General features: G+C 41.9%; 1 protein-coding gene across 6 annotated transcripts; it reads right to left on the reverse strand.

The window, feature by feature from the left end:
- Positions 1-1,625: 1,625 nt before the first annotated feature.
- On the reverse strand, positions 1,626-95,572 carry LOC115207540 (neural cell adhesion molecule L1-like protein). Of its 6 annotated transcripts, none has more exons than XM_029774696.1 (27): positions 95,263-95,572; positions 33,295-33,509; positions 32,753-32,770; positions 32,132-32,240; positions 31,657-31,847; positions 30,984-31,106; positions 30,635-30,805; positions 30,288-30,326; positions 29,984-30,095; positions 29,671-29,852; positions 29,223-29,354; positions 28,998-29,138; positions 27,994-28,105; positions 27,446-27,612; positions 27,097-27,262; positions 26,861-26,985; positions 25,552-25,653; positions 25,020-25,217; positions 24,746-24,816; positions 23,512-23,734; positions 22,691-22,806; positions 22,240-22,444; positions 21,971-22,093; positions 20,069-20,248; positions 4,992-5,123; positions 4,137-4,209; positions 1,626-2,857 (listed from the first exon to the last, which is right to left on the reverse strand). In XM_029774696.1, the coding sequence occupies exons 2-27, from the start codon at positions 33,401-33,403 to the stop codon at positions 2,650-2,652; spliced, it is 3,528 nt and encodes a 1,175-aa protein (XP_029630556.1). In that variant the 5' UTR covers positions 33,404-33,509; positions 95,263-95,572; the 3' UTR covers positions 1,626-2,649. The 6 variants fall into 6 exon arrangements, with proteins under 6 accessions (XP_029630556.1, XP_029630559.1, XP_029630558.1 ...); XM_029774699.1 differs by lacking the exon at positions 95,263-95,572 and adding an exon at positions 45,901-46,021; XM_029774698.1 differs by lacking the exon at positions 95,263-95,572 and adding an exon at positions 43,328-43,557.
- Positions 95,573-144,179: the final 48,607 nt, after the last annotated feature.

Below are 144,179 nucleotides of genomic sequence, written 5' to 3' on the forward strand. Positions count from 1 at the left end.
CCAATGTGCTTGAAGAGATATAATGAAACTGAAACAAAGTATAAAAAGTTACATAATGTTCTCAATTATTTCCACAAATTGGCCTCATAATGACAATGCCAGTATATCAGCAAAAACATTAGTCAGTTCCAACATTAAGGATTTAACGTGCTCTCCAAAGAGGTGATAATCACATCTATAGTACAGTTCCTCTGGAGGCTGCAACCTGGATATCTGAAACAACCTAGAACTGGTGACACAGGAAAGGATTTATATTGTGGGAGAGACCATTTTTCCTCTCTACTTAATCCAGCCATTTGTTCCTGTGCTGGGCCTTCTAGGCAAATGTTGACGTTGACCCGAGTTTTATTTATTACTTTCCTGGTGAATTAGATGAAACGATGTGGGAGGGCTTTGTTAGAATATGCTCTCTGGGGCTCTTAAAGGTCCAGCTTGTGCTCCGAGTCATTGGCCTCTCCTCTCCTGCATTCATTCCTCAGTAGCTTCAGCAACACTAGCACAGGGGCTCAGTCTTATTCCTGACAGTCAATTACATTACACTAGAGGTAAGGGAGCACAATGGAGTGGGTTATTCATGGCTAAAAACCTTTTAAAGTATACGGAACATCTGAGGGACCATACTTTTGACTGATATAGCTGTTCCTCAAAAGAAAATTGTCTGTTTCATCAACATTTGCCTGCTGAGTCCTAAAGAACACACGTGGTCATTCACACAGGAGGGAATGTGACTTGTAAAGCTCAGTCAAACAGAAACAGGCCAGTTCATTATGACCTGAGTAACTAGGGCCCTCTCTCTGCTATCTGCCTATCATCTGCTTATCTCATGTGATTATAGCCTTGTTCCTTTCTCCACTGGCTGAGCCCACCCCTTTGATTTCCCATGTTCATCTCCTGATGCACAAGTTGTTTTAAAAAACCTGTTAACAAACTTGGAGACAGAACTTGAAGTGACACCTTTTCAGATACAAATTTCCCCCCCACCAATCTACAGTTATTAGACAGCTAGATGCTTTTATTGTTTTGGGCAGCCCTCCTAACCCTCTGTTAGCTCCCTAAGGTTGACGTTCGTGCCCGCGCAGAAACGTAATTAGCATAATACATAAATCTGTCAGATTAAGCTAGAGATGTTTTTTTTTACATTGGATGTTTCTCAATCCACCGCACCCACCTATGTCGTCTCTATGACCTCCACAAGTGTCAGGAGACTCGTCTGAAGACGCTAGAGCCGATCTGCCAACTTCAGTCTGTAGCATCCGAACCGTTTGTATGGGCTAATAGCAGTAACACCAAAAATCTTTTTTCATCCAAACATTTTTTTATATATATTCTTGATACTTCAAGAGGTCTTAAAATTCTAAATCAAATAGCTAAATGATCCTTGGTATGACCTTCCATATAGCTTAGTATATGGTTTGCAACTTGAACTACTGTCTCCTTGTACTTCTAGTTAGATAGCTAGGAGTGGATTTGCTAATTTCACAATACGGCATGTTGTAATGACATTCCAAAGCTTTCTGCAGAAGCAGAGTTCCTTTCAAACCCCAAAGCATCAATCATGTATATTTATGTTGAAGTATTCTTTCTGTATGCAGTTTAAAGACGGACAGTCAGTCTATAGCCAATGGTAATGAAAAGTTTAACAATTTAATAACATCAAAACATCCACAAACATTCTTAAACATACAATAGCTATATTTGATGTATTTGTACAAAGATGCAATTGAAGGCGATCATCATGGTAACGTTTAGGTTGACTTTCAAACAGGCTTACTATGATTACTTTTTTGGAGTTGAATGGCATTGTCTACAATGACATGCAAGTTGTAATGAGCAAGGCTGTTCTAAGAACATGGGAACAACATTAATGCTTTAATTGGTATTTTGATGAGCTAGAATAGATCAAGTGGTAACTCGGTTGATAATTGTCTGCATGTTATAGCGAGCTGGCACATAAAACCATTGAATCATAACCTCACTGTGGAAACAACAGAAGTACTTTCCTGTTATCAACTGAGAGTTCTCAGAGCCATTGCCTTAGATCTTTTGGCATTTCATGTGATATAACTGAGGCATCCGTTTTGTATTGTTATTTTGTCATGTAACAAACCAGGAAATAAGTTGATGAACAGCCTTTGTACACATATGGAAATCATATTTAATGAATGCATTTCAAATTTCAAATGCCAATATTTGCTGCAACTGAAACAGGCTGACATCATCTGCTCACATACACGTGAGGTTTGCTAAATGATGACTGTGCATGAGAGATCTGGTAGTATAAGAAAAGGATCAATGTGGACTGGAGATTTCTTTTTCTTCCTTTTTACATTTGAATAGATTACAAACAGTTGTTGCATTTGACAAAAAAATGCAAAAAGCCTCAAAGGTTTTCACTGATTTGCAGTAATATAAAACACTCCCACATACAATAATATATACATTTGGAAATTATGCATTCTGTTAGAGTTTGATAAAACAAACAGCTTTATAAAATGAAGATGGCAGTGCAGCTGACAATGACACATTACATTTGACATTGGATTGTGATTGGTACAGATTATGTCATCTACTTCCTTTATGTCCCCTCCCCTCCACCAGTCTAATGAAAGTGTTGTCCTAAGGATGGATGATGGACCGTTTTCCTTGCTCTCACGCTGTGCTCTGATTGGTGGTTCCTTTGACTTCCATGGACACCTTCTTTTCTTTGCGACCTGCGTACTCGCCGATGAAGGAGCCATCTTCGTTGAACTGGATATCCTCATCCCCATAGTCCACCAGGCTGTCCCCACTGTCCTCTGCTTTGATCTGTCCGCTCAGAGAGTGCTGGCTGCCCTTCAGTGGCTTCTCATCATTGTCACTGTGTCACAACATGACGGCACAAAGACAGGGGATTTCAAAACCACCTAATTTCACTCATGGCTTAACTCTATGGGCTTTATTGGTAAGGACAGGGACACAGGCAGGTTTGAACCCAAAGAGCTTAAATGAAGAGCTTCGGTGATTGGCAGCAATGTTTACCTCTGACTGACAGACGGATGAAAAATGATCAGATATGTGGACTAGTAAAGGGCACTCCTGTCAAGTGTACTTAAACCCTACATGTACAGTATATCAATGTATGTGACGATGAATGGGATAATTAAAAGAAGATGGGGTATTGATTTGGCTGTCAGGCTGATGCAGATGTTGACCGTGCACATGCTGCAGTCACAAGGTGCATTGTAACCCTGTCTGTACGGGGACAGATGCTCAGGCTGTAGCTTTCATTGAATTATTCAACAAGAGAGTGATCACATAAAGGGTTCATTGTATAGACTAATGGTTTGGATTGGCATCATGATGCTCCTACATGGGAAATTATGGTGAAGTCAGGTGCTTCAGGGATCTGAGCATTTTTTGATTTTGGAGTAAAAATACAATAAATGTGCTTTCCCGTGGCCGACATTGGGGGCCATATATTTTAGGGACCAGACGCAACACTCTACTTCACAACTTTACTGTGACCACATGATGAAAGATGTCTAGGCTACTTCTGATTCATAACTTCAAGTTAGGTTCTGAGTGTGAGACTACTGATTGGAGTGAAGTGTGGGTCTCTGGGTTGCACTCTGTGAGTGTGTTCTGAATTGGACCAGTGAAAGATTAATGAATTGAGCACAGATTTTACTGCCCCGGAGATGAGCTGCATTCAATTACACAGATTGGTTTTAGCCTCCTGCTGGGTTGTGTTGTGGCCAGGCAGCCTTCCTTCATTGAGTTCCATTCAGAAACAAATAGTAACATCTGAACAATGAGGCTGTTACTGCTAATGACCTGAGCTCTACCACCACACATCTACCTAATAACAATGCACAATAAAGGGTGATACCACATCAACATCATTGATGTGTAAACAACAACGGGGGTATGTTGCTGTTTACCACATCACGTTTAGAATACATGTTACTCAGCCCATCACATGTCTTGAACAGGGATGTCTGTGAAGGTCTGTGTTAAGCTCATGCATGTAGGGTTTTCTTTTTAAATCAGGAGAAATGCAGAGATAGAATTATACAATGTGATACAATTCAAAACAAAGTTAATATATGAGCTGATATCTGAGTTATTGATACAATGGTGATTGGTGGAATGATTACCTGTATTCACAGAAGGTGTCATCATGGATACCCTGGGATTCTAGGTCTGGGTGAAGATCCTCTTTCTCCTTTACTGCTCGGAGAGAAAGATCAATGTTTAGGGTACCTTGAGTACAGTACAACATTCAATAAACAATTTTATACCATGTTAAAGACAAAGTAATGTTCTGCTAAAACGCCTTACAAGTTCTCACACATTCCTGAGTACAACATACTAAGTGTTTGATGTCAGCAACATTTCCAATATGAGTAACAACTGAATCCTAACTACCAGGGAAAGTGCAGGACGTAGTGTTTAATGAATGCAACATAGAACAAAGCCCTGGGATTTAGACTGTCTTTCTGATATGATAGACGATTAGCTGAGCTGAACCTGGCGCTCAATAAGTGTATAAAGATGAAAGGTACTGTAAATGACCCTCTATCCCCCACAGACAGGACTGACATTAAGATCCCCACCGCTGGCATGTGACCATAACATTTACATATCTTTTGTGTATTCTGTGCATTCTATGTTTTGTTATTCAAAATCTGCATATTTCAAATATGCTGTATTTATTTAAATGTTATAAATATAAATGCACATGCTCCCATTAATTTAAGTTCCCATTATACTGTAAATATCAGCATTGAAATATTGAACAGTGGTGTGATGTATATTTCTACTACTAATAATATATCAGCTTAAATATGTCTATAATGGTGTCCAGAGTGATCATTTCTATTTGGTAATAAATACTCTAAATGGGAATATAATTATGCCTAGTGCAGTGATTAGTTAGCATTCATAAGGTGCAATGTGTGTGTGTGTGTGTGTGTGTGTGTGTGTGTGTGTGTTTGCGTCTGAGTACCTACCGGAATATTTCCCTCCTTTATTTCTGTTGACAAAGCAGGCGATTAACACCATGAGTGTGAGGAGAGCCACGACACACATCAGTCCGATGAACCAGCCCTGGGTAGAGATTCCTCCATGGATGCTTGCCAGACCTGAGGAGAGGAGAAGAAACAACAACACTTTGACTTTGACTCTGCCTTTCATGAGGACACTTGATTGAATGTTTACATCGACAAAGTCTATTGGATGCAGAGGCAGCAGGTGACGTTGAAATGGAAATGTACCAATATTAATATTAAACAGCTAATCCCCTTGTCTAATTAATCAACTGAGGAGGCTGTTCTAATGGAATTCCTTTCACCAAGTCACTAAAAATATATAAAAAATCCTATTGACACAGAGAACCATACCTTGAGACATGTTCAAGGACATTGGTGCACCTGCATACTAAATACAACTTCAATTGGTTATGGTGATTATGTGTGTAGGGATTTGATTGGGGGGTGGGAGAGCTTTTTCTTCTTTTCCAATAGCATCCCTGCTCACTTTAGCCCTGGTCCTGATTACATATTAAAAAATACTAGTATTATCAACCCAGTTGTTAGTCATAAGGCGCACAGAGTACACAGTCCCAAGCTCCAGCCCCTCAATCACGTGGAAAGTCTTAGAGGAGTTAACTGCCTCAGAGATATTCCAGTTACCTTTACCTAGGTGCACAATCAGGGAGGGTTAGTACTCATGAGGGGGGAAGGGTTAAAGGGTTATTTACAGAGCGTTTGATGAAATAACACAGGACACAATTTCTAGCATGTAACGGTAGTACTGTATAGAGATGTCTCAGATGTTACCAATACATTCAAAATCACCTTAAAAGTATATCGCTATAAAATATACTGCAAATGGACAGAGAAGTAATGTGCTTACGGTTGTTCATATATGCAACATAAGACTCTGAATCCGTTTGTTCGTTTCCTGGAATTCAACTGATGTTTGCAATGTTGTCACTAACTGAGGAACTAATATTCAACACGGCTGGGACTGACAGACAGATGAGGGAGGAAGAGGGGAGAAATAGCAGAACAGGGTTAGTAAAGGATTAAGGATAGTACAGATCACATTCACACACAAAAAAACATGGATCTAAAGCTGGCCAGGTGTTGATGAAGTCAATCCATTTGCTGATGCACATACAGTGCAGTATATGTAGCCTAACATATGTGTCTCATGCTTAATACTACTGGAGGATATAGAGTGAATGCTTATCAATAACTGGCACATTTCCTGAATCATTTATAATGAAATTGACAAAGGAAAAGGAAAGCCAAGGAAAGCCAGCAAAGCTGAATGGAAATCTGAAGAGAGTATGTATCCATTGAAACGTGCAGACAAAATGAACAATGCAAAACTCTGCTTATTGACTTCGCGTGTTCCTTTTCTTAATACAACTGATTGCTATCGCTTTCAAATCACATAGATTGTGTCACATCCTGACCATGGTAAGCTGTTATTTTCTATGGTAGAGTAGGTCAGGGCGTGACAGGGGGGTTTATTCTATGTGTTCTATTTCTATGTTCTTAGGTTCTAGTTTTTGTATTTCTATGTTGGTTTGTTTGGGATGATCTCCAATTAGAGGCAGCTGGTCCTCGTTGTCTCTAATTGGAGATCATACTTAAGTAGGGGTTTTTCTTCCTGGGTTTTGTGGGTGATTATTTTTTGTGTAGTGTTTGTTTCTCCTCTGCGTCACGGTTTGTTGTTTTGTCATTACAGTTTATTTGTGTATTGCATAGTTTCACAGTGTTAATATGTGAATAAAAATGTGGAACGACACACACGCTGCACCTTGGTCCTCTTCTTCCTACGACAGCCGTGACAGATTGTGCTTCTCTCTACAACAGTATACATTTTGATGGAAATGTTAAATATCAGGGGTGAGCAGAAGTCCCTGTGCCTCACTGCAGCTTAACTCATGTACACAGCGGTGCTGCATACGTTAGACAATAACAGACTAATAAAGTCTCTGAAGACTGACACTCCAGGAAATCAAAGAACCACTGCAGCTGGAGGGAGGGTGAGAATAATGCACCACTTCAAATTGCAAGTTTGAAAAGAAAGGTTGCACAGCTTTAGTACGACCGGTCAACGGCAAACAATCCCCTTCATCTCCCTCAGGCAAACATGCAAATCTTCGACTGTGTCTCCTGCTCAGGTGTTTGCTCAGGTGATAATTCAGAACACAAGGACACCTGTGTCTGGGCTGCCCATCCCTGTGAGCACAAATGACACACCATGGGTAAAGCTGGTGTATGACTCTGTAACTATGGTAATTCCCATCATTTGCTTAGTATGATTATTCTAAGTGACAAAAAAATATCCCAGGGCTTGGCGTGTTTGTCATTGCACTGCTCAGCCTGGTATTAAAGGCTGCAGAAAGCATCTGTTACCACAGCAGGGAGCGCAGCCCTGGCCCTGCCACAACGCCTGCAAAATGGCTCTTCAAAGTCTGAGATTTTTTTTTAAAGCTGAGCCCAGTACACTTAAATATTCTGATCTACAGCTATCAACAGTTTCCACTTATCCACTTATCTCAGTTTCCCCTAAATATCACCCTCTCTGTAAGAGCTCACACCTCCTGCTCCTCCTCCTCACTCGGCCTGACTAGGCCTACATTTCCTCCAGCTCAAATGTTGCTACTGTATGGACATTTGCTTGTCCAACAGCACTACAGTTGTTTACTCAGTTGAAGGTTAAATGGAAATGTCAGGTGACTGTTTGGTCAATATTCTGCCGTGTAAAGGAGGACTGGGGCCCAACAAATCAATTAGACATATTTGTCCTGTTTGAACTACACTCACACCTTCAGGTATGGAATATATTATTTATTTAACTAGGCAAGTCAGTTAAGAACAAATTCTTATTTACAATGACTGCCTAGGAACAGCTCAGGGATTCAAACTAGCAACCTTTCAGTTACTGGCCCAATGCTCCAACCACTAGGCTACCTGCCGCCCCTTAAAAAACAGGACTGTCTCTTGATGAGTTTGTTGAGATGTTTGTGGGACTTTAACTCAACATCAATGCTTAAGCTAGTTTTTATTGATTTGAAGTTAAGCACAAAATAGAGGAGAGTATTTTTATCATATGGTATCAGTAGAGTTTAGTGTGTTCACCACCGGTGGCTGTTGGCACCTTAATTGGGGAGGACGGGCTCATAGTAATGGTAGGAATGGAATAATTGAATGGTATGGTTTCCATGTGCTTGATGCCATTCCATTCACTCCATTCCATCATTTATTATGAGCCATCATCCCCTCACCAGCCTCCTGTGGTTTTCACCTATGGCTATCATTGCCATATTGAACACAATTGGTTGTATGAATACCTATGTTGGAACGGGTGAACTTGGCTGTGAGGGGGAGGCAGACTGGCCTGAAAAGGAAGACACTTGGAGATTATTGGAAATGTTTTGAGTCGGGGAGCGGGAGCTACTGCCTACTGACTAATACAATTGTTAGTACGCTACAACTATGGGCATAGTGGACTGATATTAATTTATAGTCTACAGATATCTCATATAACAACTAGTCTGGGTGGTTACTACTACAGAGTAAATTAAATAAAATCAAGCTTTATTTATACCGCACATTTCAGACAAGGAAGGCAATGCAATGTATTTCACAGGAAAAAATGAATACAAAACAATAGAAACAAAGCTGAAATATTTACTACACAACAAACAAAAGAATGACAAAAACTGAATGACTAAAAAGCACTCTAAGGAAAAACAAACGTATGTGTTTTAAGATATATTTTAATGATGTAGCATTCTGATAGTGTCTAGAACTCACGAACAAAACGTCGCTGTTTGGATATAACGATGGATTATTTGGGACCAAACCTACATTTGTTATTGAAGTAAAAGTCCTGGCAGTGTATTCTGACGAAGAACAGGAAAGGTAAGAACATTTTTCTTATAGGAAATGTGATTTTGGTGAAGGCTGAACTGGGTGGGTGTCTAAATAGCTAGCCCGTGATGCCGGCCTATGTACTTAGAATCGCGCCACTGGATTGAAGTGGCTGTTACGTAGGTGGGACGAATTCGTCCCACATGCGCCAGAGAGGTTAAAAGCATGTCTGACTTATTGGGGTGCGCAATCGTGGCTTGAGCAATGAATACCATCAAACAACTAGCAAATAAGGTCTAACGTGTGGTTAGAGGTGATCATTGATAATGATTTATACTACAGGAAGGGACTTTTTCTCTGATGAAACAAGACGTCATCATTTGAACTTTTATTGACACTACAATATACAGCATATTGTCACGTCCTGACCAGCAGATGGAGCTGTTGTAGTAGTTTGGGGGTCAGGACGTGGCAGTCTTGTGTGTGTGTTTGATTGTTCTGTGTGTCTTGTGACTCCTGATCAGGAACAGCTGGGGATCGTTGTTCCTGATTGGGAGTCATATATGTAGGAGTATGTTTGTCACTGGGGTTTGTGGGTGGTTGTTTTGCACTGCGTTTTCTAGCCTGCAAACTGTTGCTGCTGTCGTGTTTATTGTTTCCTGTGGATGCTTTACTCCTTTTGTTGGGTAATTAAAGATGAGTATTCACATATCTGCTGCGCCTTGGTCCATTTATGAAGACAGCCGTTACAGAACCACCCACCTCACCAGGACCAAGCAGCAGAGGAACGAGGAGGAAGGATGGACGTGGGCAGAGCTAAGGAGGAGCGTTTCCAGGGCGATGGAAGAGTTGAGGAAACTCGAGAGGCCGCCCCAAGATTTTTTTTGGGGGGGGCACAACGGCGGTTTTGCGGTGCAAGAATGGAGCCCCAGGCCAGCTCCCCGCACTATCATGGAGGTACGTGTTCCCAGTCTGGTACGTCCAATACCAGCCCCACGCATCAAGAGTCTAGCGTGTCAGCCCAGCCTCGCCAGTCAACAGTCACCAGAGCTGCCCGCCAGTCAACAGTCACCAGAGCTGCCCGCCAGTCAACAGTCACCAGAGCTGCCCGCCAGTCAACAGTCACCAGAGCTGCCCGCCAGTCAACAGTCACCAGAGCTGCCTGCCAGTCAACAGTCACCAGAGCTGCCCTGAACTGCCGGAGTGGCCAGACTGCCCTGAACTGCCGGAGTGGCCAGACTGCCCTGAACTGCCGGAGTGGCCAGACTGCCCTGAACTGCCGGAGCGGCCAGACTGCCCTGAACTGCCGGAGCGGCCAGACTGCCCTGAACTGCCGGAGCGGCCAGACTGCCCTGAACTGCCGGAGCGGCCAGACTGCCCTGAACTGCCGGAGCGGCCAGACTGCCCAGACTGTCCCGAGCGGCCAGACTGCCCAGACTGTCCCGAGCGGCCAGACTGCCCAGACTGTCCCGAGCGGCCAGACTGCCCAGACTGTCCCGAGCTGCCAAACTGCCCAGACTGTCCCGAGCTGCCAGACTGCCCAGACTGTCCCGAGCTGCCAGACTGCCCAGACTGTCCCGAGCTGCCAGACTGCCCAGACTGTCCCGAGCTGCCAGACTGCCCAGACTGTCCCGAGCTGCCAGACTGCCCAGACTGTCCCGAGCTGCCAGACTGTCCCGAGCTGCCAGACTGCCCAGACTGTCCCGAGCTGCCAGACTGCCCAGACTGTCCCGAGCTGCCAGACTGCCCAGACTGTCCCGAGCTGCCAGACTGTCCCGAGCTGCCAGACTGCCCCGACTGTCCCGAGCTGCCAGACTGCCCAGACTGTCCCGAGCTGCCAGACTGCCCAGACTGTCCCGAGCTGCCAGACTGCCCAGACTGTCCCGAGCTGCCAGACCGCCCCGACAGCCTGGAACGGCCAGAACCGGAGCCACCTCCAGAGATAGGTGGGTTGGGGAGGGGGGGTGTAGCACAGTGCCGTCGGTGACGGCAGCCACCCTCCCTTCCCTCCCTTATTGTTTAAGGGTTAGTGTTTATGGGTTTTGTTGGGGATTTTGTTTGTTGGTGTTATTTTTTTTGTTAGGTGCATTCCGGGGTCTGCACCTTGAGGGGGGTACTGTCACGTCCTGACCAGCAGATGGAGCTGTTGTAGTAGTTTGGGGGTCAGGACGTGGCAGTCTTGTGTGTGTTTGATTGTTCTGTGTGTCTTGTGACTCCTGATCAGGAACAGCTGGGGATCGTTGTTCCTGATTGGGAGTCATATATGTAGGAGTATGTTTGTCACTGGGGTTTGTGGGTGGTTGCTTTGCACTGCGTTTTCTAGCCTGCAAACTGTTGCTGCTGTCGTGTTTATTGTTTCCTGTGGATGCTTTACTCCTTTTGTTGGGTAATTAAAGATGAGTATTCACATACCTGCTGCGCCTTGGTCCATTTATGAAGACAGCCGTTACACATATGCACGTCTGACAGCCTTCCTGTATGCTGTACCTAAAGCTTAATTTGATCCCTCTGTTTGTAATACGTGTGGCATTGAGCCTGATGTTGTTGGAACAAAAGTCAATATTAATTTACAGATTCACTAATGAGACTGGATTCATATGAATTTATAAACGGGATCCTCATTACCATTGTTACTGCAGAGAAAACCACAAACTGCAGAGTCTGTATTGGTCTACTAATGAACGGAGGCATCAGAGTGCTCAGTGCTGATGGCAAGGGCACGCAACAGAGAAGGGCAATTATTCACAGATGAGGGGAGTATCTGCATCATCTTAGTTCCTTATTTGTGTGAAATATTATGTGTCTTAATGGTTGCTGACATCAGACTTGTTTTCTAAACGCCTGCTTGACCTAGTCAACCATGCAGGCAACTGGGCTGCTGTCTCCAAGATTCACCTCCCACCTGTATATCAGCCCTTTATCCACATTTATGCACTCACAGCTAGTCTATGTTAAAGAAACAGCGAACAGTATAGCTTATAGAAATCATACTAACAGGTATATCAGAAGAATAGTCTTTGTCAGAAATGGAATGCGAGAGCTACAGTACTACTCAAGTATCCACCAAGGATATGATACAAATAATTAATGGGTGACTCATGCAGAAATAAATCAATGTAGTTATTTCGCAGAGAATTTACCTGCAGGCATGATTTACATCAGTGTTAGACTACAGAAGTTGCTTTGTACTGCACATAAACAGAAATCTACATACTGACAGTGGATATCGCTGTGGAAGCTGGTGAGGAGACGGAAAATAAAAAAGGAAAGCATTGCCAAGCAGATACATGTATGGAAAGTGGTTTTAGCTTCCACACCACACAGTGAATGTATCATTAAGAAGATGGATACCCACCTGACGGGCATACATTATTATCAATTGCATAAGTTAAAAGCCTTACGTACTTCAGCATAGCACAGCAAGAACATGTACTGACACCAACTACAATATAAGCATGACAAAGATGCAAAATGTTTCCCTACATAAATGTGATGGGAGATCCAATCATGTAAATGAAGTAGATTACAACTCTGGGCCATCTCCGTCTCCTGAGTTTACAGGGTATATATTCAAAACAATATTACATTACATTAGTCACTTTACCCCTATCTATACTGTATGTCCAGAATGTATTCACAGCCCTTGACATTTTCCACATTTTGTTGTGTTACATCCTGAATTTAAAAGGCATTAAAAATAACATTTTGTTACTGGCCTATACACCATACCCCATAACGTAAAAGTGGAAATACGTTTTTCTAAATGTTCAAAATGAATAAAAAATTAAATGCTGAAATGTCTTGAGTCAATAAGTATTCAAGAACCCCTTTATTATGCAAGCCTAAATAAGTTCAGGAGTAAAAATTTGCTTAACAAGTCAAATAATAAGGATGCTTTTGGGATAAGGGGCAGTATTTTCACGTCCGGATAAAAAACGTACCCGATTTAATCTGGTTACTACTCCTGCTCAGAAACTAGAATATGCACATAATTAGTAGATTTGGATAGAAAACACTCTACAGTTTCTAAAACTGTTTGAATGGTGTCTGTGAGTATAACAGAACTCATATGGCAGGCCAAAACCTGAGAAGATTCCATACAGGAATGCCCTGTCTGACAATTTGTTCTCCTTCTAGGGCATCTCTATCAAAAATACAGCATCTCTATCAAAAATAAAGCGGAATGACGTCTCTGCAGTCTCTGGGCGAAAAAAAGCAGGAGTTTTTGTGAGTGGTCAGGCAGGGGACAATGACACTGGAGTGCGCGTGCACGAGACGAGTCCATGTTTTTCTTTCAGTCTATGAATGAATATAACGTCGCCCGGTTGGAATATTATCGCTATTTTATGAAAAAAATAGCATAAAATTGATTTTAAACAGCGTTTGACATGCTTCGAAGTACGGTAATGGAATATTTTGACATTTTTTGTAAAGAAATGCGCCCGCGTGTGACCCTTCGGATACTGACCTGAACGCACGAACAAAACTGAGCTATTTGGATATAACTATGGATTATTTCGAACCAAAACAACATTTGTTGTTGAAGTAGAAGTCCTGGGAGTGCATTCTGATGAAGAATAGCAAAGGTAATCCAATTAGTAAATCTGAGTTTGGTGAGCACCAAACTTGGTGGGTGTCAAATTAGCTAGCCTGTGATGGCCGAGCTATCTACTCAGAATATTGCAAAATGTGCTTTCGCCGAAAAGCTATTTTAAAATCTGACACCGCGACTGCATAAAGGAGTTCTGTATATATAATTCTTAAAATAATTGTTATGTTTTTTGTAAACATTTATCGTGAGTAATTTAGTAAATCCACCGGAAGTTTGCGGTGGGTATGCTAGTTCTGAACATCACATGTTAATGTAAAAAGCAGTTTTTTGATATAAATATGAACTTGATTGAACAAAACATGCATGTATTGTATAACATAATGTCCTAGGAGTGTCATCTGATGAAGATCATCAAAGGTTAGTGCTGCATTTAGCTGTGGTTTTGGTTTTTGTGACATATATGCTTGCTTTGAAAATGGCGGTATGATTTATTTTTGGCAGGGTACTATCCTTACATAATCTAATCTTTTGCTTTCGCTGTAAAGCCTTTTTGAAATCGGACAATGTGGTTAGATTAACGAGAGTCTTTAAAATGGTGTAAAATAGTCATATGTTTGAGAAATTGAAGTTATAGCATTTTTAAGGTATTTGTATTTCGCGCCACTCTCTACCATTGGATATTGGTGAGGCGTTCCGCTAGCGGAACGTCTGTCCCAAAAGCAGACATTGAATATCCCTTTGAGCATGGTGAAGTTATTAATTACAATTTGGATGGTTTATCAATACACCCAGTCACCACAAAGATACAGACGTCCTTCCTAACTTAGTAGCCCGAAAGGAAGAAAAACACCCTCAGGGATTTCACTATGAGGCCAATCGCAACTTTGGAGCAGTTACAGAGTTTAATGTCTGTGATAGGAGAAAACTGAGGATGGATCAACGACAATTTAGTTACTCCACAATAATAACCTAATTGACAGAGTGAAAAGAAGGATGCCTGAATACAAAATGTTCATTTTGGGGCAAATTCAATACAAAACATTACTGAGTACTAGGGTTGAATGGCGGGAACCCGGGTATAGAGATTTTCCCTCCAAAAACCACTCTCTTTTCCCGGGATAACCGAGGAACCGGTAAAATATTATAAATGGTTTATATGAACAGCATGGGTTGAAATGGAACTATTAAATGATGTGCAAAGTCTAAATCTGGCTTCTCTGCAGACTCTGCATGATTTATCAACGCTCAGGGTGGGGACAGACAGCCCATGTCAGTATGGAGTGCAATTCACAATGCGTGTAGACCTATCATCTCATCATGGTAACTTTTTTTCTTGTGACAGGTAGGCCTACATTTGCTCCAGCATAGCCCATACTACAGTAATATAAAGACCGTATGCACTTACTGACCGAATGTAATTTACTGTACCCATAATCATCTGGCTTTAGGGGGTCACCTTGTTTTTTAATTGTTCATGTCACATCTGCTCCTGCCACACCCCCTAGTGGACATCCGGTGTCTCCTTGACCTGCAGCCACTTCTCCAGTACTTCTCCACTTCTCTCTCCCTCCCTTTCTGTTTGTTTGTGATTGTGTGGTTGGAGACAGGTGTGCTGGAGCCAGAGCGGATCCTCACCAGCTGCAATCCGTTCCATAATCAAGATCTCTACAAATACTCAGTCCTGCCACTTCCACTCTGCCAGATCGTAATCTCTGCTCAGTCAGTTTATGATTCTAGCTATTTATGATTATTCAAGACCCTGTTTCCCTGCCTGATGCTGTTTATCCTCTCACTGCAGTTTTGCAGCTCTGACTCTGGCTCCTGTCTCCTGTTCCACATCTCACCACCCTGCTACCCTGTTCTGGATTCACCACACCATCACTCCATTGGATTCCTCTCCGGACCTGTTTACCCTGTTCCAACCCAGCTCACTCCAACCTCAGCCTCCACATCTAGTTTCCTACCACTCATCCGAGCTTCCCTCCATATCTCCCTGTGTTACAATAAATACCTTGGTTCATTCATCCCTGTTTCTTGGTCTGAGTCTGCTCTTGGGTTCCCCTGTGCTGCTCCGCCTAACAGTAAAGTTTTGTCATTTTTTAATTTGCAGCTGCAGAATTTTATAATAGCCTATCACTTGAATATCATTGTTTTAAATCAGTGCACATGTGAGCACTCTCTCACAGTCTTCCTCTCTCTCCATTAACACCATTCAAATGGCATCCAAAATATATCAATCTAGAACAGGATTGTCTATAGCCTATATATAGATGTCCTAGCCTACCTCTTTCAGGTAATAAATTCTTTGCAGTATTAGCCTTATATTTAGCTAATTTATGATGGATCATGCATTATAAGCTTCTAACGTATAGCCTCTGTCTCTTGCACAATACCCAAGCACCTTAAACTGTCTGGGCTAGGGGGCAGTATTTTCACGGCCGGATGAAAAACATACCCAATTTAAACAGGTTACTACTCTGGCCCAGAAACGAGAATATGCATATTATTAGTAGATTTGGATAGAAAACACGTTGAAGTTTCTAAAACTGTTTGAATGGTGTCTGTGAGTATAACAGAACTCATATGGCAGGCAAAAACCTGAGAAAATTCCAAGCAGGAAGTGGAAAGTCTGAGAATTGTAATTCTTCTTTTGATTCTCTATCGAAGCTACAGTGTCTGTGGGGTGACGTTGCACTTCCTAAGGCTTCCATTGGCTGTCTAAAACCTTCAGAAAGTGGTTTGAGCATTTTCCTGTCACTGGGCAGATAATAGGAGCTCAGTTACTGAGTGGTCGGCCTGGCAACAAAGGGATTGGATATGCTAGGTCCCGCGAGCGCAACCCTCCTTCTTTTTCTTCTTGAATGAATATGCTATTGTCCAGTTGGAATATTATCGCAATTTTACGTAAAAAATACAATAAAGAATGATTTTAAACAGCGTTTGACATGCTTCTAAGTACGGTAATGGAACATTTTGACTTTTCGTCTCTCGTTCCACACTCGCGCGTTATACCTTTGGATAAGTGATCTGTACGCATGAACAAAACGGAGGTATTTGTACATAAATATGGATTATTTCTTACAAAAACAACATTTCTTGTGGAAGTAGCAGTCCTGGGAGTGCATTCTGACGAAGATCAACAAAGGTAAGAGAATATTTCTAATACGAACTTGGCGGGTGTCTGAATAGCGCACCGTGATGGCTGAGCTATGTACTCAGAATATTGAAAAATGTGCTTTCTCCGTAAAGCTATTTTAAAATCTGACACAGCGGTTGCATCCAGGGGTAGTTTATCTATAATTCTTAAAATAATTGTTATATATTTTGTCAACGTTTATGATGAGTATTTTTGTAAATTGATGTCCACATTCACCGGACGTTTTGGTGGGAATACATTTTCTGAACATCACACGCCAATGTAAAATGCTGTTTTTGGATATAAATATGAACTTTATCGAACAAAACATACATGTATTGTGTAACATAATGTCCTAGGAGTGTCATCTGATGAAGATCGTCAAAGGTTAGTGCTTCATTTAGCTGTGTTTTGGGTTTTATTGACACATGTCCTTGCTTAGAAAATGGCTGTGTGATTATTTTTGTCTATGTACTCTCTTAACATAATCTAATGTTTTGCTTTCGCTGTAAAGCCTTTTTGAAATTGGACAATGTGGTTAGATTATTATTTTTTGGGCTTGGGCTCATTAAATGTTGTTAATGTATTTAGGTAGCAACAGGTTTGAATTTTCATGCTGATCAAAGCTCTAATCAAATCCAGACATATTTATTTGCTTTATAATGCTTTTGAATGACACTTCCGGTTTGGCGGGGACATTTGTAAAATACCAGGAAAATATTCAACCCTACTGAGTACTACTCTCCATATTTTAAAGCATAGTGGTGGCTGCATCATGTTATGGGTATGCTTCTAATGGTTAAGGACTGGGGAGTTTTTCAGGATAAAAAAATAAATAGAATGGAGCTAATCACAGGCAAGATCCTAGAGGAAAACCTGGTTCAGTCTGCTTTTCAGCAGACACTGGGAGATTAATTCATCTTTCAGCAGGACATTAACCTAAAACACAAGGCCAAATCTACACTGGAGATCCTCACCAAGCAGACAGTTAATGTTCCTGACTGCCCAAGTTACAGTCTTGACTTAAATCTACTAAAAAGCTATGGCAAGACCTGAAAATGGTTGTCTAGCAATAAAATGTAGAATAAGTCAAGGGGTATGAATACTTTCTGAAGGCAGTGCATCTACCTCAAACCCCTGCACATTGACTCGGTACTGGGACCCCATGTATATAGCCAAGTTATCGTTACTTCATTGTGTATTTAATTTTTTTTACATTTCAGTCATTTAGCAGACGCTCTTATCCAGAGCGACATACAGTAATGAATGCATACATTTCATTTCATGCATTTTTGTTGTACTGGCCCCCCATGGGAATCGAACCCACAACCCTGCCGTTGCATACACCATGCTCTACCAACTGAGCCACAGGGAAGGCTAATTACTCCTTGTGTTATTATTCTCTCTGCAATGTTGGGAAGGGCCCGTAAGTTAGCATTTCACTATTAGTCTACACCTGTTATTTACAAAGCACATGACAAATAAAATATGATTTGATTTGACATTACTCCCACACACGGAGAAAGCATATTTATTTTGATTTCATACCATAATGGTGTTTTGTTTAGTAAATCAATCTAAACATGCATCCTTGCATTTAATTAATCCCAGAAGCCTGCTTACTGTGTTTGATTGAAAAGGATGCTATGTTTTGTTAACCATTTTATATCAATTTACAAGCTCTTACTATTAGAGAGTACCCAAATCAATTATTACTATTGTTAGACAGAGGCTATGTGTGATGTGGCACCACAGTGCAGACCCTCCATTACACATTCAAGTGCACTTGCTTATTTTCATTAGATTCTAATCATCTTTGACTGGTGTCACCCCCTTATCTCCACTCCCAAAGACTCAGTTGAATTGAGCTTGGCCTGGTTCCGACAGAGTACATCTACCACTCCACTGAAGTAGAACTGACATAGAATTCACAAGATGAAAATGTTGTGTCATATGCATGAGCCAAACATTGCAATGGCAATCTACTTACCTTACCAATTCCTATATAATTATACAATACGATACAGAAAATGTGCATTTTCCCTTGCTGTAGGCAATTCTCTTTTCCAGCCGTTTTTTCATAGCTCGCTTTCTCCTTCAAATCAATAAGCATTTGCTCTTTTATGACAATGATGAATGAAACCCCTTCTCACACCCTTATGATATTGTTTACCCACAAACATTACTTAGATGGAGATATGAAAAGCCTGGCAGTTGGAGCCAATATCATATTCCCTGAAATTCAATGAGCTAATACATTACTGAAATGGCTTGGTCATCTACAGTGTACAGGCTTGGTCATTTACAGTGTACAGGCTTGGTCCTTTACAGAGTACAGGCTTGGTCATTTACGGTGTACAGGCTTGGTCATTGACAGTGTACAGGCTTGGTCATTTACAGTGTACAGGCTTGGTCATTTACAGAGTACAGGCTTGGTCATTTACGGTGTACAGGCTTGGTCATTTACAGTGTACAGGCTTGGTCATTTACGGTGTACAGGCTTGGTCATTTACAGTGTACAGGCTTGGTCATTTACGGTGTACAGGCTTGGTCATTTACAGAGTACAGGCTTGGTCATTTACGGTGTACAGGCTTGGTCATTTACGGTGTACAGGCTTGGTCATTTAAAGTGTACAGGCTTGGTCATTTACGGTGTACAGGCTTGGTCATTTACAGAGTACAGGCTTGGTCATTTACGGTGTACAGGCTTGGTCATTTACATAGTACAGGCTTGGTCATTTACGGTGTACAGGCTTGGTCATTTAAAGTGTACAGGCTTGGTCATTTACGGTGTACAGGCTTGGTCATTTACGGTGTACAGGCTTGGTCATTTACGGTGTACAGGCTTGGTCATTTACATAGTACAGGCTTGGTCATTTACGGTGTACAGGCTTGGTCATTTAAAGAGTACAGGCTTGGTCATTTACGGTGTACAGGCTTGGTCATTTACGGTGTACAGGCTTGGTCATTTACATAGTACAGGCTTGGTCATTTACGGTGTACAGGCTTGGTCATTTACATAGTACAGGCTTGGTCATTTACGGTGTACAGGCTTGGTCATTTAAAGAGTACAGGCTTGGTCATTTACGGTGTACAGGCTTGGTCATTTACATAGTACAGGCTTGGTCATTTACGGTGTACAGGCTTGGTCATTTACATAGTACAGGCTTGGTCATTTACGGTGTACAGGCTTGGTCATTTAAAGAGTACAGGCTTGGTCATTTACGGTGTACAGGCTTGGTCATTTACATAGTACAGGCTTGGTCATTTACGGTGTACAGGCTTGGTCATTTACGGTGTACAGGCTTGGTCATTTACATAGTACAGGCTTGGTCATTTACGGTGTACAGGCTTGGTCATTTAAAGAGTACTGTACATCATCCCTCTAATACAAAGTCCTGCTACCACGTCTCGCTATTTCCCCCAACAATAAACCCATAACCCCCTTCCATTCTCAAAGGATTTCCTCCAGTATCCCCCTGCCACACCTCGGCCTGTGTGACTTACGTGCTTCAGGCGTGGTGGTGCTCTCCTTGCTGACCCGGGGCCCACAGCCCACCCTGGTGCAGGGGCGCAGGTAGAACTTGTATCTGCTGATGGCCTCCAGGTTCTGTAGGACCCACGTGGTGGTGTCAGGGTTGCTGATGTCCACAGTCTGCAGGACACCCACCTCCTCTGTGTCGTTGACTAAACACACAAAGAGACTCGATTAAATGTGTCTTCATGTATTAATGGACACAAAGGATCTCTCTGATGCAGAAGGACAAAATAAGCATTTGATTGATCATTTGAAAAGGACACTCATAATATGTTGTGGGTTTGGTAGATATATGACCACATTGTGTGAGCATGTAATCATGGTTTGCATGTTTCATCACAATGTTGTTTTGAATGTTTGTTTTGGACTGATGGCCAACTGAGCATTCTAATCAATGTATTGTCAATGAGCGCTGATGAAGATTGAATCAAAAGTGCATTAGAGTGGCTTAGAAATACAATGCCATTCAAAAGGATGCAAACAATTACAAGGAAAACCTTTTTAATCATTTTGATGTTACCAGATTGACTTTAGATGCAGTATAACGTTAGCTAGTTAGCTAAGACTGAGGGGAGGACAGCGGATTTTAGCTAGCTACTGTTAGCATTGCTAGCTATTCTTGACAAACTTTGCTAGCTAATGACAACATTTCCATCTGTTTAAAGTGAATTTGATGACATGATAATGCTGGCAAAGTTGTTTCCTACTGAACATTTGACTACTTTAGCAATGTCATCGTATTTCCACGCACTATAGTGTAATTTAGACTAAACAGTCGTTAGCCTCCGTCCAGAATGGCTGGGCTTATCATGACTTTAGGACACCACTATTCACAACAACGGCATGACATGTTAGTTGGTTCTTCCTTCCCTAGAGATGGAACCGGCCATTAATGTAACAGTGTAGGTCCTGTGAAACCTGTGAAATATTAAGTTAGCAAATAACCTCTAAGAAGCTTCCTCTGGTGCATTATCTTTACCATTAACATCACTTCCTTCAATGGTACTTCAAAAACCCCTCACTTCAAAAGAGTCCATCAGCTTTATCATGATGCACAATGAAAACGTCCCTTCTTCTGAAATACAACATGACACTTTTGACCCTCTTGTGCAGCGGAAAAATCAAAAACCATTAGGGAGAGCTACTTTGCAAAGCTGTCTTTGAAACGTTGTAATCAGCCTCATCATCGTTATTGTTTCAGGCCAGGGAGGGACACACACATGCACATTATTGTTGTCCTGTGACTGTTTCATCTGGACCGTTGGTTGTGACGAAGTCCCCGGTGGACAGGATGGGGTCAGTAACCAAGACCTTAAAAGGCTGTGACACGCTGGCCTTGGTCAGCACTGCTGGTGCCAGATCACAACACACCACACAGGCCACACCCTGACCAGATACTGACCCCTCTCTCACCAAGGGGGTCATTCTGGGTTATACTATCAATAAGTCACACTGGATATCCACTTCCATGCTTTCTGATGCCATCCAATAACAGACGTTTAACATTTAGCTGTATTCCACTCTCATTCTTTTCTCCTTGAGGGTATTTTCCATCTGAGTTTTTGTTCTCCATTTGATCATATTCTCATGCAACCACTTGTGAGATTTAAACCTGTGGATCTTCACGATCAAAGCTCTGCATGTATTATCTCACATTTCTATAATAAGACAAACATTTCACATCAGCTGTAGGAGCTAAACTAGAGACTATCATTAACAAAGCATTAAAAAATGCACTGTAGCGCCACTCATAAGCACAGCAATATATCATAGTGGTAAGATCAAGGAGTTGCTAGATATATTGAATGAAGGGAGCCTGGTGCATGTCAGAGACTGCAGTTTAACAGGGAAGAGGAAGGATTTGTACATACTCAGCTGATACTCTAGCAGATATCCTGTAAGGACTCCGTTGGCCTCCAGAGGAGGTGCCCAGGTGAGAGTGACAGTGTGCTTCTGAACGTCTGTGACCCTGAAAACTGGGTTTTTCTCTGGAACTGGGAAACAAACAAATATACAAGTAGTAAAAAGTATTAATGCGTAACACATTAAGCTTGTGTCCAGAGAGTTTATTTTCTTCTTCAGTTGCACAGTAGTGAATTAATATGTTCCATGGCACCACCCATCTCCCCTCCTGTCTTACCTCCCTCTGGGGTTTTGAAGTTGACGGCGTGGCTACCTGGCCCATTGCCTCGCCTGTTGAAGATCATGACGATGAGGCTGTACTCAGAGAAGGGCGTGAGCCCTGGTACCATGGCATGGTTCCGGTCCCCCGGGTATGTCAGAGTGTGTTTGTCCCCGTGAGTCTTCTTTGAGTCCAGCAGACTACGCAGCCGCCACCAGTTTATCTGACACCGCCATGACAGAAGGACACACAGTGTTATGAATCTAACAGATCGAATGTGAGAAAAGGACAATAAATCATGAATGGGGAAGGCTAGAGTCTGGGTTCTAGTATTTTGCGCTAGTGGCCTGTGTAAGGTAACAGTGCGCTGCCAGCGTTAGTGGGGTGAGATGTCCAGGAGATCCAGCGAGGTCAGGGTCTCTCCCTTTAAACTGTGTCTGAAAGTTTCAGGGCTGTTTTAAAGAATTACCCTGTAGCCTCCCAGATGTCCATGCAGCTTGTCCTTGTGAACACGTGTCCAGCTGACCTTGACCAGCGAGTTGTTCATCACCTCCACCGCTACATCATCAGGAGCCGCAGAGGGGACTGCAGGGCCAAACACATTCCACATCACAGTCCATTCAGCCCATATGTCACACTAAGTACTGTAAAGATCAACCCAACTTGAAATATAAGCTCAGCTTTATGGTGAATGATCCACCATAATATATGTTTAGTATTGGCTGGGTTGAGTATTTAGATGCTTCAAAGATATGCTTCTGTAAAATATGAATCTATAGATCAGTGACTGCATCTAACTAATGTGATATACCACTTTCACAAGGTAGGAACTAGTGTGGGGCTCACTGCTATTGCCTAAGCGATGATACCAGACAGTATGACAACAAAGTATTACGAAACCTCTAAAGGAAGACAAAACATTCTTAACAAGGTTGAGGTGCTTTTTTTATCTATAACATTGTATTTGACCACCTGAGGTAACGTCCTGAGGGCAAGTCCAAAAGAAAACTAAAGATGAAGATGGAAATATAAATAAATACAAACCAGCATGGAATTAAGTGGTTTATGACTTCTAAAATAGAGTTTTAGCTCAATAAAGCTACTACATGCATATCACACATTTCATCAGCTACTTCGGCCTTTTCAGAGAAAGGAGTCTATATTTTAAGGACTGTAGCCTACCATACACACAGCTGAATGGTACATACTGTACCGTATTGTCCTTGTACATTTCAATAGTATAATTAATGTGAAATAAACATAGAAACTCTCTGTGTTTAAGTCACTCACAGTCTTCTCCAGAGTAGCCCATCACCACTTTGGGTTCAGGTCCCCATCCCTGGTGGTTCCTTGCCTGGATCCTGACCTCATATGGCACAAACGTGGGAGTGTCCTTCACCACAAAGGAGTGTCTCTTCACCACATGCTCCTGCCAGTCCTCCTCCACATGCTGTCTCTTATAACTCACCTTATATTCAAGGCCTGGCCCATTGTGTTCAATGGGGGACAATGGCTGCAAGAGCGGGGAAGGTAAGAATAACAGTAACACACAGATTATTACCATTTTATAGGAACTTCAACAATTAAGCAAGGATCTCTTTATATGTCTTTCTTCATCTAGGCTATTGCAGGATTATAATGACAAGCCCATACACTTGGATCCTAATCAGGCTTTGATAATATAAAATCAGTAAAATAATTAGACATTTGGCTGGGTGCTGGGTCCAGGCAGCTCTGAGCCATCCCTCTGATATAAAGAGCAGGCTTCACAGATTATAGAGAGATCTAGTGCTTTCCTCACAATTGCCTGACCATGATGGGAAATAGAATAAGACACTATTATCCACAAAAGTAAATCATTAACAATGAGAGAGCTCATCAATTCAGAAGCTACATTACTCTGCAGGAACAGGAAGATAATAAGTGGGGGTGAGATTAATCTTTTTACAATAAAGCTGAATTTATTACTGTACATGTAAGAAATCTCCTCTCCTCTCTTTTCACTTTCTAATAAAAGCACCATAATGAGCAGCTTTGATAGCAATCCAATTCACCATCAAAAATAGCTCTTCCAAAGTTATAAATCAACAATATGAAATATCAACAGGAGGGATATTTGATTTCTGAGGGATTCTTATTTATAATTGCATGTACACTCTTAGAAAAAGGGTTCCAAAAGGGTTCTTCAGCTGTCCCTATAAGTATAGGAGAACCCTTTGTGGTTCCAGGTAGAACTCTTTTGGGTTCCATGTAGTGTGTCTAACATGGAACTCAAAAGGGTTCTACTTGGAACAAAAACGGTTTTACTTGGAAAAAATAGTTCTTCAAAGGGTTCTTCTATGGTGACAGCTGAAGAACCCTTTTAGGTTCTAGATAGCACCTTTTTTTCTAAGAGTGTACACTATGAAGAGAGTTTTTGATTTCCACAAAAATGTAACTCCTGTGAAATATTCAGTATTCAGAGAGGTGCATACGTATTCAGGGAAGGTACAGTATATTGAAGGAACCACATTCTGTTTCTTACCTCCCAGTTGATATCCATTTCATGTGGCAAATGACCTTCAATTTGGATATTTTCAGGGTTCTTGTCAGGGGCTGGTGAGAGAGAAGAAATATGGATTTTGGCAGAAATCTCCTGTGAAATGTGCACATAAGAGACCTTGGTATCAACAAGAGTGGAATCAATTATCTCAGATGATGAGTGTTTTAAAGTTCAACGAGCAGCGCAGGCAGCTCCGGTGGCCTGTACGGTGGTATGAAGGAGGAGGACAAGGCAACATGAGTGGAGGAATTCCTACCTGCGGGAGGGGTCTTGTATCTCTCTGTGGGCTCACTGGGGCGCCCTCTGCCCACTGTGTTGACTCCAGACAGTCGGAAGCGATAGTCGACATGTCCGTAAAGTTTGAGGACTGCCGAGCCGTGATTTCCAGGAACTCTCTGAAGCTCTCTCCAGGTCCCCGGCTCCCACTGGCTCTCCTCATACTCAATAATGAACTCTGTTGACAGGGTGAGATACACAGACCAGTCCCCAATCTGCCCAAGCCCTTTGCCAAAGGGGCTGCTTACCTAACAGCCAGCTATGCAGCAAACTATTCAGATCCTGCACTGAGCAGGATACTTGCTCCAAAAGATTAAACTACTAATTTGTATTGGGATGTTGACATGAGACTAACACAATAATAAAGTACTAATTTCATTTTTCTTAGTAAATATGTGCCATGTTATTGTAGTGTATACTGTATACTACAGGCCTGATGCTCCAACATGCATGCAGAGCTGTATAATGTGTTTGCTGTGTTTGCAGAGCCAGGTGGATGACCAGACTATTACCAGTGGTTGAGCTGTTGTGGTCCTCCCCAGGGATCCATTTGAGCTTCACACTTCTGCCCTTGTGTTCAGATAGCACCAAGTTCTCAGGTGCATGTGGGATGTCTGAAAAACACCACCACCACAACAACAACATTGCTTTGATAACACACAAAGACATGGAATCCTCTGGAGTGGAAAAGGACTGAGGAAAAACGTTTGAAGCAGAAACTGACCAATTGAAAAGAAAGTGAAAACTATGATGCAGTAACGTAGTTATTTGTTGGCAGGTCATAGACATTCAATAGCTGCGTTTCAAACTCATAAAAGACACACCCTCGTCCACTTACCCTCGCCTTATGCCCTTGGGGGAATCCCCCTCACCATCTTGTACATCAGTCCAAACGATTAGCCAAACAAGGGAAGTTTGCAACGTAAGCCCCTCAGCCCTTGTTTTTGATCGAGTTTGCAAGTGTACTATTATGTTCACTTCGAGGTCTGAAACACCCCATAATTAAATTCGCGATGATTGTACATCCACTAAGAAAAGTCAGGCGAAACTTAAAACCTCAACGTCAATGTGGATAAGTTAACACACAAGTGTAAGTAAAAAGTAATGTAAAAAGGTTAGAAATTGTGCTACTAATGCACATGATGGCACAAACACATCTCGTAAAAGTAATGATGTTTTTGTTTGGTTAGCTTTTGGAAATTGTAGAAATAAAACATTTTCCTTCTTCATAAGTTCCAGCTAGGCAGGCAAATGTTAGTTAGCTAATTATTTTGGTAGCTATAATACGGTAGACGTATATTAATAATTATATAGTTAATATAAGTAGACATGCAATCATAATTGACTAGCGCATATATAGCACCCACAAGCTACCGGTGGCTGAAAACACAAACATCGCGGGTTGAACGAGTGACGAATTTCTGGGCAAGGGCGGTCCATTCTAAAAAATAATTCCTTCCTCCCTCGCCCCTTGTCCTGCAAGTGTACAGTATACTCGTCAGATGTCATGATACGTCATCAGAAGTGTCTACTCAATTTGAGGGCTGAGGGGATAGGGTGTGTCTTTTAAGTGTTTGGAATGCAGCCATTGTTTTTTGAAGAGGAATCAAACAATGTAAATGCATTTTACTGTAAATGCAGAGCCAAGGTCTGAATCTGAAGACATGTGTAATCATGTTCTGCTCTGAGTACTATGCCGTGGCACGCTTGGCTTCAACATACAGTATGGATCCATACAGTGACATGCATTTCTGTTGTGCTGGGGGTCATAGAGCCTTTAGGTCTGAGCAAGCTTTGATGTATTTGACATAATTTGCTCACCCAGCACTATGAGTAGTGCAGAAGCAGTGTCCTGATCCATTGGAGTACTGGCCACACACTTGTACATGCCCTGGTCTCTGTGGCTGATGTTGACGATCTGCAGTATACCATCCTCTATGAAATATCTATCGGCAGAGAAAAAGAGAGACAACCTATTGATCTGTGCCATCTAAAAAGCAAGTGAACTTTCCGGCTAGGCTTATATATGTAACACCACAAGAAAGGCTTCATCTTACCCAGAATTCTCTGTGTGGTTTAGTGCTATCTCCATATCGTCTTTTTCCCACACAATCTCAAAGTCGCCACTGAATGAGTTGTCGTACACCGCCAGGCAGGAGAGCTGGGCTGTGGTTCCTATTAGGACCTGCAAGTCTTCCGGGGCCTGGAATATCTTTGTGGGATCTTGGATAGTTCAAACACACAACTGTACATGTAAAGGGTTATGTTTAGGACCCAATGTTTTCTGACTACGTGACTGAAGCAGGGAAAACTAGGTAAGACAGTTTTCAGGTCACATAGTCAGAAAAAACACATGGTCCTAGACTAGTGTGTTAAAAAAATGCTGTCTTTTATTGAGTTGTATACCTTTAACATCCAGTAAGGCAGTGATAGCAGACGTCCCTTCAGTATTCTTGGTGTAACATGTGTATTGGCCCATGTCCTCTTTTTCCACATTATAGATCTCCAATGATCCATTCTGGTGAACTGTAAACCTTGGTCCCACCACAGATCCTGTAGAGTCCTCCTTGTTCCTGTAAAACATTCAAAGCAATCAATTAAAGTCTCCACTTGCAATTTAATTAAATTACAGAACAATGTTTTTGAGCACATCACAAGATAAAAATGTTTCATTAAAGTTTTTGTGTATGTGTAAGATGCTTTCTTTCTGTATATTTCCTCAATAAACAGTGGAGCACCAACCGATAAACTGATTCTGTACACAGGTGTTTCATAACTATCTGTTGACACGTTGATATCTACTGCTCTCTACTGGCCTCTGAGAGGACTGGTTGGAGCTGGACTAGCCTGGTATTGCCTGGGTGCCAATGATGACATCACATGACAGCAATAGCAGAATGAGCTGGATAAAGCCCATGCTGATCTGGGACCAGGGTTAGGGAGAGTATACTCACCAGGTAACAGCAGAGGGTGGAGAACTGAACACCTTGCAGTGCATCACTATAACCTTCCCCTCCACAGCTGAATACTTCAGACCTTCCTCTGTCAGGATCATAGGAGGCAGATCTGTGGGGAGAGACATCCCAGTGAGTGATTCAGGGTTTGAGATATGAATGAGATATGAAGGGATTTAAGTGTGGTCCTCCACTTGAACAGACTCCTTGAACAGACTCCTCCTGTTGAGGTGAAAATCTTGTTATCCTTCTTTGTTAATTACCATTTATTTTAAAAGAATGGCTGGACTGTCAATGAAATTAGAAAACATGAAAACAAATAGAATAATGAGCGCTAAATTTTAAATAAATGCGTCTTTCTAGCCAAAACATCCTGTGTCTGTCTCACTCCACGGAAGCTGTGATTTTGCATCCAGAAACAGACCAGTGACAAACTCAAGACATTTCTGAAAAGGCAAAAAGAGCAAATAATTTCTTATCTGCTCTTATAAAAGCAGCACATGTTAGTGTTATGGCATTGAATTCTGAATTGACTGGAGAAATGGGTTAGCATATAAATGCCTGGTAGCAGGCGAAGTGAATCACAGGGGATGTGGGTTGGTAATCCGTATGGAAGACCGTGGCGCTCAGACAGCCATTCCTTCAACATGGCCCAAGAGCTGCAGGGTAGAGCCCGTGCCAGAGCTGTCTCTCAAACCAGACACAACACCACTCACAGACCGTCTTCCACTGCCTAACGCCAATGTCTGGCAATTACAGAGAAACAGATGCTGCCCGTTCCATTGCCAAGCAACCAGTTGGATTCTTTACTGCACTTTCCTTGTCATACAATTTCATACTTAATGGGTAACTATAAATAGATGGGCGCATCTGGTTAAACAGAGTGATTAAGACTGAGATTTAGCAACTATTTATTTGTAACCAATAAAACATAAAGCCTCAGATGAAAGAAAAGGATATTTTCAGAGGTGGAGATTAAAACCAGTGAAGCCCCATAAACTTACTCATGATCATGATATTGGCATTGGCTAGCAGGGTTCCATGTCTGTTCGAGGCCTCACATTGGTAGACGGCACTGTCAGTCGAGTTGGCTTTGTGCAAGACAATTTTGTCATCAAACTCTTTTCTGTTAGATGCTGGGACCTCTGCAATAAACAATGAAATCCATTAACTGTGCACCAATAGGCAGTCCTGGATGCATGTCTTGTTGAGGTACACTGAGAACATACCCTCAATAGGCTTTCCATTCACCATCCATTGGATGGTGGGCTGAGGAGTGCCCGTGGCGGAGCAATTGATGAGCACATCTGAGCCAATCATACTAAGCTGGCTTTCAGGCTCAGACACCCACTGAGGAGGCTCTGGAAAGACCAACATCAAAGACAGACATAAAACATCTGCAACCAGGGAGGGAACCAGGCCACAGTTCACACATCTCAATAAATGCCATTTTTTTTGTTTTACATGGATATCACAAAATACTTGTTTGTGTTATCTTACCACCCAGAGACAGTTCTGAAATTGTGACTTTTTGATGCCCTCTTGAAAAGCAGTTTGTTCAATGTACCGTAGATGGCACTATTTCTCATGAAAATGAGTTACTATTATGAGGTACCTACAGTAAAACCTAAATGCAGTTTATGCTGTACAGCATATTTTTCAGATACACACACATACCTTCCACTGTTACGTCAAAGTAGTGGACGGCCTTTCCGTGGATGTTCGTAGCCTTACACATGTACTTCCCATTGTCGTCTTCATCGACTTGGTCAATGCTCAGGAGTTTTCCATGGTTCTCTATTGTTACTCTGTCAGGCAGCCTGTGGTCTATCTTCAACCACTCAATCATGGGAGTTGGACTGAATGAAAGAAGAGGGGCAGTGAAATGTTGTATGAGCAGGTTGTTGTAATTGCTTTACATTCAGTGGCATGCACAGCAGATATCATGTTGAAGCATTCCTTGGTAAAATACAGAGGTAGGTCTACTTACAAGCCCTCTGCAATGCACTCCAGTAGTAGCTCATCACCTTTCACCAGCTGTGTCTTCGACTTGACACCAGAGGGCATCAGAAGACTTGGTTTTCTCTCCATGATTGAATTGGCTTTGAGAATGGAACAGAAACAATCAGTGTTTTTATGCTTAGTTAGTTAGTGAAATTGGTTAATACTAAAGTGATTTTTCAAAGAATGCAATGAATGGGTCGCTTGAACAGCTTTGGATCCTCATATCACATTCTGGTATGGAAAAATGGAAGGGTGTTTTAGACAGATATATGGTATGGAATGTAACTTACCATGACCTGGTCCGCTACTTGAGTCATTGTTTGAATTTTCTGAAATGAAGGTGGGTAACATGAAAATGTACAAAGCATCCATAGAAAAAAAGTGACACACAATGCGGTGGTTTAAATGAATGAAAACATCAGTGGAATCAAAAGCATGGCAAATACAACTTTGGAGATGCTGTTGGATATTGGGAATGTTCTTAATCATATACATTATCATAATGACAAATGCATTGGATCAGAGCTTGAGACCATTATGGCGATCAAAACAAAGCCTTCTCCTAACGATAACAAGCTCCTTGCTGTAGCTGAGATCATAAATTAACTTAATCGCAGTCTTTTAGATTGATACCTACTGCTCTTGACTATGACAGACATGGCATTCTTCTGTACGATGGTGCGTATCTTGGGGAAGGCAGCGAAGCAGCAGTAGTCTCTGTGGCTGTCCTTCTCCAGAGCATTAGAGAAGAACAGGTCGCCGTTCAGACCCATGGACACCCTGTCATCCTGCTCTATGTGCTGAAGGCCTGAGGAGGTGAAAAGAGGAGGACATTCCATATAAACCACATTTAAGTACGTTTTTATTTTAGCAATTGTGCATCAATAAAACTGCAGGTGTCAACACAAAGGATTTGACATGACTCAGACAGGCCTCTCTTCAGGGCGTGTCAGGATGTCTGGTCTGGGAAGCCATTAGTCACTTACCGATGGTCATCCAATAGATCTGTAAAGGAGGGATTCCTTTAGGAGGGTTACACTCCAGAATGACAGGCTGACCCTCCTCCACCTCGATGGGATCAATCTTCTCCTTAGGAAATTTCGGTACATCTAACCCCCAAAAATAAACAAAAGTTTACAATGATTTGTGTCATTTAGTGTAGTTGCCTTTCTCTCCAGCAGGTGGCAGTCCTATGATACTAGTGTTTTGTGCTGGTTGTGTGTGGAGATGCTTGTGTTGAGCCAGTGAATTGGATTTTACACCACCTTCTTTAGATATTGGCTTGCAGGAAAAAAATAGACGTCATTACCACTGTTGTGCTGCATGTCAGCCACCCTGAATGGCTGAAGCACGGACAAATTTAGTCACAGTTCCCCTGTGTCTGGATTTCTTTGAAGATGTATGTACTATGCTTTGGAACTAAATGAAAAATGTACCAAGTGAAATGATGGAGATGCTAGATCAGTCTCCCTTCTGCCACACAGTCCATATGGGTAGATGAGACGCAACTGGGTGTGGAATGTTTTGGAGGTTCAATGACTTTCTGCCATGGCCAATACAACAAACAGCTCACAATGGAGCGACACATTGGATTCCAGGACCTGAATCACTTTGAAATAATTGTAATGGAGCACCACAGAGCTTAAGGATGCTACTCACGGGGCACAACAAACTCAATCTCCTCTGTTATGGCTGTCCCTAGTTTATTTGAGGCATAACAGCGGTAAGTTCCCTGGTACTCTGTGAGGTTCCCAGTGTTGGGGATCACAAACGTCCCCGAGTTTTTCTCCTTGATGAGCCTTGGGTCTTGGTAAGGGTCAAACTCTTCCCCATTCTTCGTCCACCAGAATCTAAAAAATCAACAGTTCAATCAGCCACTGATAACATTCAACATAAACCTTGAAAATGTCACATGTGTTTCAGCCAAATGTACACAGTGTGTTCAGTGTCCAATGTTGGCACTCACAGTATGTGCAAGACTTCACACCATGAAATCAAACAGCCAAAAACAAGTTGACATGCCAAATCGATGGCCGGTGGTAGGCTGTCTGTTGGGCTGCTAACGAGCTCTCCTGGGTAGTCCCTCTCCCATCTGCTGGGTATGGAATGGTAGAGTAGGATACTCATTACTCACTCTGGCTTGGGGTTCCCTTTGGCTTCACACGTCATAGGGAAGCTCTCATCGAAGGGGAAGGCGATCAGAGAGCTGGGGGACGCCTCTGTGATGGTGGGCAGCTGCTCAACTGGACAACAGACAACAGGAACAACACTTTAATGAAGAAAACTCCATATACCTACTGCAGGTTTATTATAGCATCATCTCTCTCTCTAGTATTAGGTGTTATGGGATGATTCATTTCCATTATGATGATATTTTCTTTTCCAATAGTTCTATTTCACAGTGACATCCTGTTTGAACCTGTTCTGCTTTGTCCATGCTTTCTTGTTTAAAGTGATATGTGTTAGAAATATACAACACAAATACAGATGTCAGCAACAGTAAAACTAGCATCATGAGGTCAGGCCAGTAGGACCAGTGGTGCAGGTTAAAACTACATGCCACTAAGTGGGTGACAGTTCAAGACAATCCAATTCTAAGATGTTGATTGTGTGAATAAATGGAGATGCAGATCGTTCACGAGATGACCACATTGTCCTGCTACTGTGTTGCTGACCACTCAGCCAAGAGATTAAGTGAGGACAGACAGGCGGTCACTAATGCTGGATGGGACAGGGCACGTCAGAGCAAACTTACTGTTTACATGACCTACAACTAGAATATCCAAGGCAGCAGGAAGACAACAAACAAAAAGACAGACAGAAGTTTAAGCATAATCCAGTTTTGTGTTGGTTGTAGACATTTATAAATGAAATACTTTAGCCCACATTTAAGGAGATTGCAGGAAATGAATCACCTTGCATCAACATAAGTATGGGTTGCTTTTCTGAAATGTTATTTATATGCGGGCCCTTAAGAGATGTTTTATGAATAATTTAGATGGAGGAAAACTTGATACTTGTTTCCAAGGAAACTGTAAGATACACAGCCCAAATACAAGAGCATGAAGAAACCTGATTTAAACAAGAAACCAAACCCCAGCCAAGGATGTGTTCCATCCATGAATATAATAGAACTGATTTTGGTACGATACAGAATTACAGAATACTCAATATTTCAAAGAATACATGTGGATGGCTTTGACCATTACATATATTGGAAAACAATATCAATATACTGTACTTTACAAAGCTGTATGGTATCCTGCCCAGGCACTTCAACGGAAAGTGAGCGCTTACCCTCCAGTGGTATGTCTATGGCAGTGGTGGGGTACAAGGCACAGATACTGGCGACCACACCCACCAGGAGAGCCAATCCTGGGCTCCACCTCGACGACCTCATCCTCATCACTCCACAGCAGACAGCAATCTCAGAGTTAATCTTGGGGGAAGTGACACACGCTGCTCTCTTCCAGCTCTCAGTTCATCTCTATGGCATGCAAAAGACGTCGGACCTGCAAGTGCAACACAGACAACAGAGTGAGAGTGGCATCCCATGAATCCAGATCCACCCACGCATCAGGCCGACAGACAGTCAGGCTATCCCACACAAGGCAGAGAGAGAACCCCCGGTGACCGAGAGAGATGCTCAGCCAGGCACAAGTTTCCAGCACAGCAGTCACTCACATCAGCAGGGACCACATTCTGGGCTTCATGCTTAAAGCGGCAATCAGCCGTTTCGGTAAAAAGCTGAGGGATGGGGCTGGAGAAATGTAACCACTCTTATTAAATTAGTTACCAGAGCTATAGTTGCAATAACTGACCATCCGTGATATCAAAATTATAGTTTGAACCATGTTTTGAGGTTATATAGTGCTTGTTTACATTTATTTTGTTTAGAAACATTGGAGTAAAACAAGCTTATATTTTGTGTTCTCATGGAGTGTGACAGTTGAACTTAGCCCATGAGGCATTTCTAAGTTATATTCTTCAAGAATCAATAGGCTCATACAATCAATTTAAAAGTGAAACAATTGATGTAGCAACTGCTGATTGCCCCTTTAAAATGCTACTGTGACAAAAATCTAATTATTGCATCTCTATATCACTCTGTTCCCTGGAGACACACATTGTTTTCTTGTTTATTGTCTGTTGGAGTGTGTTGGCTAGGCAGCCAGAGCGAGTAGTTTTTCATGCACCATAGAACGAGAGTTTAAATACATAAATACATGAGGCTGTGGATATATTAATACATGCTCCACATTTCAAAGTGAAAATGATGAATTCATTCCACAACGGAGCGAATGATTTACATCATTAAGATACAACCCTACTGCAGCATTTGTCATCAGGCTGTTCCTGTTCTGTGTCTGTGGGTTCCTCTCTGAATATTCAAAGAGAACACAACACAGCCATGATGATCACACATGGTTCTCAGACTTAGCAAGTCTTCTTCAAAAGAATAGCAATAGTATAAAAACATTTTTTTACCCCTTTTCTCCCCAATATCGTGGTATCCAATTGGTAGTTACAGTCTTGTCTCATCGCTGCAACTCCCGTACGAACTCGGGAGAGGTGAACGTCGAGAGCCATGCGTCCTCCAAAACACAACCCAACCAAGCCAAGCCACACAACCCGAAAGCATCAATGTGTCAGAGGAAACACTGTACACCTGGCAACCTTGTCAGTGTGCACTGCACCCAGCCCACCACAGGAGTCACTAGTGCACAATGACACCCCTGCCGGCCAAATCCTCCCCTAACCCAATTGTGCGCCACTCCATGAGTCTCCCAGTCGCAGCTGGCTACAACAGAGCCTGGACTTGAACCTGCAGTCTCTAGTGACACAGCTAGCAATCCAGTGCCTTAGACCACTGCGCCACTCAGGAAGACCCTAGCAATAGTATTCCACACATATTACCACTCTACACACTGATTAAGCTGTTTTTTATCTGATAACCAGTGGGTCTCAGGGTCAGAGGGCACGGGTCATTCTCCACTTAACAGGCCAGCGGCTTGAATCCTAATGAGCTGTGTGCAGTATGACAAGAGCACAGGATTGTGGGGGATAGAGCTCTGTGCAGGAATGTTCACCTCAACGGCATTGTTGCCCACCAGCCTCTGTTCTATAGTAGAATCTCTCGGGTATCTGTTCATTAGCCTGCCTCAAGTTGGCTTTGACCTACTGTAGGTCATTGGGTCATTCTAGTCAGGAATCTAGTTGGTTGAATGCAGGATAGTAGATAGACCAGGCCACGTTGAACAATGTCACACTAGTAATACGAAAATTGGCGACAAAAAATGTTGCCTAATTATAATGCTCATGGGAGTCCTCACAGATGTCCACTGACAATGGAAATAGCTGAACACTTCTCATCACAAGCATACAAATCCAGTAATTACAGTGTTTGTCTCTTCTCATGTCAATGATGGAGCTTCCAATTAATGGCAAAAAATGTATTTGTCTGGGAATTTGTGTGTGTTAAGCTCTTTATTTCAGCAGGATGTAGCGAAACTGGAGAGATAGCCATGCTCCAACACGCCCGGTAGTTTTAACAAACAGCTAACGTTTAACTGGTGTGTTTTCAATCATAGTGACCAAAAACACTGCTCCTCTTTTTTGTATCTTCTCTCTCAGTTACCAAATTCAATAGGAAACACAGAGGTCAAATGGCAGTTCATGAGAAGTAATTGAATAATTGACCAAGGAGTGAAAGAGTCAATTTAATTCATTTCTTTAGGAGGCTCTGTTTTCAAATAGACACGAACCCTGAACTCTCTCCCCATGCTTCATGCTAATGGTATTAACTCTGTCTGGGGTCTTTTTGAGTCCATCCTGGTTAATGTGACCTAGTGGGTGACCTGCCTGATGTCACCGGCAGAGCACAGACAACAGAGTGTGCAATACACCAACCCCTCTTAATCACAATACTACTGTAGGACATTGACTTTTCCTCCAACCTCAGATTCACATGGCTATGTTATGATCCATGAGTTTGGACTGGAGAAATGCCTCAGGCTTTATAATGTTGCTCCCATTTTACTCTTTTCCCACACACTGTGATTTATGTTGCAAATTACAGATTAAAATCAAAAGATAGGACGCTGCACTGTGCTAATTAGCAGTGCTTTGTTGGGAGAATTGGTGAGTTTAAGAGGGAGGTTTTTACAATCCCTCCAAGACAATGCGTTTCTCTTAGGGCCTTTATCAACCAACCTAACACCACTTAGATGGATTACGTTCTGTTCAAACTGTGCTTGATCACCTGCCATCTGATTTAATTAATTCTCCCCCTCGTTGAGCATTTAGCCAGATCCAACTTGGCCATCTGGTTGAGGGAGGCTAATAAAACATATAGGGGCTAAACTGGTGGGAGACTGGGATGTCTATCTCTAACCCGGCATACAGTATAGGCTACAGGGGCTATATGAATCAGTTGAGTGGGGCCGGGGCGAGCCTGCTCTAGACCGCAGGCTGTTCTTAATCCTCTCCTTCAGCACCAATAGCATGAGCCTGAGGCTGATGAAGCTGGCTAAGTTAAAAGCTGCTCACCATGAGAAGGCCAATATGAACTCTGACCTCCCTTAGCCGAGGCTCAGAGGGAACAGAAGCTGTCCTGGGGTGGAAGGAGAGGGACAGGGGGCACGGGCCGAATCTGGGCCATGTGAAGTCTGGAGCCATGCTTTAAACTCAACTCAGATTGACATACTGTAGTGTGCTGCTCTGCTCTCGCGCTCTCTCATTTACAGTGGGCTACCTGCCAAGAGGTGCAAAAAACATTTCTCATTCAGAATGAGCACCATGCACAAGACTGATAACAGAGGAAATGTAAGAGGCAGGCAGAGAGGGAAGTCACGTCTGCTCCATGCTCGCTCTACCTGCTGGTTCATTTGATTGAGAAGCCCCAATCTCATCATTCAGGCTCCAGGCTGAATCAAACACACCCACGCCTCTCTTCATGAGGAGATGTTAACGGCACAGTGTCCTGGTTGGCATGCTTTCTATTCCTTCAGTCTCCTAGCTCAGCCATCTGGTCTGGCATGGAATCCTAACATTGACCTATACACCAAAGTCAAGGGTCTGTTGATTAACTGTAGGATTCACTATGTCCTCACCTACAACATAATAAAACACTTTCCACAACACTTCAACACTTTCTAAATGACAGGATGCATTCTCAAGATATAGACAAAGCAGTCAAATTGGCTAAATGAAAATGGTGAAGCACTGTTAAAGGACTCAGAAGTGTCCTTAACGGTTGCCATTGAAAGATGCTATGCGGTTCAACCTTTTGCCGTTCCGTTGTCTGCAGTCTGCCTCTTTTACATGCAAAACTCTGCTGTACGACAGATAGGAGAGTGTCTACAGGCTGCAGTATGAGGCCCTCACAAGATATAGACAAAGCAGTCAAATTGGCTAAATGAAAATGGTGAAGCGCTGCTGAAGGACTGTGAAGTGTCCTTAACGGTTGCCATTGAAAGATGCTATGCTGTTCAATCTTTTGCCGTTATGTTGTCTGCAGTCTGTCTCTTTTATATGCATACTGCTCTGCAGTATGACAGACGGACAGGCAGAAGTGTCTGTGTCTCTACAGGCCTTCTATAGTTTGATGTGCTGCAAGCCTGTAATGGGATTAAGCAGATCCTCTTCATGTCAAGCTGGATTAAAATATTCTCCTCACTAAAGACCTGCGACACCGGGAAGACGCGCCACGCTCCCTACACACTCCTGGTAATGCTTCAGCACTGAATCCCAGTTAATCACTGAAGTATAATTAAAGCATTGGGAGAATTTATTATAATTAAACAGCAATTAGCCTGTTGCCGGTAATTAGGTAGTTTTTGTTTGCTTTCATTTCTGTTTTTTCCATGTCAATTGCTCATTTATACAACTGATTTGAGACTGGTTCTAGACAAAAAAAAACATACTGTAAAGGTGTAGCTCTGTACTGACTCATAGAGTAAGTACAGCCCTGCCTAGACACACCCACATCTTGTTTGAATTCTTTTTAAACTATTTTTAACAATGAACTACTAAAGGGGAAGTAGATCCCTGGAATTTCATTAAAAGTAGTTTTATTTGGATGCATTCTGTTAACTTACTATAATATAATAATAGTTCCTGTTTATTTGCAATGGGTTACATTCTGACCTCTGGCGAGATGAGATTCTTCTACATGCTTATGAGCGGGAGGAGTTCATTCATTATTAAAACTTCAGCAGAAGCAGCAGGAGCAAAACACAAACAAGGCCCTTAATGAGATTAGGAAGTCAGCGCAATATTAAATAATAACCTTGTCTAATTGAGATTTGGCTCAATTTCATTCTGCTTTCGCATGCATGCAAGAGAGTGAACAGTTCAATTACCACACCATTAAAACTGCAGGAGTCTGTCTGCGCATGGAGCAGGTGGATGATTCTGGGGCTGGGTCAGAGGGAGAGCGGAGGGGGGTAGGAGAAAAATGACAAGAGGGACTAGGACGTAAAGGAATGAGGGAATCAGGCTATAGGGATCTAGATGGATGTGGATTTGGAGTGAATTCTGAGATGAACTGCAGGGTCGCTGACCTCTGTCTCAAATGGAGAAATGACAAATTACCTTACTGGCCCTAATGAACTGTTGTGACCAGGGACAGAGGGGGACACATCCCCTGGTGACACCATATGATGAAAAGGGCACAGTCATCGCTTTTAAAACCAGCATTAACCATTCTGGAATAAAATATTGTTCTACCGCATCTAATCTGTGTCTATAGTATTTCCTTTGTCAACATATGGGCTATTTGATGATGTTAAATATTTAGAAAAGGATATCCAAATCACCAGCTTTATTTGATATAATTTCAAGGTTCCATTTTATCATATATATAGTGTATATACAGTGCATTCAAAAAGTGTTCTGACCCTTTCACTTTTGTCACATTTTGTTACGTTACAGCCTTATGCTAAAGTTGATTAAATGTTTTTTTTCCTCATCAATCTACACACAATACCCCATAATGACAAAGCAAAAACTGTTTTTAATACACTTTTGCAAATGTATTAAAACTTAAAAATGAAAATATTACATTTACATAAGTTTTCAGACCCTTTACGCAGTACTTTGTTGAAGCAGTACTTTGTTCTTTGTTGAAGAGCGTGACTGCACAGCTATATTCAGGTTTCTCCAGAGATGTTAGATTGGGTTCAAGTCCGGGCTCTGGCTGGGCCACTCAAGGACATTGAGAGACTTATCCCGAAGCCACTCCTGCACTGTCTTGGCTGTGTGCTTAGGGTTGTTGACCTGTTGGAAGGTGAACCTTCGCCCCAGTCTGAGGTCCTGAGCGCTCTGTAGCAGCTTTTCATCAAGGACCTCTCTGTACTTGCTCCATTCATCTTTCCCTCGATACAGACAAGTCTCCCAGTCACTGTCGCTGAAAAACATCCCCACAGCATGATGCTGCCACCACCATGCTTCACCAAAGGGATGGCATTGGCCAGGTGATGAGCGGTACCTGGTTTCCTCCAGACGTGACAGAGGTGACATTCAGGCCAAAGAGTTCAATCTTGGTTTCATCAGACCAGGGAATCATGTTTCTCATGGTCTGAGAGTCCTTTAGGTGCCTTTTGTCAAACTCCAAGTGGGCTGTCATGTGTCCTTTTACTCAGGAGTGGCCTCCGTCTGGCCACTCTACCATAAAGGCCTGATTAGTGCAGAGATGGTTGTAATTCTGGAAGGTTCTCCCATCTCCACAGAGGAACTCTGGAGCTCTGCAGACATTTTTTGGTACCATTCCCCAAATCTGTGCCTTGACACAATCCTGTCTCGGAGCTCAACGGACAATTCCTTCAACCTCATGACTTGGTTTTTGCTCTGACATGCACTGTCAACTGTGGGACCTTATATAGACAGGTGTGTGCTTTTCCAAATGATGTCCAATCAATTGAATTTACCACAGGTGGACTCCAATCAAGTTGTAGAAACATCTCAATAATGATCATTGGAAACAGAATGCATCTGAACTCAATTTTGAGTCTCATAGCAAAGGGTCTGAATACCTGCATTTGCAAAAATGTCTAAAAACCTGTTTTTGCTTTGACATTATGGGGTATTGTGTGTAGATTGATGAGGGAAAAAAGACATGTTATCCAATTTAGAATAAAGCTGTAACGTAACAAAAATGTGAAAAAGTGAAGGGGTCTGAATACTTTCCGAATGCACTGTATATACACTGAACAAAAATATAAACGCAACATGTAAAGAATTGGTTACATATTTCATGATCTGAAAAATAAAAGATTCCAGAAATGTTCCCTAACGCACAAAAAGATTATTTCTCTGAAATGTGTGCACACATTTCTTTACATCCCTTTTAGTGAGTATTTGTCCTTTGCTAAGATAGTCCATCCAACTGACTGGTGTGGCATATCACGAAGATGATTAAACAGAATGATCATTACACAGGTGCACCTTGTGCTGGAGACAATAAAAGGCCACTTTAAAATGTGCCGTTTTGTCACACAGAACAATGCCACAGATGTCTCAAGTTTTGAGAGAGTGTGGAATTGGCATGCTGACTGCAGGAATTTCCTCCATAGCTGTTGCCAGAGAATTTCATGTTAATTTCCCTACCATACTGTAAGCAGCCTCCAACCTCATTTTAGAGAATTTGGCAGTATGTCCAACCGGTCTCACAACCGCAGACCACATGTAACCACGCCAGCCCAGGACCTCCTTATCCGGCTTCTTCACCTGCCAGTTGCGTTTATAATTTTGTTCAGCATACAGTATATTTAGACTCTGGACTCTAGCATTGCTCATCCTAATATTTCTATGTTTTTTCATTCCATTCTTTTACTTTTAGATTTGTGTGTATTGTTGTGTATTGTTAGATATCACTGCACTTTTGGAGCTAGGAACACAAGCATTTCGTTACACCAGCAATAACGTCTGCTAAACATGTGTATGCGACCAATACAATTTGATTAAATATTTGATTTGATTTGTTTCTCCATCTTCCTTCCTGTCTATTTAATCTTTGCTGACTGATTACAGTGTTTTTCATGAGTAAAAGTGAGGTGAAGGTTTTTCTCTTCCTCTGATGAGCTGTTCCTTTGTGCAGCTCTGCTCTGCTCTGCTCTGCTAGCTGGTGAATGCTCTATTTGTCTCAGTGAAATATGGAGGCCTGCTGAGCATATTAAGGAACAGCAGGGACATAAACTGTTTCAGTGCTAATACTGCTGCAATCTCTCCCAACCACCTCACCATTAGTCTTCATTTCAAGATAAGGTGAGATTGTGTTTTTTGTTTAAAGACACACATCACTGTAATTGGAAGCGAATGTGGCTGAGAAATGTGCAGCAGGACATATCACACAACAGCTTACTATAGCTGGTATAGAACTGAAGTGTAAATCTTGAGAGTTCAAGGGTTGAGAGAAATGCCTGACAGAATATCTCAATGTGTCACGTTTCAAGTACTAGTGCCGCAAAAGGTATATCGCTCCTGTTCGTCTGTCTGTCTGTCTGCAGAATGGTGAGCCAAGAGCTTTCATTTTTTCTCTCTCAGCTCTCGTCTCTTTGAAGTCCTGAGTCACAGAGGAGCGTCCCAAGCCCAAGACAATCGTCAAAATAGTCCATGATCCTCACTGAGTAGCCAGGAGAGGTTTGTTACGGATTCACAGCCTGGACTGTGGGGACAGGGATATTATTTTGTGTGAACAAACACAGTGAGGTCCTCCCCACCTCCATTCACTCCATTTGACAGATGTTGTCAATTTCCCAGGTTGAAACTGTTGATGAAACTGTGCCACAGCCGGACATGATGGATGGGACTTATATCCCAAATCCCCTCCTCCATCAAACCCCAAAGCAATTTACTTCCATCCAACACAAGTAAATTCTGATGCCCCAACTCAGATACAGTACAGTCATATATTGAATTGCGACAGAGAAATATAAAAAAACACCAGGCAGGTTGTTACCCTTTTTCCTATCCCTGAGGTCCCTTTTCTACACATTGAAATTCCTGGCTCCGATCTGTGATTTACGGGGAATATGCTGTATGCAATCCATTCTGTACTTCCTGTGCTCTACAGCAGGACATCTGGACAGTGTTCGCAGGGTGAGCTGTTTGACACAGCTGTCGGAAATATGGCCCAGTCCTGAGGGTCTCCATGACCTTATGGTGTGTGTGTGTGTGTGTGTGTGTGTGTGTGTGTGTGTGTGTGTGTGTGTGTGTGTGTGTGTGTGTGTGTGTGTGTGTGTGTGTGTGTGTGTGTGTGTGTGTGTGTGTGTGTGTGTGTGTGTGGTGTATGGTGTTGTGGAGGAATGGGATGGGGTGAGCTCAGTTTCAGAGATGAAAATACTTATATAATGCTACGGTTTCCTCCACTATATGGAGAGATATTAGGGGCAGTATGTCCTATTTTAAGTCCTTTCAAACATTGTGTAATGTTATCCCTCTAAGTGTGTAAACTTCACCCAGCCTTATGCACTGACATATACAGTTCACAATCCTATCAGACTGTCCTAAAATTGTATCTATCCAGAGATAAAAAATTATGTCAAAACTAGATATAATTTAACCCACGTAAGAAGACTAAGAATAATCTTTGCCTAGACATTTCTCTTGTACCTTTCAAAACAGAACAACCTTCATATTACAAATCAAATCAAATTGTATTTGTCACGTGCCGAATACAACAGGTGCTTACTTACAAGCCCTTAACCAACAGTGCAGTTCAAGAAATAGAATGAAGAAAATATTTACTAAATAAAATAAAGTAAAAATAGAAAGTAACACAGTAGAATTATATGACAATAACGAGGCCACAGTATTTACAGGGGGCCCGGTACCGAGTAAAATGTGCAGGGGTACATGTTAGTCGAGGTCATTTGTACATGTAGCTAGGGGGAAAGTGACTATGATAAACAGCGAGTAGCAGCAGTGTAAAAACACACCGCTTGGTATACAGGTTCTGGATGGCAGGATGCTTTTCCCCAGTGATGTATTGGGCTGTACGCACACCCTCTGTAGCGCCTTCCGGTCAGATACCGAGCTGTTGCTATACTGGTAATACAACCGGTCAGGATGCTCTTGATGGTACAGCTGTAGAACTTTGAGGTTCTGGTGACCCATGCCAAATCGTTTCAAAATGTGGAATAAGTGAAGGTGTATGAATACTTTCTGAAGGCACTGTAACCACATGAACACATGCAATGTTCCTACTCTCCTCTCTGTGAGGGAGTGATCCTATTTAATACGCCTCACCACACATGCAAAGACCAAAACATCCAACAGCCAGCTTCTGTGCCGCACACACAGAAACATCCCAAGACAAGACAGTACTTACAAGACTTAACTTCATTCTCCACGCTGGTCCCTCGCGAGATACATAATGAACAACCATTCCCTCTACAGGCAATCAATCCAATCCAATCCAATCCAAAGGGAAAATCAGAGCACAGAACAGTAAAGGGTCTGTCAAAATCCCAGAGACTGCTCTAGATGTGTCCACTCGCACTGGATCCTGTCACACAAACTGGGGACGAAGTGAGAGAGGTGCTGTTGTAGACAAATATGTTGCCAAAGCCTCTAGCTTGGCAAAGAAGCTCATTAAGCCACTGACAATCATTCTCACAAAGCTCAATCTAAAGGCTATTCACTGGCTGTGTACAAAAGAGAGAGGAGGAAAAGTGGAGGAATGCAAGTTCCATCTCGCCCCCTCACTGTCCTGCCCAGCAATATGTTTGCTGCACCTGAAGCTTTGTTTGAAGTGCTGTTTAATAGAGTTAAGCACACACGTGTTACAGAATACACACAAGAGCACTGTTGGGAGCAGGACAGTAGAAATCAGCCTTTGAGTGTTTTCTGTTGAGTGAATGCTCCTACATTGTTATTTACAGTTCTCAGGGAGCAATCCTCTTTGCAGACAGGGACAATATCCTTATTTCCAATAATGTTTGTGGAGATTGTCTCTCAGCATTACAGAAGACGAGGCTACAGTATCCCTACAGTACATCTGTGACCAGGTCTGTTCTTGACCTCACCCACCCGGCCAAAGGAAGCATAATAATTTGGCTGGAGATGATATTTTGTTTGTTTGACCAGAGGAACCATTGAGCCTGTAATGAAAACTGGGATTTTCTGAGCGACTGGTTTAGAGACGTTCATTGACACAGATTGGTGAGCACAGACAAGATTCCAAGAGTCCACAGATGGGGGGAGTAGAGCATGTGTGACCTGTGGGGAGGAAGCAGAAAGCAGAGCAGAGAGAGTGTGCTGAGACTGTCGATAAGATACCTCCACAGCCCGACAAAAGCACTGTATCGCTCTCACGACACCGGGGGGAAGGGAGCTGCACAGGCTGGATGATGTATGGTATGGACCCAGGTCTGAGACTTGGGCTTTAACAAGGAGAAAGGGAGAAAATGAAAAGGGGGGGCGGAGGGTCATGCTTGAATTATGCTGATGCAGGTCGTAAATCCGCAGCAAAAAACCTACCAAAGGCATGAGTGTTTGTGCAGGCCCACTGCAAGGTTCTTATCACTTGTGCTTCACATGTGCTGACAGTTGTAAAATGGTGGGAATTAGATTGTATACCTTTAATGTTTCAAATGGACACGTTAGATAATTGGACGCTTTGCTAGTGGATAAATGCACATTAAGTACATTAAGCCATTATATACTGTATATGGAGGCTATATTATTTTCATTTTCATCCTCTGTGACTTCAACTAGTTATATTAAAGGGATAGTTCACCAAAATAACATATAATTTTACAGAAACAAAAAGATCCCGCCTTTGCTGTTTCCATCAGGCCTGTCGTGACATTTTTTATCAAACATGTACTTTGCTCGCATAAAAAGGTTGGATGGAAACCTGGTTTGAGACAGAATTTTCCACCACCATCAACAAAACACCAAATGATGGAATTTCTCATGGAAGAATGGTGTCGCATCCCTCAAATAGAGTTCCAGACACTTATAGAATCTATGCCAAAGTGCATTGAAGCTGTTCTAGCTTGTTGTGGGCCAACGCCCTAAGACACTTCATGTTGGCATTTTCTTTATTTTGGCAGTTACCTGTGTCAATGCACAATTTTCTGTGTCTTTTTATGATTTCCAGAAGACACAAAGATGACGGATGTGACCTTAGAAAGTCATAATTTAGAGCTGAAGCAATGGCTGGGATGTGTTCTGGACAGTCGAAGGAGGGCATTGGCCTTTTTATAATGTGAGGAGCAGATTGCCAGCGCCAGACACTGAGAACACTCACATGCCTCTCCTCTGCAGAGACAGAGACAGAGCCAGAGTCAGCGGCAGCCAGGTCCTCCAAAACCCTCAGACCTCTCTTTGAGCAGCAGCAGGATGAAGCCACGATTATGGCCACATAAACAGAGGGAAGCCTTATGAACTTTAAACAAATGCTTACTGCTTGGAGCTGGACAGCTCTGGAGGCGAGGACGACGGGAGGGAAGGTACCGGGGTAAGCTGCCAGTTCCCAAAAGCTTAGTGTTCACACACTCAGGCCAGACAAACCTGACATTGTCCTGAGCACTGCCCCAGGGACTGCCTCTTCCCCTCTTCCCCCTCTGTTCTCGACCGCTCTAACCCATTCACACCTCTGCCCCCACAGATTACATGAATGGGACATGATTTATAGTGGCACAAAAGCAAACATTTATTCCACTTAAAGCCATTTGTTAAAATGCCATGGAGAAGTCTGAGGGAGACTCATAGTACATGGAGATCGACTAGAGCTTGGAAGCTGTAATAAGCTTTTTTTGTGTCATCTAACATATTTAAAGACATGCTCCGGAACTTTGGTGACTAGTAAATATTTGTTAAACCTCCCGCTTTGGGCTGGATGTGTCAATGTGTAGTTCGTACATGCATAATCTATGAGCAGAATTACTGTCTTACCTCAATTAGCCACGAAATCCTTAGTTTGAAAGCGACTGTTTTCTGGAAGCTGTGCGGAGTTATTTTACAAAAATATTCCCCCACATGGGCCAACCCCCTAGCAATTCTAGTTTCAACCAATGAGTTTCAGCCCCTCGCCATTTGAGTGACAGTTAGCAAGATGCACAGCAGAGCGAGAGAGAGAGAGCAATAATGAGGTGCATACTGTAAATCTGCACATACAATACAAGTCAAAAGTTTGGACACGCCTACTCATTCCAGGGGTTTTCTTTATTTTTACCATTTTCTATACTGCCAAATAATAGTGAAGACATTGAAACTATGAAATAACACATATGGAATCATGTAGTAACCAAAAAAGTGTTAAACAAATCAAAATATATTTTATATTTGAGATTCTTCAAAGTAGCCAACCTTTGCCTTGATGACAGCTTTGCACATTCTTGGCCTTCTCTCAACCAGCTTCATGAGGTAGTCACCTGGAATACATTTCAGTTAACAGGTGTGCCTTGTTAAAATTTCATTTGTGGAATTTCTTTCCTTCTTAATGCAATTGAGCCAATCAGTTGTGTTATGACAAGGTAGGATTGGTACACAGAAGATAGCTCTATTTGGTAAAAGACCAAGTCCAAATTATGGAAAGAACAGCTCAAATAAGCAAAGAGAAGCGACAGTCCAGCATTACTTTAAGACGTGAAGGTCAGTCAATGCAGAAAATATCTTAAAACTTCTTAGGGCTAGGGGGCAGTATTGAGAATTTTGAAAAAAATATGTGCCCATTTTTAACTGCCTCCTACACCAACTCAGAAGCTAGAATATGCATATTATTGTTCAGGTTTGGATAGAAAACACTCTGAATTTTCTAAAACTGTTTGAATGGTGTCTGTAAGTATAACAGAACTCATATGGCAGTCAAAACCCTGAGACAGATTCTGACAGGAAGTGGATACCTGATGTGTTGAATTACCTTTAAGCCTATGCCATTGAAACACACAGGGGCTTATTAATGTTTGAGCACTTCCTATTGCTTCCACTAGATGTCACCAGCCTTTAAAAAGTGTTTTGAGTCTTCTACTGTGAGATCTGACCGAACAAGAGCCATGGAACGGTGATGGCCGATTAGACTCTGGCGCGTGAGTTCATGTTGGGTACTCTCGTTCCAATACGTTTTAAAAGAGAACGCAATCGTCCGCCTTGAATATTATTCATGTTCTGGTTAAAAAAGGCACTAATGATTTATGCTATACAACGTTTGACATGTTTGAACCAACGTAAATATTTTTTTCCCCCTCGTTCATGAAGTGAAGTCCGGCGGGCTTAGATCATGTGCTAACAGCACGGAGCTTTTTGGACATAAATTATGAGCTTTTTCGAACAAAACTACATTCGTTATGGACCTGGGATTCCTGGAAGTGACATCTGATGAAGAGAATCAAAGGTAATGGATTATTTACATAGTATTTTTGATTTTAGATCTCTCCAACATGGCGGTTAGTCTGTATCGCAAAGCGTATTTTTCTGGGCGCAGTGCTCAGATTATTGCAAAGTGTGCTTTCCCAGTAAGGTTATTTTTAAATCTGGCAAGCCGGTTGCGTTCAAGAGATGTAAATCTATAATTCTTTGAATGACAATATAATATTTTACCAATGTTTTTGAATAGTAATTATTTAATTTGTTGTGCTGACTTGACTGCCGGTTATTGGAGGGAAACGATTTCCTGAACATCAACGCCATAGTAAAACGCTGTTTTTGGATATAAATATGAACTTGATAGAACTAAAAATGCATGTATTGTCTAACATAATGTCCTAGGAGTGTCATCTGATGGAGATTGTCAAAGGTTAGTGCATAATTTTTGCTGATTTTCTGGTTTTGGTGACACCTGTCTTTGAATTGACAAAACATTACACACAGCTATTGTCAACGTACTCCTAACATAATCTAACTTTATGCTTTCGCCGTAAAGCCTTTTTGAAATCGGACAACGTGGTTAGATTAAGGAGATGTTTATCTTTCAAAGGGTGTAAGATAGTTGTATGTTTGAAAAATTTGAATTTTGACATTTATTTGGTTTCAAATTTGCCGCTCTTGAAATGCACCTGTTGTTGATAGTGTGCACCACGGGTGGCACACTTGCGTCCCACATAGCCCCTAGAGGTTAAAGTGCAGTCACAAAAACCATCAAGAGCTATGATGAAACTGGCTCTCATGAGGACTGCCACAGGAATGGAAGACCCAGAGTTACCTCTGCTGCAGAGGATAAGTTCATTTGAGTTAACAGTCTCAGAAATCACAGCCCAAATAAATGCTTCAGAGTTCAAGTAACAGACAAACCTCAACATCAACTGTTGGAGACTACGTAAATCAGGCCTTCATGGTCAAATTGCTGCAAAGAAACCACTACCAAAGGACACCAATAAGAAGAATAGGCTTGCTTGGTCCAAGAAACACGAGCAATGGACATTAGAGTGGTGGAAATCTGTCCTTTGGTCTGATGAGTCCAAATTTGAGACTTTTGGTTCCAACCGCTGTGTCTTTGTGAGACACAGAGTAGGTGAATGGATGATCATGTCCCATTTACTATAATTTGTTTTCAACAGGACAATGACCCAACACACCTCCATGCTGTGTAAGGACAATTTGACCAATAAGGAGAGTGATAGTATGCTGCATCAGATGACTTGGCCTCCACAATCACCAGATGGAGCGCAGAGTAAAGGAAAAGCAGCCAACAATGTCACGTCCTGACCATAGAGAGCTGTTATTTTCTATGGTAGAGTAGGTCAGGCCATGACAGGGGGGTTTTCTAGTTTAGTTTTTCTATGTTGTTATGTTCTAGTTTTGTAGTTCTATGTTGGGTTTTGTTTGGGATGATCTCCAATTAGAGGCAGCTGGTCATCGTTGTCTCTAATTGGAGATCATACTTAAGTAGGTGTTTTTCCCACCTGGGTTTGTGGGAGATTGTTTTTGAGTTAGTGTATGTTTCACCTCTGTGTCACGGTTTGTTGTTTTTTGTTCTTTAGTTTATGTGTATGTATTGCATAGTTTCACAGTGAAAATAAAATGTGGAACGACACACACGCTGCACTTTTGTCCGCTCCTTCCTACGACAGCCATGACAAACAAGTGCTCAGCATATGTGAGAACTGCTTCAAGACTGTTGGAAAAGCATTCCAGGTGAAGCTGGTTGAGAGAATCCCAAGAGTGTGCAAAGTTGTCATCAAGGCTAAGGGTGGCTACTTTGAAGAATCTCAAGTATAAAATATATTTTGATTTGTTTAACACTTTTTGGTTACTACATGATTCCATACGTGTTATTTCATAGTTTTGATGTCTTCACTATTATTCTACAATGTAGAAAATAGTAAAAAATTAAGAAAAACCCTTGAATGAGTAGGTGTGTCCAAACCTTTGACTGGTACTGTATGTGACATAGTAGGCAATTTCCAGGGACCCTTTTTTTTTCAGAACTACTGGCTAAAAGTATACAAAAGTACCAGAGAATCTCTTTAATAGTGTGCCATTGCAGGGATATTTGCTTGTGGATCTATATGTGATACAGTTCATTTATAATGCACACGCACATGACCAAGAAGAAATTGGAACATAGAAAATAAAATGCAGATATTCTCCACTGATCTTTCTATGAGAGAAAATGTTTTCAATTATGTTTAATTTACGACACATTTATTTTCTCCTCCAGGCAGCAATCAACAAATACTTACTGGCCAGAGTGAGATAAAGGCCTATCTATCCTATCAAGTCAATGTAATGGAATTAGAAACATGGTCCATACCAGAGTTCCCTCAGGCAACTTGGAATATAGCAAAACAGAAGGACACGGGAAAGAGCATAGCCTGCATCAACAACTTTAGCCCCACACCCCATAGTGGACATGTTGTTCTCAAATTGTCCTGTACCCTGATAGCAGAGAAAAGACTGAGGGATGGTAGACTGAGGGAGGGGAGAGGAGACTGAGAGAGGGGAGAAGAGATGGAGGGAGGGATGGGAGAGGAGACAGAGGGAGGGGAGAGGAGAAAGAGGGAGGGAAGAGGTGACTATGGGAGGGACAGAGGAGCCAGCAGGAGGGGGAGAGGAGACTGAGGGAGTGGATAGGAGAGAAGAATGAGGGAGGGAAGAGGAGAATGAGGGAGAGGATACAGGGGGAGGGAGGGGGGACGAGACAGAGGGAAGGGAGAGAAGACAGAGGGAAGGGAGAGGAGACAGAAGGAGGAGAGAGGAGGCAGAGGGAGGGGAGAGAAGTCTGAGGGAGGGAAAAGGAGACTGAGGGAGGGAAGAGAGGATTTTGGGAGGGAGGGGAGAGGAGAGGAGTCTGAGGGAGGGAGGGAGGGAGACACAGAGGTCACCAAACACATCACCGGGGGCACACTGTCTGCCCTCCAGGACACCTATAGCCCCCGATGTCACATAAAGGACAAAATGATTATCAAGGACATCAAACACCCGAGCCATGGCCTGTTTACCCCACGATAATCCAGAAGGCGAGGTCAGTGCAGGTACATCAAAGCTGGGACGGAGAGACTGAAAAACAGCTTCTATCTCAAGGTAATCAGATTGTTAAATAGCCATCACTAGCCGGCTCCCACCCGGTTACTAAATCCTGCATCTTAGAGGCTGCTGTCCTATACACAGTTGAAGTCGGAAGTTTACATACACCTTAGCCAAATACATTTCAACTCAGTTTTTCACAATTCCTGACATTTAATCTGAGTAAAAATAACCTGTCTTAGGTCAGTTAGGATCACCACTTTATGTTATTCTGAAATGTCAGAATAATAGTAGAGAGAATGATTTATTTCAGCTTTTATTTCTTTCATCACATTCCCAGTGGGTCAGAAGATTACATACTCTCAATTAGTATTTGGTAGCATTGCCTTTAAATTGTTTAACTTGGGTCGAACGTTTCGGGTAGCCTTCCACAAGCTTCCCACAATAAGTTGGGTGAATTTTGGCCCATTCCTAATGACAGAGCTGGTGTAACTGAATCAGGTTTGTTACGCCTCCTTGCTCGCACATGCTTTTCAGTTCTGCCCACAAATTTTCGATGGGATTGAGGTCAGGGCTTTGTGATGGCCACTCCAATACTTTGACTTTGTTGTCCTTAAGCCATTTTGTCACAACTTTGGAAGTTTGCTTGGTGTCATTGTCAATTTGGAAGACCCATTTGCGACCAAGCTTTAACTTCCTGACTGATATCTTGAGATGTTGCTTCAATATAAACAAGTAAATGTTCCAACAATTGTTTACAGACAGATTATTTCACTTATAATTCACTGTATCACAATTCCAGTGGGTCAGAAGTTTAAATACATTAAGTTGACTGTGCCTTTAAACAGCTTGGAAAATTCCAGAAAATGATGTCATGACTTTAGAAACTTCTCATAGACTAATTGTCATCATATAAATCAATTGGAGGTGTACCTGTGTATGTATTTCAAGGCCTACCTTCAAACTCAGTTCCTCTTTGCTTGACATCATGGGAAAATCAAAAGAAATCAGCCAAGGCCTCAGAAAAAAAATTGTAGACCACAAGTCTGGTTCATCCTTGGAAGCAAACGCCTGAAGGAACCACGTTCATCTGTACAAACAATAGTACGCAAGTATAAACACCATGGAACCACGCAGCCGTCATAACGCTCAGGAAGGAGAAGCGTTGTGTCTCCTAGAGATGAACGTACTTTGGTGTGAAAAGTGCAAATCAATCCCAGAACAACAGCAAAGAACCTTGTGAAGATGCTGGAGGAAACAGGTACAAAAGTATCTATATACACAGTAAAACGAGTCCTATATCGACATAACCTGAAAGGCCGCTAAGCAAGAAAGAAGCCACTGCTCCAAAACCGCCATAAAAAAGCCAGACTACGGTTTGCAACTGCACATGGGGGCAAAGATTGTACTTTTTGGAGAAATGTCCTCTAGTCTGATGAAACCAAAATATAACTGTTTGGAAGAAAAAGGGGGAGACTTGCAAGCTGAAGAAAACCATCCCAACCGTGAAGCACGGAGGTGGCAACATCATGTTATGTGGGTGCTTTGCTGCAGGAGGGACTGGTGCACTTCACAAAATAGATGGAATCATGAGGTACAAAAATTATGTGGATATATTGAAGCAACATCTCAAGACATCAGTCAGGAAGTTTAAGCTTGATCGCAAATGGGTCTTCCAAATGGACAATGATCCTAAGCATACTTCCAAAATGGCTTAAGGACAACAAAGTCAAGGTATTGGAGTGGCCATCACAAAGCCCTGACCTCAATCCCATATAAACATTTGTGGGCAGAACTGAAAAAGCGTGTGCGAGCAAGGAGGCCTACAAACCTGACTCAGTTACACCAGCTCTGTCAGGAGGAATGGGCCAAAATTCACCCAACTTATTGTGGGAAGCTTGTGGAAAGCTACCCGAAACGTTTGACCCAAGTTAAACAATTTCAAGGCAATGCTACCAAATACTAATTGAGTGTATGTAAACTTCTGACCCACTGGGAATGTGATGAAAGAAAAAAAAGCTGAAATAAATCATTCTCTCTACTATTATTCTGACATTTCAGAATAAAATAAAGTGGCGATCCTAACTGACCTAAAACAGGGAATTTTTACTCGGATTAAATGTCAGGAATTGTGAAAAACTGAGTTGAAATGTAGTTGGCTAAGATGTATGTAAACTTCCGACTTCAACTGTATGTGTATGTGACCAATAACATTTGATTTGATTTGATTTTGAGGGAGGGAGGGGAGAGGAGAGGAGACAGGGGGGGCGAGGGGGGAGGGGAGAGGGGACTATGGGAGGGAGGGGATAGGAGAGGAGTCTGAGGGAGGGGAGAGGAAACTGAAGAAGGGAAGAGGAGACTGAGGGAGGGAGGGAGGGAGGGAGGGAGGGAAGGAGGGAGGGAGGGAGGGGAGACTGAGGAAGGGAGGAGGCGACTGAGGGAGAGGAGACAGAGAGAGGGACAGGAGGGAAGAGGAAACTGAGGGAGGGAAGAGAAGTCTTTGGGAGGGAAAGGAGAGGGGAGGAGTTTGAGGGAGGAGGGAAGAGACTGAGGGAGGGGAAACAGAGGGAGGGGAGACAGGGGAGGAGAAGAGACTGAGGGAGGGGAGAGGAGACAGGGAGGGAAGAGGAGCCTGAGGGAGGGAAGAGGAGTCTGAGGGTGAAGAGACAGAGAGAGGGAGGGAAGGAGAGAAGGAGGGAGGGAGGGAGGGGAGACAGAGGGAGGGGAGAGGAGACAGAGGGAGGGGAAACAGAGGGAGGGGAGCAGGTGTGTTCACCAGCAGTGTCTAACCTTGGTTTAACCCTTATACTTCTAGATATCAGACAGTCGGATCTTTATGCTCAGATGGGTCTTGAGTATATCCTTCTGTCCCGTCAAGGAGATCTATGCTCAGGCATTAAATGTCGCTTCAAAGCCTCAGACTGAAAGTAAAGTAAGTTGAGGTCAGTGAAGGACATCCCCACTGAGAAAAGAGTGATCACTGATGAGGTGGCACTAAAGCTAATTTAGACAAGTTCAGAGGCTTGGCAGATATACACACTGTACACAGTATGAAGTTCTTTAATTGAACTTTGGGCAGATAGCCCAATGTTGATGTTTTCACCCCAAACTCATCTGCTAGTCAATGTGTGAAAAAAATGGATATTAATACTGCAATCTGACATGGTATATTGTTAATTATTGTATGCATTAATCTGAAAGTAACTAACAGAATACAGTTACTGTGTTTCCCCAAAGTATTTTTCCTGTGTATTTTCGTTACGGTGACATTACAACAGCTTATGATATCACCATGCAGATCACTTTGATAACGCTCTCCACAGCTGTGTATGGACAACTAGCCGTACTCCAAATCTTGACCCCTGACGTTTGGAGGATGTTTTTGTTTCACGGTTTGCGAATCCCATCTTAAACAACATCCACCTCTGTTTCATCCAACATATTGAAATCACTTAATTTGCCGGATATCTAATGGGTACTATACGTGATCTCTGACTGCACGTGAAAAGCAGATTCAATTCCACCTATTTGATTGCCCATGCAATTCTCCATTATACCTTGACACTTTAATGGCCTCTACAATTCTTTCCAGATCCAGGTTTATAGGCAATTTATCCAGCACAACACTAGAAAGAGAGCATCCGATCAGACCAAAAGCATAAAGATCACGCCAGATAAATCAGGCAAAAAACAAGGATACCTTTTAAATTGGTACATATTGTATAACAAGTATGTGCCTATTATAAATCCCAAATCTTTCTGATAATTCCTTACACTTCCTTCCACACGACAATATAGTGTCGCAGCTTAAGAAAATGCATGCTGCTCTGAACATGTTAAGTTGTTCCAGCAGGTCGTAAGGTATTGTGCACTGTGTGTGAGTTCAGCAGTAGGTGAGTCGATCATTACAGCCATACGGCAAGGATGAGCCCTGACTGACTACAACCCTGCCAGGACAGACAGGAGGACAGGAGGGTGTAGGCCAGGAGGGCCAGAGAGGCATCCAGCTTGCTCAGTGAGACACCAGGCCGGCACTAGAGGTTCTGGGGGGGGGGGGGGGGGGGGGGGGGGCAGTGCCCCTGTGACAACAATTTTGGACCTCCTTGTGGCCCCCCTAAATGTGGAGTATGAAATAATCTTTACATAACACATTTTTGCTATCGTTCTAATTTTACATCCGTTATTAGACAGTGGCAACGATGATGATTATGAACATGGTCTTTTGCCTGCTAATGCCTGCAATGCAGTGAAGAAGACGATATGACAACAATAATGTCTAATGTAACTGGCCCCTCTAACAGTACAACTGGCCCCAGCTTGGCCCCCCCTGTTGAAATGGTCTAGAACCGCCACTGCAGGCCGGTGGAGAGCCCAGCGGAGCCGCACAGATGGTGCGCTCAGTGAGCATGGCTGTCATCATGGGATCACTCCTCATGATTAGCACACCTACTGAAAGCTGCATGCACGCTAGCATCTGTTGCACATACAGCACTGGCTGAGATACAGCAATGGGGTAACTGGTTTGTGAGTGTGTGAGTGTGTGCTTGGTAGTAGTATAAAAATTGTGATTCTGTCTGTAGATTACTTTTACAGTCCTTTAAAAATAGAAAACCATGATATACAAGTGAAAGAAAGTGAAACTTATAGTCCGGGACCACCAGGACAAAAATAATGGCTCTAATATGCCACCTCTTATCTAGTTCAGATGAAGTGTCCACTTAATCATGTTACCCCAGAAATCAATGAGCTATTTCCCCAAAAGTCACTGTTAACAAAGGAAAGGGTCTCCAAGGCTGATATTTTCAGTGTGTAGACAGCAGATTGAGAACACAGCACAAACAGAGGTCTGAAAAGACAAATTCATTAAAATAACTGCGCTGTCTTTCAGTCAAATGTGTATGCAAGGCAACCGAGCTACGAAGCTTTGCTCAACCTGGAGACCCAGCACCCAAAACACACAGCATTCCAAATGGTCGCAGGGCTCGGCACACACACACACACACACACACACACACACACACACACACACACACACACACACACACACACACACACACACACACACACACACACACACACACACACACACACACACTGTGGACTGCATTGAATCAGCCCTCCTCCAAATGGAGCAGTTCAATTGTAATCTAATGGTTGGATCCTGCAGGCAGGGAGCCTTGCAGATCAGATCATCATCACCATCTACACAGCAGCAGTGAACAGCAGCAGCAGCCCATCCGTCTGTCAGATAGAGGAGCTGTCTCATAAACCAGTCCAGGCAGAACCCTCCACTCCACCAAAGGCCACTGTTGCTCCCTTCTGATTTAGCCAACAAGTTGGATTCATTATTTCCAGAAAACAGACTTTTTATCCCAGAGACCTATTAAGGGAAAGCATAGAGGGTAATTCAGTTAAGCGAGAGCCCTCATGATAAGCAGTGAGCATCTCAGACCTTTTAAGGAGTGGCCTGCCTGCCTGCTGTCTGTCCACACAGACAGCATGGGGGCCAGAGCACAGAAACTGAGGTGCCTTCCTGTCGTGGTAGACTGCTAATCCTCCTGTGGAAAATGTCTCAGGGATCCGTCTCACATGAATGAGCAGCTCGAGATGAGGAGGCAGTCCAATATTTTGGGGGGAATTAATGGTGTGTGTGTGTGCGTGCATGTGTGCGTGCGTACGTGTGTAGGTGTGTCTGTGTGTCTACTGTAATAAAAAATTCAGGTCACTACAGGCAGCACAGTTCCATAACCCTTCAAGCTGCACCATTACTGTCAATTGATGAGCAAAAATGGCAACGTGTGTTTTATTGTACAATAGTTAAGACATGCTTTGTAATACTGGATGTTTTTTCTTTGCCTGTATGAATCCTCTCTAGAACTACATATTATATTCATGTATGGAGACATTATAAATGAGGACCATTCTAATTCATGGGACACCGTACATTATGAGAACATACACTCTTAGCAAAAAAGGTTCCAAAAGGGTTCTTCGGCTGTCCCCAGAAGAGGAGAACCGTTTTTGGTTCCACGTAGAACCCCCTGAGGAAAGGTTCCTACATGGAACCCAAAACGGTTCTACGTGGAACCAAAAGGGATCTACCTGAAACCAAAAAGGGTTCTTCAAAGGGTTCTCCTCTGAGGAGAGCTGAAGAAGCCTTTTTGGTTCTTGACAGATCCTTTTTTTCTAAGTGTACCATGAAACTGTCAGTCCATGCGTACCCCACAGTGGTGGGAAAGACGTATCTTCATTGTTCTCAGTGTTAGGCCGTTCTACTTTTCCCATAGCCAATTAGCCATTGTCAGGTAGAGGAGCCCATAGGCACAATTCTATAAAGGTGCACCAGGAAACTGCATTACCATGCAAATAATGTCCCTTGTGGTTTCATGTATACCTGATGGATTGCACTAATCAATTGCTTGTTGGGGCAAGAGGGCTTGTTGTATTAATTATTCAATCCAAGCATGTTTTGTGGAATTGATGTAGAAATAGAAAACTTTAGACTCTCAAGTTAGAGCCATATTCCTTATCAACTTAACCAACAGCAATAAGGCACTTGATTCTTTGTGCCCGAGGGTCTTGTTGAGAAAACACGCTGTCAGCACTTAACAATATTCTACAAAATGTAGGATAGTTATAGAGATATTACCAAACAAAAGAAAACTAAAGAAATGTATGTAGGGGTATAAAACTGCATCTGGCGGCCACATCTGATGTTTCTAAACCCTATGGAACAGTAAAGTATAGTACTTTTAAGGGTCTGATGTCAGATAACTGACTGATACTCAGCCATGTGAAACCGTTTAGGCCTACTATTCTGATAGTATTAAGGGGCAGCAAAGAACATGGAACAACACGTTTTATCCTGTTTGACCTGATGACGCTCCATCTCGAACCAAAAACATCACTATTAAATCTGTTATGCAAGCAATACAGCAGGTGGGCTACATGGGCTTAGTAAACAGAAGTTCTAATTATCTTAATACATACCCACTATTTATCAATGACTCCGTTCATTAATAATATCTGAACCTATAGATTGGATATTAACCAGCCACACTGTATAACGTGGGATAACTCCGAAAATAGAATGATTGAAAAGCTCTCTATTGTCCGAGAGCCTGTGCCACTTGAAAGCATTCTCACATCAATGAAACAAATGCCTGCTTCACTGAAACACTATGCACACCCGGAAATGCATCTTTCTGAAACTTGAAAGGAATGAAGGAGAATTAAATAATCCAGTATAAAGGACCTTTTAGAGTGCTGTCTTTGTCAAGCTCACATCAAACGACCCGCCTGAAAAGAGAATAGTATTGCTTTGTGTTGTCTGTCTGCGTGTGGGTGAAAGTTTGTTTAGAAGGAACTACTTTTCCCACGCATTGTGGTGTATTTTTGTTACGTAGAAGATTTGTAAGTAAGGATGTTCAGTCCTCATGTATGTCATATTAGATACAGTTTCTGTTCTGTTCAGTGTGTATCTCAGTCCTAAAAAATAATTTGGCTACCCCAAGAGTGCGTAAAGAGCATATTGTGAATAGTTTTTTTGTGCCAGTGTACTACCCATTTAGAAAGTGATTCCTACCACAAAATAACATATTCTAGTCTATCTGCAAAATAAATGAAAAAGGCATTGTTATTATTTTTTATTTTTGCCCATGGACACATGTATAATGATATCCACTTTTGGAACCTTCTGGTGGTATTCTGGCTCCAGCATTCATGGCTGTGGTTGGGTAAACATTTTGTGCCAAAACAAAGGGTGTTCTGTTCCAGATTCCCATTTAATATTCATACCAAGGATTACAGGATTCAAGTGATATGTTGAATATATTAATTTCCATATAAGCTGTGTATGATATAGGTTGTACACTCTTTTGTTGAATGTGCTACTCTTTCCATCTGTGTAAGTGTCAGTGAAAGGGTTTACAGGGGATATAGTGAGTTACAGTGACTTGTGAAAGTATTCCCCCCCTTGGCATTTTTCCTATTTTGTGGCCTTACAACCTGGAATTAAAATGGATTTTCTGGGGGGGTTTGTATCATTTGATTTACACAACATGCCTACCACTTTGAAGATGCAACATTTTTTTTATTGTGAAATAAACAAGAAATTAGACCAAAAAAAACTTGATGATGCATAACTATTCATCCCCCCAAAGTCAATACTTTGTAGAGCCACATTTTGCAGCAATTACAGCTACAAGTCTTGTGGGGTAAGCTTGGTACATCTAGCCACTGGGATTTTTGCCCATTCTTCAAGGCAAAACTGCTCCAGCTCCTTCAAGTTGGATGGGTTCCGCTGGTGTACAGTAATCTTAAAGTCGTACTACAGATTTTCAATTGGATTGGTGTCCGGGTTTTGACTAGGCCATTCCAAGACATTTAAATGTTTCCCCTTAAACCACTCGAGTTTTGCTTTAGCAGTATGCTTACAGTCATTGTCCTGCTGGAAGGTAAACCTCCGTCCCAGTCTCAAATCTCTGGAAGACTGAAACAGGTTTCCCTCAAGAATTTCCGTGTATTTAGCGCCATCCATCATTCCTTCAATTCTGACCAGTTTCCCAGTCCCTACCATGCTTCACTGTGGGGAAGGTGTTCTCAGGGTGATGTGAGGTGTTGGGTTGCGCCAGACATAGCATTTTCCTTGATGGCCAAAAAGCTACATTTGTGTCTCATCTGAATAGAGTACCTTCTTTCATATGTTTGGGGAGTCTCCCAAATGCCTTTTGGCAAACACCAAACGTGTTTGCTTACTTTTTTCTTTAAGCAATGGCTTTTTTCTGGCCACTCTTCCGTAAAGCCCAGCTCTGTGGAGTGAACGGCTTAAAGTGGTCCTATGGACAGATACTCCAATCTCTGCTGTGGAGCTTTGCAGCTCCTTCAGGGTTATCTGTGGTCTCTTTGTGGCCTCTCTGATTAATGCCCTCCTTGCCTGGTCTGTGAGTTTTGGTGGGCGGCCCTCTCTTGGCAGGTTTGTTGTGGTGCCATATTCTTTCCATGTTTTAATAATGGATTTAATGGTGCTCCGTGGGATATTCAAAGTTTCTGATATTTTTTTTATAACCCAACCCTGATCTGTACTTCTCCACAACTTTGTCCCTGATCTGCTTGGAGAGCTACTTGGTCTTCATGGTGCCGCTTGCTTGGTGGTGCCCCTTGCTTAGTGGTGTTGCAGACTTTGGGGCCTTTTAGAACAGGTGTATATATACTGAGATGTGACAGATCATGTGACACTTAGATTGCACACAGGTGGACTTTATTTAACTAATTGTCTGACTTCTGACGGTAATTGTTTGCACCAGATCTTATTTAGGGGCTTCATAGCAAAGGAGGTGAATACACATGCATACACCACTTTTCTGTTTTTTATTTATTTGAATTTTTTGAAACAAGTTCTTTTTTTCATTTCACTTCACCAATTTGGACTATTTTGTGTATGTCCATTACATGAAATCCAAATAAAAATCTATTTAAATTACAGGTTGTAATGCAACAAAGTAGGAAAAATGCGAAGGGGGATGAATACTTTTGCAAGGCACTGTAAGTGGCATGGTAAGGGTCTGCCGTTCATATGGGCAAAGAGAGCGTTAACTGAGGTCTCTATAAGTTTGGAGTGATTGGGCAAAAGGACACTGATGTCCTTCATAGCAGTGTAAATGTTACCGTGACAGACAGTGTAAAAGCATTTAGCTGTTTAGCCCTGATTGAATCTGAGCTAAGTGGAATTTAATCTTAGTTAGGAAACATTTGCTGAATCATAAAATCGATACTCATGGAGGACCAGGGGTGGGAATATCATCATATGCCATCTGTAGAGATAGGACCAGGTGTTGGGTGGGATATAATTGTAATGTCATCTGTAGAGATAGGACCAGGTGTGGGGTGGGATATAATCGTAATGTCATCTGTAGAGATATTTCTGCCATGAAAAAAATGGATTGGTTGAATAGGTCATAGTTGTTGCAAGGTATACTGACATTGTTAATGCAGTTAAAAAGATGGATAGAGTACTCAGCATTGTAATTGCCCGAGGTAAAATACTACAGAGCGGAAGAGAGGTTTGGCTATAGTTGAGGTTGGCCAGAGCTGAATCCCTTCCAGTGACCTCTCTGTAGCAGTAGCATAGTTACTGGGAGCAGCTGGGTAATCATGTTAGCTAGTGATTGAACAGGAAGCATTGTGAACTCCACAATAGGTAATCTAAAAGCAAATAACAAATACAAAAATTGTGATTTAGAATGGGTTTCAGGCAAGGCACTTCAAAGTCTGTATCATGAAGTCTAAATCAAACAAGGTGGATGATGTATTGTATGTACTAAGGGAGTGAAAAAACAGAACTGTGCAACAATAACAACAAAACAGGCAATGGAACAGTTTATCTACAATAAAATGTCTAGGCAGAAGCCACACTTTGATGTGATGTGATCCATAGAATGTTTGATCATGACAGCATCGTCAAATGTTTGACTGGGCCACTCCCTTAGAGGTTACTGATGCATTTGAAGAGCAGGCTTTACACAGTGTGTAGGAATGAATGCATTGCAATAACACACGTTTTGAGTGAAACCCAGAATCAAAATATCACTCAGAGAACTGGAAATAGTTTCCTCTCAGTTGAGCTTTTGGAACTTGCTAAAGTAGGTAAAATAGATATTAAGGCAACAATAAAATAGGTTAGGTCCCCCGACACTACTCATAGAAATGCATATATGCTAAAAGTGAGGGCTTTGAACCCTTTCGAGTCGTTTAATGAATAAAATCCATATAAAAGCAGAGATAAATGTTTTATAATATGCAGTACTGTATCATATAAAAACACTGATGGATTGACAATTTAATTCAACCGTCTGTTTTTTAAGATGAAAACATAATATTGTTAAGGATCAGGATTTGGGAGAATCTCAGGTGGCATTAATAACTGACTTACTGGTGTTCTTCCATGCCGTCCATGGGAGGGGTGCGTCACTTGAGTAGGTTGAGCCACTGACGTGGTCTTCCTGTCTGGGTTGGCGCCCCCCCCCTTGGGTTGTGCCGTGGCGGACATCTTTGTGGGCTATACTCGGCCTTGTCTTCGGACGGTAGGTTGGTGGTTGTAGATATCCCTCTAGTGGTGTGGGGGCTGTGCTTTGGCAAAGTGGGTGGGGTTATATCCTGCCTGTTTGGCCCTGTCCGGGGGTATCATCGGATGGGGCCACAGTGTCTTCTGATCCCTCCTGTCTCAGCCTCCAGTATTTATGCTGCAGTAGTTTATGTGTCGGGGGGCTAGGGTCAGTCTGTTACATCTGGAGTATTCTCTTGTCTTATCCGGTGTCCTGTGTGAATGTAAATATGCTCTCTCTAATTCTCTCTTTCTTTCTTTCTTTCTTTCTCTCGGAGGACCTGAGCCCTAGGACTACCTGGCATGATGACTCCTTGCTGTCCCCAGTCCACCTGGCCATGCTGCTGCTCCAGTTTCAACTGTTCTGCCTGCGGCTACGGAACCCTGACCTGTTCACCGGACGTGCTTGTTGCACCCTCGACAATTACTATGATTATTATTATTTGACCATGCTGGTCATTTACGAACATTTTAACATCTTGACCATGTTCTGTTATAATATCCACCCGGCACAGCCAGAAGAGGACTGGCCACCCCTCATAGCCTGGTTCCTCTCTAGGTTTCTTCCTAGGTTTTTGGCCTTTCTCAGGAGTTTTTCCTAGGGAGTTTTTCCCAGCCACCGTGCTTCTTTCACATGCATTGCTTGCTGTTTGGGGTTTTAGGCTGGGTTTCTGTACAGCACTTTGAGATTTCAGCTGATGTACGAAGGGCTATATAAATAAATTTGATTTGATTTGATTTGATAACAGGTTTTCACTCTGTTTCTGTAGTGAAAACATTCCATTTACACTAATGTTGAATGTGCAGAGTCAGTCATCAATACTGTTATCAGGGCTAGATCCCCTGGAGCTGTAGGCTATACATAGTCTATGCAAAGTCACTGTAATAACTCTTTAATAACTCTACCACATGTACATATTACCTCAACTAACCGGTGCCCCCACACATTGACCCCCATGTATATAGTCTCACTATTGTTATTTTACTGCTGCTCTTTAATTACTTGTTACTTTTATTTCTTATTCTTATCCGTATTTTTTTTTTAACTGCATTGTTGGTTAGGGGCTCGTAAGTAAGCATTTCGCTGTAAGGTCTACCGACACCTGTTGTATTCGGCGTATGTGACTAATACAATTTGATTTGATTTCTCCAATACTCTGACTCCAATGTTAGTTCAATCAACTGCCATTTCAGTGGCAAAATACGAATAAGGACTGCCATGCAAGGGTGTCAGAATACAGGGGGAAAGTAATGTCTTCGCACTAAAAACACCTTATTGAAAATAGAACTCAAAGTATCATGTAAAATGTTCTGTTTTTTCTTTTCATCAACCTATTGTTGGTGAGTAGGTTACAGATGCAATATCTTAATTTGATCACTCTTTTGTTGCAGAGAATTTTCCTGCACAGTAGGAAATGCAAACTTGTGGTGTATTTGAGGTTTAAAAAAGGCTTCTAAAATTTGTAATTTTCACTTCCAAATTTTTGACTTGATTTGCTCTTACAAAAACTGTCCATTAATTGTAATCCATATAATAATACAAATGTCCTGTTGCTGCAGGATTATTTTCCTACTGTAGCAAACTGTCTAGAATTAAGATCCTACGCCTGTATAACTTCATAGAGAGGAAATATGACTGATCATGTAGCTTTATGTGAAGGCCACTTGGTGAAGGACATCAAGCACTTGATGAACCTAGTGAAGCTCTTGGACACGGGTTGAGTGCCTCTCTGCTGGCTTCTGCCTAAAAAAAGTACACCAGAACATCCTTCCTGTCTTAAGTCACCCATGTAGCACCTAAGGCTGTTGCGGTGACCGTATTAACGCCACACCGGCAGTGTGACCGTTGAGTCTCGCTAATCTCCTGTTAGGGACTCTGGACATGCTTTGGTAGTACCCAACTCGCTAAAGACCATCAGGTCCTAATGGTCTGGTACTCAGGGCTCTATTGTCCCTCTAACTACTCTGGCATCAATGCAAATGCATTCGAAAATCACATCAAACACTCATCATCAAAACAGTATCATGCTTTTATAACTCACCTCACTGATATGATCAATTTGAAGAAAGAAGTTCAACAGCAGGTTGAAACAGAATGTAAATCATGGTCATTGTGGATGTTGTTTCAAAGCCTAACACAACGAAATGGACAGCCCAAAAAAGTATTATTGTGCCATTATACAATACATAGCCTACCGCATATTACGCATGGCAGAAAAACATAAAACAAAACTGATTTAAGATGTCTTTGGTGCATAATTGGTCTAGCCTATAATTCAAAATTAAACATTTAACTTCCCCCTGCCCCTGTTCCTGCCCATTTGATAATGGGCCATTCTAAATCAATGTTGTTGTTGTTTTTTTTACATATTAGTAAAGACAAGATTAAAGTGAGAATAGTCTGATGGGTGAAAATATGATCACTTGATGAGAGAACAGCTCTGCAGCCTGAGGCAAGGAACAGAGTGAAAGCTTTTTTTGCTCCTGTCTCAAATGATCAATAGCCTATAGTCGCATCATGCAGCCCATATATGTTGGGATTACTAAGACATTGTAAGGTTTTCATCATTCACAACTAAAGTTGCCAAATAACAAATAAATCTGGCATATAAGACCTGTTTCCAATTATCACTTTTACACTCAACATAGTCACATCGCTCCAGAATGGGAAAAATATCCTTTCTGTTTTATTTAGCTAAAAGAACAAGAGCATAGAGCATAGCCAGATAACATACACTAGGCCTTATGGAAAAGTGGGGACTGTGAAGTAACACAAACATAGGCACAGACACATACATGATAACATGCACACTATACCCACACGTACACATGGATATTTCGGTGAGATATGTGGTAGTGGAGTATGGGCCTTAGGGCACACACTTAGTGGGTTGTGAATTCTGTACTGAATGTATTGTAATATTTTTTAAATTGTCTAACTGCCTTAATTTTGCCGGACCACAGGAAGAGTATCTGATGCCTTGGCAGCAGCTATTTGGGATCCATAATATATACAAATACAAATATTCTGTTTTTCTGAAATATATTTTATAGACCTGACTAAAATAAATAATGGATGTATTGTGATGGTGTATATTCAATTGATTTATTATACTCTTTTAAATGTCGATGTTGCAAAGTTGCGCATCAGCGGCTTGCATGCAGCTTGTACGCATGGAGGCCTGGAGATACTAAACATGTTAATGTTAATCAGCGGTCAATTACCGTGAGACTGGACGTCTTTTGCATGACAATAACCGGCTGCCAAAATGTCATGACCGCCACAGCCCTAGTAACACCCCATCTTATCTCCTCCTCCACATTTACTGGATTGGTTCAACAGTACAGTTTCTTCTCGTCAGTACCAGAAAGAAAGAAACACTGCTTATTTTACTCCTGCTACTTTAGGTTACCCATGTAGATAAGGAAATAATTTATTTCCCTTCTTCCCCTGCAATGACTGTCCTCTGCATCTCCTTCACTCATTAACGACCTCAGTGTTTCTACTCAAGTCAGAACTGGTCCTGCCGTCATTAAAGACAAAGAGAACACAGAGTTGCTGGAATTAAATTTCATCCTCTGAAATTGCCTTGGGTCTCAACAAAAGCACCTGTTCTGTCGGCCCTGAAACGCCTTTGTTCTCCCTCTAACCAGCACACAAGGTCCCACAGCACCCGGAAATATGTGAAGGTTGTTATAGCGCCAAGTCACCAACAATGCCAAGAACTTCTACAAGAGATTTTAAATGTCAAGGCCAAATGCAATCTTGATATTTTTCCAAATAGCCTAAAGGTTTAGAAAAGTAATATAGAGGCTCACTTTGTGAGCTTGTGTGTTACGCACACTTACATATGTCTTTGTGAATGAAAGACAGGGACATAATAAGACCCCCACAATTCCACAGGAAACCAGCCAGTCTTGTTGTTGTCACAAATTTCTTCTGTTGAAAATATGTCCATGTTTTCCACGAAGCCCCTATCCGCTAGCACCATTAGGGCAATCTGTGCCATGTATTGACATGGGAACCCCAATAAAAAGTGTTAAGAGCCAGAGGCATTAGCATTTTGGAAGAAGCTGAATGGGTGAGTTTGTTTCTCTTCCTGCACCTCCCTGAAAGACTCTATTAAAGGGAGGTTTAGAGATCACTCTGGGTGTTTCTCAAAATGCATACTACCTTGCTCCGAGCACGCAAATTGGAGCACGGGAGGGTCGGAGTATGAGTCCAAATCAAAGTATCGATGCAAGCTTCAATGGAATGTATGCAAAGAAATATGACACAACCACATAAAAAACAGCGTACAATTTCTTCAAATCAATGGCGGCCATTAATTGAGTTGAAGTGAGAGAAAATACACTCCGACTTCGGAAATTAAATGTTGCCTATTCACATCTCATATGTTGCCTGACTACAATATTTTATCTTGATACGTTAATAAATATATGTTGTGTTAATTTTGGCATGTTTACCTGCCAACGCCCATAATTAAGTCAAAAGGGCTAACTGGCTAGCTACCGCTGTTAGCTAGCCACAAATAATTGTTAGCTAGCTACCCATGAAGAATTTACATCTATGTTAAACTATCTGGTTAGATACATTATTATGATTCAATTACAGCTAGCTGATAGTTGCTTTGTGTATATCGGTTGCTTTGTGTATATCTTGTTTAGTCTCTATTGCCTTTGTCCTGGCTGGAAGACTGTTCAGTGAATGGATAAGTCTATAGGTCAATAGGGCTAACTGGCTAGCTACTGTAGCTAGCCACTTTAGCTAGCCACGAAGAATTGGTAGCTACCCACAAAAAATGTACATCTACCTTGCATAACATTAGTTTTAGGTCATTTTTGGCTGCTTAACTAGCTGGCTAGCTAGATTATTACGATTATCACATCTAGCTGATAATTATGAAGTAAAACATTTCCTTTGTGTATATTTTGTTTTGTCTATTGTTGTCATTGTCCTGGCTAGAAGAAGGTTCAGTGAATGGGAAGGTGAAGCATGAGATAATACAGTAGGGGGAGTGCGAGAGCATCTCAAATGTGATGTTTAATGCATTCTCCACACTCATCCTCACAAGAACGTACTCAAGAGAACATTGTCTGAGAATGCACTCGGAGCATGGGATTGTGGAGTGCAGTAGAATGCATATTGTCAAGGCCAAATGTTTTGCTGTTTTGCTAATATTAAAATTGCAAGGGGAGAGAGTTCCTAATCAAATTTTATTAGTCACATGCGCCAAATACAACAGTTGTAGACCTTTTTTTTAATTGAACCTTTATTTAACTAGGCAAGTCAGTTAAGAACAAATTCTTATTTTCAATGACGGCCTACATCAGCCAAACCTGGACGACGCTTGGTGAATTGTGTGTTGCCCTATGGGACTCCCAATCACAGCCGGTTGTGATACAGCCTGGATATGAACCAGGGTGTCTGTAGTGACGCCTCTAGCACCTTAGACCGCTGCGCCACCTGGGAGCTTTCACCTTACAGTGAAATGCTTATTTCCAAGCCCCTAACCAACAGTGCAGTTTCAAAACAATACGGATAAGAATAAAAGACAAAAGTAACAAGTAATTAAAGAGCAGCAGCAAAAAATAACAATATATACGGGGGGGGGGCGGTACAGAGTCAATGTGCAGGGGCACCGGCCAGTTGAGGAAGTATGTACATGTAGGTAGAGTTATCAAAATGACCATGCATATATGACAACAGACAGTGGCAGTGATGCAACCAGGCAGTGATGCAACCAGTCAGGATGCTCTCCATGGTGCAGATGTAAAACCGTTTGAGGATCTGAGGACCGATGCCAAATCTTTTCAGTCTCCTGAGGGGGAATACGTTTTGTCGTGCCCGCTTCACGACTGTCCTGGTGTGCTTGGACCATGTTAGTTTGTTGGTGATGTGGACACCAAGGAACTTGAAGGTCTCAACTTGCTCCACCGCAGCCCCATCGATGAGAATGGCAGTGTGCTCGGTCCTCTTTTTCCTGTAGTCCACAATCATCTCCTTTGTCTTGAGCAGGTTGAGGGAGAGGTTGTTGTCCTTGCACGACACGGCCAGGTCTCTGACCTCCTCCCTATTGGCTGTCTTGTTGTTGTAGGTGATCAGGCCTACCACACATATTTAATGAAGGTGTTGGCATCGTGCCTGGCCATGCACTCATGAGTGAACAGGGAGTACAGGAGAGGGCTGAGCATGCACCCCTGAGGGGCCCCTGTGTTGAGGATCAATGTGGCGGATGTGTTGTTACCCACCCTTACCACCTGGGTGCGGCCCATCAGGAAGTCCAGGATCCAGTTGCAGACGGAGGTGTTTAGTCCCAGGGTCCTTAGCTCATTGATGAGCTTTGAGGAATCCCGACACATTTTCCAGTGTGTGCTAGCAAAACAGTTCTGTAGCTTAGCATCTGCTTCCTCTGACCACTTTTTTATTGATCTAGTCACTGGTGCTTCCTGCTTTAATTTTTGCTTGTAAGCAGGAATCAGGAGGATGGAATTGCCAAATCGAGGGCGATGGAGAGCTTTGTATGCGTCTCTGTGTGTGGAGTATAGGTGGTCCAGAGTTCTTTTCCCTCTGGTTGCACATTTAACATGCTGATAGAAATTTGGTAAAACTGATTTAAGTTTCCCTGCATTAAAGTCCCCGGCTACTAGGAGCCCCACCTCTGGGTGAGCGTTTTCTTGTTTGCTTATGGCGAAATACTGCTCATTCAATGCTAACTTAGTAACAACCGCTACGAACAGCTACGAAGAACACAGATGAGAACTCTCTCGGTAGGTAGTGGTCCACAGCTTATCATGATATTTGTATTTATTTAAAAATATATATATATTTCACCTTTATTTAACCAGGTAGGCAAGTTGAGAACAAGTTCTCATTTACAATTGCAACCTGGCCAAGATAAAGCAAAGCAGTTTGAAACATACAACAACACAGAGTTACACATGGAGTAAAACAAACATACAGTCAATAATACAGTAGAAAAATAAGTCTATATACAATGTGTGCAAATGAGGTGAGATAAGGGAGGTAAAGGCAAAAAAAGGCCATGGTGGCGAAGTACATACAATATAGCAATTAAAACACTGGAATGGTAGATTTGCAGTGGAAGAAAGTGCAAAGTAGAAATAAAAATAATGGGGTGCAAAGGAGCAAAATAAATAAATAAATAAATACAGTAGGGGAAGAGGTAGTTGTTTGGGCTAAATTATAGATGGGCTATGTACAGGTGCAGTAATCTGTGAGCTGCTCTGACAGCTGGTGCTTAAAGCTAGTGAGGGAGATAAGGTTTCCAGTTTCAGAGATTTTTGTAGTTCGTTCCAGTCATTGGCAGCAGAGAACTGGAAGGAGAGGCGGCCGAAGGAGGAATTGGCTTTGGGGGTGACCAGTGAGATATACCTGCTGGAGCGCATGCTACAGGTGGGTGCTGCTATGGTGACCAGCAAGCTGAGATAAGGGGGGACTTTGCCTAGCAGGGTCTTGTAGATGACCTGGAGCCAGTGGGTTTGGCGACGAGTATGAAGCGAGGGCCAGCCAACGAGAGCGTACAGGTCGCAGTGGTGGGTAGTATATGGGGCTTTGGTGACAAGACGGACGGCACTGTGATAGACTGCATCCAATTTATTGAGTAGGGTATTGAAGGCTATTTTGTAAATGACATTACCGAAGTCGAGGATCGGTAGGATGGTCAGTTTACGAGGATATGTTTGGCAGCATGAGTGAAGGATGCTTTGTTGCGAAATAGGAAGCCAATTCTAGATTTAACTTGGGATTGGAGATGTTTGATGTGAGTCTGGAAGGAGAGTACAGTCTAACCAGACACCTAGGTATTTGTAGTTGTCCACATATTCTAAGTCAGAACCGTCCAGAGTAGTGATGCTGGACGAGCGGGCAGGTGCAGGCAGCGATCGGTTGAAGAGCATGCATTTAGTTTTACTTGTATTTAAGAGCAGTTGGAGGCCACGGAAGGAGAGTAGTATGGCATTGAAGCTCGGCTGGAGGGTTGTTAACACAGTGTCCAAAGAAGGGCAAGAAGTATGGTGTCGTCTGCGTAGAGGTGGATCAGAGACTCACCAGCAGCAAGAGCAACATCATTGATGTATACAGAGAAGAGAGTCGGCCCAAGAATTGAACCCTGTGGCACCCCCATAGAGACTGCCAGAGGTCTGGACAACAGGTCCTCCAATTTGACACACTGAACTCTATCAGAGAAGTAGTTGGTGAACCAGGCGAGGCGATCATTTGAGAAACTAAAACTATTGAGTCTGCCGATGAGGGTGGTGATTGACAGAGTCGAAAGCCTTGGCCAGGTCAATGAATACGGCTGCACAGTATTGTTTCTTATCGATGGCGGTTAAGATATCGTTTAGGACCTTGAGCCTGGCTGAGGTGCACCCATGACCAGCTCTGAAACCAGATTGCATAGCAGAGAAGGTGAGGTGGGATTCGAAATGGTCGGTAATCTGATTGTTGACTTGGCTTTCGAAGACCTTAGAAAGGCAGGGTAGGATAGATATAGGTCTGTACCAGTTTGGGTCAAGAGTGTCCCACCCTTTGAAGAGGGGGATGACCGCAGCTGCTTTCCAATCTTTGAGAATCTCAGACGACACGAAAGAGAGGTTGAACAGGCTAGTAATAGGGGTTGCAACAATTTCGGCAGATCATTTTAGAAAGAAAGGGTCCAGATTGTCTAGCCTGGCTGATTTGTAGGGGTCCACATTTTGCAGCTCTTTCAGAACATCAGCTGACTGGATTTGGGAGAAGGAGAAATGGGGAAGGCTTGGGCGAATTGCTGTGGGGGGTGCAGTGCTGTTGACCGGTGTAGGGGTTGCCAGGTGGAAAGCATGGCCAGCCGTAGAAAAATGCTTATTGAAATTCTCAATTATAGTGGATTTATCGGTGGTTACAGAGTTTACTATCCTCATGATATACTCAACCTCAGGCGAGCAATAGCTCAAGACTTCCTTAGATATAGTGCACCAGCTGTTATTTACAAAAATACATAGCCCGCTGCCCCTTGTCTTACCAGACGCCGGTGTTCTATCCTGCCGGTACATCGTATAACCAGCCAGCTGTATGTTGATATTGTCGTCATTCAGCCACAACTATGTGAAGCATAAGATGTTACAGTTTTGAATGTCCAGTTGGTAGTTTCATCTTTTAATATTTTAATCATTCCCGTAACTCATCGATTTAATTGCCCAAAGACTACATGTTTGCTAGCAGAATTGAGGAAAGTTGGGGTTTATTCGATCGCCCCCAAATACTCAGAAGTCAACCCGCCTCTCTTTCTCTGCCTCCTCTTCACGCAGATCACGTGGGGGTTAGGCCTGTTCCCGAGGGAGCCGTTTACTCTATCCTCCGCCTCGGGCTCGTCAGAGTCGTGAAAGAAGAAAAAGGATTCTGCTAATCCATGGTGAGTAATCGCAGTCCTGATGTCTATAAGTTATTTTCGGTCATAAGAGATGGTAGCGGCAACACTATGTACAAAATTTGTAAAAATATAAGTTACAAACAATGCAGATAAACAAACAAAAAAACACAATCGTTTGGGGGCATGTAAAACTTCTGCCTTCTGCTCTGGCGCTATCTTAGATTTACAGTAAAAGTATGTTTTTTTTCTGCCATTCACTAAGTTATGCACTCTTCTTTCAATGGTTAGTTAGGTTCCCTTGGTGACCTCAGAAATAGGGAGTTTTGTCTTTAAATGAGATGGAACAATAATTGCTTTCCTAAAGTTAACCAAACAGGAAATCATCAATGAAGCACCTGGCTTTCTTTGATATCTTCAGGAATGTGTCTCTCAATGTACAATAAATTCGGAAAATATTCAGACCCCTTGACTTTTACACATTTCGTTACTTTACAGCATTATTCTAAATTGTATAAATTGTTTTTGTTCCTCATCAATCTGCACACAATAGACTTCTAGCAAAGGGCCTGAATACTTATGTAAATAAGGTATTTCTATTGTTTTTTTTTTCAATAAAAAAACCTGTTTTAACTTTGTCATTGTGGGGTATCTGCTAAATTGTAATTCTTTGCTACTATGGCCTATTTATTTGACCATTATAGTGCATTGATATTTAATAGACACTGTTATGTGGGGATTGAAAGGTTGAGATTTACCAGTCAAACAAATCAATAAGAAAGTGAAATAATCCTCAATTGTGACCTTTTCACTGTGCCCCAGAGAACAAAATAAACTACCTGCAAAGACTACATCTGCCCTTGACATGCCCTCATGGTATATACTTACCCTTCAATCTGACACATATAACCTTGCTTTCACACCCACCAAAGGATCTGATATGTCACAGCTGTATTTAATTGATTTGAATCTCAATGCTTTCAAAGAGGTTGGTATTGTAATAGACAGAGCAGAATTATCCTCTGCTGTAATCTGCACTAATGAAAGCTCCAATTCATCTCTGGTTTGGGCTCACGCTCTGGACCCAGCAGGACCTCTTGTCAGTCCAGGGAAGTACCTTAGCTGGTTTTCCCTTACGCTTTCATCCTGGTACGCCAAAAGCTTCAACAGTGGAAAACTACGATTTGGTGTTACCACATCATACATAATGCATGTATCCTTTAAATACTGTGTCTGGTTGTTAATAATGGCAGACACAGTGTGCCACAGCACTGTGCATGTATGTCCAGATCGCAGTGGGTGGGTTTCAGCCCCTATTCGCAGTAATGCCCTACAGTATGAAGAGAGGTTATTAAAAAACAGAATTGATCAAACCGAAGTGAACTAGAGTGCTCTCATCTGAGAGCCTGTAGAAGCGGCTTGATCCATTTAGTTTTGGACGCGTTCCATTTTTGATGTTGGCAGGGGTTTTGCTGGCATGGTTTTCTTAGCTTTAAGCAGATTAACCTACAATACAGAGGAAGAGCATGCAAAGTTCAGTCGATTGCAAAATTTAAGGGAGCCTGCCCATACCAATATGCTATTTATCTACACAGAGCAGATTACATTAACATTCAGCCCATACTAATATGCTATCTATCTACACAGAGCAGATTACAATAACATCCAGCCCATACTAATATGATATCTATCTACACAGTGCAGATTACAATAACATTCAATCTGTACCAGTAATGCTATCTATCTATACAGTTCAGATTACAATAACATTCAGCCCATACCAATAATGCTATCTACAGTGAGGGAAAAAAGTATTTGATCCCCTGCTGATTTTGTACGTTTGCCCACTGACAAAGAAATGATCAGTCAATAATTTTAATGGTAGGTTTATTTGAACAGTGAGAGACAGAATAACAACAAAAAAATCCAGAAAAATGCATGTCAAAAATGTTATAAATTGATTTGCATTTTAATGAGGGAAATAAGTATTTCACCCCCTCTCAATCAGAAAGATTTCTGGTTCCCAGGTGTCTTTTATACAGGTAACGAGCTGAGATTAGGAGCACACTCTTTAAGGGAGTGCTCCTAATCTCAGTTTGTTAACTGTATAAAAGACACCTGTCCACAGAAGCAATCAATCAATCAGATTCCAAACTCTCCATTATGGCCAAGACCAAAGAGCTCTCCAAGGATGTCAGGGACAAAATTGTAGACCTACACAAGGCTGGAATGGGCTAGAAGACCATCGCCAAGCAACTTGGTGAGAAGGTGACACAGTTGGTGCGATTATTCGCAAATGGAAGAAACACAAAAGAACTGTCAATCTCCCTCGGCCTGGGACTCCATGCAAGATCTCACCTCGTGGAGTTGCAATGATCATGAGAACGGTGAGGAATCAGCCCAGAACTATACGGGAGGATCTTGTCAATGATCTCAAGGCAGCTGGGACCATAGTCACCAAGAAAAAAATTGGTAACACACTACGCCATGAAGGACTGAAATCCTGCATTACATTACATTTACATTTGAGTCATTTAGCAGACGCTCTTATCCAGAGCAACTTACAGTAGTGAATGCATACATTTCATAATTTTTTTCCCCCGTACTGGTCCCCCGTGGGAATCAAACCCACAACCCTGGCGTTGCAAACACCATGCTCTACCAAGTAAGCCACATGGGACCAAGCTACTCGGCAGCGCCCGCAAGGTCCCCCTGCTCAAGAAAGCACATAAACATGCCCGTCTGAAGTTTGCCAATGAACATCTGAATGATTCAGAGTACAACTGGGTGAAAGTGATGTGGTGAGATGAGACCAAAATGGAGCTCTTTGGCATCAACTCAACTCGCCGTGTTTGGAGGAGGAGGAATGCTGCCTATGACCCCAAGAACCCCATCCCCACCGTCAAACATGGAGGTGAAAACATTATGCTTTGGGGGTGTTTTTCTGCTAAGGGGACAGGACAACTTCACCGCATCAAAGGGACGATGGACGGGGCCGTGTACCGTCAAATCTTGGGTGAGAACCTCCTTCCCTCAGCCTTGGCATTGAAAATGAGTCGTGGATGGGTATTCCAGCATGACAATGACCCAAAACACATGGCCAAGGCAACAAAGGAGTGGCTCAAGAAGAAGCACATTAAGGTCCTGGAGTGGCCTAGCCAGTCTCCAGACCTTAATCCCATAGAAAATCTGTGGAGGGAGCTCAAGGTTCGAGTTGCCAAACGTCAGCCTCGAAACCATAATGACTTGGAGAAGATCTGCAAAGAGGAGTGGGACAAAATCCCTCCTGAGATGTGTGCAAACCTGGTGGCCAACTACAAGAAACGTCTGACCTCTGTGATTGCCAACGAGGGTTTTGCCACCAAGTACTAAATCATGTTTTGCAGAGGGGTCAAATACTTATTTCCCTCATTAAAATGCAAATCAATTTATAACATTTTTGACATGCGTTTTTTTCTGGATTTTTTTGTTGTTATTCTGTCTCTCACTGTTCAAATAAACCTACCATTAAAATTATAGACTGATCATTTCTTTGTCAGTGGGCAAATGTACAAAATCAGCAGGGGATCAAATACTTTTTTCGCTCACTGTATCTACACAGTTCAGATTACAATAACATCCAGCCCATACCAATAATGCTATCTATCTATACAGTGCAGATTACAATAACATCCAATCCATACCAACAATGCTATCTATCTACACAGTATAGATTACAATAGCATCTCACCAGTCCTTTAATCCATTAACATTTATAACATTATATTGTAACCCTCTCAAACTTGCAACCTCCTGGTGAATGTGTAATTGAATTATTTATGCACACCCACACAAAGGCATTAAAATGAGTCCATCTATAGCTGAGGAACAGAACTTTGCCTGATATTCTGAATTATCTAATGCACGCTCTAGAATGCCCTTCAAGCCAAGAAAGGAGTATTCAACACTGCCATGTAATAATCAGAGATAACAGAAGAAGAGGCAGCAGAGGTAGAGGATCCATCAGAGGATGGAGGGAGGCGATGAGAAGAGGTGGCTGAAGGAGGCTACAGTAGGACAGACTTGAACAAATGGCTGTCTCCCTCAGTGCACCCAAGGGTTTTACCACAGAGCAAAGCCTTTTAATAAGATTAGACATCATCACTGGTCAGGAATCAAAAGGGAATGCCATTAAAAACAAATAACCCCTGTTCTGCATGACAACAAAGTGTTGGGGAAGCTACTCTGAAAATATAGTTTAACAAGCTACCAATTTTTTCACACTGGATACACTAAAGCTACCCTTAAGACAAATATAGTTTACTTAATTAAAGCTACTTTGAAAAAGTAGTTAATTTCATCCAAACTACTTCATGATTAATTACCATATATAAATATTAAATGTAATTGTCACGTCCTGACCAGCAGGTGGAGTAGGTGTTAAGTGTTGGTCAGGGCGTGGCAGAAGAAGTTGGGTTTTCTTTGTTCTGTCTAGGTTGGGTGTTTCTATGTAGAGGTAATTGGGGTGGACTTCCAATTGAAGGCAGCTGTGTGGTGTTGCCTTTGATTGGAAGTCCTATATTAGTTGGGTGTGTTTGTCTGTGTGGGGAATTGTTGTGAGCACTGCTTTGTTTGGTTTAGCCTGCCACACGGCACATCGTGAGTACCGTTCATTGTTTTGTTTATTGTTTTTTCAGTGGATGCTCTATTCTTTTTTTTAACATTAAAATATGAGTATCCACACTTCCGCTGCGCCTTGGTCCTTCTCTCTCCCGCACGACTTATTCTGTGACAGTAATAAACCCAGTGCAGTCAAAATATTTTTTTACTCATATTGTGCAACAGCTGATGAAGTTAAAGCTGCAATATGTAACTTTCACATAGAAATGGCTGTTATAGATTTGTAATTCGCATTGAAAGCAAGTCTAAGAAATAGTACATCTGTTCTATTTCTGTTTAGTACACTGTGCGCTATTTCTGTTTAGTACACAAGCTTCAAAGAGCTGAAAATACAATAAGTTTGGTTATGAAAAATATATTTTCACAGCGGTTTAGATGGCACAATGATTCTCTACACTATACTTGCTTGTTTTGTCACAAACTGACATTAAGCTAAGTATTAGAATTTTAGCAACCAGGAAATGGCAGTAATTTCTGCATTGTGCATCTTTAACACTGTAAAAGTGTGAAAACATGTAGCAGTGTTATTTCCTGATAGTTTCTGGTTGAAAATACAATCCACACAGGACCTTCTAATCATCAGGTTTGCATGGGCGGGAGATTCGGCTTTCCATTGTGACATTGCCATGCTGTTAATTGGTTAATAGACCAATAATAAAGAGTTTCAAACTCCCTGTCAATAACAGCTAGTTTTCAGTTTACCCCTAACTACTCAGACCAATCCCAAACAGTCCTAGCAAAATTGTTCTTGAGAAATATTTATTTGCTAAAAAGAAATGTTTTCCCATTTAATGTATATCTATTACAGTAAGGTACTTAATTGTTACCCAGAAATGGGTTCGTATTGATATAAAAGGGGTCCTTTAATTGAATGTGTAATTTGGCCTATTAAACAAAAAAACTATGTTTCTTGTGATAATTTGCAAAAAAAATGTAATTCACTACTGAAAACACTACCAAGATTATAATTTAGCTCAACTACCACCAACTGCAAAATATAGTAGAGCTATATGTAGTTCACTACTTCCCAACTGACGACACAGGACATTGATCCAAAGGAATATAAGTATTGATCAACATCAGGTAGACCACAACACAGCCACAGGCTAATCATTATTAATGTACCAAGTGACAGATATGAATCACATCAAGACAGCCAGAGATGATTCATACACTGTCAGAGGGGAGTCACAAGTAGATTGAGAGACAAATCAGGAATAAGAACATGTTCCTCTCATGGCTGCCTCCAAATTAAATGACTGCCTGCTACCATATTCAAAATACATGATAAAAACATTGCGACAATTGCAAATGTGTTGTTTTCTATGACTATGTCAAACAAGCCTGTTCAATAGCAACAGCTGGTTGGTCGACGTTAAACCACACTGAATCACTGAATGACTTGGTAGAGGATTGACCTCAACCTCTCTGGGGCGGACAGCGTTAAATTACTGGAAGCTTATTGATCTGCAAAGTGTATATTTGGAGTTGGGGATGAGCGTGCTTAAAAAGGGGGAAAGCAGCAAGCACAATGACTGCAGGCTCTTCAGCAAACAGTTCATTTGGCCGGCTAAAAATCTATACCTCCTCCACAAAGATGACAAAGGGGGAAGGTTACATCACTATACATCCTTCTACAGCACATAATTGGAAAAAGACTACAAGCATTCAATAAGACTAACAGTAAACACAGTTGATTAATGGGTCTTGTCATGGCATTGTATTGATTAAAAATGATGGCACTCAACAGTATCATGATTAATGAAGACCATATATCTTCATTCTCTGGAAATATGGAAGACGTTTTATAATACACTGCTCAAAAAAATAAAAGGAACACTTAAACAACACATCCTAGATCTGAATGAAAGAAATAATCTCATTAAATACTTTTTTATTTACATAGTTGAATGTGCTGACAACAAAATCACACAAAAATAATCAATGGAAATCAAATTTATCAACCCATGGAGGATTGGATTTGGAGTCACACTCAAAATTAAAGTGGACAACCACACTACAGGCTGATCCAACTTTGATGTAATGTCCTTAAAACAAGTCAAAATGAGGCTCAGTAGTGTGTGTGGCCTCCACGTGCCTGTATGACCTCCCTACAACGCCTGGGCATGCTCCTGATGAGGTGGCGGATGGTCTCCTGAGGGATCTCCTCCCAGACCTGGACTAAAGCATCCGTCAACTCCTGGACAGTCTGTGGTGCAACGTGGATGGAGCGAGACATGTCCCAGATGTGCTCAATTGAATTCAGGTCTGGGGAACGGGCGGGCCAGTCCATAGCATCAATGCCTTCCTCTTGCAGGAACTGCTGACACACTCCAGCCACATGAGGTCTAGCATTGTCTTGCATTAGGAGGAACCCAGGGCCAACCGCACCAGCATATGGTCTCACAAGGGGTCTGAGGATCTCATCTCGGTACCTAATGGCAGTCAGGCTACCTCTGGCGAGCACATGGAGGGCTGTGCGGCCCCCCAAAGAAATGCCACCCCACACCATGACTGACCCACCGCCAAACCGGTCATGCTGGAGGATGTTGCAGGCAGCAGAACGTTCTCCACGGCGTCTCCAGACTCTGTCACGTCTGTCACATGTGCTCAGTGTGAACCTGCTTTCATCTGTGAAGAGCACAGGGCGCCAGTAGCGAATTTGCCAATCTTGGTGTTCTCTGGCAAATGCCAAACGTCCTGCACGGTGTTGGGCTGTAAGCACAACCCCCACCTGTGGATGTCGGGCCCTCATACCACCCTTATGGAGTCTGTTTCTGACCGTTTGAGCAGACACATGCACATTTGTGGCCTGCTGGAGGTCATTTTGCAGGGCTCTGGCAGTGCTCCTCCTTGCACAAAGGCGGAGGTAGCGGTCCTGCTGCTGGGTTGTTGCCCTCCTGCGGCTTCCTCTACGTCTCCTGATGTACTGGCCTGTCTCCTGGTAGCGCCTCCATGCTCTGCACACTACGCCGACAGACACAGCAAACCTTGCCACAGCTCGCATTGATGTGCCATCCTGGATGAGCTGCACTACCTGAGCCACTTGTGTGGGTTGTAGACTCCGTCTCATGCTACCACTAGAGTGAAAGCACCGCCAGCATTCAAAAGTGACCAAAACATCAGCCAGGAAGCATAGGAACTGAGAAGTGGTCTGTGGTCTCCACCTGCAGAACCACTCCTTTATTGGGGGTGTCTTGCTTATTGCCTATAATTTCCACCTGTTGTCTATTCCATTTGCACAACAGCATGTGAAATTTATTGTCAATCAGTGTTGCTTCCCAAGTGGACAGTTTGATTTCACAGAAGTGTGATTGACTTGGAGTTACATTGTGTTGTTTAAGTGTTCCCTTTATTTTTTTGAGCAGTATACTTATCTTGAAAAGTGATATGCTTTCCGTGTTTGAAGATGAACATTGTATGGGTATCTGAAATCACTTCCAATGTAATTAGGAGTCTAAGGATAGCACGTTCATTAGGTCACCAGCACCAACCAGCTTCCCATCCCCCAAGCCAAACATTGCCTCCACCGTCTGCCCTTACTCCTCCCCTGCCTGCTCCCCAACTCAATATTGAAACCAGTAAACAACAAATCTTCTCTCCAGCCTTTAAATGAAGATAAACAAGGGCAAAAAGCCCCAATTAGCCGCCTTTGAGGATGTGGGCTTGGTGGAGAGAGAACGTTACCTCCAAACCATTCACCATGGTTGGTTCCTCAAAGAGCTGCTCAATGCATCCTATAGTCTATAAGGGGTGAAGGCTATACATAGCATAACACTATTAATTCATGACTTTACACTAGCCGGTCTCCAATGAGCCCTCAGAAAGTGCCGAGGTGGCAGAACTGAACAGAGCAGGGATAGCCATTATGATATGAAACAGTGAAGCTCCAATGATGATAGCTGGTGGAGTTCTAGAATGCTGTGCTCTGCATTCTACTCACAATGAGCCCAGAGCCTTCAGGCTCCTTTTTGACAGTGGGGTCTCCCTCTGGGGTCTCTGCTGCTGATGGGCCTGTCTCTTCTCATTCACCAGCCCAACAGGGAGGAACCGGTCGGCCAAAAATATAATCGCTGTGGTGCAGCAAAGCACTGGAGCTTAGCTGACAATATTTACTGACCAGATAGTATTTTTTCTGTCTGAACCAACCTCTTTGATTGAGTGGGTTGCTGCTATCCTTATATGCAACATCTCAAGGCACTCAGCTTGTACGCTTTAATGTAAAGGATGTGGTGTTGACATGTTGGTTGAGGAAAGCCATTTTGGGAAAAAAAATGTACCACACCGATACATTTGCACTCATTCATAAAAACCTTAAACCAAACTGAAATATGGAGGAAAGAACATTTAGTCACATGCCGTTTGCAGACTCCGGCGTCTGGATTCCACTAATGGAACAAATCAAAGCATTAGACTGAAATTGCCTCTCTCATCACCCAATCTACCGTCCACTGATAGTGACAGAGACACACGGCTCTTTAAATCAGCCATCTCCCCTCTTTCCAGCAGCAGCAAGAAGCTGGAGAAACACAGGCCCATGTGTCAGGCACTCTGTGGGGGGAAACTATTTTGATATATTTGCTGCTCATGTTGAGGAAAACAAATCCCCCTTGGTTCCTTTCTGAGCTGAGCGTAGAGAGATCTCCCTGGCTGAGCGAGGTAATGGAAGTCCCCCTTAGCATGCACCGCTAGTACTAGCACTCCCTGTGTTGGCTCGCAGTCTCAGCCCCACTTCACAGCCTCACAGCTCACAGACAGGTAGACGTGACTCCACTGATAATGCTGAGAAACACAAGAACATCTGAGGACACTGTTTTGACTCATCCTCTTTGTGGTACGCATAAGTAGACACACAGGTCAAATGTTACAACAGGGAGACTCTGATTGTTGATGTTCTTGTTCGCTGAATGCATAGGGTGGAATGTTAATTGAATTAACATCAGCCATAACTAATTTGACCCATTGAGTTGCTTAGCCTTGATGCTCACTTGCCTGCATGTGTTCCGGAATATGCTAACCATCCACTAGGCACAGACGTCAATTCAACGTCTATTCCATGTTGGTTCAACATAATTTCATTGAAATGGCGTGGAAACAACCTTGATTCAGCCAGTGTGTGCCCAGTGGGCAGGCACTAAAATGTAGTAAATTGAGTAAGGGTTCCAAACCTTATAATCACTTAAAATGCTTTATCTGAACAATAGGGACAATTTAAACAGTTCATTCAAGTTCATTCCTGCCACCTTCCTCCTACTGGGGCCATGTGGGCCCTGAGAGAGTGAATTGAAAAGTTGTTTACTGTTTTTGACTGTGGATCCCACTGGCAAGGAGGAGTATATTTGGTCCAAACGGTGCTGAACCGTGAGGGTTATCTATATGGGGGGAACAGTGGTGCTTCTGTTCAGAAGCACAATCAGAATGAAAGCTTTTCGAGGGCCAGCAAACCATGTCCATGTTCACTGGAAGGAATGCAGACTATTCTCTAATGAATGGGGAAGAGTTTGTCCGAGTGCCCTTCATACACTGGCATAAAGAGATAGGATAATGCAGGGGGTTAATGGGTGACCTGGCACACTTAGAGCTCTACTCAAGCTCTACTCACGCCACAGGTGGTTGGGGTGAGCGGGGTGGGGTGAGCAGAGATTGTTGTTTCACTCTCAGAGGCAAACAGAGGGAGGGTAACTAAGGGAGCCTCTGTGAGTCAGTAATGACATTAGGTACAGACCAGCATGGGGGAACCTGACTTTGGTCCATACCCCCCAAACTCTCTCTGCCTCCAGTGCTAGTGAGTGACTCCAACAGGAAACAGGGACATCCTAAACACAGGTCTCCTGCTGCTACAGGGGGACAACAGGGGGACAACAGGGGGACAACAGGGGGACAACAGGGGGACCAGGCAGTATTTAAACATGCTCCAAACCATGTCCATGTTAACCCAGGGGTGGGGACATGGGGTGTGTTCAGCAAGAAGGCGAGGGCCCCCTAGGCAATGAAGCACTTGTGGACAGGTGTGTTGTGTGAGAACATATGGGCCAGAGCCACAGGCACCCCACACTCTGATAGTTTCATCACATGTTCCTAGTGGCACAGGTTGCCAATGGAAACGGGCTCAGCTGCAGCCAATAGTAGCAAGGAATTACTGAGGTGTAAAATAATTTATAAACAGGAAGCCTTATTTACTTAGGCTTTAGAAGGGAAGAGTTAAATGCTAAGTGCCTGAGGGAATTGGTAGGTCCCCAAGGCTGAGGTTGTCAATCATACCTGGTTTCTGGTGATAAACCAGAGCTCACTCTCTGTAGACCCTGTCATTTTATAGAGCAACATGCTCTCCCAATTATCATGAGCCCCAGTCTGGCACCTTTAACCCCTGCATTGATTACTGTGTGCACAAGTTGAGGAGATTCTGGAGCAGAGGCAATAACTGTCAAATGGTGACGAGAGCTGCAGGCAGATCCATATTAAGCCTCTTGTCTCAGGCACATTATGTTCGTTCGCACAATATTTTGTGTTTAATTCATTCATGAGAAAAGTCATTGTGTGTATGATGCTGAATAGATAAAAAGCTCCCTATTCAGACAATAATTGGTCAGACAGTATGATTGCCTGCGCCTGTAGAATACGGTTTGATCTGAAAACAAAAGGTAACTTAAGATGACAGCATAGGATACAATAAGAGCGCAGGCAACATGTAGACATGCTTGCACGACAGTCTCTCTCTCTCTATCTCTCTCTCCCTCTTCAGAGTGTGCTATTAAACACATCGGAATGACATTAACGAATTTGAGCTGTGAAAAATCAGTTCCATGGAGTGTTGTCATTTGCGAGTAGACATAATGCCTACAAAGCTGCAGCTGCATCCCAATTAGTTATATTATAGTGTATGAGGTAACTCATGCAACAGAAGGCCTACCTGCCGCTTTCACCGGAAAAATGACACACAGTCTGACTCTGAGAGACGCCACAGGAAACTGGCAGTGTCAATGGAATGACAACCAGCTCAGGCTGTCCATCCAATCAAGGGAGAGTCTCACTGCAGAATCCTCCATTTGTCCATAGACATCAAATTTCGAAAGTTACTTTTAGGCATTCATTCCGAATGGTTAACGGTAAGGGTAAAAAAAATGAGGAGTGCCTAGCACTGGGATTGAAATGCGACCCTCAGAGCCAGAGCCTGCGGCTCACTGTTGCCCCTAGTGGTGGTTTTTTAAATAATCTCCTGACATCCTGCTTACCTGGACGGATGTCGAATTTCGCAGTGGAATCTTGAGCAACCTGGCTGCACTCTCAACAAAGACCGATGGGAACATTTCCTGGCCTGTAGCCCCAGACATCAAAACAGAATTTATTTTAGATCACCTCTATTGATCTGGAACCTCACAGCCATTTCAAATCCACTAAGCACTGAGATAACACTGGACTGGGTGAGGTCTGTCTATGTGCTGACTGTATCGAAAAATGAAAGCAAAGTCCATTATTTTGGTGGATTTGGAATTAAATTTGTTCTCTCAAGTCCCTAAACCAAACCAAGATTCCTCTATTTGCATATTGGTATCATTGTTGCCATGGCATTACTATTCTATTGTTCTATTTCGTACCCTCCCCTTCAGGAGATTTCATTCTTAGGTTTTGCATACTGTTGGATCCTTCAGACCCCCCAAGCTCAATCACTGAGAGAGAAATATGGCACAGATGCTACTTAGAGATGGTTTACTTTGAAAATAAGATAGGAAAACCTAAGGGCACGTGTAATTGCTAGATATAAGGGCAACAGACAACAGAAATCAAAGCATTATGGTCTGTTTACTCTTTTTTTTACCCTACCACAATTGTGTTTTCAGAGTACTTTGAATATTTTGTTCCCAATATATCCAAGCTCTTTCCCCAAATAACAAGCACACAACAGCCTAAATACCAATCTAGTGTATGCTAATTTGATACGCAAATGATAATGAGAGCTAAATGTTGATGGAACTGCCTTGCATGACTCCAGTAGAGTCAATCTGTTGCAACATTCAGGGAAACCTGCATTGTACTGATTAGCTAATGCAATTAAAGACTATTTACCACAGAGATTGCCCCTTCCTTCATGCTCTTTTGTTTGACAATTTGTAATTTACACGGCACATTTGAACGGCAAATGTAGATTTGGACTAAAGCATGCGCTCAATTCCTCTGGGAGGGAAGTGTCAATAATAAGACACGATGAAGACATTTTCAGTTGAAGAGTCTTAAACAATAGCAATGGGCAGAATTCACTGTTCATGCTAGTGATGCACCGATATGACATTTTTGGCCGATACCGATATCCGATATTTTCCTTGCCCAAAAACCCCAGATACCGATACCGATAACCGATATTTAAAATTTAGCAGCCTTTAAATTAAACATTTTAGTGGCCTTTAAAGCTTTCTAGTACAGTTAAATAGTTAACACACACATGGACGCAGCAGTCTAAGGCACTGCATCTTTGTGCAAGAGGCATCACTACAGACCCTGGTTCTAATCCAGGCTGTATCACATCCGGCCGTGATTGGGAGTCCCATAGGGCGGCGCACAATTGGCCCAGCATCATCCAGGTTTGGCCGGAGTAGGCTGTCATTGTACATAAGAATTTGTTCTTAACTGACTTGCCTAGTTAAATAAAGGTTACACACACACACACACACACACACACACACACACACACACACACACACACACACACACACACACACACACACACACACACACACACACACACACACACACACACACACACCACACTGACCAAAAAGTTATTTTGTTGGCATTTACGTATGTCCCAATTACCAGTAAAACATAATCAAAAACCTATTTCTTTCACTTACTTGCTGTGCTGTTTCATTGTTCATTTTTTCAGTCGTTTCATTCTCAACCAGGATTTCTATGGAACGCCGTTTGGTTCTTTGTGTGTCAAAAAAGATACACGTCAAATAACACTGTTTGATGTGTCAAATAACACTATTTGACATGTCAAATAAGCTTGTTGACAAATCAGGACCTGAATATGACTGCACGTCACATAATAATTTAACACGTTCATATTTTTTTTACGTAGTTATTACACATCAATGACACTATCACTCGTATTTCATATGTCACAACAATTCAACAATACATATGCTATGATGCTGGTAAAGTTGTCTCGGGCACCTATAGTGCTGGTTATAAAAAAATCTAGCTAGCTCATGGATGCAAACAATGTTCTTCCCCCAAAACATAGCAAAATGACATAATCTGTTTCAGTAGCCATAGTTAGCTAGCTAACTGTATAGCTAGGTGTCATCATCTAAAATAACCCTCATTTATAAGACAGTTCTTATTTGATTAATGGTGGTCGGACCCATCTATGTGAAGCTAGCCACAATAAGGATTAGCCACAATAGTGGACTTTGCGGTTAGCCTTCAAAATAAAAATATTAATTGACAGTGATGCAAATTAATACAAATAGTATAATTATGTCATGAATAGATCATGCTAAACGAGTTTGGAATGTTGTGATATAAAATCAACAAAAGACAATCATTTGTTAATCTGACAAAAATCTGTTGAAATCACACTGGATGTATTATACTTCAGAATTGCATTGGGGCATAATTATTTCACTGTACAGCCTTACCTATGGATTGTGGATCGATGACATGGGTGTCAGTCTACTCAGTGACAGCCAGAGAACATTACTGTCGTAGCTCTTATTGCGGGACTCTGAAACAACTGAATTGAGCCACATTTATTGTTAATATATAGTGTATTGAACACTATTCCTGAGGAAAAACAATACTGCGTGGATATTTTAGAGTCTGAAAACTCTGAGGAGGATGTTGGGAAAAAGTAGCTTGGGTACTGAGGAGACAGATACTCCATTTTATTGATCCCCAATCCTTAGGTAAAGCTGTACAGTGCAATATGAATGTCAATACACACAATATCACAGTCCCGCAATAAAACCTACAACGCTAATATTTGCGTAAACTCTTCACAGTTGTGTTCTGTGGGTGTCACCGAGTAGACTTATACCCCATTTCATTGCTTCACATTCCAACCTTGTTTAACATTATCTAGTCTAAATATGGCATAATTCCACCAATTGTAACCTTCGGCATCACTTTCAAATAGGTACTTTTATTTTGAAGGCAAACTGCAAATTCCACTATTGTGCCTAATCCTTATTGTGGCAAGCTTCACAACACATAACCCGGTACGGTCGAGCCTCACTAGCCAGATGAAGCTAGATGGCTGCTTATAATGTTGGCTTTGGGCAACAGGGTTAAGTAGCTGGCTAGCTATTTATTTTAATGAACTGAAGTTCAATTTCAATAGGCAAACAACACCTAGCTAATACTTACTCACAAGGATTCCTAAATCACTGCTAAGAATAATGAAAATGACTGCAGTTTCTACTGGTCAAAGTTGCCGTCAAACAAATAATGCTTTATTACCAACGCGTTATTGTAAACACATCGTTCGTGGCCGGTGAAGCAGACGTTTTTGTACAGCTTTGACAGTGCTACTAATAGTTGTGGTGGCACTTTGCTTGCACGTGCAAATTCAGAACACACAACATTCTATAACAGAACTGTGTTATTTGATGTGTCAAATTAAAAGCTTATTTAATGCGTGTATCTTTTTTGACACGTAAAGACCCAAACGACATTCCATAGTATGTCGTGAAGCTAATAGCAGTGACGCCATTACTGTGTAACTCCGGTAGGGCAACATCTGAAAAATAGCACACTTGGTAGTGTGCACCGGTGCTTGACCAGTTGCGAAAGCCATCATCACCCACGACAGAGAACGGTTGATTGTCAAGGGCAATGAATTTCATTATCTTGGCGTTAATGGATTTCACCTTAGAGTTGTCTCGCTGAAATGTTCTCACTCTTTCAAATGACTGCTCGACTTGTTGACTGCTTGATCAACACAGCAGACATTGTGGGCTTGGTTAGGAATGCTGTGTTGCACGTGTAGTGCAACATTTTACGTGGCACCATTACGTCATGTACCTACGTTATATAGGTATGCACGTAAGCTTTGACATCAGTTTTGCACATCGGTGTTAAACTAGACATTGGGCCAATACCAATGTTGGCATTTTTAGCTAATATCGGCCGATTCCGATATGTTCACCGATATATTGTGCATCCCTAGTTCATACTATCCCATAGCTTTGTAATAGACACATGTATTATCCTCACTCGGCATCAGTGGTACTTGCCTTGAGGGGTGGCCACACAGAGAGTGGTTTCTATCTACATTGGCGATAATGAGGTACTGATTGAGAGGAAAGACGCCATGGCGTTTAACTTAGTGGTTTTATCAAGACAGGGCCCCCTAACCCACTGACAGACAAAACCCCTCAGCCTCATTTAACCAGACACACCTGCAGCCAATTCATACAAAACCACTCCCCAGGCACTAGCCAAATCCAGCATTAAACTCTGGAAGGTGATAGGTGGCAGGCTCACTCCAATCCGATGTAGTGCCATAAAAATGAATGGTTCCAGCCAAGTTGGAAACATAATGAGGTCAAAGTGTCTCCACTGTTCTGCAGGTGGTCCCACGGTTAGATTAGTAGAAATGGGCAGAAGAGTTACCCCCGAGCTAATAAATGGCGCTGAGTCTCGACCATTTTGGCAATTTTACTCAACATTTGCCATGTCTGGGGGCAAGAACATTAAGAAATAGACTATCGCTGTGTTCTGGCTGTCTGTATAGTTGACCCCCAGTATGCTGGGGACAGACACAAAGACTTTCAGAACCCCAATAAATATTCTCACATTTCTACAAAAAGCAGTCAAGGCATGTAAAATGACTTATACAATAAAAACTGCATCATAACATTCCGCCAATGTGTAGGCACGTAAAATGACTTTTAGAATAAAAACTGCGTCATAACATTCAGTCAATGTGTAGGCATGTAAAATGATTTATACAATAAAAACTGCATCTTAACATTCCGTCAATGTGAAGGCATGTAAAATGACTTTTAGAATAAAAACTGCGTCATAACATTCAGTCCATGTGTCGGGATGTAAAATGGCTTTTATAATAAAAACTGCATCATAACATTCCGTTGATTGCTAATGAGTCTTAGGGTGTCATCTAGTTGTAAATTGAGCTGGGGAAATCAACTATGAAAAGCAACTCCAATTTCATTATGATAAATGAGAAGCTCAGAAAGCACTCATTCAGTTGAAATGAGAAAATCATTTGTTTCCAGCTGCTAAACACCTCTAACGAACAAAGGATAATAGCACACAGGAATCGCCGCACCTTCAAACTGAGAGAAGATTAAGATTTTACACATACAATAGCAACCCATCCAACCATTTAGCATGCCCTCCTTGTTTCATTATTCTAATCATGGCTGGTCAGTGGTCTGATCCTCTGTCAGGGGAGAGCCCTGTTTGACTCTAGGCGTGGCTGGGCCGGTAAACAGGCTCATGCTATGCAGAGCAGCACAAGTTGGGCTTCTGATGTATAGCTTATCACACCCAGTGATCCTACATGCCGCATGTAGCTCCGTCACTAGCTGAGAGTCCTAGGCAGCCAGGAGTCAACTCTGCTTACAGCCCCCAGCGGCGCTCCATGCTGTGTAATGTGGTCCCAGAGGACACCCCAAAGTGAGTGTACCGCTGCCCTCACACTCTGAGGTGTGTTTTAGGGACACATATTACACTGGTTCCCCCCACAGACTCTGGTTGAGACTTTTAGTAGGGCCAAATCTAATTCCAAACAAAACAGCAGTTACATTTTAATTTTATGGGAAGCCGCCAAATGATGAGCACACGTGGGTTAGGTGATTATGGTGGAGCACCTGGGCCATGTGTTTGTGTACACTTGGATGTATGGGATCGCCTTGCATCCTGTTGTTGTCTATTGGTGTCTGTCTACCCATCAGATTCAGTCAACAACAATGCCATATGGTGAAGATCTTTGGAGGCTGCTGAATAATGACCGAAACAGAGCAAATGAAATGGCATCAAACAATTGGAAACCATGTGTTTGATGTATTCCACTGATTCCGCTCCAGTCATCACCACGAGCCCATCCTCCCCAATTAAGGTGCCACCAACCTCCTGTGGTGAATATATTTTCATTGCCCATACCGTACGTTTGGTACGAGATAAGTGGTACGGTATTACAAGGTTCCCTAACTGGTCCCCCAAGTGTTCTGATTTAAAAAAAGTGTTGGACATAAAAGGCTGTAAAAACACCAGCAAATCAGCTCCAAGTGATTTTTTTATTTTGGAAATCTGTTCCGATGTATTCCTACTCATTATAACGAGATATATGTGATCGTATACAAATGTAAGCAAGGTTTGAAATGATTATGTTTTAGTCAAATATTATTTCTGTTGGGCTTCTTGTGGTCAATTTGCAGTCTATAAATGACTTGTAATTATGTTTCGGCACCCTGACCATTCACTCAAGAAACAAATGGCCTGTGGCTGCTCTATTACAATAGCACTGCATGTAGTAGATGTTAAACATGAGCCTCATGTATCCTCCTAAATTACACTCCCCATTATCTCTAGCCTAGTGGTTTCAAATGACATTTACCCAACAACTGAGAGGGAAGGGAGGGAAACTGTCTGATTCCTGCTCTTATCATGCCACTTGAGACAATGGCTCTTTTCCTGTCCACGTGCCTGTCTGTCACATCTGTCCTGTCCTCCTCATCCTGTCTGCCCTTCTACACCACTTCCCTAGGGGGTCCTCCTAACCTTGCCCACACAACACACACAAGAAGACTGTGATCCCCTCTATTCAATGCCTCTTTTATGTCTTTCATCTTTGTTCAGTACGCTCTTATATTCATGAGTTATCTGGAATTGAGACTGCAATTGAAATGCGAATCATTTTGCTGACTTTAATTTAGGATAACAACTTCTGGCCTCCCGAGTGGTGCAGCGGTCTAAGGCACTGCATCACAGTGCTTGAGGCATCACTACAGACCCGGGTTCGATCCCAGGCTGTGTCCTACCGGCCGTGACCGGGAGTCGCATAGGACGACGCACAATTGACCCAGCATCGTCCGGGTTAGGGGAGGGTTTGGCCAGGGGGACTTTACTTGGCTCATCATGCTCTAGCGACTCTTTGTGGCTGGCCGGGCGCCTGCTGGCTGACATCGGTCGTCAGTTGAACAGTGTTTCCTCCGATACATTGGTGCTGCGGTCTTCCGGGTTAAGGAGCGCGGTTTGGCGGGTCACGTTTCAGAGAATGCATGACTCGACCTTCACCTCCCCCGAGCCTGTTGGGGAGTTGCAGCGATGAGACAAGATCGCAATTGGATATCACGAAATTGGGGAGAAAAAGGGGGTAAAATACAACAACAACAAAAACGTACTCTTTGTGTTAAGGCTGTCCGGTTTTGTTATACCTTTAAGGACCTTATACACTATATATACAAAAGTATGTGGACACCCCTTCAAATTAGTGCATTCGGCTATTTCAGCCACACCCGTTGCTGACCGGTGTATAAAATTTATAAAATACATTACATATTTATACAAAAGTATGTGGACCCCTTCAAATTAGCGGATTTGGCTATTTCAGCCACACCCGTTGCTGACAGGCATATAAAATCATTCTAGAGCACACAGCCATGCAATCTCCATAGACAAACATTGGCAGTAAAATGGCCCGTTCTAAAGAGACTTTCAATGTGGCACCTTTCCAACAAGTCAGTTTGTCAAATTTCTGCCCTGCTAGAGCTTCCCCGGTCAACTGTAAGTGCTGTTAATGTGAAGTGGAAAAGTATAGGAGCAACAACGGCTCAGCTGCAAAGTGGTAGGCCACACAAGCTCACAGAACGGGATTGCCGAGTGCTGAAGCATGTAGTGCGTAAAGATCATCTGTCCTTGGATGCAAACCTCACCACCGAGTTCCAAATTGCCTCTGGAAGCAACGTCAGCGCAAGAGCTGTTTGCCGGAAGCTTCATGAAATTGGTTTCCATAGCCGAGCACAAGTCTAAGGTCACAATGCGCAATGGCAATCGTCGGCTGGAGTAGTGTAAAGCTCGCCGCCATTGGACCCTAGAGCAGTGGACACGCATTCTCTGTAGTGATGAATCACGCTTCACCATCTGGCAGTCCTGTGTTTGGCAGATGCCAGGAGAACGCTACCTGCCTGAATGCAACTGTAAAGTTTGGTGGAGGAGGTATAATGGTCTGCGGCTGTTTTTCATGGTTCGGGCTAGGCCCTTTAGTTCCAGTGAAGGTAAATCTCAACGCCGCAGCATACAATGACATTCTAGATGATTCTGTGCTTCTAACTTTGTAGCAATAGTTTGGGGAAGGCCCTTTCCTGTTTCAGCATGACAATGTCCCCAAGCACAAAGCAAGGTCCATACAGAAATGGTTTGTTGAGATCGGTGTGGAAGAACTTGACTGGCCTGCACAGATCCCTGACCTCAACCCCATCAAACACCTTTGGGATGAATTGGAACACCGACTGCGACCCAGGCCTAATCTCCCAACATCTGTGCCCAACCTCACTGGCTGAATGAAAGCAAGTCCCTGCAATAATGTTACAACATCTAGTGGAAAGCCTTCCCAGAAGAGTGGAGGCTGTTATAGTAGCAAAGGGGGGACCAACTCCATATTAATGCCCATGATTTTGGAATAAGATGTACTTTTGGCCATTTCGGTTTTTTACACTTTTATTAGAATCACTTGTGAAAATTCAAACCACCAAAAAACAAAAGGCACTATAGATCTGATTGAATATAGGCACGCAGGGGCTGGAGTGGCTTAGTGCTAGATTGTAAACCCTGTTCTTTCAGAAAAGCAATGCACGGTTGGCTAAAAACAGCCTCCAATAAAACCTAATCCTATTGGTTGTGGTTCTCATTCCTATGAAAACATTGCAAGATTAAAAATACTAACATGATTTTGTGGATTAGTTTTTTATATAACTGTCCAAATTTGTACCAGAAGTTGCCATTTTCACCATGTACTGAGGCAGAACAAGTGGCACTGAAAGAACATGAAGAATGATACGCCCAGCCATTGCCTTAAGCCCGGAAGTGTACAGGGGACCTTGCCAGCGAGAGAGACAGCCTCCTATCGCCCTCCCACTGGGTTGTTCTGGGATAGGAACTCCAGAACATGTGTGATAACATTGACCTCGTTGCAGGTTTGTCCTTCAGTATTAACTTTGCAGATTAATTGTCCGTGCAGCACGGGCTGCCATTGATCATATTCACCAGTGGCCCCAATAATGCAGCGGCCTGTTAAATAAGATATGAAGGTGAATTCTGGTTGATCACAACCTCTTATCATTACATCTTCATCATACCCCCCCCAGGCAGAATGGACAGAATAATTCCCTTGCCGCTATCTCTCCCCGGACTCAATTGTATAGGTATCCTACTAATTGCTTGTAATTGCTTGTACCAACAGAAGCCGAGTTGAAGTTCAATTATGCCTGGATATTTGCTAGGTTCCACCACACATCTTCCAACACACTGTCATCCATACCATATCGAGTCTGTTGTCTGGAGTACATCTAGGTGTGTCACAATGTTTCATATAATCAGTGTTTAAGATATCAGTATCTGTTCCTGGGTCAATATAATTGCTCTCTGTCACAGTCCAGAGAAGGTCCGAAAGGCTAATCTGTGTTATGAATCACCAGTGTTTTATAGATTAAGAGATTAAGGGGCATCATATATGGGCAATGTATAGCAATTAATGTCTGCTTCCCGTTGTCAAGCTCATCTGTAATCTCTAACAAGTATCTGTGTAATCTGTATTCCATCAGTCAGCAGGGTGCCTGTAGCACAGGTGTCAAACTCATTCCACAGAGGGCCTAGTGTCTGCTGGTTTTCACTCCTCCCGTGTACTTGATTGATTAATGAAGGTAACTAATTAGTAAATAACTCCCCTCACCTGCTTATCTAGGTTTTAATTGAAAGGAAAAACCAAAAACCTGCAGACACTAGGCCCTCCATGGAATGAGTTTGACACCCCTGCGAGTAATGGAGTCTCTCTCTCTCTCTCTCTCTCTCTCGCTCTCTCTCTCCCTGTAGCTCGCTCTCTTTCTCTCTCTCTCTCTCTCTCTCTCTCTCTCTCTCTCTCTCTCTCTCCACCTCCCTCTTCCTCTCTCTCCCTCTCTTTCTATCCCTCTCACACATAGAAAACACGCTCGTGTGCACAAACACAAATACACATGCATACACACACACTGTGTCTCTCAGCTTTAAAAGTCATTGTGCCTCATGAGGCATTGCGTGTTTGTATTAAGGATTGCATGAACATGAAAAATAAATGCAGTGGACGTAGTTATGGGCACAGGTGTTTGTTTGTGTGACTGAATTTGGGTCTGTGTATGGAAGAGAGAGTAAGGGAATGAAATTTATGTTGTCTGAGTACGTGTCAGTTGGACACACTGTCTGACGGGTACAGTCCAGATGATAATGTGGATGTATTCACATGCATGAATGAGGGATTGGTCATTCTTGGTCACTTTTTAGAGTCCACTGTGCAGTCCAAACCATGTTGAAAGTCCATGTCAGTAGCCTTACTAGCATTACACAATCTGGTATTTTTCATGCATTTTTGTAACATTAAAACAAAATAGGCATGAAATTTGTCTGGTCAGAGACTCATGTTAAGTGGTCAGAGAAGTTTGCCTGGCTGACATGGACCTGCAGTTACGTAGTTGGTGGTGAAGCCCTTCCTTGTCCAATTACACTGAACTTCATTCAACTTGTTTGGTGAGAAGTATTCAACCAACTTTTGGGTACACAGCACCAATGGCCTGAATACTGAGAAGCTTGGGATGACTCGTGATCACCAAGTGCCATGATAGACTCTCATCCTTAGCCTGGAAATATAATGCACTAACTGGTTCAACATGACATCTCTACAGGATATCACACTTAAGGTGGTATACACTCATTATACATACTGCAGGAAAAAAAGGTATAGGCCTATCAATCCACCTTTACCAAAAGGAGTTCAAAATAACGTATTATTGTTCTGTGCTTAGGGACAAGCTGAGCTATGACCAGAAATGGAAGTGTGATCTTCACAAGGTCCATCTAATTGATGTGGCTTGGCAAGAGTTGCTGCACACAAGTACACAAAGAAAAGGGAATTTAATAATATGACAGGAGAACTATATAGGCGTTCTAAACAAATAACCCCCAAGAGGCACTTTACTGTGTGCTGTGAAACCACTGACCAAAACACAAAACTTTGAAGGTGGAGTATTCCTCCTGAGCTATTTTTGACTGCTTACCTATTTTAATTAGCAAAAGCATATTATGAGAGGAATCATTGAGGCAAAAACAAAGTATGCATTATACTGTACACACTGGTATCTTTAGACTCACACAAATACAAATCATCATCACCTGTTCCATCTTGCTCCAAATCAATTATGTAATGTAGAAGCTCCGAAATACAATAACGTCACTCTGCTGAGTACTTCTAATGTGACTAATCATACTCATTAAAGAGAAATCACTCATCATTTTGTCACGCCATGTGCTCTCCACAAAAACCCCTTGCCCCATAATCCAAACCAATGCATAAAATGGGGATGAATTTCCTCGATGGGGAAAAGTAATCAAGAATCTTGGAGTGGCTCTCAGTGGCAGATGATTGCTGTACTCAGAGATGAATCCGGTGTGCATCTGCCCACTAACATGTGCCTCTTGTTAGCCTACCTGATTGTAGTCTAGGTAGTGAATCGTTCAAAAAGACAGAAGAACAAATCCAGAGTACACACAATTGTACAGGTGATTTGCAGTCCTCGTTAACAATTCAAAGGAAGAAACTCAGTTCAGTTCTTGCCATGTTTGCACATAGAAGCAATTAAGACTACTGTGGGCTTGACAACACAAAAGTATTTTTCATGGTCTTTTTTTTGAACCACCAACATCTTGCAATAAAGAAATGTTGAACACCTTTTTTCTCTCTGATCTCTAGCCTACTGAAATGACCAGCAAGTAATATTAAAGTACTATCAAAAGTATGTTACAAATAATTTAACTCTAAGAAAAGTAAATACAAACTAAATATACAGTTTGCACATATTCTTGCTTATTTCTATTACTGTCTGATTATGCCTGGAGGGTAGCCTAAGGGGGTATGGGGGTGGGAATGGGGGGGTTAGTTTCTCCCCTTGCCCCCAATAACAAATTATACAGGTGTCCATAAAATGTCCTTTAGTTGTGTGGGCTATAATTCCAAATTGTGAAAAGACTTGCAAGACATTGCAAGACATTACTGGCCATGATATATGTTGCTATGCAACATAAAGCACTATGCATGCTGTAAGATCAGTAGATATTGTTTTAAGAAATCCATGTAGATGTAACTGAAATCAATTAGATGAAGGCATGTAAGCCAACATTGTTTATCATTCCAATTAAACAAACCAGGCAAATAGATGCAAACATCCATTCTAGGCTACATTGTCATTTGCCTATGAGTCATTTATCTATTCACTTTGACATTTTCTATTTGATTGTGTATGTCGTTCTATAATAGACAATTCACTATAGGTTATTTTGGTTATTATATCTAAGTAGGCTACTTGATGTACCGGTTGTGATAATTTATGCCTGCCTAAAAGTATCACAAAATTAAGAACTAATTACAAGAACATGTGAGGTATATCAACATGTAGACTATGCCTTTACCGAAGAAAAAAAATGCAAAGAAACATTTACAAAAGTAAATACACATACCTTTTAAGAGCAGTTCCTATCGTCCCAGTTGTTTGATGAGGTTGAATTTAGTTTATAGCGGTCTGAGATGCTTCGCGCTACTGAATCTCAAAACGTGCGCAATTGGTCAGACAGAACTAGAATGACACGAAACGCTTCCTCGAGCATAGATGCTATCGCCCCCCTTGTGAAAAAGAAGAAAAACTAATAGGTTTTCTTCTACAAAGACGTTCAGAGAAAGGGACCCTATCGCAGTCAATAGCGTTTAGAAATCCATGGCAACCGAGAAAACCCTCCACAACTTCTCAATGTTGTGACCGGGTTAAAAGACCCTCAATGACAGCAGCATTATTCCAGTCACAGAATGGGCACGCAGGTTTGGGGGAGGGGGAGGGGTTGGGGGTGACAGAACCAGGCTGTTAGAATGAATATTATTGAATGGAAGGAAAATGGAATTGGAATTGTAAATGTAAATCAATCAACATCACAGGATGTTATTATTCAAGTGCATGGTTTGTATAGGAGCAACATTATACAGGTAGGCTAAATATGCAACCACAATTATAAATACAAATATTGAAATTACCATTCACATAATTTGTATCAGTACATCAACAGCTAATTCTCAATATAGCCTATGAGAACCTAATGGTCAGACTAGGTAGGGAGACTCGGACCCCATATTAGTCTCTGTGGGGACAAGTTGTTTCAGCACTTCAGACAGCAGCAGCAGCATCAGCAGCGTCATTAAAGCACTCACTCTGTTTCTGTGCCACTGACCAGCTGTGTGAGGTGGGGGAGGTCAGCTAGCAATCAAATTAGCCTTTCAACCACCACCATATTACTGGGTGCTAATTTGGATTTCAGCAGACACCTGCCATCTAAGCATTGCTCAGTGATGAAATGTGCATCTAAACATTGGAAATGAATGCTGTCAGCTAGGTTATATGGGCAATAGTTGGATACAGTTCTACTGGGTAGCTGTTGGTGTGGTCTGGACAGGGTCAATCATTCCTGGAATAACAATGTTTATGGCTGAGAGTGATGTAATTAGATGACACACTACTACACTATGACCTATGTGCATAACCTGGGGTTTCTTGTAAAATGTTACAGGCTACATTCAACACTAGTCTATACATCCCTTTTCATATCCAGAGATTGGTCTTACTTGATAGATTTCATCCTGTTCTCTCAAGTGCTTAACCTGATACGTCTGAGAGAGGAAATGAACAGACTGAATAGAATCAAACCTAATCTAATTCAGGTCATTTTAATCACATTGACCGGATTACACAATGCATTCGCTGAGGACTGAGTGTAATAGGATCTTTATATGAGGCAGACTGCACATACCAAGAGTGCTCCATCAAATACAATCTGATTTCTTGTCTTACTGAAAAAATCCTGTCTCATTATTTGAAGAGCAGATTGTACATACAGTACTGTAGCATCTCTAACTACCACAATACAATGACTGTACCATCCCACCTAAGCATGCAGAGTGTTAGAGGTAGCCTATGCATAACTCATACAGGCTACATGTGAAAAAACACTTAGGGATTGAATAGAAATCAGTGTAGCATAGATAGATATAGTACTTTTCTCAATTAGATTTGCTTAACTCCTGCATCCTCTCTCCTCTGTGGGTTGAATAAACTTGATTTGAGCTTTTTCTGCTTGTCCGTTTGAGTTTTTACTCTGTTTGTTCAGAACAGTTGGTGTTGTCGGCAGGATTCACCACGATTTGCAGTTGAACTGAAGAGTCTGAATCAGTTTAACAGGGGCCGGCACAAAACAAGGTAGGCAAGTTCCTACACCTGTTACCACTCATTCTGACATGTTGGGGAGAAGAGGGTCATAGGCTGAATACAATTTATAGGATACAGACATAGAAAGCCTGAGTTTATTCAGTAGTCCCATTGTGTTTATATGACCGGTCGTAGGCCTATATGCAATAGGGGTAAGGGCAGGTTGTGTAGTAGGATCGATCCCAAGTGGGGGTGTGTCCTGTGCGAAATCCGTAGGTGGACGGACTTATGGTGTAGGGTCTTCTGAGGGCAGGTCCCGAGTCCCTGAGTGGGGTTAATAGACTCCCACGAGGGCTATACATAGATCTATGTGCAATAGGGGTAAGGGCAGGTTTCGTAGAGGATAGTTCCCAAGCAGGGGTGGGTCCCACATCTCGAGCACTCGACCACTTATCAGTTTCTTAGTCACAGAGAAGAGAGGACGAAGAACAGTCTTTTGCCCAAACGAGAAAAGGTCATCGTTTTTAGACACATTACATACAGTAGTCATACAGTGTTACATACAATACAATGTATTATGATTCCCTTCAAAATATTAAAATGTGTGCTCAACAAAATGATGGCATTATATGAAATGCGCTAAGGGAATAAGGGTTTCACCTAATTTTTGAAACACACTTTCAAAACACTATCTGTTGTGACAGCAGCAATGTCGAAGGCATAGCAGTAATACGGTCTTGTTTGTGGGCTATAGTCATGATTCCTTAAGACCATCTGTTTTTGTTTTACTTGGAAGTAATGCCTCTGGAGGTGACCTAAGGTCATTCGATAAGACATACATGTAGCCTATGAAATTACTTTCATTAATTCACGGGAAGCATAGATTGTGAATAGAGTTTACTGGAAATGTGGATTATGTGGGTAGCTTATGTGGGTAACTGATCCACTATTCCGAGACACTAATGAGAGAACACTCTGTGTGGTTACTAGCCTGTAAATAACTACAGTAAAATATGATATCATCAGCACCTCCAGCATCACTTCTGCCACCACCAGACACTATGACATTCTGAGTCAGAATGCTAAATGTCCTATGGATACAAAGCAAGAGGAAATTAATGAGCTCCTGTCGTCAGAGTTGGGTTTGCAAACAAAGGGAACCTCTGTCAGAGGTGTCAAAGTTCACAGACCTAGCATGAATAAATATATCCCCTATCGTCCCCTTTCCTTAGTGTGTCGCTGTGTCACTCTGACCACTCATCCTTTACAGATATCTATACACGCATCTCTCTCTCTCTCTCCCGCTCTCTCTCTCAGTCTCCCTCCCTCACTCTCTCCCCTCTCCCCTCTCCCCTTCCTCTTTTTTCTACTGTGGGTATCTCTGTGGGGCAGAAATCCCCTCATTGACGTCTGAAGGGCTGCATAATGAGAATATATGAGCTGGAAGAAATATGCAGCCTGTTTTCTGCTTGATGCTCCTTTACGAGTCAGCCCATAGGCTTTCCTAAAAAATTAAGACAGATTGTGTTGGCAAAAGGCTAGCACAATGTTGCATGGTGTTGTATTTACCCAGAATTAAAGAGTCCTTTTGGAGGATACAGTTACAGTACATTCAATATGTTTAGAAGTACCAGTGGATTGTCATGTCCTGACCATAGTAAGTTGTTATATTCTATGGTAGAGTAGGTCAGGGCGTGACAGGGGGTGTTTGTCCGTTTTTGTATTTCTATGTTTAGTTTCTTGTTTTGTATATCTAGGTTAGTTTTTGTTTGGCATGACCTCCGGTTGTCGTTGTCTCTAATTGGAGGCCATATTTAAGTTGATGTTTGTCCCACTGGTGTTTTGTGGGTGATTATTTTGTGAGTAGTGTATGCCTGCTCTGCGTCATGGCTTTCTTGTTTTTGTATTTCAAGTTAATGGTTTATTGCATGAGTTTCACGACTGAATAAAAGATGTGGAACTACGATCACGCTGCGTATTGGTCCGATCCTTCCAAAAGCCCTGACATGGATATATTGTAAATAGTTTATTTGTTTATTGTTATGGACGATGAGCATACCATTTGGCAGTAATTGAACATGAATTGTACTCTGTTTGCAAGTATACTAATTGATGTAAATTATACGAATTTAATTGGGTTTAATGGTGCGAAATAAACATATTAATCTGATTATTGACATTCACCTTTCATTTAATAGGAATTATATTACTGTCTATCTTTTGCAATTGACCACCTCTGAAGGAGGGTAAGCAGTCTTGTGGAACAGTCGGTTTGGATCACTAGCCCTTCTCAGGAGGCCCTGATAATCTCTCACTTAGTGCTTGTCATGAGATTTTTCAATCCCAATGATAATAGCTAACAATTATTTAAACTTTGACTAATCCCTGAGGTTTGTAAGACCCTGGGTTTAATAATAATTAGGCAAAGACTCGTAAAGTTTATTCACGAGAACTTTCTAAAGTCCATAATACAAAGACATGCCATTTTATAACTCACTCCCTCGCTACCTACTACATGCACATACATACACACAAACAGTAGGTGGGATGTATCTTTCCCCATAGTTCTCACCACTCGTTTATCACTACCAAGCTGGCAGTTCCATCCCCCCGAGATTCGAGGGACCTTGACGTGACTCCCTTTCCTCCCGTAAGTTTCTCAGAGTTCTAGCCAGGTCAGGTCATGAATAGTTTAATTGTTCTCTGTGTTTTCTTAAGACACAGACACACATTTCTACTTGTCTCGACCAAACCACACACACACGCATTTCTACTTGTCTCGACCAAACCTTATTGGACGGAAGTTTATCATTCTAATTATTCATTATATATGTTACACAATCCATCAATTACGCTTCAGGGTGGAATTCTTTAGTCATTACCTTAAACATATAAATTCCCTTATCAGTGCTTCTATTTGGTAACACCTTTGATGTCAAAGCGAGAAGATGGCTGCTTCACATTCATCGACTAAGAGCATATTCCCCTGAGGAGCCCAAGCAAACCCCCTGATAAGAAAATACCCAAAATAAACAAAAACATGTTAGAGCCATTGCCACAAGTCATTATGAATATTGTCTAGGCATATGTGTATTATTGTTGTGACATTTTAGGGCTGGATCAAAGGTAAGCCTAGTGCTTATTTATTTCACTTGAAGATGCAACCATTCACAGCTTTTAGTAAATGGAAACAGGGAGATTTAAAAACTCAGATTTGAATGACAGATTTTGGAAAACAATTGTTTTCTTCTTTCAACAAATAGTCAGTATGGATTAAGTCCCTGTCTGTTAGCTTGAATCCTCTGGGGAGAAAGCATACATCTCTTTTTAAATGGGAATGCTATCATAGATGTATGCCAAAAAGGCATCATTGGTTCCTCAGTGGTATTTACAAACCGATTGTTTGTTGAATACAATGTGTGGGATTAAAGGTAGCCCTACAATTTGAGCATTGTACAATAGTTTGATCTATGTAATCTGATAATGATTTGACAAACACATAACTTCTTTGTGCCAAGTGCACCATGGATTATGGTATATGCCTTGCCACCATCCCGCATTAGAATGTTCCTAAACCATCTGTGGATCCTTAGTGTTCTAATGAACCCACAGCCCCAGAGCCAGAGACTGGGATGTGCTGCCTTGAGGTCATACAGCCATACCTTGTCCTGGGTTTGGACTTAATATCAGCACCAGGAAGAGAGAGGCAGGTGTCTTCCTGAGGCAGATTTCAGCGTGCCTAGGAGAGTTCCCAGGAGAACAACCCAGTGCTGGCATGGAGCTCCATCATACCGCCATCGTGGGATCATTTACTGTTAATGATGGAAATAAGGAACTTCCTTAAACACAATAAAATCTGGGAGAATCTGGCAGTGGTTAGATGGGGGCAGGGTCGGGGAAGGAAATGTGGGAGCTAATATGTTGTTACCATAGCAATCAAAATGTTGAGGAAATTAAATTTGAGGTGAGATAGCAAACAGATGCCAACAGAATGTCACCGATATTTCCATTTAATATTTGTAATATTACTGCTGTGTTACACTTACATGTTAAAAATGATATTGTCTACACATATTTCTACAACATCAACAAAAATATAGGTGGGGAACAAGAGAGCCAGTGGTGGATTATATGGTTGCCATACAAATATGTAAAATTGAAAGTGGTTTGAAGTTCATTACTGAACATATGGCAAATTTGGATTGAATGATTTGTGTGTTACTGTATACATAGTGAGAAACATGCATCAAAGTGGATGGCAGGCATTCTTCACTTCCATCCTTCTCCTCTGAAAGAATTGACTATAATTCCATATCTCAATGGATGGATGCAACACAATGACTGTGTAATCATGCAAATAATTGTCTTTACACTCATGCTCAGCCAGATGAGTTGCCAGGCATGGCCATATCTGATCTGTGTGAATACAGCAAAGACTTCATGTTTAGAGAGAGTAATCACCCTGAGTGATGTTGTACATTGGAGCTCATTAATGTGTGAATGGTTGTTTAAAAAAACATTTTGATATGAAAGGTTGATTCTTGTAGGAGGATGTAATTCACTAGCTTTATCACTGGAGGATTCACAGACACTAAACAACCCTCCAGGCGTGAGAGGCTGTTCTGTGCTTCTCTGTGCTGTAAATGCCCTGAATAATTCCCAAGATGAGGTTTAAAGATCAGAATCATGCTGGAGTGTCTGTTCTGCACACTAACCCAGAATGCACAGCGCTTCTTCATCCCCAAGGGAAGTTCATAACAGGGTAATAGAAATGGGCCCGCGGGACAGCAGGGGTGTTATTTTGTCACTTTCAATCAAATGGTTTCTGGCCCCATCAGAAGCAGACTACATGTTTGGTAACACGGTGAACACAGCCCACGGGGGAGGCAGCAGGGATCTGTAATAAGCAGGAGAGTGGATTTAGAGTCTAACAAAAATCAATAGCATTAGCGCCAGAGGCCCAATCTAATCAAGACCTAAGCCCTCGGCCTAATTGAAAATAAAAGATTAAAATCAATACAAATAATATTTTATTTGCAATCTTCATGCTTGCCCCCTGACATTTGGAGTAGATTCAGAGGAAGGAGGGAACAGCACCACCTGTTTCCTCATAGGGCTGTGGGGAAAACATGTAAAAACCATGAGGAGTGCTCATTAGGGTCCTTTCATAGAACATAATAGGGGGGAAATGTCAATTTCTAAGGGTGCTATTCTGTCAGAGTTGTTTTCTCTACGTTCACTCTATTCCCATCTTCTACTACAATAGTTTGTTCCAGTGCACATTGTTCTCAGACCTGGTGTTAAAGAACATCCCCCACAGCTATCTGATGTTATTTACTGCAGTGAAGTGACAGCCTTCACACAGCGCTCTGCCTTCACACAGCACGCTGCCTTCACACAGCACTCTGCCTTCACACAGCGCTCTGCCTTCACACAGCACTCTGCCTTCACACAGCTCTCTGTCTTCACACAGCACTCTGCCTTCACACAGCACTCTGCTTTCACACAGCACTCTGCCTTCACACAGCGCTCTGCCTTCACACAGCGCTCTGCCTTCACACAGCTCTCTGTCTTCACACAGCGCTCTGCCTTCACACAGCGCTCTGCCTTCACACAGCATGCTGCCTTCACACAGCGCTCTGCCTTCACACAGTGCTCTGTCGTCACACAGCGCTCTGCCTTCACACAGCGCTCTGCCTTCACACAGCACTCCGCCTTCACACAGCATGCTGCCTTCACACAGCACTCTGCCTTCACACAGCGCTAATGCCTTCACACAGCGCTCTGTCTTCACACAGCGCTCTGCCTTCACACAGCGCTCTGCCTTCACACAGCGCTCTGCCTTCACACAGCGCTCTGCCTTCACACAGCATGCTGCCTTCACACAGCGCTCTGCCTTCACACATCGCTCTGCCTTCACACAGCATGCTGCCTTCACACAGCACTCTGCCTTCACACAGCACTCTGCTTTCACACAGCGCTCTGCCTTCACACAGCGCTCTGCCTTCACACAGCGCTCTGCCTTCACACAGCACTCTGCCTTCACACAGCACTCTGCTTTCACACAGCGCTCTGCCTTCACACAGCACTCTGCCTTCACACAGCACTCTGCCTTCACACAGCACTCTGCCTTCACACAGCACTCTGCTTTCACACAGCTCTCTGCCTTCACACAGCACTCTGCTTTCACACAGCACTCTGCCTTCACACAGCATGCTGCCTTCACACAGCGCTCTGCCTTCACACAGCGCTCTGCCTTCACACAGCACTCTGCTTTCACACAGCATGCTGCCTTCACACAGCGCTCTGCCTTCACACAGCACTCTGCCTTCACACAGCGCTCTACCTTCACACAGCACTCTGCCTTCACACAGCATGCTGCCTTCACACAGCGCTCTGCCTTCACACAGCGCTCTGACTTCACACAGCATGCTGCCTTCACACAGCATGCTGCCTTCACACAGCGCTCTGCCTTCACACAGCATTGCTGCCTTCACACAGCGCTCTGCCTTCACACAGCGCTCTGTCTTCACACAGCTCTCTGCCTTCACACAGCGCTCTGCCTTCACACAGCGCTCTACCTTCACACAGCACTCTGCCTTCACACAGCATGCTGCCTTCACACAGCGCTCTGCCTTCACACAGCGCTCTGCCTTCACACAGCATGCTGCCTTCACACAGCATGCTGCCTTCACACAGCGCTCTGCCTTCACACAGCGCTCTGCCTTCACACAGCGCTCTGCCTTCACACAGCGCTCTACCTTCACACAGCGCTCTGCCTTCACACAGCATGCTGCCTTCACACAGCACTCTGCCTTCACACAGCACTCTGCCTTCACACAGTATGCTGCACAGAATAACAGTGGTTTGATGATGACGTAGATTACATTTTCCTCTGGTGTTGAAATGGTCTCTGTAATTAGAAGACATTGCATGTGTGATCATATTTGCCATGATAATCCAGTATAAGTAACCGTGACAACATATTGGCTGAGGACAATTAAACTGATGGTTGTGTTCCAAGAAGAGCAGATTAAGCATGTTTGATAACAATGAGATTACAGAAACCCCAAAACAAATCAAGAGTTTGTTTTCAAATGGTTGGTTTTAAGCATGTTCTTGCACAATGACACAATATGTTTATTTTGCTTTTTCCAGCAGACAAGCTATCTTGATACCCCACAGATGTAGACACATGATCTGTTGGGGTCAATGTGCTAGTGAGAGAGAGATTCAGAGTGGCTCCCAGAGGAGGAGTGGGACACCAGGCATTGAGTCAGGCCTGGACTCGATGATCTCACTGTGACAGAAAACAGAGAAGGCCATGTTAGTGTCAGTGGGGACTGGAGTTCAGCTCTGACAACCAGCCTCCACTATCTCTCCCTGGCTCTCCTACGCCTGCCCTCTCTGTGATTCCTATGTCTGTGCATCTGTGCCTAAATGACACATTCTTTATGAGTTCCCAGAAGCCATAGACTGCTATACATGATAACTGCAACCAAAAAATCTGTGGTAGCTAGATAGTGGAAGTGAATTCAAAATAATTTCAAACCAACACCAAAAAAGTGTTTGGAATATTAGTTTTTTTCCCTAAAAAACAAGTGTAAATGTACTATTCAGAGACTGGCATGATGTGAGCCAGAGTGACTAAGATTGTTTTGAACTTTGTTTTTCTATTGCAGCAACCTTGAAAAGAGCCACGGGGTTGCCATAGAGATATATGCTAGGTGGAATTCAGGAAGTCAATTACAAATCTAGCTGTATGTCATTATATATTGTCTTGCATGCGGTGATAAGCAGCTGAATATGGGATTTATCTTCAGACATTTACATTGAACCACTTTATGCTTCACTTCAATTCATAGAATTATTATCCTATAGTGTGCTTCAATGGACAATGACGATCAACAGTTAACCTGAATCCGTGACCTGTCACCATTGTGAATACAGGGGATTCAGAGGTCCTTTTAAACACTCTAAAGCCACCATTCTACATCTCAAATGAGGTATATTCTCGTTAGACCACATGTTTGTCTGCAGTCATTCTGTAGAAGCCAAAGGTGCTAGAGGCAAGGGACACTCACAAAGGCTTGCTGATAAATCTGTCGGCTCAACAAAGTGCTGCCTGAGACTCAGACATTCAAAAGACACACACAAGGGCTGGCAGTATTGTATGTAATGTGCATGTGCACCCAAATCCTGGAAAGGCGCAGCACACATTTCTGTCTGGCATTGGCTTTTGTGTCTTTGAGAAATTAGGGCGGGGCATAGCCAGTCAACAACAAAAGGCGTACAACAGACAAAGAAAGAAGAAAAAGTAGTAGTACCAGGACTACTACTACTAGTAGCAGTAGTAATAGAAGTAGCACCAGCAGTAGAAGCCATTTTAGTAGAAATCTTAGCTAACTGTGGTTATAGTGGTTTTATCATAGTGGTTCTCATAGCAGTAATAACAGCAAATATGCTAATATATGCTGGATGTTATTACTGGTTTTGACCAGTCACATTGTAAGACCTGATGCATTGAGCAGCAGACTTAATTAATCTGTGCTAGACTCCTGGCAGCAGTGAGGCTTCCAGTCATGGTGGGTGACAGGCAGGTGACATCAGTGTGCACCCGGGGGCTCTGGGGATGCAGCATTGCTTCCTCATCAAGACAAATAAAGGAGGACTTTGATGGTATCATCAGGGAGTCACAGCCTGCACCCCACACTGGCAGTGTCACACTGACAGCAGAGTTACATTTCCCAGTAATCGAGTTTCTGTCTGCCCTCTTTGTGTTCAGATGAATCTCTCTCTCTCTCTCTCTCTCTCTCTCTCTCTCTCTCTCTCTCTCTCTCTCTGCCCTCTTTGTGTTCAGATGAAGCTCCCCCACACAGTATCTCTCTCTCTCTCTCTCTCTCTCTCTCTCTCTCTCTCTCTCTCTCTCTCTCTCTCTCTCTCTCTCTCTGCCCTCTTTGTGTTCAGATGAAGCTCCCCCACACAGTATCTCTCTCTCTCTCTCTCTCTCTCTCTCTCTCTCTCTCTCTCTCTCTCTCTCTCTCTCTCTCTCTCTCTCTCTCTCTCTCTCTCTCTCTCTCTCCAGTTAGCTGGTGGTCTCTTGGTGCCATAATGATGGGGAGATCAAGGATGATGTATATTTGGGGTTGCTACGAGCCAAAATATTGTCTAGTTGTTTGTAGAATGGTGGATGGGTTGGTCATCCTTCACAGGTGGTTTGTTCTGATTCTCAGATACTGTATACACTGGCTCCACAAACACTTATACTGCTCTTTGTTTCTCAGTCAGGCATTTACATTTTCGTATACACTCTTATCCAGAGAGACTTACAGTAGCAATTAAGTTTGAGCGCCTTGCTCAAGGGTACATGGAGAGATGTTTCACCTAGTCAGCTCGAAACAGCGACCTTTCGGTTTATGACCTGATGCTCTTAACCTCTACCTGCAGACCTCATGCAAAACCATCTATATCTTTGTGTAATTTCAGTGGAATCGAATTCAAGTAATTTCAGTATCTGCCTCAGCACTCCATGTGAGGTAATTGAGCTATGAGGTAATGTAATTGGATGAGTAATGGGGTTCTTGGCTGATTGTTGAAAGTATCTTCACAAAAAAAGAGAGAGCGAGAAAGACAATTTTCAATAAGGCAAGAAAAAGGGATCAAATAGGGACTGGAAAGTCATACAGCTCAGAGAGGGAGAGCCACCATATGTAATCTCCCTGTGCCTACATTTTATACGGTCTTTTCCTAAAATTGGCTTGTGCTACAGTACCCCCCACTGGCAGTCATAGAAATTACAACTGATAAGAGCAGAGGCACAGTTTTCCTTAGTGATTTGGTCATAAATCATGACATTCAATAATCATCACCATAAGTAACATTTTCTCTGTTAAATACTGTACTAAAACATTCTATTTTTTATTCCACTATTACAATGTATCCCTCTAAACTGAAATGAACCGATTGACAGATTTTGTTGTCTTTAACGCCCCTGTCTGGACAAAATGTTTCTTGCACTCAGTAATGAGAAAAATCTTCCATTGCATTCTATCACATTAGATACATTTCTGTACTCGTAAATGGGATGTGTAATTTATGATATACATTAAAAAAAGAAATCCTTACACACTCCACCAGTAACTTGTCCAAAAATTACCATTGAGATGGAGATGATTTTTGTTCTTTCCTGCATAGTAGCACTAACCCAGGCAGGCAGTCTACTCTGTTACACTGTCAGCTCCCTTGACTTTGAAGTCCCCTTGCCTTTGGGATCTTACCATTATTACTCCCACCAATTTCATTTCAATGTATAATTAAACATGTTTTCACTGCGTCAGCATGAGCTATCACAGAGGGCCAAAGCCCTGGTGATTTACCAACAGTGACATAGAATCCCAAGAGGGGTTTTTGTGCCCTTGAGAAATGTTCTTGTCCTTAATTGCCCCTGTAAAGATAGGTGTTCAAATGGATTAGTCTGTCTAAAATGTATCATGCATTGTAAATAATTATTGAACTGGGACTGTAATTTATGAGATTCCCTAGTATCATGTTGGTTTTATAATAGCACTATTAGGACACTCATTTCTACTACAGCCCTATGCAAAGTAGGCCTGGTCAGTGTTTCCTCCGTAATTCATCTTTTGTATAAATAAATATCCAGCATGCACATAGTCAAGAGGGCAGAAATGGAACATGTAAACCATACAGTATGCTGACTGTTTGGGATCTCTTGCTTTACATTTATCATTCTTCCCTGAGGCTGGGGAATAGTGCAACTGGTCATGTCTGAAAGCATGCAGTGAACTGGCTCCACAGACACATATGAGTACAGTGTAAACTAACACTAATATGCATATGGCAGAGTAACTGCATCCCACTCAAACCCACGGCGACTCAATCCCATGCAATGCATCAGTGCCAGTGTAATCTCACATACCAAAGCATTTGCTAACTGCTCTGTGGAGAAGGACCCAGAATGCATTGCACCCCATCCATATTGAGCAATTTTTGGGATGTCACTGGGGCGTGCCACTCATCAGCAGAAAGACCTGCAAATTTGCTGGTTTTCACCTTGGAATAAAGAACATTTTATGGCCTAAAACAATAGCCTTTGTATTCACTAACGCCACTACACAGAGGAAACACGATAGCATTGCTCACGACTAAAATCAGCTAGCACAAGACTACACTGCAAGTGTGAATTATGAATGAATTTGGAGCCATAAAATCCCAAGCAAGCAAATGTGTTTATTTCAATGCCAAGAAAAGTGTAACATGGGGGATTTAACATAACAGGTTATTTGAATAAAGGAGTGGAGCATGGGAATCAGACAACAATCAGGATGTAACAGTTTATTTTCATTTTCAGCATCACAAATCTCCATAGGCCTATATAATTTCCATACATCTTCAGCTACAGGAGTTCTATACAACTGTCCTACAAGACAGACTTCAACAGATAACAATAGTCTTACAAACATCACTAGGTTTATACATTTCATTCACATATGAAAACAGACAAGTACAGTGGAGGAAAAAATAATTTGATCCTCTGCTGATTTTGTACGTTTGCCCACTTACAAAGAAATTATCAGTCTATAATTTTAATGGTAGGTTTATTTGAACAGTGAGAGACAGAATAACAACAAAAATATCCAGAAAAACGCATGTCAAAAATGTGAGTACCACACTTGGTGGGTGTCAAAATAGCTAGCCTGTGATGGCCGGGCTATCTACTCAGAATATTGCAAAATGTGCTTTCACCGAAAAGCTATTTTAAAATTGGACATAGCGATTGCATAAAGGAGTTCTGTATCTATAATTCTTAAAATAATTGTTATCTTTTTTGTGAACGTTTATCGTGAGTAATTTAGGTAAATTCACCGGAAGTGTTCGGTGGGAATGCTAGTCACATGCTAGTCACATGCTAATGTAAAAAGCTGGCTTTTGATATAAATATGAACTTGATTGAATAAAACATGCATGTATTGTATAACATAATGTCCTAGGATTGTCATCTGATGAAGATCATCAAAGGTTAGTGCTGCATTTAGCTGTGGTTTGGGTTTATGTGACATTATATGCTAGCTTGAAAAATGGGTATCTGATTATTTCTGGCTGGGTACTCTGCTGACATAATCTAATGTTTCGCTTTCGTTGTAAAGCCTTTTTGAAATCGGACAGCGTGGTTAGATTAACGAGAGTCTTGTCTTTAAAATGGTGTAAAATAGTCATATGTTTGAGAAATTGAAGTAATAGCATTTCTAAGGTATTTGAATATCGCGCCACGGGATTCCACTGGCTGTTGAGTGGCCCAGAAAGGTTAAGTGCAGTCGCAAAAACCATCAAGTGCTATGATGAAAATGTCTCTCATGAGGACCGCCACAGGAAAGGAAGACCCAGCAGTTACCTCTGCTGCAGAGGATAAGTTCATTAGAGGTACCAGCCTCGGAAATTGCAGCCCAAATAAATGCTTCACAAAGTTCAAGTAACAGACATCTCAACATCAACTGTTTAGAGGAATCAGGCCTTCATGGTCAAATTGCTGCAAAGAAACCACTACTAAAAGGACACCAAGAAGAGACTTGGTTGGGCCAGGAAACACGACCAATGGACATTAGACCGGTGGAAATCTGTCCTTTGGTCTGATGAGTCCAAATTTGAGATTTTTGGTTCCAACCGCAGTGTATTTGTGAGACGCAGAGCAGGTGAACGGATGATCTCTGTACATGTGGTTCCCACCGTGAAGCATGGAGGAGATGGTGTGATGGTGTGAGGGTGCTTTGCTGGTGACTCGCAGTGATTTATTTAGAAATCAAGGCACACTTAACCAGCATGGCTACCACAGCATTCTGTAGCAATACGCCGTCCCATCTGGTTTGAGCTTAGTGAGACTATAATTTGTTTTTCAACAGGACAATGGCCCAACACACCTCCAGGCATGGACCAACACACCCCCAGGCTGTGTAAGGTCTATTTGACCAAGAAGGAGAGTGATGGATTGCTGCATCAGATGACCTGGCCTCCACAATCACCCAACCTCAACCCAATTGAGATGGTTTGGGATGAGTTTGACCACAGAGTGAAGCAGCCAACAAGTGCTCAGAATATGTGGTAACTCCTTCAAGACAGTTGGAAAAGCATTCCAGGTGAAGCTGGTTGACAGAATGCTAAGAGCGTGCAAAGCTGTCATCAAGGCAAAGGGTGGCTATTTTGAAGAATCTAAAATCTAAAGTATATTTTGATTTGTTTAACACTTTTTTGGTTACTACATGATTCCATATGTGTTATTTCATAGTTTTGAAGTCTTCACTATTATTCTACAATGTAGAAAATAGTAAAAATAAAGAAAAAACCCTTGAATGAGTAGGTGTGTCCAAACTTTTGATTGGTACTGTATACTAAAACATCCCTTAACAAATAAATACACTTAAAATATTCCCATGCTCTGGTCCCTGATCCTGTTAACTATGCAGAATTTAACATGGGGGATTTAACATAAATATCTATTCCTGCTGCTGTACTACAACACCTCTTTATACCCGAGGTGAGGTCCTATTGACTAAGCTAAACATCACAGGTTATTTTCATCAATCAGAAAACAATCAGGATGTCACAGTTTATTTTCATTTTCAGCATCACAAAGACAGGGATGTAAAGTACTTTAGTAAAAACACTTTAAAAACTCTTAAGGATTTCCCCCTTTTTTTAAAATTTTTGCATAAAGTGACATACCCAAATCTAACTGCCTGTAGCTCAGTCCCTGAAGCAAGGATATGCATATTATTAGTACCATTTGAAAGGAAACACTTTGAAGTTTATGGAAATGTGAAATGAATGTAGTAAAATATAATACAATAGATCTGGTAAAAGATAATACAAAGAAAAAAACCGTTATTTTGTATTTTTTTTGTACCATCATCTTTGAAATGCAAGAGAAAGGCCATAATGTATTATTCCAGCCCAGGTGCAATTTAGATTTTAGCCACTAGATGGCATCAGTGTATGTGCAAAGTTTTAGACTGATCCGATGAACCATTGCATTTCTGTTCAAAATGTTGTATTAAGACTGCCCAAATGTGCCTAATTTGTTTATTAGTAACTTTTAATTTTCAAAATTGTGCACTCTCCTCAAACAATAGCATGGCATTATTTCACTGTAATCGCTACAGTGCAGTTAGATTAACAAGAATTTAATGTTTCTGCTAATATCAGATATGTCTATGTCCTGGGAAATGTTCTTGTTACTTACAACCTCATGCTAATCGCATTAGCCTACATTAGCTCAACCTTCCCATGGAAGGGACACCGATCCCGAAGAATTAAAGTACTACTATTTTTTGGGGGTATCTGTACTTTACTTTACTTTTTATATTTTGGACAACTTTTACTTTTACGTCACTACATTCCTAAAGAAAATAATATACTTTTTACTCCATACATTTTACCTGACACCCAAAAGTACTTGTTACATTTTGAATGCTTAGCAGGACAGGAAAATGGTGCAATTCACACACTTATCAAGACAGCACATGGTCATCCCTTCTGTCTCTAATCTGGTGGACTCACTAAAGACAAATGCATCTTTTGTAAATTATGTGTGGGTGTTGGAGTGTGCCCCTGGCTATCCATACATTTTTAAAACACGAAAATGTTGCCGCCTGCTTTGCTAAATGGAAGGAATTTGAAATGATTCATACTTTTCATTTACTTTTGATACTTAAGTATATTTAGAACCAAATACTTTTAGACTTTTACTCAAGTAGTATTTTACTGGGTGACTTTTACTTTTACTTAAGTAACTTAAGGTATCTATACTTTTACACCATGGCACAAATATCCATAAGCCCATTTCATTTCCATACATCTTCAGCTACAGGAGCTCTGTACAACTGTCCTACAAGGCAAACTTCAACATGTAACAATAGTCTTACTAACAAGTTACTCACAAGTGTTTTACGTTTTATTCGCATATGAAAACAGACAATACTTATGGAGGGCTTGCCAAGGGAGGAGAGCGAGTCTAGGTGAGCCAATGAAACTGAGCCTAAAACACTATATTTAAATTGCTACAGTTCCATACTTACTTTTGATAAGCACCTGTATCACTGCCCCCGTCCTCCCAAGGCATGTCAACCTTAACATGGAAAAGGGGATCCCGTGATTGACACAAACAGGAAGGACTTTATATAAAAGGACACACCCTTACTTAACAATCACATACACCTGGCACATGCAAACCAACAAGGGTGTGTTTAAAATAGGTTGATGGTTCTACCCCGTTACAAAAGCATATTATATACACACGTTTCCATGTTATTCAAGGAGATTCAGTTCAATATGTAGATTACCTTCACACCAATATATTTTTATTTAACTAGGCAAGTCAGTTAAGAAGAAATTCTTATTTACAATGACAGCCTACCCTAGTCAAATCCTAACAACACTGTGCCAATTATGCGCTGCCCTATAGGACTTCCAATCACAGCCTATAGCCTGCAATTGAACCAGGGTTTCTAGTGACACCTCTAGCACTGAGATGCAGTGCCTTAGACCACTGCACCACTCGGGAGCCTAGATGCTTGCCAACACAAAGGTGCCATACTGAACCTACATACGTAGGTATGCAACATGAACGAGGGCAGTAATTATACCATGTGGAACCTCAGTGTCATTGTTTCAGCTTTTTTGAAGACATCAATGCACAACATATAACATTCAACAGGACCTTGATGGACTGACAAAACATGGCCAGTGTCCCAAATTCCCACAAACACATCTTTCAAGGCAACATAAGGGTGTGCTGTGGCCCTTCCACTTTAGCCCAGAAAACAGGACATCCAATTATAGAGACTGTCAGGACGACTTGCCGGGGCACCGGTCCTTAAAAAGGCAAAAGCAAAAGGGCTTATTTGATTAATCTGGCCAGTCAGTCAGTGTGAGGCGGGAGGCTGGCAGGCCCGAAGGGAGCAGGGGCTGCGGGTAGGGAGTGAGGGGAGTGAGGGAGGGCCTGGTTGGCGATGGCAGGCTGCTGACAGTCTCCCACCTCATTAGAGGGACAGTCAAAGGCTCTGCGGTGCATTTTGATGGAATGTATCTCCACTGAAGCATTTGAAGGGCTGTGAAGCCTGCTGGTGCATTGTGACCATGTCAGCCTAGGAGACCCAGAGCCTGTTTGTACCAGTGCACTGTTTTGACATTAATTATCTCTCCACACCTCAATACAACCTCCTATAGTAAATGTCTACACAAACTTTTTATATATGTTTTTTTTGTTATTTTCAGTGATCCCCTTAGTTTGTGGCTTGTTATTTTAGATGAAACACTTGTTTGTTGAAACTATTTAACTGGTATAAACACATTTCTAACCTCTTCCTGTGCTTTTACAGTATGTCTCCTCTTCACCTGTCAAAAAGTGACACATTGTTATGTACAGAAGCTTGTGATGACAACGTCATGAAGACAAAATGCCTCTGGCTTTTCACCACAAGGATGATCAGCTGAGAGCTTACAGTATGTGGCCTACGCTGAGATTGATGGTGTTAGTGTTGGGGGGGAAAGGCAGAGAAGACCATGCATGGAGACTGGTTACCTAAACATCAGACTGTTACCATGGTTACTCCATGGATTTTCAGTCTGACCGAAGTCACCCTAAAAAAGAAGCAATACAAGCCAGAATGTTGAATAAAATGATATTTACACTTATTTTACAGGTTGCACATGCTGTTGGTCCTTTTGGTGTTAGGAGGTGGAGATGGGTAAACAACACTTTCCTGTGGATACACTGGCTTTTTGCGGTGCAGGTAGGACCTGTCGCTGGTATTTTCAATCGCTTGACACATTGCACGTGATGCACAATATGTAAACAATAGCCCAATGTAACCGAACGTAGTCCACCGAAGCACGTTTCTTCTCAATCACATGGAAGTGTTTCCCATTCAGTCGGTTAGGTGAGGCCATATTATGCAAGTGTTTGTCACATGCAAATTGCATCAGTATTGAAAATAAAAACTGGAAATACAAACCGATATACAGATCAGAGTACTGAAGGTGGGGTTGATAAGGCTTCCTTGTGGATATTTTGTATCAGATTACCTCCTACATAGGGAAAAAATCGGCAGACAACAGGTAAAGTAAGTTGAAATTAAGTTTGTTCAATATTTTGACTTGTAATGGAATGCTGAGCCTACATGTTAGATACGAGAGTGTAGTATTTCACTCTCAGATTCTAAAAGAGGCCAGGAGCCTGGTTCCACTGATTGTGAATATAGTCTGAACAGAACAGATAACAACAGCTAGCACTGTTAGGGTTGCACTGGTGACACCCCTGAGCTTAGGTATTATGAGAGAGCAATAACATTTTTGTCTGATGGCCAGGAGCAGATGGGGGAAGTGGGATCAGCTCTTGTGTGGTTGTTGTTTATTGGAGGCTTCAATAAAATGGGTCAACAGTGAGCAAACCTATCTACAAACATGCACTGTCCAATAGTCCCCCCCAACCTTAGTGTTCGGTGCTACAAAACAAATGAATACACCTCCGCATGACAAAACACACATCACCACTGAATAACCTGTCACCAGATAAAAAGTACTGTAAAAACGAAGAGAGTCCTGGACAGGCGTTCATTTTTTACCCTGAGCAATGGTGTTGTGAGGCCCCCAGATTGCGAGTGTGAATACAACAATGCTTCACTGGTTCCCTGGTGAGAAACATTAGACCATTTACAGCTTTCCTCTGTCCCGAGAAACAACCTGAAAAAGTGCAATGTCTCTCGCCAATGAATCCAGGTGCAATGTGATTGTAATGCAAAAGGAAATTATCAGAGCCAATAGAGTGGAAAGGGGTTGTAGTAGCTACTGCAAACAGCTCTTCTCTGCCCTTCTCTGTCCTCTGCCCGCACATCACAACAAATTCACATCTGAGTCCCCATTCTATCATCTCAGGAGGACTCTTGATCCCACAATACAGATGAGGCCTCATTCTGAATCAAAGCTATATGTTTACATTCTAATTTTTCCCCTGAAATGTGTATGTTTGTTTATGTTCTAATAAGGTGTGCATATATTCACTCTAGTACTAGTTCTGTGTTATGCCAATACCTGGCTTCCACTGTCCAAAAGAAAGAAATACCTGATACACTAGAAATATATTCTCTACAGAATATACCGCACTTCTATGTTCTTTGACAATGATCAAAGCAAAGACTTCAAGGGTGCTCTCATACGTGTGGTTCTTGACTATATTAGTAGGACATGCTAATGTTGATAATGATGGCTCTTTTCTCATTGTGACTGGCTGAAAATGGGATGTATTCTTTCAAGCACGACTGCTAATGCATGTTTTTCTTGGGAAAGGCACAAGAGGCACTTACTGTACCACGTGTTTGTGGTGCAATGGGCAGAGTTCGTCTGCTCATCCTAGTTGGATGATTATTCTAGATTTTACAACCCTTCCTAATCCAGGAGTTCCCAGCTCCGTGCTCCCGTTTCGTCAGCCCTGGAAACACAAACGGAATAGACAAGAGGATAGTCCTGGAGATACCATTGATGTTTGAAGCATTTCAAGCCTTTCCAGCTCCAGTTGTCAAGGTGTTGAGGGTAAAAGTGAACCAACAGGACTGCACTATATTGTACTGCAGTAGAAAAAGCGATAGAGGTCTGCTATCTGAAAAAGCACTGAAAAATATATATGTTGTATGAACATTTGGATTTCCTAGGCCTGTACAAACACACTCTTTCTCCACTTGTTCTGCAATAAGTTCCATTGTTGCTATCATTAAACACTCACAATAATGCTCTTGTTTGCCTAATGTTAGAGTACACCATGCAAACATTGTACTCAGTAGGAATATTGCTCACATTCTGAATAATACAAACATCTGCATAGATCAGTTAGTTCACAAATTATTACCTTCACACTGTGTGTTTATTACTTGTCACAGTAGAAAGTGAACAACTGGGATCTTTCAGAACAGATTTCAGCAGACTGCCTGTATATCTGTACAGTAAGTGATCTTGGCTGCGTAAACATACCAAAGTGTCAAGCCCTTTGTCTTTGAGCTGTGCTCCCTGGAACTCAATTGCAGCACACAAGCAGCAAGCCATGTGGACAGAAAACCCATCAATTAAGCTGACATTACGCTTCTGTTCACTTGTCTTTCAAAGGCAGTGTATTATATTGCATGTCCACAGCTGCAAAGCCCAATGATAAAGTTGCAGATTGAAATCCCAGTGATCCTAGTGAGAATAAAGGTGCTAATTACAGGCCAGGAGATTGTGATTTATTGTGACGGTAGATTCCACGGGTATGGTTATAAAATACTAGGCAGATGGGGCATAAAGACACCATCCTGCTTTCTAAGAACCTTTGCACCATTTTCTTTATCACATGTCAATGCAGTATTATTTCTGAAGTATAGTTTATTGTATCGTAATTTCCACAAAGGTGGGCTAGAGAGATGAGGAGAAGGTCATTCAGAAATGATGCCACTTTATTGTATATGGGAGGTAGAATTGTTGTTTACCACCCATCACATATTGTATGTTGACTTGATAACCACATTTCATGATTGTATATCAATCTCTGTATGTATGAGGTGTATACACAACTGAATACCCACATAGTGAGGCAGATTGTTACCATGCTACCATATTTTATAAAATTCAGGACAGAGAGGGAAGAGACAAAGTGATACCAATCTTCAATCTCACTGATTGAGATCTTTCTTGGCACATGGGGTTGGCTGGCCCACTCACAAGCTTTAAATATTAGGAAATCAATAAGATGTTAAAATAATTAAATAAAGGAGAATGGAATATTAAACACTAAGGAATAGAAAGTACTGCTGCAATGTCATTTTGAAAATATGATATGGATTGAGTGATGCCTGACTCAGTCAAATTTGACATCAAACCAGAAATCCTTTTACCGTGAATCAATCCAGGTCCTTAAGGTAAAGCTCATACTTCTATGATTTTATCCTTGAACATAACTCAGTTTGGGGTATAATCATACTTCCTGTCCATGTAGACCTGGAATGGAACAAACAAGGCATACCTGTGGTTCACTGTCTCAGAAGAAAGATCAACGTAGATATCACTCATTATTTTATAAACTGTAGTTTCAGCTACTTGTAATAACTTGTTATTTTGAAGGTCAAATTTTATTTTTTACATTTTTTTATTTCACCTTTATTTAACCAACTAGGCAAGTTGAGAACAAGTTCTCATTTACAATTGCGACCTGGCCAAGATAAAGCAAAGCAGTTCGACAACATACAACAACACAGAGTTAAACATGGAGTAAAACAAACATACAGTCAATAATACAGTAGAAAAATAAGTCTATATACAATGTGAGCAAATGAGGTGAGATAAGGGAGGTAAAGGCAACATAGTAAAAAAAAAAAAAAAATAGTAAAAAAAATAGTTAAAGGATGATCTCATTGGCCTCAAATATCATTTGAAATACAGACGAGATTATATAAATACCCCTGGGGTATTTTGTATTGAGACCTAGAATGATGGGTCACAGCATATTTTCCATCAAGGATTTGACTCATGCCTGTTTAGTCAATGACTTGCTTTTTGAATTTCTGTGCACTTGTAGACAGACTGTGGGTGATATGTGCAATCTAACTGTGTCTAGGCTAGACAGTGTGTTGCATGCTGTGTGGTAGTGCAAGATGCATGTCACTGAGCTCTTGTGCTCTAAACTTGCTCTTGAGGGGATTAATAAAGTTGTGATTGTATTGTGCTTCCTGCTTTGTAGATAGGTCTCATCCGAGTTCTGAAATAGATCAAATATATCTTGCTTTTCAAAAGGTTTAGGTAGGGGCTATTTTCCTATTAATCTATTCCCCTGTTTCCTGTTAGAGATGAAACATTATATATCTGACAGCTGTTTAGTATTCTACCATCTTACCATAACTCGGAATCATAACAGTTTGCCTGAACCCCAGAATAATTCTTTCACTTGAGCAACTTTAGCTCGTTTTGGTGAAACCCTCATAGATTTATGGGGATGAGATGGAGAGGCTGATATGACAGATTACAAACAATGGACATTTCTCAAGAGCAGTGCGGTCAATCAAAAGCAAAGTCAAAGTGTGCAAGAGCATTACTTTTCTTTGCATATCACAGTGGTGTTTTGATCACAGTGTAAAGCAGTATCTGATTAAATGCATGCCAAAAGATTCCATGCTGGATCCTTAGGTGAGATATGTGATCCTTTACACAGAGCAGTCAGATGGGGGCTGATCTGATGGGGGTACACAACAAATACACAGCAGAGGTCCTTGAATAATGAATGCATTGAAGTTGTGAATGGTCCCCTCGGTCAGTCTGAAATAGTTACAGAAGTTGAGAGAAGTGCCTAGGCAGCACAGGCAGCAGCACCCTGGCTGGTTTTCCCCATGATGAATAGGTGGGTTATTTTTAGTCTGGCTCCAGAGAGGGGTCAGGTTGGCACCTCTGACGGGCCCAGGGAGGGAGAATCAGCTGGGCTGGGTCTGTGAAGTAGGTCCTCCATGACAGCAGATGGAGAACTACAGATCTAGAGCCACCCTCCCTGGGCTCAGTTAATCGCTCCAGTGGAGTCAGCCGGCTGAGCTTCCAATCACTCTCATCTGGCTCCCCGTCTCGACGGGTCTCGGAAGTGAAATCAAAACTTGGTCTTCCAGATGGAGGGACAGACAATGTACAATATGTCCTGCTGCACCCCATGCAACAGATTTATGACAGCCATAAAATGAGACAGCAAAATGTTTAGGGGCCTGTAAATAGTCCGGCTGGAGAGGTCTTTGGAGGCTTGAAGTTGATCGCTTTTTCCTTACTTGTTCCTTATGATTTTTTAACCTACATTATATTCACTGTAAGGTAATACACTGTGATTGTGGCATTCTACTTATCTGTATCCTGAAAATGAGAATTATGACCAGGAACTATAGGATTGTTTCAATAACGAGATACATATAATAAAGGTCAACATACATTTAATGATGAAATCTACCAAGCTAAGAAATCGCAACATCAAGTGTAACAGCAATAATTAATGTTGTCGACAGAACATGCTGCTTCACTTCGAAAGAATATGAGAACAGTGGCACTTCATATTATGAATTCCAGTGAGCCCTCTAGCTGCCAGTTTCTGTCACTAGCAGTTCAAGGGCACAACACACATATTCCACACCTAGCCCCATGGGCTGGAGGTCTGTCAGATATTGTGTGTGTGTGTGTGTGTGCGTGTGTGTGCGTGTGTGTGTGTGTGTGTGTGTGTGTGTGTGTGTGTGTGTGTGTGTGTGTGTGTGTGTGAGAGTGTGTGAGAGTGTGTGTGTGAGAGAGTGTGTTCATGGGAGGCTCTCCTGACAGTGGGCCTACTTTTGATGAGGCACACCTGGCCCTCATTCATAATGGAAGTCAGATTTCATATTAATCTGGTGACACTCTCTGTCCAGGGTGATGTTAAACAGCTGTAGAAACCCAGTAACCACTGCATAATGTATCATCATTCACGTGAATGAACCAGAGGATGAGATCTCCATTGTTGAACCTCTCTCTCTCTGCATCCAACACAATCAGAGGTAGACAACAACAATGCATCCTGACACAATTAGATCATATCTGATTCAAAGACTTACAGGCCAATTTGATTTGACAATAGTTGTAGAAACAGCACTGCAGCTAAGACAGCATTTACAGCGCATAGTGCAGGCTGCTACTTCCTTCAGTAAGGTATGTTATGCAAAGATCTAATTCCAAGGCTTCTGTCAATAACAGGAGGAAAACTTGAACATCATTATTGAAACCGTTGTGCATTGCAGCAGTTAATCAATCAGTGAATTGGTCTATTCTTCTCAGGCCTGTCATTCAAGTTGTTGTTCGAATACTTGTGTTTGTGGTGCTTCGGGTTTCAAAGAGAGATGGATTATATGGGAACAGGCATGATTATTCAGGTGGGATGACTCATCCAGATTGAGTATGTGGATGTACTGCTTGTTCCTAACCAGGCACAGCCTTGGACATTACAGTACCTCTCTATTCCACTAAAATAGCCCACATTTATCTGATCGCAATCCCTAATTTTCCCGAACATGAAATTGGCCTTGGTACAAATGCCCAGCAAACACGCACACCTTTGGCCAACGTATCAAAATGCGTCGGCAATATGTAGTATGGAGAGCGTTTACACATTGGGACGAAGTTGCCGAGATGTCAGAATGTTGATGCCTGGCCAGCTTATAAACAATGTAGAACTATAACTCTTAGAATGTAGGAATTCTGAATACATCTGCAAGACGTCTTGCCAATTAGCAAGCAATGCCTACCTGGCTTCTTCCCTATGCATCAGGTATACATCATGCCGACTTTGGGCAGAGGTTTGTCTCCTGTCGGTGGGAGCCTCTTGTCTGACCAGGTTGGGACAGATTCAAGATAAGGGTGGTACTTTTTGGTCTGATTCAGCCTGATTGATGATCGCCCTCACTCAACAGATCGAGACAAATGAATCCCTTGAGCTATCACTGAAGACAAGTGAAAAATAGACTCTGACAGCTTGACACCATGAGAGAAAGTAATAGGTGGGAAAAGATCATTAATCAAAATAAATGTATGATCTGTTTTGGGATATACATTAGGTAACTGTATATTTAACAATCCCTATGAAGCATTTGAATATTGTAATGATGTGCGCTGAGAGTCGGGAAGCAAGTTCAGGGAGTGAGTGATTTAATCGATAAACAAAACAAAATACGAAACACGAACAACGCACAGACATGAAACTGAAACAGAAACAATGACGCCTAGGGAAGGAACCAAAGGGAGTGACAAATATAGGACAGGTAATCAAGGAGGTGATGGAGTCCAGGTGAGTGTCATTAATGCGATGATGCGCGTAACGATGGTGACAGGTGTGCGCCATAATGAGCAGCCTGGTGACCTAGAGGCCGGAGAGGTAGCACACGTGACAAATATGAACATGATAAACCAGTAATTGATAAGTTCCACAAATCCCACCTTATTGCAGTTTCTCTTCGATAGGTCACAAAAAAGAAAAGAAAAGTATTTTCCGCCATTCGACTCAGCTACATGCTGCTGTTAATGCGGCATTTTGGAAAATTATCAATGTTGTACAAGAGACCGCTGCTGAAGTGCTCTGAATGAAAGCTGCCATGGCTCATGTGCGGTCATAGCTATCTTATACAAGAACAAGGTTTGTTTTAGTGTGTAATGTTTGAGCTGCGGTGCAGACAAATGAAAAGAGAAGTAGTCCGGCTTTCCTAAGAGGAAAGAAGCTTTGATGAGCTGAATCAATGTTTGTTGATGTTCTTTTCAGATATCTACTATTGCTAAACATTATTGGAATATAAATCATAGTGGCTCTGAAACCATGTCTGTTTGTCAATTTCTTCAACAGATGATCAGGTCTATATAATTATCAAACATACATTAGTAATGGAAAGGAAACACCGACTCTTTGTTTAAGTATTAAAATTCTCCTTTAGTAATACAATTGTAGGCAGAAGTTGGTACAGAGTACAGTATATGATAGCTCTCCTCAGGTTCTGCAAGGTGTCTAAGACATCCTGAAATGTATATAGCCTCCCCTGTTCCCCTTGTGTGACTTTCCCTGGCAACAACATTTTAATAAATCTAACCTCCCGTTGACAGCAGCAACCATCTTGTCAGCAATTAAAATCTCAGAAGTGGGTTTGACCGAAACTTGACCTTTCATCACAAGTATAGGGTCATAACAAGGTGAATGAGTCTAAGCATCTTCTGACAGGTGGCTGTTTTCATCAGACCTGTGGCAGCCTTGTGTTCTCAGGAAGCCGGTCATATTCTCAGAACCTCAGACAGCCACGGTGGAGCCCAGACAGGAGGAGTATGAGCGTAGGTGGTATCCGCCTTCTGATAGTGTCTGCAGGTGCACATAACTCAAAACAGGTTTTAACACATACACAGAAAAAGAGACCTTACAGTTTATCATAACACAATTCATTAACCGTTTGAAAGGTATGAGGCCTTGGTTTAACCCCTTCGCATTCTAAAAAAATTGTACTTAACATTGTGCTCTATCATTTTACACAATACCCTTTTGCTCTGATAAATCCAGTAAAAAAAAAATCTAAAGATTGTTGAGATATTTGGTGAAAAAATCTCAGGGATGCTCAAGGCCTCTGTTGGAAGTGTTTTATACAGTAAGACCCAAGCTGGTATTTACTCAAAAGTAGGCCTACACGGGGAGAATCATGGACTGTGGAAATGTAACACTGTTCCTGTGAGGGGAACATGCATTATTCCATTAAATGTCAATATCAGATCATTGTTAAATTAAGAGATCTGCATTTTCTGGCACAGGAATGTGACATTTCCCAATGCAGATAATATTGCAGTGCAGGTTTGATTGATTTCTACAGATTGATAGAACCTTCTCCACCTCATTAGAGGTATACCATATCATGCTTAACCTGGAATCCTGCACCATAAACTTGAATTTATCACATGTATGGATCCTGGGTATAAATACTTCAATGCCAGTATGATAATATAATTTACATCCTATGGAAAAATCAATAAACCATCTGTGATTAATGGGATCTGGGTAATTGTGTAATTACCAAAGGCTATTATGGAATTGACAGTGATGTGCTATTCAAACAATCCCTTTAAACAATTGGTTTGTTTTAAAAAACCTGCAGCCTTTCAACATTCCTCCCAAGACATTTCTGAACATGCCCGCCAGACTAATACACCTATTCACAACCAGAGGAGCGGGGAAGTATCTTTCTATGTGATTGTCCTGTGCGGCTAAGAGACATCAGAGTCAGCACATATATTGGGTTCTATCTTACCATGTTGAATGAAGCTAACTCAGCAGCTTGAAGCAGAAAATCAATGATCCTTTAACTGTTACTCAATCTCATACCTCAATTAACACACCGCCTACAGAGGGGGAGTTTGCCATGTGATGCATCTGATTGTTGACATAAAGAACATGGCAGAACATAGGAAAATCTAACTTCAAATGCTGGTGTCAAATATGTCTCGGGATCTATTGTATTTGAGTTTGATTCAGTATTATATTCAACTCTTCACCAAGCTCAATTTAGCTTTATGTACTCTATGCATGAACTAAGTCATTTTACATCTCAAGGGTATAAACACCAGGATAGTGCTGGGTCTGTCTATATGAGCTTACAAGTCTTGTTACAGTCATCACAAATCACTGAGCCTAGTAATTAGTATGTGTATTCTTATACCTGCTGTTAAATATATTGTTTTTGAGCAACATGAGATGCCTTGGACTGTTGCCATTGATTTGCAATAATCAATTGGTTATACGCCCACATATTACAGCACAAACAATGTCCCATTGTGAGTCCATAAGGGAAAAGTGATTAGAGACAGGTTTCCATCTTTGTTACGCTCTATTCCCTTGAGGTTCTCACAATGAGTAATGATTGTACCACACTGTCTCTAATATTTCCATTTCCTGGTCTCTTTGTCACAAGCATGTCTCTGTCATACTATCTATTTCTTTGATTATTCATTCTCTGTTCTATTCTCCCGCTCAAAAATGTTTCTTTCTCAAATCACTTTTTATTTATGTTCAGATGCCTTTGTTTGCCTGTCTCAAAACACAAAGCTCTGTTATTTAAGAGATTATTTATTTAAATAAATCCCAACCACCATCAATGGGCTTGGAACTTGGTAGGTTCTTTGTTTAGTCTTTAAATATCTGCATACATTTTAAACAGAAAAATGTTCAGCAAGTGTGAAGTGAATATGAGATTATATAATTTCATTGTGATATAACATCTTGGTTCAGAGTAAATGTTTTGATCATATTAGTATTGTTTCAAATCCATTCTCCTAATTGCAACCTTATGATAAACAGGAGAGCTCCTGGTCCCTAATAGTGCATGCAGGCTGCTGTTATTTTTGTATGGCAGGTGTTCAGCCATTTGTTGAGGTAAGCGTACCTTGAGACTTTATAAATGATAACATCAAGTGGAACCAACAAGCCGAGGAGGCAATTCAAGATCTCACCAGAGACCTCAGAAATGATGCCAAAACGTGTTTGGTGTCAGCACTTGGTAGGTAAATAGATCAAATAAATACTAGCCATACTGTACACTCTACAGTCACAACATGAGACATGAGGGATAGGGAGTGACCATGGTGACTGTAAAACAGTCCAAGTTATAGGTTCCAAAAATGCAACATGATATGTGTTCTAAAGTACATGTCATAAAATGGTTAATTCTGCACATGCATTTTAATTGATTAAAATGTGTTTCAGCCTTGTGTTAATTGAAAATATCCATGCAACATTTTTAAGTAAGACCATAGAGACACTGGTTTGATCACAAATCTGGCATCATTCATACAAGTTTCAAACAGTCACGCATAAGATTATTGAACCTACAAGCTATTGACATCTGAGTGTATATTTCAAGGGCTTACTGTGGTTCTCTTAAATTGTTTCCTATCTTTAGTGTAATTCATAGCTTTGTGAAATCCAAGCCTCACTCTTAACACAGGACTCCATTCAACATCTTAAGATGTCGCAAGGATTTATTTCCTTTCAAGGATTGGTAGTAGCTGTTGGAGTTGGCCTGTTTGGCTCCTCTACATTGTTGAGCGTACAGTAATCCTTATGGCCTGTGGTCCCAATTACAAATGTGTCTCTCGGCAGTCATTCCAGCTAGCCAAGGAATGTAATCCCTTCCCAAATTGTGTTCTGATGTGATCATAATGGCAGAAAAATCTCAAATTTGGGAGGGTCTGTTGAGTCCTGTTTTTGAAATTGTTCTTTAAGTAGCATATTGAGAGAGAAGCAACAAACTTTGCCTCCACATAGGATCACACAAGACTAAGTCATGAGTTTGTCTATTTGCCCTATGCACTCTTTTACAGAGGCAACATCACACAGCCACTTCCTATTATATTAATACTCTTCTTCTACACCTGGAAACACCGCCAAAAAACTCCAACACTACAGTAACAAATCAACAATCTTGTTCAGATTTGATCATTGTTATCAAGACCTATAGTAGAAGAAATAAAAACTTTTATCCACTCTCAGAATCTCTAATCTAATTTGGCTGGTATTTGATTTCCTTTGCAGCTGGTCCACATTTGTCATCCTGTAATATTTATCATTCCTGAGCATTTATCATTTTGAGCATTTGTCATTCAGGAACATATATCATTTCAGAGCATTTGTCATTCCAGAGCATTACTTGTCATCTCCCTGGTCCCTTTCACAATGTTCATTTGTCTATTTGACTCACAAGACAGCACTGCTGTATGTGGGCTCCTCTCCAAATGTGGATGTAACACTGCTGCTCCTGCAGATATATTCACAAACACCCTACAGTATGGACAGTTATTGTGTGTTACTTCATCATGTGAGTATCAGAGAGAAATAGCTGTCCTTAGAGACAGATCTGTGTGGGGCATGGCCCTGTGAAAAATAAACCAAATTATTGTTAAGGGAGAGAAACAGATTTGACCTTTAGAGACATGTCTATAGAATCCCAGATACATAATTTGAACTAAACCAAATTAGATCTGGAAATGAAATGACAAATTGCAACAAGGTGCTTCAATTCCCATTTCTCGTAATTTATGGTGACTGCATGGACGTGGGTAAAGCAATGAATGAATGTAACAGCGTTTTGCTCTAATAAAATGAAAATGCAGCTGTATAATATGTGGATAGAGTTGCCAACACACCCTGAACAGTATGTGAGTGGGGGTTAAGTTGTATGATAAGGAATAATGAGGTAAAGGCTTTTTTTCTGTTGTTCATTTAGTGTATTGCATATTATGTATTTATAAATATCCAGAAAATGTGGACAACTTTTCTGCTTTTTTCGCAGTTGAAAGTGTTGTTGATTCCCATGGGTTATACATTTTTGATGAGCGCTTTGGGTTACAGTCCCAGTCTATGGTTGTAAAAGCACGAGGAACAAAAGGGTTTGAGTGCAAATTGCCTTTGTTTTTCTAATTTAGATGTGGGTTTTGCTGACTACTTACAGAATACACACGGTAATGGTGAAAGGAACTATAGGTTCAACAAATCCTTCTCACTACATGGTAACTTAGGACTCTGAACTATTCTCTTGCACCCAGTGGTGTAGTGGTGCCTGGAGAAGTGGGTATACTCAAATTTTGCCCAAATTGTTTGAAACGGCCCGGAAAAGGAAAGGCACCCTGTGTGAAAACTTCTTTGATGAACAGTGACAACAATGACACTGAATGACCTAAAATGATAAATCACATATTGGTCTTTCACAGGCCAACCAAAGTTGTACTGTGCAAATAGGCTACTAGTAGGCCTGCTATTAAAATAGATATATTAGGCTGTAAACTGAGTCAGACATTCACAGATTTCCCAAAAACATTTTTTCTGTTTTTTGCTCTCAAAGTTACACTTTTTTTAAATAGAAAAAACACAAACTGGATGTTCTAAGTCCACAACAATGCTTAAACCACATCAAGAGACCACTTTTGAGGTCTGGGAAAAATCTAAGAAATGTAATTCAAGTATGCAGGCGCCTAACACTGTTGTTTTGTTAGTGGTGTTTCTGTAGCCTACATGAGATGGAGTTTGCGAAATAAATAGCCACTGGATTAATAAAAATAATGCTGATGTCATTCTGCCAGGTAGGCATAGACTACTTTGTAGCTAGTTAACATTTAATAGAGAAGGTTTTTGGGAAAGCCTTTCCATCTACCAGAAGAGGGTTAAGCCTATCATTAGCATCGCTATATTTTTTTTCTTCTTATTTTGAAACCTGGACATTTTACTTAAATGTGTTTTACCAAAGCATCCAAAAATTGCTCAGGTTTTGTTAGAATTAACAACTGCTCCACTTTGAATAGATAGACAATTGAATTTAGTAGCCTATAGCCAAAATCCCACCATAGAAACGTGGAGGCAATTATTTTATAAAGACTTCCTCATATGTGCTCTCCTGTTCTATTGGTTTTCAAATCAACTTTCTTTCATTGTCTAGAAGCCAAAGGCATTATCCTAGTCATGTTAACAACCAGTGATAATTGTTGCATCTTTAGATCTCCTCTTTCAAAATGTTTAACGGATATTTCCTTCTTTGTCCATGAAACCACTCATGTGCGGTGCACATTTTAGAATAGTTTTTTCCCGCAAATTGCATTTTGGAACATTTGTGCATAGGCCTACATCCATGTGCACATTGCTGCACTCAAAATATGAAGAAATAATGGTTTAGCAACATTTTAATCTAAACATTCTGATCTATCCATCAGCCTTATTAACTGATTCAGCATATACCTCCACACTAGCCTACTTCGATACGCATCATGGGGATTAACAAGTGAGTATAGGCAATGCCCACAAAAAGAAGTGGGTATACAGTGTATACCTGTATATACCCTCCACTACACCACTGACTGCATGTTCCACCCTTGCATTGCATTCATCAAAAGACACTGGATTGGCTGTTGGTAGGATGCATCATTTTTTCCGGTTTGAAAGTGCCTTAAGCCTACAGTAACAATTTGGCAAACTGGGCACAAATCACAGTTCACAGAGATGATTCAGTCAGGGACTGGTTGTGACAAAGGCCAAAGTCTGACAGTTACCATGTTGTCATGTGGGAGCATGCCAACAGACCAATGAGTGTGGACTGTGGACAGATGTTCAGCTGTTTAGAATAACTTTGTATGAAGGATAGATTAAGGATATTGACCTTTGCTTTGGATGAGAACCCGGCCTGTGTCTGAACCTGATGTGGTAACAAACCACACCCCCATTGACATGATGAAGTGAGCTGGTTATTCCCTTTGGTTTGATTGTCTGGTGCGTGGCTGCCCTGTGCCCCGGGTGATGGTGACCCATACAACATTTACCATGGTACACTATGGTATGGAACATGGTGCACCGTGGTATACCATGGTACTTTCATTTATACCATGGAAGTACAGTACCAGTGGTGGAAAAAGTACCCAATTGTCATACTTGAGTAAAAGTAAAGATACTGTAGCTTAATAGAGAATTACTCAAATAAAAGTGAAATTCTGCTTGAGTAAAAGTCTAAAAGTATATCTGGTTTTAAATATACTTATCAAATGTAAATGCTGAAAATCATTTCAAATTCCTTATATTAAGCAAACCAGATGGCATGACATTCTTTTGTTTTTTGTATTTACAGATAGCCATGGGCACACTGCAACTGTCACGATTCCCACCGACGGTGGCGCCCCCTCCTGCTCGGGTGGCGCTCGGCGGTCGTCGTCACCGGCCTATTAGCTGCCACCGATTCCCTTTTGCTTTTCCCTTTTTTTATTTTAGACACCTGTGGTCAATTAGCCATTAGTTTAGCTGGCCCGCTCCTTTTCTTGCGGGATTAATTATTGTTATCGACTGTCTTGTTCGTGTCGGCTTGGCATTGTCGCACCTTGTATTTATTCCCCTGTGTTTGGGAACTTTGTTTTCTTCAGTCAAAGTGTTATTAAAAAACAACACTCTCTGTGCTCGTTGCTTCCTGCGCCTCATTCCTAACAACCCGACTACCAACGCCGTTACAGCAACACTCAGACATAATTTACAAATGAAGCATCTGTGTTTAGTGAGTCCTCCAGATCAGAGGCAGTAGGGAAGATCACCTGTTCTCTTGATAAGTGCGTGAATTGAACCATTTTCCTGTCCTCCTGCTATGCATTCAAAATGTAATGAGTACTTTTGGTTGTCAGGGAAAATGTCTGGGAGTAAAAAGTATATATTTTCTTTAGGAATGTAGTGGAGTAAAAGTAAAAGTTGTCAAAAATATAAATAGTAAAGTATAGATACCCCAAAACACTACTTAAGTTGTACTGTCAATTATTTGTACTAGTTACTTTACACCACTGGGTACTAATATGGTACTTTCACTTTTGCTCCAGTACCTCCACCCAGTAGATTTGTGTTGGCTGACCGTGTCAGGTCGGATGAGGTGTTTATGCCCAGGAACTAAAAACAGTCCACCAGCTCCACATCAATGCCACCTATGCTCACCGCAACGTGATTCCCCCCGCCTCCTAAAATTGACAATATGATATCCTTCGTTTTCTTTGTATTCACTTCAATGCTGTTTTCACTGCACCAGACTATTAGGCACTTCATGTCTATCTACATCTATCTCGTCATTGTTAGTGATGAGCCCTATGAAGTTGTTAGTCTCACATATTTTGAGGAATCCCTTTTCTGTTGTTTTTTAGTGCTGTGAGAATGCAAACCAACTACCTACAATGGCCTATCAAAACCTTTTCTGCATGAAAAATGTACATTATTATTGTCAATGACTTGGCACACAACCATTGATACGCAATGCGATGTGTGCAATGCACATTGGCCTAGTACACGATCACAGTAAAATGTATTTAGTGGGCTGAGCTGCAGAAAAGAAACTCAGCAGATCTTCCGACTCTCTCTCCCCACTCAGCTATGCAGGTGTGCAGGTGGTAAAGTCCTTGGCAGCCGAGACTATGACACAGTGACGGTAGAGAGACACCAATGAAGTGTGTGTCAGTCATGCTGGTGTCGGCAGTAGAGTAGAGAGTAGAGAGAGACATGCTGCTGCTGCCCAACATGCTGGTGCTCTATGGTTGATTCGGGGATATGTTTTCTTGGGCTTGGATACACAGTAATAGCCTTACAGAACCTTCCCTTTATTCTATGGTTCTTCTCTTCCCTTCTTCTTTCTGGGACACATGTTCAGGTTTAGAGATTGGCACTGGCAGCTCTTTCATCTCTATGTGAATAGACAAATCATTCACCTTTCTGTTCTATCCCAATCTCAGGGGCTCCTCAACAGTACCATCATCATCCAAACTCTGTTCTGTCCCAATCTCAGGGCCACCTCCTCAGTACGATCATCATCCAAACTCTGTTCTCTCCAGATCTCAGGGGCTCCTCCACAGTACAATCATCATCCAAACTCTCTCTTTCTTCTTCTGTGTTTTGGACTGTGTTGTTCCGGAACCTATTTGGCCGAATCCGGTACCTTTTGTGGTATGAAAAATAATTGTTACTTTTTGCAATGGAAAAATTATAATAAATGCCATCAAAGTTCATTTGAGTTGCCTCTTCATTAATTCTCCTGCCCCCGTAACTCTCACAGAACAAGAATGATATTTACTTTCTATGATCTCTCTCCCTCTCTCTGCTCTGATACACATGAGCCAGTAACTCTCTTCTCTCCAGCATTGCACTTCATCATTTATTTCCTTATAGAGCCGAGCGAACGGTTTTGCAGAACGCCTGATAAATTGAAATACATTTGACAATGTTTTGCCAAATGCTGTCTATTCAGAAATAAATTAAATAATTCAGAATAGCCTACTACACCATGAGAAAGCCTAACATTTTGCCACAGGGGATACATAGCTGTGGAGTGTAGCCCAATATCAAGGAATAGCCTACATTCGGCGGAAAATCTGTCAGTGAACAAACAGAATGTAGACAAAACTGGCCTTTCGCAATATTTCAAATAGTCTACAGTCAAGGGAAAAGACAGGTTGGAAAGCAAATGGCACCTGCTGAAAAGAGAAGACTCTAATCTGTCAGCTGTAGGTTAACAAAATATTTGATACATTTCCAAATATTGTTCCACAAAATAAAACGAGAGAGAGAGGCTTTTGGTGTGAGTGCATATGCCATCACCAGCAAGTAAGCTGCGCATCTGAACTTCTATGGGCTAGGTGGGACGCTAGTGTCCCACCTGCGGGACACAGCCAGTGAAATATCAGGGCGCCAAATTGAAAAACAACAAAATGTCATAATTCAACTTTCTCAAACATACAACTATTTTATAACATTTTAAAAATACACTTCTCCTTGATGTAACCACATTGTCCGATTTCAAATGGGCTTTACAGCGAAAGCAAAACATTAGATTATGTTAGGAGAGTACATAGACAAAAATAATCACACAGCCATTTCCCAAGCAAGGACATGTGTCAATAAAACCCAAAACACAGCTAAATGAAGCACTAACCTTTGACGATCTTCATCAGATGACACTCCTAGGACATTATGTTACACAATACATGTATGTTTTGTTTGATAAAGTTCATATTTATATCCAAAAACAGCATTTTACATTGGCGCTTGATGTTCAGAAAATGTATTCCCACCAAAACAATCGGTGAATGTGCACATCAATTTACAAAAATACTCATCATAAACGTTGACAAAATATATAACAATTATTTAAAGAATTATAGATGGACTACCCCTGGATGCAACCGCTGTGTCAGATTTTAAAATAGCTTTAGGGAGAAAGCACATTTTTCAATATTCTGAGTACATAGCTCAGCCATCACGGCGAGCTATTCAGACACCCGCCAAGTTCGGGGCAACCTAAAATCATAATTAGTATTAGAAATATGCTCTTTGCTGATCTTCGTCAGAATGCACTCCCAGGACTACTACTTCCACAAGAAATGTTGTTTTTGTTCAAAATAATCCATATTTATGTACAAATACCTCCGTTTTGTTCGTGCATACAGATCACTTATCCAAAGGCATAACGTGCGAGCGCGGAACGAGAGACGAAAAGTCAAAATGTTCCATTACCGTACTTAGAAGCATGTCAAACACTGTTTAAAATCAATCTTTATGGTATTTTTAACGTAGATTTGCGATAATACTCCAACCAGACAATAGCATATTCATTCAAGAAGAAAAAGAAGGAACGGCGTGCTCGCTTGACCGCGCATATCCAATCCCTTTGTTGCCAGGCAGACCACTCAGTGACTGAGCTCCTATTATCTGCCCAGTGACAGGAAAATGCTCAAACCACTTTCTAAAGGCTTTAGACAGCCAATGGAAGCCTTAGGAAGTGCAACGTCACCCCACAGACACTGTAGCTTTGATAGAGAATCAAAAGAAGAACTACAATTCTAAGACTTTCCACTTCCTGCTTGAAATTTTCTCAGGTTTTTGCCTGCCATATGAGTTCTGTTATACTCACAGACACCATTCAAACAGGTTTAGAAACTTCAGAGTGTTTTCTATCCAAATCTACTAATAATATGCATATTCTAGTTTCTGGGCTAAAGTAGTAACCTGTTTAAATTGGGTACATTTTTCATCCGGCCGTGAAAATACTGCCCCCTAGCCCAGACAGGATAAGGTGAGTCAGTGAAACTGGAAAGTGTTTTTAGGACTATAATTTGTTCCTCATATTGTAGCATGCAATATATCTCCACACACCTAGGCCTAGGATATTGATGGATTCAAGACAAGGTCATTTTCATTGATCTCAGATTCTCAGTTTGTCAGTATCAAAGTATGCTGTCATTTCGATCATTTGTGCGGTATTATGGTGCTTTCAAGACAACTAGGAACTCGGAAAACAACGATTGAATCATGACGTCAGTGATCTTCAGGTCAGAAAGTCAGAGCTCTAGAAAGAGGCCAGAGTTCACCACTTGGAATTCCGAGTTGGATGACCATTCTCAGCACCAAGTTCCCAGTTGTTTTGAACACGGCATAAAAAAGATTATGCCAAAGTCTCCAGTCATGTAAAATGATGTACAATTGCATAAAATGCTTTTATAAATGGCCAAACATTTCCCGGATCCAAGGCCACAAAATATGTTTCCCACGTGTGCAATTTCTGGAAGTGCCTCTACTCTACTGCTCTATGCCACTACGCACATGTGATGATATGCGTTCCAGTACTTCAGAGCTCCCCAGGTCACCCCCTCTCACACTCACTTTCTGTTCCAGCACCTCCCGATTTACAAATGAAGCACTGATAATTATAATATTCAGCCCAAGGGCACAACAGCCACTTTGGCCGTAAAAGGCATGGATTTTTGGGGGGCATTACGGCCACACAAGGGGGATGCTGCTGGGAAATTCAAGACTGATGAAGTGTGTGCAGCCTGCACAAGAAACAAAATCAGAGCTCATGCCTTCATTAAATAGTACCCGCAAAACACCAGTCTCAACGTGAACGGTGAAGAGGCGACTTCAGGATGCTGGCCTTCTAGGCAGAGTTCCTCTGTCCAGTGTCTGTGTTCTTTTGCCCATCTTAATCTTTTCTTTTTATTGGCCAGTCTGAGGCAACTCTGCATAGAAGGCAGCATCCCTGTGTCACCTCTTCACTATTGACGTTGAGACTGGTGTTTTGTGGGTACTATTTAATCTTACATCTAGACGTTCCGCTAGCGGAACACCTGCTCCAATATCCAATGATGGGCGTGGCGCGAAATACAAAGTCCTCAAAAGTCAGAAAACTTCAATTTTTCAAACATATGACTATTTTACACCATTTTAAAGACAAGACTCTCCTTTATCTAACCACACTGTCCGATTTCAAAAAGGCTTTACAGCGAAAGCAAAACATTACATTATGTCAGCAGAGTACCCAGCCAGAAATAATCAGACACCCATTTTTCAAGCTAGCATATAATGTCACAAAAAACAAAACCACAGCTAAATGCAGCACTAACCTTTGATGATCTTCATCAGATGACACTCCTAGGACATTATGTTATACAATACATGCATTTTTTGTTCAATCAAGTTCATATTTATATCAAAAACCAGCTTTTTACATTAGCATGTGATGTTCAGAACTAGCATTCCCACCGAACACTTCCGGTGAATTTACGAAATTACTCACGATAAACGTTCACAAAAAACATAACAATTATTTTAAGAATTATAGATACAGAACTCCTTTATGCAATCGCGGTGTCCGATTTTAAAATAGCTTTTCGGTGAAAGCACATTTTGCAATATTCTGAGTAGATAGCCCGGCCATCATGGCTAGCTATTTTGACACCCACCAAGTTTGGTACTCACCAAACTCAGATTTACTATAAGAAAAATTGGATTACCTTTGCTGTTCTTCGCCAGAATGCACTCCCAGGACTTCTACTTCAATAACAAATGTTGGTTTGGTTCCAAATAATCCATAGTTATATCCAAATAGCGGCGTTTTGTTGTGCGTTCAAGACACTATCCAAAGGGTAACGAAGGGTGACGCAAATATTCCATTACCGTACTTCGAAGCATGTCAAACGTTGTTTAAAATCAATTTTTATGCGATTTTTCTCGTAAAAAAAGCGATAATATTCCGACCGGGAGTCGTTGTTTTCGTTCAAAGACTGAAAATTAAAACATGGCGTCTTCTCGTGCACGCGCCCCCAGTCTCATTGCTCTCAGATCGACCACTATCCAAATGCGCTACTGTTTTTCAGCCATGGCCTGCAAAGTCATCATTCAACGTTCTGGCGCCTTCTGAGAGCCTATGGGAGCGTTAGAAAATGTCACGTTATGCCAGAGATCCCCTGTTTTGGATAGAGATGATCAAGAAGGCCAATAAATGGTCAGAGAGGGCGCTTCCTGTTTGGAATCTTCTCAGGTTTTGTCCTGCCAAATGAGTTCTGTTATACTCACAGACACCATTCAAACAGTTTTAGAAACTTTGGAGTGTTTTCTATCCAAAGCTAATAATTATATGCATATTCTAGTTTCTGGGCAGGAGTCATAATCAGATTAAATCGGGTACGTTTTTTTCCGGCCGTGAAAATACTGCCCCCTATCCTTAACAAGTTAATGAAGCTGCCAGTTGAGGACTTGTGAGGCGTCTGTTTCTCAAACTAGACACTCTAATGTACTTGTCCTCCTGCTCAGTTGTGCACCGGGGCCTCCCACTCCTCTTTCTATTCTGGTTAAAGCCAGTTTGCGCTGTTCTGTGAAGGGAGTAGTACACAGCGTTGTACGAGATCTTCAGTTTCTTGGCAATTTCTCGCATGGAATAGCCTTCATTAAACAGAACAAGAATAGACTGACGAGTTTCAGAATAAAGCCCTTTGTTTCTGGCCATTTTGAGCCAGAAATCGAACCCACAAATGCTGATGCTCCAGAATATACAACTAGTCTAAAGAAAGCCAGTTTTATTGCTTCGATAATCAGGACAACAGTTTTCAGCTGTACTAACATAATTGCAAAAGGGTTTTCTAATGATCAATTAGCCTTTTAAAATGATAAACTTGGATTAGTTAACACAACATGCCTTTTGAACACAGGAGTGATGGTTGCTGACAATGGGCCTCTGTACGCCTATGTAGATATTCCATTAAGAGATCTGCTGTTTCCAGCTACAATAGTCATTTACAAAATTAAGAAATTCTACGCTCTATTTCTGAACTATTTATTTTATTTAATGAGCAAAAAAATTTGCTTTTCTTTCAAAAACAAGGACATTTCTAAGTGACCAAACTTTTGAACGGAAGTGTACATGTAGGTGGGGGTAAGGTGTCTATGCATAGATAATAAACAGAGAGTAGCAGCAGCAGCGTATGTGAAGAGTGTGACGGAATGTGAATGTGTGTGCATCCTCTTGAAAATACGTTCTGTATACACAGCGCCTTTATGATGGAGATGTCGAGTAAAATGCAATCAATCACAAATTCATCCCTAGGTCTATCTTCTGTGAACTTCTGAAGGTCTTGGTTATGGCAAATTTGTCTTCTTACAGATAAACTACTAGAAAGCCTGATTACCACAGCCAGACTCTGCCCTGCTTGCCATTCAGGTTTCATACAACTTCTGCACCTGTACATTTCATACTGTGCTCTTCCAAAGAACAGAAGGAATGTACCCTTGTATAAACTGAGTCTTATTTTGCTGCAGTCCCTTTAGAATGGCAAGGCTTTCTCTATTTCCACTTCCACTGTAAATCCATGTGCATAGATAGATCAGAGGCCTATCTGGCCCCATCAGTGCAGGTTGAGATTGCTGTCTTGCTCTGAGGATGCCGCCAGGCCCCACTCCAACCATAGTATTTACAATGTGTGGAGAATAATGAGCAGACTCCTAGCTGGTGCTGTGAGCATGCCAGTGGCAAATCTGCTATCCATGTGGTTCTCCAAGCATGTAAACTGTGGATGGGGAGGCAGAAAAAAGCATCCACACTTGCTCGGAGGGGCCATGTGAGTAAGCAAACGTGACGGAACACAGACCGACATTCTCTGGTTTTGTTTGAAGTAAGAACAGTACTGTCCCATGGTTAAGAGCAGTGTTTCCCCAACTCCAGTCCTCGAGTAGCCCCAACAGGTTTGTTGTCGCCCCAGACAAACTGACCGATTCAACTCATTGAGGGCTGAGTCAGCTGTGCTTCAATCATACAGGGCCTAGATGGAAAAATGAACAAGGGAGAGAAATTTTAAACCAATTGACAAACTAAACTTTGCACTTCAAATATGAGCAAATAACTACAAGTTTTGCAATGTCAAAATATTTTAATAAAAATAGTGCTTCTTTCAGGATTGTAGTTTCTAAAGCCTTTAACACAGGGGTGTCAAACTCATTCCACAGAAGGCCGAGTGTCTGCAGGGTTTTTGTTTTTCCTTTCAATTAAGACCTAGACAACCAGGTGAGGAGAGTTCCTTATGAATCAGTGACTTTAATTTATCAATATCAAGGGAGGAGCGAAAACCCGCAGACACTCGGCCCTCCGTGGAATGAGTTTGATACCTGTGCTTTAACAGATAACACAATTGATATCTGGCAAGACATTCCAAATTATTAAGACTTCAATAAAGGTTGGGGACATCATAGTGGAATTAAAGGAACAACATGTAAAAGGTTTGGTATCTTAATTTGGTATCTTAATTGCCCCTGTTGCTGTACACTCCAATTAACATCCACCATTCTGCTGAGAAATGATTACTGCTAGAGGAATGCTAGCAACTCCGTTCTTAGAACTCTCTCCAAGGCTTGTTATGTGAAAGGTAGTGTGGTCATAGGATTTCTAAAAAGCCTGAAGTGTGTTGCAGGCTTAACAGGATTTTACACAGAGAGGCTCTGAGATGAAGCTGGAGGTATACCATCCACCCCCCCGATGATGGAACAACCTATTAACACTATGAGATATGATGATGGAGCAGAGAACATGTGAATGTGAGAATGCATTTGGAATGCACTACTAGGAAACCTGGGGTTGGGTGTGACTTGTGTGAGATGTGATTGATTTTGTCGTTATTGCTAAGGACTCCGGGAACCTTTCCCAACCATCCACTGTCTGTTTGTACTGCTGTTCATACATTTTAAAGCCTGAATTGAGACCTACGGGGAGAGTAAACAATTGCTTTATTGATGAATCCCCCCATAAGAGGAAGAGCACCACAGACCAGAATGAGACTTGACGCCACATATAATCTATTGTTTTACTCTCATTGTTTGAGCAGAAGTGGAATGTTAGCATTTCTTTAGTTCTGAGCATTGTCACTAAAAGTTAAGAATAGCAGTTACGAAGTGTACTCTGTAAGGCATTATTGTTCCCTACTTGACTAGTGACGTGATCTTTCGATAATAGGAGTCACATAGTCTGTAACAACACATGCTAACAACACTTACACTGAAATGTACATTTAGAGTAGAGTTCCGATAGCCTGGTACGCTGAATATCAGAGGGTGTAGCAGTAAATGGTCAAACAATATACTGTATCTGATTCTTTAGCTCATAATTCATATGAAAGCCATTTTCACACGATTGGTTTGAAGATAGGAAATGTATGATTCATTAGCCAGTGAAGTCAATTAGATGTGATAATAGATAGAGCCACAAAGCTAGTATGAAAGTAGTCTCCACTCTCCCTATAATAATTGTTATTATTGAAACAAGTCTCTCACCGTTACTGCTTGCTATAGACCACCCTCTGCCCCAGCTGTACTCTGGACACCATATGTGAACTGATTGCCCCCCATCTATCTTCTGAGCTCGTGCTGCTAGGTGACCTAAACTGGGACATGCTTAACACCCCGGCCATCCTACAATCTAAGCTTGATGCCCTCAACCTCACACAACTTATCAATGAACCTACCAGATATAACCCCAAATCCGTAAACACGGGCACGCTCATAGATATCATCCTAACTAACTCACCCTCCAAATACACCTCTGCTGTTTTCAACCAAGGTCTCAGCGATCACTGCCTCATTGCCTGCATCCGTAACCGTAATGGGTCAGCGATCAAATGACCACCACTCATCACTGTAAAACGCTCCCTAAAACACTTCAGCGAACAGGCCTTTCTAATCGACCTGGCCAGGGTATCCTGGAATGACATTGACCTCATCCCGACAGTAAAGGATGCCTGGTTATTCTTTAAAAGTGCCTTCCTCATCATCTTAAATAGGCATGCCCCATTCAAAAAATGTAGAAACAGGAATAGATATAGCCCTTGGTTCACTCCAGACCTGTCTGCCCTTGAACAGCACAAAAACATCCTGTGGCGTTCTGCATTAGCATCGAATAGCCCCCGTGATATGCAACTTTTCAGGGAAGTTAGGAACCAATATACACAGCAGTTAGGAAAGCTCAGGCTAGCTTTTTTAAACAGAAATGTGCATCCTGCAGTACAAACTCAAAAAAGTTATGGGACACTGTAAAGTCCATGGAGAATAAGAGCACCTCCTCCCAGCTACCCACTGCTCTGAGGCTAGGAAACACTGTTACAACCGATAAATACACTATAATTGAGAATTTCAATAAGCATTTCTCTACAGCTGGCCATGCTTTCCACTTGGCTACCCCTACCCCGGTCAACTGCCTGGCACCCTCCACAGCAACCCGCCCAAGCCCCCAACATTTCTCCTTCACCCATATCCAGATAGCTGATGTTCTGAAAGAGCTGCAAAATCTGGACCCCTACAAATCAGCCGGGCTAGACAATCTGGACCCTCTCTTTCTAAAATTATCTGCCAAAATTGTTGCAACCCCTATTACTAGCCTGTTCAACCTTTCTTTCTTATCGTCTGAGATTCCCAAAGATTGGAAAGCTGCCGAGGTCATCTCCCTCTTCAAAGGGGGAGACACGCTAGACCCAAACTGCTACAGACCTATATCTATCCTACCCTGCATCTCTAAGGTCTTCGAAAGCCAAGTTAACAAACAGATTACCGACCATTTTGAATCACACTGCACCTTCTCCGCTATACAATCTGGTTTCAGAGCCGGTCATGGGTGCACCTCAGCCACGCTCAAGGTCCTTAACGATATCATAACCGCCATTGATAAGAGACATGACTGTGCAGCTGTATTCATCGACCTGGCCAAGGCTTTCGACTCTGTCTATCACCACATTCTTATTGGCAGACTCAACAGCCTTGGTTTCTCAAATGATTGCCTCGCCTGGTTCACCAACTACTTCTCAGTTAGAGTTCAGTGTGTCAAATAGGAGGGCCTGTTGTCCGAACCTCTGGCAGTCTCTATGGGGGTGCCACAGGGTTCAATTCTCGGGTCGACTCTCTTCTCTGCATACATCAATGATGTCGCTCTTGCTGCTGGTGAATCTTCGATCCACCTCTACGCAGACGACACCATTCTTGTAACGGGTGTCGTAATGAGTGGACCAAGGTGCAGCAGGAAAATGTATACTCATCTTCTTTAATTGTGAAAAGAAGGAAAAACAAACAAAACACGTATACAAAACACAACGAACGACACTAACAGTCCTATCAAGTGCATAGGCACTAAACAGGAGACAACTACCCACAATTCCCATTACCTAAACACCCCTATACATAGGACCTTCAATCAGAGGCAACAAGGAACAGCTTTCTCCAATTGAAGGCCAAATCAATAAACTAAACATAGAACTAGAAAGACTAGACTAGAACATAGAAATATACTAACATAGAACATAAACCAAAACCCCAGAACACTCTAATCAAACACCCCTCTACAAAACACATAGCCCAACAAACCCCGAAACACTCTAAACAAATATCCCCTGCCACATCCTGACCAAACTAATATAACAAATAACCCCTTTACTGGTCAGGACTTGACAATTCTGTATACTTCTGGCCCTTCTTTAGACACTGTGTTAACTAACCTCCAGACGAGCTTCAATGCCATACAACTCTCCTTCCGTGGCCTCCAACTGCTCTTAAATGCAAATAAAACTAAATGCATGCTATTCAACCGATCATTGCCTGAACCTGCTTGCCCGTCCAGCATCACTACTCTGGATGGCTCTGACTTAGAATATGTGGATAACTACAAATACCTAGGTGTCTGGCTAGACTGTAAACTCTCCTTCCAGACTCACATTAAGCATCTCCAATTCAAAATCAAATCTATAATCGGCTTCCTATTTCGCAACAAAGCATCCTTGACTCATGCTGCCAAATATACCCTCGTAAAACTGACCATCTTACCGATCCTCGACTTCGGCGATGTCATCTATAAAATAGCCTCCAACACTCTACTCAACAAACTGGATGCAGTCTATCACAGTGCCATCCGTTTTGTCACCAAAGCCCCATACACTACCCACCACTGCGACCTATACGCTCTCGTTGGCTAGCCCTCGCTTCATACTCGTCGCCAAACCCACTGGCTACAGGTTATCTACAAGTCTCTGCTAGGTAAAGCCCCGCCTTATCTCAGCTCGCTGGTCACAATAGCAGCACCCACTCTTAGCACGCGCTCCAGCAGGTATATCTCACTGGTCACCCCCAAAGCCAATTCCTCCTTTGGTCGCCTTTCCTTCCAGTTCTCTGCTGCCAATGACTGGAACGAACTGCAAAAATTCCTGAAACTGGCGATTCCCATCTCCCTCACTAGCTTTAAGCACCAGCTGTCAGAGCAGCTCACAGATCACTGCACCTGTTCATAGCCCATCTGTATACAGCCCATCTATCTACCTCATCCCCATACTGTATTTATTCATTTATTTTGCTCCTTTTGCACCCCAGTATCTCTACTTGCACATCCATCTTTTGCACATCTACCATTCCAGTGTTTAATTGCCATATTGTAATTACTTCGCCACCATGGCCTATTTATTGCCTTAATTCCCATATTTTACCTAATTTGCACTCACTGTATATGGACTTTTTGTTTCTTTTTTCTACTGTATTATTGACTGTATGTTTTGGTCATTCCATGTGTAACTCTGTGTTGTATGTGTTGAACTGCTATGCTTTATCTTGGCCAGGTCGCAGTTGCAAATGAGAACTTGTTCTCAACTAGCCTACCTGGTTAAATAAAGGTGAAATAAAAAAAATTACAAATTGAGAATCGGGATATGCTCCTTCTATTTTCAACCTTCCACTGAATAACTATTTTCTGCACATTCAGTGTTAAATGTGTGTTTTCACTTCACTGCTCCCTGAAAAGCAACGCGAAGCTCTTCTTCCTGAAAGCACTGTCTTTTGGAGAAACTACAGGGATTAACATTAAACCCTCAGTGAAATTGTTCCAATGACCCCATGCCTACCTTTTTTATCCCTTAGGTAGATCATTTACGGCACATCATTTACATTGAGAGTGTTTATTGTGGAATGTGTTTGAATGACCTAGGCTTTCTTATAACGAGATGAAAACTGTGGTTATAGTGTATAGCACTATAGTATTGTTTGAAAATGCTCCTGGACTGAATGAGAGTACTTGGTGAGGTGTTAAGTGGTAATGAAAGGATTACCTTAGAAAGATAGAGGATAGGATTAGGCTGCTTAAGAGACTGTGACATGCATAGAATTACATTAGTGTGTGTGTGTGTGTGTGTGTGTGTGTGTGTGTGTGTGTGTGTGTGTGTGTGTGTTTGTGTGTGTGTGTGTGTGTGTGTGTGTGTGTGTGTGTGTGTGTGTGTGTGTGTGTGCGGGCGGGCGGGACGGGACTTTGCAGTGTATATGTACCGAACAAAAATATAAACGCAACATTAAAAAGTGTTGGTATCATGTTTCATGAGCTAAAATAAAAGATCCCAGAAATGTTCCATATGCACAAAAACCTTATTTCTCTCCAATTTTGTGCACAAATTGCTTTACATCCCTGTTGGTGAGCATTTGTCCTTTGCCAAGCTAATCCATCCACCTGACAGGTGTGACATGTCAAGAAGCTTATTAATTAATAGCATGATCATTACACTCTAAAATGTGTAGTTTTGTCACACAACACAATGCCACAAATGCCACAGAAGGTTTGAGGGACCGTGCAATTGGCATGTTAACTGCAGGAATGTCCACCAGAGCTGTTGCCAGAGAATTGAAACCAGCCTCACAACCGCAGACCAAGTGTAACCACACCAGCCCAGGACCTCCACATCCGGCTTCTTCACCTGCGGGATCGCCATCAGGACAGCTGATGAAACGGAAGAGTATTTCTGTCTGTAAAAATGCGCTATTGTCTGGAAAAACTCATTGTTATTGACTGGGCCTGGCTCAACATGGCTGTGCCCCTGCCCAGTCATGTGAAATCTATAGATTAGGGTGTAAGGAATTTATTTAAATTGACTGATTTCGTTATCTGAACTGTAACTCAGTAAAATCATTGAAATTGTTGCATGTTGCATTTATATTTTTGTTCAGTTATTTCTTACATTATTTGCTCAGAACGTTTCTGGTATTATTACCTACAGCCCCAAAAAACGTTTGGATATTATCTCGGTGGTCACTCATCAGAAATTACATCAGAAATTCGACTTCCCTTACCTAGATCCTTTGTTTGAACTTCCAGAGGCAGCTCTATTCATACCAGAGGCTGCAGCAAAACACCGACACCGGAGAAGAGGTAAAAGTGCGGCCCTAGTCAGACTCAGGCGTCCATACCATCCACCTCTTCCAAGTATATTACTCACAAACCTTCAGTCCCTGGACAAAAAAGTAGACAAGCTCAAGGCGAGGATCTCCTTTCAGAAAGACATCAGAGACTGTAAAATACTCTGTTTTACGGAATCATGGCTTTCTACGGATATATTATCCTCGTCTATTCAGCCAGTGGGGTTCACCGTCCATCATATGGACGGGAAGAAAGAACTCTCAGAGAAAAAGAAAGATGGAGGTGTTTGTTTCATGATTAACAACTCATGGTGTGAGTGTGGTAACGTACAGGAATGCATGTCCTTCTGTTAGGAGATCCTCATCACATCTCCTATCTCACACACGCACCACAGACCCTGGATCATGGCTACTCTCCCTTCCGGAATGGCTACAAGACACTTCCCCACACTCTCTTCGGCAGATCAGATCACGCCTCTAATCTGCTTTTCCCCATCTATAGGCAGAAACTTAAACAGGAAGCTCCCGTGGTAAGGACTATTTAACATTGAGCTGACCAATCTGAATCTTTTCTTCAAAATTGATTTGTTCAGGTAGACTGGGAAATGTTCTGGGTCACCTCTGAGAATAGTATCAATGTATACACTGACTCGGTGACGCTGTTCAAGTGTATAGAGGATGTTGTTCCCACTGTGACAATTAGAACTTATCCAAACCAAAAACCCTGGATATATAGCAGCATTTGCGCAAAACTGAAAGCGTGAACCACCGCATTTAACCATGGCAAGCTGACTGGGACCATAATCGTGTACAAACAGACCAGCTACGACCTCCATAAGGCATTCAAAGAGGTAAAACGACAGTACAGGGATAAAATGGAGTTGCAATTCAACGGCTAAGACACACGAGATGTACAGTATGGGGCAGGGACTCCAGGCTGATGTGAGTAAGTAATTTAAGCGTGTTAACCCTCGCAAGGCTGCCGTCCCCAATGGCATCCCAAGCCACGTCCTCAGAGCATGTGCAGATCAGCTGGCTGGAGTGTTTACGGAAATATTCAATCTCTCCATATCGTAGTCTTTGTCCCCACTTGCTTCAAGATGTAAACCATTGTTCCTGTACCAAAGAAAGCAAAGGTAACCAAACTAAATTATTATCACCCTGTTGCATTCACTTTTGTCATCCTGAAATGTTTTTAGAGGCTAGTTAAGGATGTAATGTACAGTGCCTTGCAAAAGTATTCATCCCCCTTGGTGTTTTTCCTATTTTGTTGCATTACAACCTGTAATTTAAATAGATTTTTATTTGGATTTCATGTAATGGACATACACAAAATAATCCAAATTGGTGAAGTGAAATGATATATATATATATTTTTTGTATAAATAAAAAACAACAGAAAAGTGGTATGTTCATGTGTATTCATTCTCTTTGCTATTAAGCCCTAAATAAGATCTGGTGCAACCGATTATCTTCAGAAGTAACATCATTATTTAAATAAAGTCCACCTGTGTACAATCTAAGTGTCACATGATCTGTCACATGATCTCAGTATATATACACCTGTTCCGAATGTCCCCAGAGTCTGCAACACCACTAAGCAAGGGCCACCACCAAGCAAGCGGCAC

This window comes from Salmo trutta, chromosome 14 (genome assembly GCF_901001165.1).
Source record: "Salmo trutta chromosome 14, fSalTru1.1, whole genome shotgun sequence".
NCBI classification, from domain to species: Eukaryota; Metazoa; Chordata; class Actinopteri; order Salmoniformes; family Salmonidae; genus Salmo; species Salmo trutta.

What these genes read in the sequence shown, in the direction of transcription:
- LOC115207540 (XM_029774696.1), bottom strand. Translation starts at nt 33,403, where the DNA reads ATGAGGATGAGGTCGTCGAGGTGGAGCCCAGGATTGGCTCTCCTGGTG. An exon ending in GAGTGCATTGCAGAGGGCTT is followed by an intron (nt 29,853 to 29,983) that starts GTAAGTAGACCT and finishes TCTTTCATTCAG; the next exon opens with TCCAACTCCCATGATTGAGT. An exon ending in GGGCTACTCTGGAGAAGACT is followed by an intron (nt 22,807 to 23,511) that starts GTGAGTGACTTA and finishes TTGGCCCTGCAG; the next exon opens with TCCCCTCTGCGGCTCCTGAT.